This window comes from Aquarana catesbeiana, linkage group LG04, assembly GCF_042186555.1.
Source record: "Aquarana catesbeiana isolate 2022-GZ linkage group LG04, ASM4218655v1, whole genome shotgun sequence".
Lineage (NCBI taxonomy): Eukaryota > Metazoa > Chordata > Amphibia > Anura > Ranidae > Aquarana > Aquarana catesbeiana.
In genome coordinates this window covers 603,891,633-604,035,811 of record NC_133327.1, presented here as the reverse complement: position 1 = coordinate 604,035,811, position 144,179 = coordinate 603,891,633, and the positions used below count along the sequence as shown (strand labels likewise).

The following is a 144,179-nucleotide window of genomic DNA, read 5'->3' as shown; positions in this document are numbered from 1 at the left end:
TATATATGACACTCTGAGTTAGTATCTCCTTTTGTATAGCATATTGCTGAAGTTAGCAGAAATGAATGTGTGCAATACAAGGTTCTAAGTTTTTGTGAGGTTATGACATTCACATGTAACATATAAAGCCAATGCTTCCGCATTGAAGGTCAGACAGACACACACACACCCACTAGAAGAGATGACACAGATATGTTCACAAAGACACATTGACAAGTTGAAACAGCTGATTTCTCTCAGAAGTCTAAGAACGTCATTTCCTGCTTCTTTTTGGGCTACACGAGACAGCATGGAAACAGAAGGCAGCAGCCATGAAGCAGACATGCTTTTATAAGCTTATTACAGCTTTATAACTATTTATTCTATTTCATATATTTTTACCTACACTGAACTGAACTGTTATACTTTTTTACATTGTATTTATGATGCCAACTGTGTGACAATAAACTCACACTTTGTTTTAAGACAGCCTGGCTATCACTGCTATTCATCCAGAAATGCCCTTGAGATACAAGAATATTAGATATTATTTTTATTCTTCACACTTCCTAAAGCATTTTGCTTCTAGTGATCACCACAGTGCTTTACTCAAGAACTGGGAAATCGGCTGTCTAAAATTTGTTTTAGATTGTTACATCTGAAGAAGATTCACACTAAGCGCAGAATATTCACTTCACCGTTTTTGTTACATTACACAATACAGAGGAAACTTTCAGGTCTACATGGATGCCCTGGAAGTACTTCATCTACATGGACGCTTACCTTATATGTTGTTGCAGGTAGAGTAATTACCCATACTTTTTGCTCGCGCCCCCTCAGTGATTACCTCATGGCCCTCTTTTTCCTGTTTCTCTCCTGTTCTCTGTCTTTTTCCATGCCTCACCTTTCTATTATCCCCGCCTTTATTTCCTTTTCTTTGCTTCCCGGCCTTGGAGGTCTCTCTTCTGCTGTTTAGCCCTGATGGCCTGATTTTGTTTCCTAGATCTCAATTCCTCTTTTCTATGGTTTCATTGATGGCTACTTGGAATCAAAATATATCAGGCACCGTTTTATCCTTTTTTCTTTAATCTTGTTCTCTGCTCTTTGTATATGCATTTCTTAGATCTAAATGGTGCTTCCCCTTCCTTACCTAGCCATTGTACCATGTTTCAGAGCATTACTTTTCCCTTCCAATGATGTCCTTTTTGCCTGTAAGCTTTCACAATCTTGTCCTTTTGCTACCATTGTTTATTGACTGTGTTGGAAAACTATTGCACTTGTATCTGTATTTGATGGATGCTGCCTTTCTTGCCTATTTTGTACAAACTTTTTCTGAAAAAAGTGAATTACAAATAAAAAAATACCTTAATGTAATTACAACCCAGTACATTCCTATAATGTCCTCTACCTGGCGATATTACTACCAACCCAATTTTACTATAATTCTATCTGATCTACTATAATCTACTATAATCCGGATGACAGTGGAAACACATTTGTTACGAATTGTTTGTTAATGACTGTTGTGTCCTGTAAAGCTATTTTGATGTATTGTCCTAACTGATATACCTGTATTTATGTTCCAATGTACTTTGTATATAACTTCATGGTTATCAATAATGGAACTGACAACCTTATTTAACGTTCTCCAAAGCTTCACTGCTATGAGCTGCCAATTAATATGTTATGACAAAAAAATGAAAAAAAGATATGCATGCTTAAAACAAATAATATAGCATATGTAAAATGTCATGCAAGCTGTTTTGTAATAAATTTTCTTAGAAATTACCTTTCCATTTGTAATCTAAAAAATTGTCAAAAAAAATCAATGTAACATGGCAACTTGGAGGCTTTCTGCACACCAGCAATGTAATTTCCTGCTTGTGCAATTGGCTCATTGATTTTCTCAGACATCTCCAGGTACAGATAAAATTTTAGGCATCCACTGCAAAAGAAATTACATTTTTTGTGTGATACTCCCTGAGGGTCAATTACTTCTAAAGGGATTTAAATATCGCAACGTTCCCCATTAGAACACTGAAAGCTTACCAGGTTGTTATAACAAATCAGACCCTCCCATTCAGGACTCAGTCTTGCAAGACATAGTGGAACAAACAGCTTTTTCTTCAGAACAGAAAAAGGTAGGACTCCACCACAATGTTTGTTAAAATCCTTGCAAGGTACATATATTATTAAGTGGGGACGTGTTTTTCTTAACAAAAGTGAAGTTACACAAAAAATGCTACAGTACACAGTCAGGTATTTAATAAGACGTAGTATTAATAAAATAACGTCCACACTGAATGATATAATACATGGAAATATAATTTTAATGTCATTGTTAACCACTGTGTGAATGTAAATGTCATTTGGGACCCCAATATTAAAAATGATAGCACTCAGTTAACTGTCCCCTTCAAATGTGTCCCAAAATCAAAAACCTAGAGAAAACCTGTGCTTTCTCATGTAGGACATAACCTCTCCCCAGCAACATCTACTCACCTTCACTCCTTGGTCTTTTTATTACCCTATTTTCACAGGTATAAGGGTGAATGAGATGTACCCCCTTCTTCTAAATTAAGACGTCAAAGTAAAAGCAATGGGTGTCTGCTGTGCTAGATAAAACTTAAAATCGAATAACAATTCAAGCAGCCAGCACAATATTGATGAACAACAATAAAACAGTATATATAATAGGCGCAGCACTAATAGAAATGTCCATTAATCCTCTGATCATCACTGTGGTCAATAATAACATAATCCATGGGGTGTAGCAGGAGAGTGTATAGGGGAGGATAGCCACCACCGACACCCAGACACACTACCTCTTACCTTCCTCTTTGGACCCTTATTACATGGGTCAAATAGGCATAAAATAGGAAAGGAATCCTTCAATCAGCCACGATCGATCAGGCACTAGCACGTATAACAAAATGAAAGCAGGATGGATACCAATCTCCGCGCTCGATCCCCGTAATCACAACGTTAGATCCACACACAAGGTAAGCCCATGTAATAGCAGTAAATATGCTAGGGTACTGGTTATATATTATCTTCCAAAAGTGCACAAGGATCCGGTACACCCCCCTGGAAGGCCAATCATTAGTGGCATTGATTTGGTGACTTCCAGGGTGGGTAAGTACATCGACCATTTTTTTGCAACCACAAATGGTGAAAACACCTTTGTTCACCTTTGTTCCTGTGGGATTCCATGCAAGTTATTAACTTGCTTAAAGATGTTGAGTGGAGGGGTGGCTACATCTTTGCTACTGCAGATGTGTCATCCCTATACACCATCATCTCACATCAGCATGGTCTGGATGCGGTTAAGCATTTTTTGAATTTAGATTAGCTCACAGCAGTTCAGCTTGCGTTTATTCTGTCATTGCTTGATTACGCCATGAGTCATATTTCTTTCTGGTTTGTGGGCTCCTATTACCTGCAGAATAGAGGTGTGGTCATGGGGGCCAAGTTTGCACCCAGCATGACCAACCTGTTTATGGCCAAATGGGAGGAGGACGTCATCTATAGTAGGCCTAGACTGGAGTTGGTTCTCTGGAAAAGGTATATAGATGACGTCCTCCTCATATGGAATGGTGACCAGTGTTCCCTTGATGAATTCATGATGGGTCTTAATGACAATGACAGAGGAATCAGGTTCCAGCATGAGTACAGTGTTACTGAGGTGCATTTTCTAGACCTGAGAATAAGGGTAATGGAGGGAGTGATTATGACCTCCACTTATTTTAAGGAGACTGACCCGAACGGTTTTATCAGCACTGATAGCTGCCATCATCCAGCCTGGCTGAGACCTGTTCCCATCAGTCAATTCTTGAGGCTCAAATGGAATTGCACTAAATGTGATAATTTCCTATGAGAAGCCTCTGCCCTTAGTGAAAGGTTTTTGGAGAAAGGTTATGACCCTTGTGAGTTAGATCAGGCACTTGTGCGTGCTAATGAGAAGGATAGGAATGAGTTGTTGGTACCTAGAGTAAAATAACCCAGTGAGGCCTTTCGGCACACATTTTTACCACCTATTCCACACAATAATATGCTGTCAAAAAAATTCTGAATAAACACTGTTCTCCCAGATCGTCCCTTGGTGGTGTACCGAGGGGCCCCTCCTTTGAGGCTCCAAGTAGTAAAAACAGATACCTTCCAGTCTAATTCCACTCAGGCAGTATTTCCTATTAAACTGTTTATTATGTTTACTACTAAGCATGTAGTCTATCTTATTAGGTGTCCATGCGGGCTGCATATATAGGCCGGATGGTCCGTATGCTCCATGTCCGACTGAAAGAACATGTCATGAATATTCAAAATGGGTTCCCCAAGCACAGCCTCCCTAAACATTATGATATCTGTCATAATGAAAACTCCAAGGGAACTTTGTTTCTGAGGATTGATAAATTTACTGGCAATTGGAGTGGGAGTCATATGACTAGAGGTGCGTCTAGGCTTGAAACCGAATGGATCTTTAAGGCCAGGACCTATAGTCCATTCCGTTTGAACCTCAAGTGGGATGTTAATGCATTCATCAGTGATGCATAGGGTTTCCTCATATGTCTACATTTATTAAATTATATTTTTTTGGGCGGTGTTGTTACTGCTGTTTTTTCTTTTAATATGGGGTGGGTTTCTTCGAGATTCACTTGTATTATACTAGTCTCTTGAATGTTTTTTATTGGTTCTGTTTATACATTATTTATGTATTAACCTAAATTTTATGTATTGACTTTCTATTTGTTTTAGTCCACAAGATGGCGCTGTCTTCCAGCATACTGTTCTCACTATTTTTTTGTTTTAATTATATTTGCTAATGAACTGGTTACTATCGGCATGTCTATGGGTTTGTCCGATAGAAACTGCTGATTTAGTAATTTAATAAACTTCTGCTCACTCAGACAATTTGAGTATTGAGGGTGAGAGTTGTTCGTGCCAGGGGTTGGCCCATGTAGTTTTGCTTCCTCCAGCCACCTCTGCTACATGGAACGCATTTAATTCTCGCCATGATCCTGATGTCCCACCTATATAATACACTGCTATGCACGCCATGCCACGCCCCTGACAACGTCAACCTATGATGAAGCGCTTAGGGAGGAGCTTGTGACGTGATGTGACGATAGTGTATGCCTGGATGCGGCGGCCATCTTGTTAGCAGTGTGAGCCAGCATTCAGTGCCTGTTTTCTATTTGGAACATGTGAGTGCAATACTGTTTGCTTTGTTAAATAAAGTACCTTTTAAAGATTACTGCACCATGAGGCATATTTATTTCTATTACATGGGCTTACCTTGTGTGTGGATCTAACGTTGTGATTATGGAGATCGAGTGTGGAGATTGGTATCCATCCTGCTTTCATCCTGTTATACCTGCTGGTGCCTGATCAATCGTGGCCGATTGAAGGATTCCTTTCCTATTTTATGCCTATTTGACCCCTGTAACAAGGGTCCAAAGAAGAGGGTAAGAGGCAGTGTGTCTGGATGTCGGTGGTGGCTATCCTCTCCTATACACTCTTCTGTTACACCCCATGGATTATGTGATTATTATCCACACTGATAATCAGAGGATTTATGGACATTTCTATAAGATGTCAAAGTGGCATGTTCCATCGCAGTAAAGACAATTAGGACAATGTAAAGTAAGTCTGCCAAAAATATTGCAGTTCCCAGAAGTATTAAAAAAAGCATTATAACAGAGACTTCACAGTTCTCAGTAATAGTTAGGAAACATAAGCACCACAGATAACCATCTAGTGAACTCAATGTGGGAATCTGCCAAAGGGCATTATAAATAAAGCTTCAGCCATCCCAATGACTCACCATAGAGCAAATAACACTATGTACAAATATATACAGCAGACCTAAATTAAACGTATTGTTTGTAACAATGTGATACCCCTTTACAGGGGACACCTATATACACAGAGGCTGTCTGAAAAAACATGACAGAGTCTGGAGTAAGTGGTTAGCGGAACCCTCTACTGCTGCAACAGATTAGGTGACCTCTCTGATATATGATGGCTCTCCTTGACATCCTAATAGACCAATCTGGATAGCAGGATAATATAGGTGAGCTAGCACATTGTCAGTCCACCCCTGGAGCAAGAGCCATGACAGCCTATTGATGTTGATATACTACGGTAGTGGTAGATATTCTAGTGCTTTTTGATAATGTAACGATACCTTGTTATCCCTGCATAAGTCCCTTCCCTGTTAATAGGCAGATGATGGCTGTGCTGTTGTATGTCTGTACTGTTTATGTGTTTGTTTGTTAAGAAAATAAAAAAAGTTTTCCAAAAAAAAAACGTATTGTTTGTGGTCATCATCAAGTACTTTAGCTTGAAATTGCTGTTGGCATAAAATAAGACTGCAGTAAGTTGAACACTCTGGATGGAACCCAAACATGTAATGTTATTCATTACTGGCTCCTTAAAAAGTATATACAATTTCTTCAAGCTTGACATTATTAATAATCTGCTTATACTTGTACCGGGGGGTGTTAAACCTCTTCTTTCTTCACTCCATTGCATATTATACTTGCTGTGCTGAAGTTTCATTCCACTATATACTGAGGTCTGCTTTCACTGCTTCCATCCACCTGCAAATAGTATAGCGAGTACAGTGGTGCTCAGGGGCGGACTGACCATTCGGGCACTGCCCAAGGGCCCCATGCCACTAAGGGGCCCCATCAGGGTTGCCAGCGTCAATAAAACCAGGGACAGTATGTAAAAATCTGTGTTTTTTTTAAAATCCCAAGATTATAGCTGCCCTGCCTTTCCAGTACCTTTTCAGTGTGTGTATGTGTATTCTGTGTGTGTATACTGTGTGTGTATATTGTGTGTCTGTGTGTGTATGCTGTATGTGTGTGTGTGTGTGTGTGTATACTGTGTGGCCCCATAATTTATTGCCTGGGAGCCCCATAATCTCCTATTGCCTGGGGGCCCCATAATCTCCTATTGCCTGGGGCCCCATAATCTTCTCCTATTGCCCAGGGGCCCCATAATCTCCTATTTCCCGGGGGCCCCATGAGTTGTCAGTCCGCCCCTGATGGTGCCCATATCCTAACTGGCCAATAGCTCTGAGAAATCAGGCCTCTAAGAAACAAAGTGTATCTATTTTAGAGAGTGACATATAGAAGGCTTGTTTGGTTAGTTAGAGCCCTTTCACAATGGGGCGGTTTGCAGGCGCTATTGCGCTAATAATAGCGCCTGCAAACCGATCCGAAAGTGCCGCTGCTGTGTATCCAGTGTGAAAGCCCCGAGGGCTTTCACAATGAAGCGATGCGCTGGCAGGACGGTAAAAAAAGTCCTGCCAGCAGAATCTTCGGAGCGGTGAAGGAGTGGTGTGTATACCGCTCCTTTACCGCTCCTGCCCATTGACATCAATGGGATGGCGCGGCTATACCGCCGGCAAAGCGCCTCTGCAGAGGCGCTTTGCGGTGGTATTTAACCCCTTCTCGGCCGCTAGCGGGGGGTAAAACCACCCCGCTAGCGGCCGCATACCGACGGTAAAACGCCGCTAATAATAGCGGCGTTTTACCGCCGACGCCGCCCCCTGCCCCAGTGTGAAAGGGCTCTTAAGGTAATAGTGAGCATGTTGTAATACCTACACTTTTAAAGGATTTTTAAATGTATGTGTAAAGTGGTTGAAAACCCTTACATAAACCAATGAAGTGACCAGCCTCTGGTGAAAGGAAGAGATGAAACAAATCCTCCTACATAAGTTGTACCTGTTTCCTGTCTTCTTTACAGCATGCTAAAGTATACAGATTACACAGCATTTCTGAACTCCAGAAGGGGGGGAGGGGGCAGGGATATGAGGTCACACACTACACAACATAGAGCAGGGAGCTGTGTATAATCTGAGACCTGAGTGGAGGGAAAGGACACGCTCTTCTATTCACAGTCTCATAGGGAAACATACACAGCTGAGGCTGTAAATCACCTGCTGTGTGCTTGAGAGGGGGGAACCATATCCCCCCAAATTGTCTGGTGTCAGCATAGACTGTCAGATGTGACTCATGCAGATAGCAGAGGAATGACTCAACAGTAGGGATGAGCCAAACACCCCCCTGTTCGGTTTGCACCAGAACATGCGAACGGGCAAAAAATTTGTTCGAACACGCGAACACCATTAAAGTCTATGGGACACGAACATGGATAATCAAAAGTGCTAATTTTAAAGGCTTATATGCAAGTTATTGTCATAAAAAGTGTTTGGGGACCTGGGACCTGCCCCAGGGGACATGGATCAATGCAAAAAAAAGTTTTAAAAACGGCCGTTTTTTCAGGAGCAGTGATTTTAATAATGCTTAAAGTGAAACAATAAAAGTGTAATATCCCTTTAAATTTCGTACCTGGGGGGGTGTCTATAGTATGCCTGTAAAGGGGTGCATGTTTCCCGTGTTTAGAACAGTCTGACAGCAAAATGACATTTCAAAGGAAAAAAAGTCATTTAAAACTACTCGCGGCTATTAATGAATTGCCGATCTGACAATACACATAAAAGTTCATTGATAAAAACGGCATGGGAATTCCCCACAGGGGAACCCCGAACCAAAATGTAAAAAAAAAAAATGACGTGGGGGGTCCCCCTAAATTCCATACTAGACTCTTCAGGTCTGGTATGGATATTAAGGGGAACACCGGCTAAATTTTTTTTAAAAAATGGCGTGGGGTCCCCCTCAAACTCTATACCAGACCCTTCAGGTCTGGTATAGATTTTAAGGGGAACCCCATGCCAAAATTTAAAAAAAACATGGGGACAAGGTGTTTTGGGGGCTACCCCAAAGCACCCTCCCAATGTTGAGGGCATGTGGCCTGGTACGGTTCAGGAGGGGGGGCGCTCTCTCGTCCCCCCCTCTTTTCCTGTGGCCTGCCAGGTTGCGTGCTCGGATAAGGGTCTGGTATGGATTTTTGGGGAGACCCCACACCATTTTTTTTTACATTTTGGCGCAGGGTTCCCCTTAAAATCCATACCAGACCTAAAGGGTCTGGTATAGATTTTGAGGGGGACCCCACGCCATTTTTTAAAAAAATTTTGGCCGGGGTTTCCCTTAAATTCCATACCAGACCTGAAGGGCCTGGTATGAAATTTAGGGGGACCCCCCACGTAATTTTTTTTTAAATTTTGGTTCGGGGTTCCCCTGTGGGGAATTCCCATGCTGTTTTTATCAATGAACTTTTATGTGTATTGTCGGACCGGCAATTCATTAATAGCCGCGAGTAGTTTTAAATGACTTTTTTTCCTTTGAAATGTCATTTTGCTGTCAGACTGTTCTAAACACGGGAAACATGCGCCCCTTTACAGGCATACTATAGACACCACCCGGTACGAAATTTAAAGGAATATTACACTTTTATTGTTTCACTTTAGGCATTATTAAAATCACTGCTCCCGAAAACCCAGGTCCCCAAACACTTTTTATGACAATAGCTTGCAAATAAGCCTTTAAAATTAGCACTTTTGATTTCTCCCATAGACTTTTAAAGGGTGTTCCACGACTTTCGAATTTGCCACGAACACCCCAAATTGTTCGCTGTCCAGCGAACTGGCAAACAGCCGATGTTCGAGTCGAACATGAGTTCGACTTGAACTCGAAAGCTCATCCCTACTCAACAGGCTTCAATCACAATAGGTGCTTGACGGAGAAATAGAAATGTTTAGTAGATTGGGAACGTTTTTTTTTTTTCTGTTGGGCAGATTTGTTCAGCTCCATTCTTTAAGTCATAGGGTGACAATGCTCAGTCACTATACTGTATCTATGGAGGAGCAGTGTTATCATTCTAGGACATTCGAGGACAGGACTACAAAACACTTCTCACTCTCCTCTTCACACATATTATAAGAGGAGGATAAGGATTGGATTTCTAACCTTCCTATCTATCCTAAACAAAAACAAAAAAAGTTTTGTCCAAAGTTAGGCTTTAATGCCATGTTCTATTCTCTTGTGACAGCTTACTTTGTGTTTATGTGCTGCTTGTTTCTCCAAGTCCCCTGGGGGACAGTGAATACATTTAACCACTTGCCGACCGCCTCAGGATGATATACGTCGGCAGAATGGCACGGGCAGGCAAAGTAACGTATGGGTACGTTACTTGCCTCCCGCAGGCTGGGGGTCCGATCAGACCCCCCTGGTGCCCGAGGCGGCCGGTAAAGATCCCTGAGCGATCCGTGCTGATGGGGATGCCATCCATTCGTGGCCACCCCCTCGCGATCGCTCCCAGCCAATGACAAGCTTCCTCTGCCTCTGTAATGTAAACAGCGGCAGAGGAAGTGATGTCATCTCTACTCGTGTCGGTCTTTTCCGTTCCGGCGTCGAGGAGAGAAGACATCCAAGTAAGTGCACCAACACTACACAAACAGTAGAACACACTAGGCACACATTTCACCCCCCATCACCCCCCGATCACCCCCTGTCACAGTGACACCAATAGCAGTTGTTTTTTTTTCTGATTACTGCATTGGTGTCAGTTTGTGACAGTTATAAGTGGTAGGGCAGTTAGGGTTAGCCCCCTTTAGGTCTAGGATACCCCCTAACCCCCCCTAATAAAGGTTAACCCCTTGATCACCTCCCGTCGCCAGTGTCACTAAGCGATCGTTTTTCTGATCGCTGTATTAGTGTCACAGGTGACGCTAGTTAGGGAGGTAAGTATATAGTTTTGCCGTCAGCGTTTTATAGCGCCAGTGACCCCTATATACTACCTAATAAAGGTTTGAACCCCCTGATTGCCAACCAGTTAACCCTTTCACCAGTGATCATTGTATAACTGTTACGGCTGACGATGGTTAGTTAATTTGGTTTTTATAGTTTCAGGGCACCCACCGTTTATTACCTAATAAAGGTTTAACCCCATGATCGCCCAGCGGGTTATATAAGTTAAGTTTTAGGGTCAGACAGGGTCTGCGTTGCCCCAGGCAGTGTCAGGTTAGTGCCAGTACCGCTAACACCCACGTACGCAGCATACACCTCCCTTAGTGATATAGTATCTGAACGGATCAATATCTGAAGGATCAGATCTATACCCAGCAGTTTAGGGATCCCAAAAATGCAGTGTTAGCGGGATCAGCCCAGATACCTGCTAGCACCTGCGTTTTGCCCCTTGGCCCAGCCCAGCCCACCCAAGTGCAGTATCGATCGATCATTGTCACTTACAAAACACTAAACACACATAACTGCAGCATTCGCAGAGTCAGGCCTGATCCCTGCGATCGCTAACAGTTTTTGTTGGTAGCATTTTGATACAGTCGCTAACAGTCAGGAGCTTTTTTGCCTGTGAGTCTCACTAAATTTAGAGCCCAAAATGACAAATCGAAGGTACAGTAGTGAAGAGGCCTACACGTTTCTGAGCATGACAGATAGTGAAGAGGAAGTCACTCATCTGTCAGATTCAGGCTCAGAATATGATCCTGTAGAGGACAGCGGCTCCATGACAGATAGCTCTGACGACGGAGTTGTGGTCCCTGCCAATGTCAGGCGTACCAGCCCCCGATCTTCTTCTGCTGTTGTTGAGGTGCAAGAATCGCAGGTCCCTTGTATGGTGCAGAGCAGTACTAGTGCCGCTATTCCTTCTGGTGAACTGGCAAGCACCAGCGGCCTAGTATACCCTGGTCGTAGTCAATCCAGCACTGCAGTAACACTTGGTGACGTGGCGAGTCCCATAAGTGCAGTTCAAGCTGGTGAGGTAGCAAGCACAAGTAGTGTCCCGCTACCACCAAGAAGAAGATGAACACAGGCCCGTCGTGCCCATAATGCCCTTCCTGCTGCATTCGCCAATCCTAATTGGGAACCCACCACTTCTGCAGCACCCGTACTTCCCCCATTCACTGGGCAACCCGGCATTCAGGTGGAAACATTTGATTTTACGTCACTTGATTTTTATTCGCTGTTTTTCACCGAAGATCTCTATAGATCTATTGTGGACCAAAGAAATTCACATTGCCACTATTCCCCAATCCTCCCTTGCCAGAGATTGGAAACCAATTACGGTTTCCGAATCTAAGATCTTTCTGGGCCTTTCCCTCAACATGGGCATAACTAAAAAGAGTGAGTTGCAGTCATATTGGTCCACTGACCCAATTCACCATATGCCCTTGTTCTCTGCCTCCATGACCAGGGCATGATACGAGCAGATTTTGCAGTTCATGCTCTTCTACAACAATGAACTCTGTTGTCCTCGTGGAGACCCTGGATACGATCGGCTCTACAAAATTCGGCCCCTCGTAAACCACTTCAACTAACGTTTTGCAGACTTGTTTACGCCCCATCAAGTTGTCTGCGTTGATGAGTCCCTGATTAAGTTTTCTGACCGCTTGTCATTCAAACAGTACCCTCCCAGCAAGCATGCCAGATACGGGGACAAGCTGTATAAGCTCTGTGACAGGGCCACAAGATATACATATAGTTTTATGGTTTATGAGGGCAAAGATAGTCACGTAGAGCCGACAAACTGCCCTGACTACATAGGAAGCGCTGGCAAGATTGTGTGGGACTTGATGTCACCCTTATTCGGAAAGGGGTACCACTTGTACGTGGACAATTATTACATGAGCGTGCCACTTTTTAGTCACCTGTTTGATCATCAAATTGGAGCATGTGGCACCGTGCGACTTAATCACCGGGGCTTTCCCCAGCGGCTTGTAGATTCCCATCTTAGGCTGAGGGAGAGAGCCTGCTTGCAGTGAAATAATTTGCTTGCTATGAAGTGGAGGGATAATAAGAATGTTTACCTTCTTACCTCCCTTCATGCAGACACGACGGTCCAAAATCCTACGGTGACTGGTGTTGTGGAGAAACCCCTCTGTGTCCACGAATATAACCTCAACATTGTTGGCGCCATACCTAGTTGCCCGTAAGGCCAAACGCTGGTACAAGAAAGTGTCTGTTTATTTCAATTGGCTTTGCTGAACGCTCATGTGCTATACAGAGCTTCAGGACGGACTGGATCCTTCCTCAAATTCCAGGAAGAGATTGTCAGAGCCCTTCTGTTTCCAGACGATGCTCCACCTCACCTTCCCCAACCAAATGCAGTAAGCCGGCTGCATGAGAGGCATTTTCCTTATATCATTTAGTGACAACTTTGTGCAAAAAAAAAAAAAAAGTTTGTCATTTTCCTGCAACTTGTGGCAAAATATAAAATATTCCATGGACTCAACATGCCTCTCAGCAAATAGCTTGGGGTGACTAATTTCCAAAATTGGGTCATTTGGGGGGGTTATGTGCCATCTTGGCATTTTATGGCCTTCAAAACTGTGATAGGTAGTGAGGAGTGAAATAAAAAAATTACGCCCTTAGAAATCCTGAAGGCGGTCCTTGGATTTCGGGGCCCTGTACGTGACTAGGCTCCCAAAAAGTCCCACACATGTGGTATCCTCGTACTCAGGAGAAGCAGCAGAATTTATTTTGGGGTGTAATTCCACATATGCTCATGGCATGTTTGAGTAATATATCATTTAGTGACAACTTTGTGCAAAAAAAAAAAAACGTTTGTCATATTCCCGCAACTCTTGTCAAAATATAAAATATTCTATGGACTCATCATGCCTCTCAACAAATAGCTTGGGGTGTCTACTTTCCAAAATGGGGTCATTTGGGGGGGTTTTGTGCCATCTTGGCATTTTATGGCCTTCAAAACTGTGATAGGTAGTGAGGAGTGAAATCAAAAATTTACGCCCTTAGAAATCCTGAAGGTGGTGCTTGGTTTTCAGGGCCCCGTACGCGGCTAGACTCCCAAAAAGTCCCACACATGTGGTATCCCTATACTCAGGAAAAGCAGCTAAATGTATTTTGGGGCGCAATTCCACATATAACCATGGCATGTGTGAACAATATATCATTTAGTGATAACTTTTTGTAATTTTTTTTTTTTTTTATCATTATTCAATCACTTGGGACAAACAAATTTAATATTCAATGGGCTTAACATGCCTCTCAGCAATTTCCTTGGGGTGTCTACTTTCCAAAATGGGGTCATTTGGGGGGGTTTTGTACTGCCCTGCCATTTTAGCACCTCAAGAAATTAGATAGGCAGTCATAAATTAAAAGCTGTGTAAATTTCAGAAAATGTACCCTAGTTTGTAGACGCTATAACTTTTGCGCAAACCAATAAATATACGCTTATTGACATTTTCTTTACCAAAGACATGTGGCCGAATACATTTTGGCCTAAATGTATGACTAAATTTGAGTTTATTGGATTTTTTTTATAACAAAAAGTAGAAAATATTATTTTTTTTCAAAATTTTCTGTCTTTTTCTGTTTATAGCGCAGAAAATAAAAACCGCAGAGGTGATCAAATACCATCGAAGGAAAGCTCTATTTGTGGGAACAAAAGGACGCAAATTTCGTTTGGGTACAGCATTGCATGACCGTGCAATTAACAGTTAAATCGACGCAGTGCCAAATTGTAAAAAGTGCTCTGGTCAGGAAGGGGGTAAATTCTTCCGGGGCTGAAGTGCTTAATAAACGTTATTAAGAAAGCACTTAGTACTTAATTTGTTAGTTAATATTCTGCAACAGAAAGTACACCAGCCTGCAAATGTTTGTCATTCTGGACTCAAATAAAGATGGATTGTCTGGAATGCAATACACCTATTTCAGATATTACTGTATGATTGCTCATTTTTTGTGAAGTTTAGAATACACATACAACTCTCATAGGTAACATAATCATGATAGCACTTTTGCAATGAAGAGGGGAATTGATCAAGGTAGAGGAAAATTGTAGACCCCTCTGGAATAGTTTTACTAGTGAACTTGTGCTCAAGCTATGGACATTACATTTTACATATTTTTACCAAGCTGTAAAATAGCTATTTTACTTCTGCAGGTACTATGGAGTACTTAATCCTCATAAATCAAGGCAGTTAGGCTTCAGTCCCTTTATAACATCATTTGGCATCTGCTTTTTGTTTACATTAGAAGGCTGGCAGGCTGTCAAGTCTCTGTGGTCATAGAGAATAAAGGGAGAGCAGCTGTGATTAAATTGCCTCTGTGCCCCTTTTGTGAACCTGATGATGAATGTCCCCACAAGGTACATTGTTACACAGGTGAATGCATGTTTGTTTTGAAGTTCTAATGCTCCAATGGCCTTACTTTGGAGTTCCACAAACTCTTCTCAGAAGATCTAAACACTCCCTTGAGGTCTCTGCTTAATTACATACTTACGGTAGCAGGTTACATTTTTACCCTGCTGCTGTTAATGAGGCCCACATGTGCTAGAAATAACGTGTAAACCATTTTCTATAGGCCTATATTATTGCTCAATCAGTTACCTAAACCAGTGTTTCTCAACCTTTTTCCAGTCAAGGCACCCTTTAAAAATATGCGCAATTTCAGGGGACACCAGTCAAATATAAATTGATGGTCTCAGGGGACACCAGTAAAAAAAATTGATGGTCTTCAGGTCTAGCGGTCAGTAGTCTGTAATGCAGAGTTTAGGGGTCAGTAATCTGTGATGCAGAGTTGGATGGTCGGCAACTTGTGATGCACAGTTCAGAGGTCAGTAATTTGTGACACATAGTTCAGGGGCCAGTAATTTGTGACAAATAGTTCAGGGGCCAGTAATTTGTGATGCAGTGTTCAGGGTCAGTAGTTTTTGATACAGAGTTCAGGGGTAAATAATGAGTGACGCAGAGTTCAGTAGTTTGTGATGCAGAGCTCAGGGGTTAGTAATTTGTGATGCACAGTTCAGTTGTTAGTAATTAGAGGTCAGCAGTAATTGATGTACAGTTCAGAGGTCAGCAGTAATTGATGTACAGTTCAGAGGTCAGCAGTAAGTGATGCAGAGTTCAGAGGTCAGCAGTATGTAATGCAGAGTTCAGGGGTCAGCAGTAATTGATGTAGAGTTCAGAGGTCAGCAGTAAGTAAGTAAAGCAGAGTTCAGAGATCGCAGTTACTCATGCAGAAATACTATTACATAAAAGAGATTATATTTACCATACACCTGTTGCCAACTAGCAAACCAGAGAATTATAAATCTCTTACAGACATTGCCTTGCACCTGTATGGGATGTATGGTATGGGGAATAGTTGAAGGAACCCACATAGTGTAATTCTATTTATTAAAATGAGCAAATAAAATCGGTTACACTCACAGAAGTTTTCGAGCAGTACCACTGAAGCCAGCGCCAGCACCAGCGTTCACGTCACCAACCATCACCAATGATCTCCATCTAACGTGTTTTGCCCTTCCACCTGTGAAGACGCATGCTGGTGTGTCCAGCGATACTCCTCGAAAGCTGTTTAATGTGAGTGTAATGGATTTTATTTGCTCATTTTAATAAATTGAATTACACTATGTTGGTCCCTTCTATTATATCCCATACATATGAGAGCCATATACCCTTGTGAACATCACTAGTGAATTGAGACACATCACTACTGAATAAGGAAACCGCCATAGAGGAGGGCTACAAGCCTCAGTGATACCAGGATATTATTTAAGCGTTAATGACTCTTATATAATTGTAAGAGTCTACAGCAGTCGTGAGCGCGGGGGATCATTTGGAGGGGGGGCACAGCACTGAAAGTTTGCACTTTTGTCCTTTTGATTCAGAAATAGTGCACGGCACAGATAAGAGACTGCACCATTCTATTTTGTATGACAAAACACATGGATATGGACTAATTAATATTGTATTATACCTATCTATACTATTCACTTTTTGATTAGTCAGCGCCTGTATAGTTTGATGTACACTGTAGTATGTCATATGTGAACGAGGCCTTACTATGTTTCTTTTTTTTCTTCAATGTTATTTTTTTTAATACTTTTTTTTGGAGGGGCAGGAGGGCTTTGGGGAAACATCTGACTGCTGATGTCTCTTTTTTGAGACAGATGTACTGAGATGTACTGAGTACTCTGTACTGAGGCTCCTAGTCATTTCCAAACTGAAGCATAATAAACCAGTTTACTATATTTCAGTGATAAATGTACAGATTGCTCACTGTGTTCATTTAGAAAGGGTCTGGTAAATATTGCCTCGTTTCCACTGAGCTGAACAGTTCAGGTCAGTACAGTTTGGAAGGGTTAGAATGGTCCGGCCTATTCAGGTGAGCGTTTCCACTGCAAGTCGGATCGCCAGGGGCCATATGGGGTTTAGAAAAAATGCCTTTCAGATGAGCGTTGACGTTTTTCTGTCCACCAATCAGTGGAATGTATCGTGTGACACCAGTAGCTCCGCCCTAACCGTACTGTACCATTCTCTATACCCCCACATCTGAAGCAGGACCATGAATGGTGCAGTATAGTTCGGTTGTATGGGCCGCTTTCATAATGGAAACACTCAACATAGCGTACCATACCGAACCAACCCAAACTGATCTGCTCAGTGGAAATGAGGCATATGTCTCCACCACTCTCTATTCTGAACACCGATCTTCCACCCTAGCAGCAGCTACAGCCGGCAGGAGGAGAGAGGAGGAAAACTAGCCAGCAGCACTGAAGGGAGGGGGCAATGGAGGATCAATGAGGGGGGCAGTACAGGGGAGGTCTGAGCAGCGGGGGGGGGAAGATTATTTTCGCCTGAGGCTCCCTGCAACATCCGAAACTGGCAGGAGGGGATAGGAGGAGAAGCCAGCAGCTGCAGGAGAGCCACAGGGGATCAGTGCTGCAAGAGGGAATCGGCTGGATTACTCCTGGTATGCAGTGTGTAAAAGGGTCCCCGTTCCCTCAGCACCCATGTGTCCCACACACACTGGATGATAGCCACTCCGAGGAATCCTCCTCAGTTTATACCCCCTCATCTTACACTGTGGCTGGCTCTACAGTCAGACAAAGTCAAAAACCAACTCAGGAGGGGAGGATGAAGTGGCTATGACCCCACTGTAATGTGGAGAACAGTGGCGCTCATCTGAGTGCAGTATATTAAAATGATTAACCGCTTGGCATCCGCGCTATAGCCGAATGACGGCTACAGTGCGGACCTACATTCCCGGGAGGACGTCATATGACGTCCTCCCCTGTGTACGCTCCCTGCGCACGCTCCCTGCGCGCGCCCTGCAGTCACTGAGACTCGGCTGATCACCGATCTGTGTAAGGGGCCGGTCCCAGCCCCTTACCATGTGATCAGTTGTCAGCCAATGACAGCTGATCACATGATGTAAACAAAAGATCGGTAATCGTTTTTTTTTTTACTCACGCTGACAGCGCGAGTAGAAAAAAAAGCCGATCACCGGATCGGATGTGAGGGACATCGGTCCCCAAGTGGAAGAGGCACATCTGCCTCATCAGTGCCCAATAAAAGTGCCACCTAATAGTGCCCACAGTGCCACCTAATAGTGCCCACAGTGCCACCTAACAGTGCCCACAGTGCCACCTAACAGTGCCCACAGTGCCACCTAACAGTGCCCACAAGTACCACCTATCAGTGCCCACAAGTACCACCTATCAATGCCCACCTGTAGTGCCAATCAGTGCCACCTGCCAGTGCTGCCCATCACTGCCACCCATCAGTGCCCATCACTGCCACCCATCAGTGCCCATCACTGCCGCCTATCAGTGCCCATCACTGCCGCCTCATCAGCGTACATCAATGAAGGAGAAAAATTACCCGTTTAAAATTTTTTAAAACAAAATATAAAAAAATAAACTTTTTTTTTAAAAAAAAATCATTTTTTTACATTTTTTTAATAAAAAGTAAAAACCGCAGAGGTGATCAAATACCACCAAAAGAAAGCTCTATTTGTGGTGAAAAAATGATAAAAATTTCATTTGGGTACAGTGTTGTATGACTGTGTAATTGTCATTCAAAGTGCGTCAGTGCCGAAAGCTGAAAATTGGTCTGGATAGGAGGGGGGTTTAAGTGCCCAGTAAGCAAGTGGTTAATGAAGAATTTATTAAGATAAAAATTTAAAATAGGAATTAACTCACAGGGTAAGTGTTAAAATGCCTAGTCACAAGGGGAGGCTAGCTGTGTAGTCCTAATCCAGGAAGCGGGCCATGTGGGGTGCTGCTGCTACAGGGGTTTCCAAGACTCCAAGTCAAGCTGGCAGACGTCTCCCCGTTGGCCGTGACGTCACTGCATGTGGGGCACAGGGCTGGCAGGCTCGCATTCGGAGAATGCGAGGGGCTGCATGTGCATTTAATTTTATGATTTTTTATTGTAAAATGGCAAAAAAAAAACTCTGATTCTGAATTTTTCTGATTCTACATATGAATCACCCAATCAACCTTCAAACCTGTGATTTCAATCCACATATTGTATATATTCCTTTCTAAGAAATGCAAAAAAGGCATTTCACTATTCTGTCACAATCTGACAAAAAAATTCTACCTTTTCTGAATCTACGTAAAATGGGACCAATAATCAGACAGATACCCAAAGGTTGACAGCCATCCATTCCACATTTAAAATATACTGTATCAATGTTCCATACATATAGGCTTTTTTCAGAAAATGATTCATGGATGGAACTGCACATCATATTGTATGTGACATGTGGTAATTCACTGATACCCAATCTCTATTATGTTGCAGTTACATAGGATCCTTGGTCCATATGCCTTTGGTCCTGCAAGTCTCTAAACTCTAAACTGAAACCAAATCTCTACACTCGCTGAGTTGAGGGGACACAAAAAGACCTGCACAGTAGAGTTAAAGTTGTTGTAAACCCTTAGGGTTTTTCACCTTAATGCATTCTATGCATTAAGGTGGAAAATCTTTTGTGCTGCTGCAGCCCCCCCGGAGCCCCCCTTTTACTTACCTGAGCCCGTTCCTTCCAGCGACGACGATGAGCACAGCAGCTCCAGCTACTGTCTCGGGTCCTCATTGGATAGATGATAGCAGCAGAAGTCATTGGCTCCTGCTGCTGTCATACAAATCCAGTGACACGGCGGCTGGGGGGGTGGGGCCAAGTCCTGCTGTCTGTGTCAATGGACGCAGCAGCAGGACTCGGGAGCGCGCCCGCACGAGACCCCCCCGTTGCCCTCCTGGTTCTTCCTCTTCTCGAGTGCCTCCAGGGAGAGCGGCTCTCTATGGGGGCACTCAAAAAGAGGAGGAGCCAGGAGCGCCGCGGGGGGATCCCAGAAGAGGGGGATCGGGGACACTCTGTGCAAATTCACCACACACAGATGAGGTAAGTATGGACATGTTTGTTATTTTTCCAAAAAAACCCTGAACCTTTACAATCACTTTAAGCCAGTCATAGATGGATCAAAATTCAGCTGATTCAGCAGGAAACTGACAAATTTCGATCCAGCTGGCTGTACTGAAGTCGATCTATCAATCGACTTCTGTACAACCAATCTGATGGATTTTTTCATGTGCTATGGCTGCCCGCAGTGATCATTGTATTCTAATGGTGTGGAAACCTCCAGCTGTCAGAATACAATAGCGCAGCTGGAGGGATTCCCCCATCAACACTGACTGTGTTGATGGGGAAATCTATGGCCAGCCTTAGCAATACTACACATAGATTTGTTCCCACCTCTATCCAAGACAGGTATTCTGCATTTACTTCACGCAGCCATAAAAAAAAAAAATTCTAGATTGTGCAGGTCCACTACCACACCCTCCTACTTGCAAACAATACAAAACCCAAACATTAGAGTTTAATAGAACAAATGTTACCACACAAAAATAATTATTTTAAAACTTACCGAACTGATTGGTTGAAATGACTAGAACATCCCTCTTACAATGTACACCTAAGGTGATACTAAAGTCTCTTTTTTTTGTTAAAGATAACGAACATGTTATACTTACCTGCTCTGTGCAGTGGTTTTGCACAGAGCAGCCCGGATGCTCCTCTTCTCGCGTCCCTCTTTGGTGTTCCTGGCCCCTCCCTCCTGTTGAGTCCCCCCACAACAAGCAGCTTGCTATGGGGGCACCTGAACTGAGCCGCAGCTCCCTGTGTCCATTCAGACACAGAGCAGTGGCCTGACCCCACCCCTCTCTCTCCTCATTGGCTCATTGAGGAGGGAGAGTTCTGGACAGCCGAGTCTCTCCTGCAACATTGCTGTATCGAGCTGGGGCTCAGGTAAGTATTAGGGGGACTGAGGGAGGCTGCTGCACACAGAAGGTTTTTATCTTAATGCAAAGAATGCATTAAGATAAAACAAAACTTCTGCCTTTACAACCACTTTAAGCCAGCCATAGATGGTTCAAATTGCAATCCATCTATGGGCAAGCTGGTTGTACAACCAGCTTGTTGGGCTTTTTTGCCTAATCAGTGCTGCCGGCTAAAGCCAGCAACACTAATGACTGTATTCTGCTGTCGGGGAAGGCTTCCCAACAGCAGGACACAATAGCGCTGTGGGAGTATAATGTATGCCCTGCCACTTTCAATCTGGAAGTCTGGAAGGAAGACTGCACAAGTTCTACTTCTATGCTTGTTGTATTTTTTGTCTTTTTATTATTACTGCTTCAATGTTTGACACTTCATCCACTCAAGAGGCACTGGGTTAACAATGTCTTCTCTGTACCCTCACAGTCTTAAAGTGGTTGTAAAGGCAGAAGGTTTATTATCTTAATACATTTTATGCATTAAGATAAAAAACCTTCTGTGTGCAGCAGCCCCCCTCAACCCCCTAGTACTTAGCTGAGCCCCATCTCTATCCAGCGATGTGCACGAGAGCCTCGGCCATCCGGGACTCTCCCTCTTGATTGGCTGAGACACAGCAGCGGCGCCATTGGCTCCGTGTCTGAATGAACACATGGAGCTGCGGCTCGGCTCGGGTGCCCCCATAGCAAGCTGCTTGCTGTGGGGGCATTTGACTGGAGGGAGGGGCCAGGAGTGCCGGCGAGGTTCCTGAGAAGAGGAGAGCTGCTCTGTGCAAAACCAACTGCACAGAGCAGATAAGCATAACATGTTTGTTATTTTTAAAGAAAAAAATGACAAGACTTCAGTATCACTTTAACATTAACCCAAAGGTATGTAAACATAAACATAAGGCTCAGTTTCAGTAGCAGCAGCTCACCAGTCCCTGTGATATTTCAGCTCACCAGCTCTGCACCCAGGTGACTCTGACTGTCTGCACCCCCTCAGCACCCTGGATTCCACTCAGGCCGCCTATATGCAGCAGTGATGGTACACACTGGACAGCGATGTGCACTCCCCAGTCTCCCTCACAGCAAGGAAGCTGTGCCCTGTAGAGCTCTTTCCTCTCCTCCAGGCAACCACTCCCCAGAAACATCATTTCCTGCTTGTGTGATTGGCTCACCAATTTTCCCAGAAATCTGCACAAGTCAGATTTCTGGCATCCCCTGCAAAAAAAATGTAATTTTTGGAGAGATACTTTCAATAGGAACCAGTCTAAAGGGATGCAGACCCTGCAGATTTCCTCATTAGTGCTCTGCTGCTGCCACACCTGACAGTTAATTATGAAACCACTCCCATTAGACCCACTCAGAACAGAGGCACAGAGAAACACACAGGGATTTCTTCAGAATAACAAAAGGTAGGAATCTGCAACACAGTTTGTTATACTCCTTGCAATGTACATAGATCACCCAGAGGGGAATGTTTGTTTTTTTTAACAAAAGTGGAGTTTCACTTTAAGCTTTGACAAAATAACCTGGAAGCTGATTGGTTTCTACGCAGAGCTTAACACTCTCCAGTTTTAGTAAATCAACCCCTTAATTCTAAGAGCCCTTGCACACTGGGGCGGGGGCGGCGTCGGCGGTAAAACGCCGCTATTATTAGCGGCGTTTTACCGTCGGTATGCGGCCGCTAGCGGGGCGGTTTTACCCCCCGCTTGCAGCCGAGAAAGGGTTAAATACCACGGGGTAAATACCACGGGGTATAATACCAAAGGGTATAGCCGTGCCGTCCCATTGATTTCAATGGGCAGGAGCGGTAAAGGAGCGGTATACACACCGCTCCTTCACCGCTCTGAAGATGCTGCTGGCAGGACTTTTTTTACCGTCCTGCCAGCGCATCGCTCCAGTGTGCAAGCCCTCGGGGCTTACAAGCAGCGGCACTTTCGGGGCGGTTTGCAAGCGCTATTATTAGCGCAATAGCGCCTGCAAACCGCCCCAGTGTGCAAGGGCTCTTAAAGATGAATGCAATCATTTGTGCCTCAGATGCAAAGCAAAGCAGCGCGACCATGACATTTAAACATCCCAACCACTACCTTTGCAGCTTAATGCCCCCCAACCGCAAGTCCAAACGAGCCCTTACTATTCCATTGTGTGTATGTGACAGGTCCACTTAAACTGATATTTTTATTGACACCACTGGGAGTTCATGCGAGGATGACAAGTCCACTCTTATGTGACAATGATGTGTACTTTTGCATAAGCAGTCCATTTGACAAGGCTTTACATTTGTACTCAGTTTGGCACCAGCTCAGGACATCGCGCATGTTCACTTGTGACACTGTTTTCAATAGTCTCTCAATCTTTCCAGAGCCATGAAGCAGCTAATCACACAATGCCGATTCAGCAGAATATGCACTTTTTGTACTGATTCAGGCTTTTCACTGTTAGACAAACATGTCAACTGCAGACAAGAGTTCAGTATAAAAGCTAACTGCACAGTATGCTATATCATAATAGAGATTCGAAGGATTGTTATTTTATAGCTTACCCAAAATTTTCTTTCTTTCTTTCTTTCTTTCTTTCTTTCTTTCTTTCTTTCTTTCTTTCTTTCTTTCTTTCTTTCTTTCTTTCTTTCTTTCTTTCTTTCTTTCTTTCTTTCTTTCTTTCTTTCTTTCTTTCTTTCTTTCTTTCTCTCTCTCTCTCTTTCTCTCTTTCTCTATTTCTTTCTTTCTCTCGTTCTCTCTTTCTTTCTTTCTTTCTTTCTTTCTTTCTTTCTTTCTTTCTTTCTTGAGGCTTTGTAATACAGAGGGTGAAAAGAAAGAAACATCAAAAAAGGGGGCGACTTATTCTGTCATCTGCCATCACTCTTCTATATTTCTATGTTTCTATGAAACCACCTTCTTCTTGCAAACTTTATACACTGTATACATCACATCATACTTCATTGCAAATGTATTCATTTCTCTTTATTGTAAAAGCGTATGTTTGCCTTATCATATTAGTAATATTATTAGTAAAGCTGACCATCCAAACAAATCAAGGTGAATGAAAATTGTATTCCGATAGTTCCCATACAGTTATCAGAATATACTGACTAGCGGTTGCAATTGATTGGCTGCAGCCGCTGATCCGAAACAGTTTTCTAACATGTCACTTTAGTCGATCAGGGATGGCCACACACTGATCTAAATTTGGCCAGTCTCTGAAGAACCAGACCAAATTTCATAAGTGCATGGCCAGCTAAAATTATTTGTTTTAGTGCTGTAATGAGAAAATTATCACTATCTGATATTGCTATCCCTTTAACTAAGTTTATACTTGTTTCTAAACTGTAATGCTTCTGAAAAGTGATCCCCATTTGGATTACAATTCAGGGGTATTTGACAAAGAGTGAGGAGGCGATGTGACACCTGCTTGTCACCTGTTTTAACCTCGTAATTGATAAACCGTAATAAACCTCGCGTTCTTGGTGCTTCCCCATTTGCTTGAATGGGTCAGGTTCGGCAGCAGTACTGCACGCAGCAGAAATGTTAGTTTCTGCGGTGGGTGCAAAGCTAAGCATCGTGACAGCAGCACATGAACACCACTGTCTGCTGCCTTTGCAGCTTAAAGTGATTGTAAAGCCTTAAAGTGATTGTAAAGTCAAATTTTTTTCCTATAAAAATAACAAACATGTTATACTTACCTGCTCTCTTGCAGTGGATTTGCACAGAGCAGCCCCGATCCTCCTCTTCTCGGGTCCCTCTTCTGTGACCCTGGCCACTCCCTCCTGTTCAGTACCCCCACAGCAAGCAGCTTGAAATGGGGGAACCCGAGCCGAGTCACAGCTCCCTGTGTCCATTCAGAAATGGCCCTGCCCCCTCTTTCCCCTGACTGGCTAGCTGATTTGCCATTGGCTGCCACTGCTGTGTCTCAGCCAATCAGGAGGTAGAATCTCAGACGGCTGAGACACTAGTAGACATCGCTGGACAGAGAGGGACCTCAGGTAAGTGTTAAGAGGGCTGAAGGGGGCTGCTGCCTACAGAAGGCTTTTTATCTTAATGCATAGAATGCATTAAGATAAAAAACCTTCTGACGTTACAACCACTTTAAGGTTTTTCAGCTTAATGCATTCTATGCAGTGCCCCCCCAGACCCCCCCTTTCCTTTTTCTTACCTGAGCCTGATCCGATTCAGCAATGTGCCTCCAGCCGCTGTCTCTCTCCTCATTGGACAGACTGATAGCAGCAGAAGCCATTGGCTCCCACTGCTGTCAATCAAATTCTGTAACACGGGAGCTGTCTATATCAATGGATGCAGCAGTTGGACTACGGAGCGAGCCCACAAGGGTTCTCCCATGGAAAGTGGCTTTCTGTGGGAGCACCCGATGAAGAGGAGGGGCCTGGAGTGCCAGCAGGGGACCCCAGAAGAAAAGGATCGGGGCTACTCTGTGAAAAACCATTGCACAGAGTAGGTAAGTCAGACAGTTTGTTATTTTAATACAACAAAAAGCTTTACAACCACTTTAAGGGGGGGGGGGCAATTAAAATTCAGCTTAACCACTTATTTTTATTACTCCCCCCCTCCCCCTAACTGCAATTCTAAATGAGCCCTTTAGCAGTGGAAGAGTCTTAATAAGTATTCACCAAAATGCCTAATGTTTGACTTTGTGCAGGCTTCTGGGAAAACCGAGAGCCAAGGAAACAAGCAAAAATAAGATATGTATGACAGTTCTGTACACAATGAGAACAATTTACTAAAAGGTTAGAGAATTTAAAAATGCTATGAAAATTCACATCAATGATTCAATCATGTGAAAAGCAAATTCCTGTTCACTTTGAATACCCCCAATAATGTGCAGATGCTTTTAACATGATTGGATGATTGAAGGGAATATTCATTGAATTTTGTGAGTAAAAGATCCATTCCTAGACTGCCTTTAATAAATCACCCCAAACGTCACCCTGTATTTCTGTGAACTGACTTTTACATTTTATGTCGTTTTAGGCAATCACGGCACCTGCAGACTGAAGTTAAAAGGTGATTTTCAATAACATTAAACTGTAAAATAGTTTTGTAGCATTTACATATTTTATATTTTTTATAGAAAGTGAGGTTTAAGTATGTGTATGAGCTAGAAGCCCTGCTTGCCACCATTGTACATTAAAGTGGTTCTAAAGGCTGAAGGTTTTTTATCTTCATGCATTCTGTGCATGAAGGTAAAAAACCTTCTGACCCTCAGCCCCCCCACACCTCCAATACTTACCTGAGCTCCTTCTCGATCCAGCATTGTGCGCAAGGGCTCTCAGGGGACTCTCCTTCCTCATTGGCTGAGATAGCAACAAAGAAGAGAAGTGTAGTTGCCAGGGCTGCTGTTAGAAACCACAGGGCCCCATACAGACAACCTGACATGGGGCCCCATGCAGCCAATGCTTCAGTTATGAATGAACACAGTGATGATTGGTATCAATCACTCATTGTTCATTCAGGAAAGCAAGTGGCTGGTAAATATGACATATTTACCTAGCCTTTCCCCCACTCTCAATCTTGAAGGATCCTATTGTGCGCTTGCAGCTGCCAGTGGGAAGGAGAGGAGGGAAGCCAGCAGCATTGCAGGGGTGGGTGGTGGGGGGAGGTTTGTGGGGGTATACAGCCCTGATAGCAAGCAATTGAGCTGCAAGTTTGAAAATGACTTGCTAAGCTATTGCTAGACTTGCCAGACTTCACCAGTTTGTTTTACAATTGCAGTCATTGCATGACTCCAGATCAACTTTCATTGCAAATCTTCTGCAAGGCTGCTGCAAGTTCTGGTTCAGTTAAGTTGTGCAATAGTCATCCCACCACAGGAGTCACTGTGGCTTGCAGAGCTCTTGCTGTAGACTCACCACCGCAACTTTGCTCTTGCTAGAGATTTGCCACGCAAATTTGCTACAAATTGGAAAAGTGTCAACTAGAACTTGTGCTTCAAGTGCTCTGCAAGTGTACAACTTGCCAATGGAAATGTGCAGCAAGTTAACAGACTTACAATTTAACACTGCCACAAATTTGTGGCACGTTATCTTTGCTATCTGGGATGGGGCCTGGACGGCAGATGGAAATGTATGATGCGCAGGTAGGGTGATCGGAGTGGCAGGGGGGGGTGGGGGGCATTTACTGTAACTGATCCTTTGTATGGCTCTCTCTACAACAGCTGAAAGCCAATGGGAGGGAGAGGGGGAAAAGCCAGCTTTCAGCTGCTGCAGAGAGAGCCATACAAGGGGATTGGTTCCAGTAATTGCCCCCCTGCCATACCAATCACCCTGCCTGTTCATATCTGAGTCACCCTGCTGCCTGGGCCCCCCCTGCTGGACCGGGCCCCCTACAGGAGGACTGGTGGTACCCCCTTATCTACAGCCCTGGTACAAGTTCAAGACACCAAGCAACCAGGCGTGGTACCTGGTAGGGTGACAGGTCCTCTGGTAGCGAGGGAGCGGCAATTTTAGGCAGTCCTACCTAGTGGTCGGTATCCAATACTAAACAAATCCAAACCCGCGTTATGGAGATCTATAGCCTGGATATGAGGTACGAGAAGGAAGGCGTTAATGTGCACGGCAAGACCCCATTCTTTTGCTGGAAGTGAGGTAACAGAGGTATGCTGGACTGGTGGAGTGAGCTCAGCATGTCCCTCCTGATGCAACATCTATCAAGTTACAGGGTGTAGTGACATGGGACAGCACTTTTTAGAGGAAGTCTGCATTTTTACTGCACACAGTGAAGGCTCATCTCTAAGTCTGGGAACTGCGTTAATGTTAGATTTTTTACATGACTGCAGCCTCCGCCTGGTCCCAGGCATTGATGAGACCTCTCTGCACGCAAAAGCTACCCCCGTGTGCATTGCAAAGATGACTCCGCCCACACACACATGAATGGAAAATCAAAAGAATCTTCTTCAACCTAAAAATATAGAACAGACTTCTACCAGTGTATGGTCATCAGTGGCGGCTGGTGCTCAACATTTTTGGGGGGCGCAAACAAAATGAAAAATTCTGGGAAAAAAACATCAAATGCAGCCACTGTGCTCATCAATTGCAACCACTGTGCCATCAAATGCAGCCACTGTATCCATCAATTGCAGAGGCTGTGCCCATCAAATGCCACCATTGTGCCCATCAATTGCAGCCACTGTGCCATCACATGCTGCCACTGTGCCATGAAATGCTGCCACTGTGCCCATCAAATGCTGCCACTGTGCCCATCAATTGCTGCCACTGTACCCATCAAATGCTGCCACTGTGCCCATCAATTGCAACCATTGTGCCCATCAAATGCTGCCACTGTGCCATAAAATGCAGCCACTGTGCCCATCAAATGCTGCCACTGTGCCATCAAACGCAGCCATTGTGCCCATCAAATGCAGCCACTGTGCCCATCAAATGCTGCCACTGTGCCATCAAATGCTGCCACTGTGCCCATCGAATGCTGCCACTGTGCCATCAAATGCTGCCACTGTGCCATCAAATGCTGCCACTGTGCCCATCGAATGCTGCCACTGTGCCATCAAATTCCGCCACTGTGACCCCCTTAAGCCCACTCGCCGTCTGCCCTGCACTTACCCTGTCTCGGTGGGGCAGAGGGTGACGGCAATCCTCCATGCATCGCCTTCTGTCCTCTCCTCCCGTCCTCTCCTCCTGATAGACGTCCAATCACAGCGCCTGTTGTTTCAGCCAATAAGGTTACGGGTAACAGACCCGAGCACCTGATTGGCGGAGAGGCGGTTCAGTGTTAGGAAAGTGAATATTCATTCGCTGTTCTAACACACCTGGGTGAACTGCAAGCGCCAAGCACTTTTTTTATGCCTATTAGAGCCTATGGCTCTGATCAGGTGCTTCAAAAACACCCCCCCGTCGCTGTAATGCAGGCGTCCCGCACCTGAAAAGGGGCCTGGTGCCTGAATAGGGGGTGGCAGCGGCAGCCATGGATAGATTTATGCTCTGCAGTATGAATCTATCCATTGGTCATAGAGGGGGTGGCTGGAGAAAGGGGGGCGGCGCCCGCGCACCCTTATGGACGGGCCACCACTGATGGTCATCCTAAAACTGACCCACAGGGCTGAATGAGAGGAATTCATAGATTCCTGCATCCACTCATGGATGGAGAAATTGCCTGCTGATGGCTATTGCATTCTAACAGCCATGTTTATCACAATACTCTAACAGTAAATGCATCTGATTTGCTGCAGTCACTGTTCCGACGACTTTTTACCACCTGGATCATCCAGTTTCTCAATCAAAATTTGTCAAGCCAGGTGGTGTCGGCAGGGTCACCCACAGCTTGAATTTCAGCCGATTTACAGGAACTTAGCAATGTAAATTAAATAGAGTTTAAATCTTGCATATCGGAATAATGGCAACTTTGGTGTCCTTTTCAGCAGCATTCTTTTATCTATTTCCTCTTTTCCTCTCCTGCACCTGACAGTACCACAAAGAACTTTGGTGATTCCAACTGGTCCTTCATTGCCATCAGGGAACCATAACCTGCAATATGCTATGTACCAAACACTGAATCTGTAAGTGCAACATTTGTTTTTTTATTTGTTTATTAATTTAGGTGATTTTCTTATGGAAGAGCCCTGAGTCATAAGGCCTTAGCCCCTTTCACACTACCGCGACTAAAAAGTATTATTATTATTATTATACAGGATTTATATAGCGCCAACAGTTTACGCAGCGCTTTACAATATAAACAGGAAACAATACAGTTATAATACAATAAAATACAAGAGGATTAAAAGGGTCCTGCTCAGAAGAGCTTACAATCTAATAGGGTGGGGCAGGTGGTACAAAAGGTTGTAACTGTGGGGAATGAGCTGGTGGACGTGGTAGGAGATTAGTTGGAGACGTGATAGGCTTTCCTGAAGTGATGAGTTTTCAGGGATCGCCTGAAGGCAGCAAGAGTAGGGGATAGCCGGATAGATGGAGGTAGCGAGTTCCAGAGGATGGGAGAAGCTCTGGAAAAATCCTAGAGACGAGCATGGGAGGAGGAGATGAGAGAGCTTGAAAGAAGGAGGTCTTGAGAAGAGCGGAGAGGTTGATTTGGGTGATATTTGGAGACAAGATTAGTGATGTAGCTTGGGGCAGAGTTGTGAATGGCTTTGTATGCTGTAGTTAGTATTTTGAATTTAATTCGCTGGGTTATTGGGAGCCAGTGTAAGGATTGGAGTAGAGGGTTGGCAGACACTGAGCGGTTGGTAAGGTGGATAAGTCTGGCAGCAGCATTCATGATAGACTGAAGAGGGGATAGCCTATGGAGAGGTAGGCCAATGAGAAGGGAGTTGCAATAGTCAAGGCGAGAGATAACAAGGGAGTGAATGAGGAGCTTGGTGGTTTCATTTGTTAAAAAGGGGCGAATTTTAGAGATGTTACAGAGGTAAATTCTACAAACTTTTGACAACGATTGGATTTGAGGCTGAAATGATAAGTCAGAGTCTAGGATTACACCAAGTACCCTGGCGTGAGGGGAGGGACTGATGGTTGCATTGTTGATTTTGATGGAAAAGTCATGGAGGGGGGCACGGGGCGGGGGGATATTAATAGCTCAGTTTTAGAGAGATTTAGTTTAAGGAAGTGGTGCGACATTCATGCTGATATGTCAGTTAGTAAGTTAGTAATGTGAGAGAAGACTGAAGGAGTGAGGTGAGGAGTAGACAGAGAGATTTGGGTGTCATCAGCGTATAAGTAGTATTGGAAGCCGTGGGCGGTTATTAAGTGACCAAGGGAGGAGGTGTAGATAGAGAAGAGAAGGGGTCCAAGAACCGAGCCTTGGGGGACCCCCACAGAAAGGGGCAATGGAGAGGAGGAGACAGAATTGTAGTTGACACTGAAGGAGCGCTGTGATAAATAGGCAGAGAACCAGGATAGAGCAGAATCTCGGAGGCCAAGAGAATGTAGTTTATTGAGAAGGAGCGGGTGGTCAGCAGTATCAAAGGCCGCAGAGAGGTCAAGTAGTAGGAGTATGGAGTACTGGCTGTTGATTTTAGCAGTTAGTAAATCATTAGTGAGTTTTAGTAAGGCAGTTTCCGTGGAGTGCTGCGAGCGAAAGCCAGACTGTAAGGGGTCAAGAAGGTTATTTTCACTGAGGTAGGAGCTAAGACGGTTTTAGACTAAGCGTTCTAGAAGTTTAGAGGTGAATGGGAGCAATGAGATGGGTCTTAAGTTGTTCAGGTTGGTAGGGTCCAGTGAGGGCTTTTTAAGAATGGGAGTGATCTGCACATGTTTTAGAGGGGAGGGGAAGATGCCACTAGAGAGGGAGAGATTGAAGATGTGGGTGAGGGAACATAGGATAGAAGAAGAGGGTGACCGTAGTAGTTGTGAGGGAACAGGATCCAAGGGACAATTGGTTAGGTGGGCATCCGAGAAAAGTTTTGTAACCTCTTCAGTAGTAGCCAATTCAAAAGAGGAGAGTGTTGAATGTGCTGCTAGGCAAGGTATGTTGGGTGGGGAAGATGTACGCACAGTGGAGATGTCCTCACAAATTGCATCGATCTTGTCTTTGAAGTGATTGGCAATCTCTTGGGCAGTGAGTGAGTTAGTGGGTAGAGGTAGTGTGCGATGAAGCAGAGAGTTAAAGGTTGAGAAGAGCCGACCGGGACTGGATTACAAGGAATTAATAAGAGAGACAAAGTAGGCTTGTTTGGCAGCATGGAGGCATGAATTGTATTTTAGAAGGGCAGATTTATATAGGGTGAAGTTTTGCAGGCATTTGGTTTTACGCCACAGTCGTTCAAGAGCACGGCAATGTCTCTTGAGATTTCTAGAGTTGTCAGTTTGCCAGGGTTGTAACGGTCATGGCCTGATTTTGCGTGTGGTTAGAGGAGCAAGTGCATCTAGTGATGATGAGAGTGAACTGTTGTAGACAGAGGTGGCCAGGCCAGGACAGGATAGGGGAGAGATCATGTCATATAGGTGGTCAGTAGGAGAATAGAGAAGAGAAGGGTTAAAGTGGCGAAGGTTTCTACAAGTAATTGTTTGCTGCTTGGAGGGATGGGTGGTTGGAGGCAAAGATACAGTGAAAATAATGAGGTTGTGATCAGAGAGAGAAAAGGGGGTGTTGGTGAGGTTGCCAGGGTTGCAGAGATGGGAGAATACAAGGTCAAGGGTATTACCATTGGAGTGAGTGGAAGTATGTGTCCATTGGGTTAGGTCAAAAGGTTAAGTCGAGAAGTTTAGCTGTAGTTGGGCTGTTAACATTGACAGGAATGTTGAAGTCACCAAGAATAATGGTGGGTATTTCAGAGGAGAGAAAGTAGGGTAGCCAGGCAGCAAAATCTTCAAGAAAGCGCGATACCGGTCCTGGAGGCCGATAAATTGCTGCAATCCTCAGAGAAATGGAAGAAAACAGACAAATACAGTGCATCTCGAAAGAAGAGAGGGATAGAGAGGGCGGGACAGGAAGGACTTGGAAGGTGCTTTGTTGGGATAGAAGGAAGCCAACTCCACCTCCTTTCTGTCTGTTGGGTATGGGGGAGTGAGTCCAATGGAGACCACCATGGGAGAGGGCAGCAGGAGAAGCTGAGTCAAAATTTTGAAGCCAGGTTTCTGTTAAGGCGAGTATGTTAAAGCCATGAGAGATGAAGAGGTCATGTACAGATGTTAGCTTGTTACAGATGGAGCGGGCGTTCCAAAGGGCGCATGAGATTGGTGGACTGCTTTGAGGAAGCAGGGGGATAGAAATTAAACTGAGTGGATTGCGGTGGTTGCCAGAGGGGGAGGGGTATTGGATATGTGGCTTGCATTTGGAAAATGGTGAACCAGGATTAGGAGAAATGTCACCTGAGACTAGGAGAAGGAGGAGGGCGAGGACGGCAAGGTGGGAGTGGGATGTGCATGAGCGCACCTGTCTAGTGGCCCTGGTGTTTATGTCAGCATGTGGGTGCAGCAAATGCAGGAGATGATGGGTGCCATAGTGCCAAAGTAGCGCGACTTTGCTGCAATTTCAGGGAATGCCTGTGTAACTCGCATCAAAGTCAGACCAAAGTAGTGCAGGGACTATTTTGAAGTCGGCACGACTTGAAGTCCTACTAATACGAATGGTTGTCATTGGAAATCATGGGGAACGACTTGTCATGCGACTTTGCAATCCCAAATCGTAGGACAAGTCGTACAAGTGTGAAAAGGGCCTAAGGAAATTTACAAAACCTCAAAGTCAGAATTCTGAAATAAAAATTTAGAACTATTCTGAGATTAAAAATCAAAACTTGAAAAATCAAGTTTGGTGTCATTGTGTGCACCACACTGAACATGGACCAGAGAGAAGAGAGAGAAGAGAGAGAGTTGTCTGAGGAGACAAGAAAAACTATAGACCAGCGTGTAAAAGTAACAAGGATACCGTGGGCAGCGAAGAAGCATCCCAACAGGCAGAGCATGGTAATTCATTTCCAGGGACACTAGTCCAGGATAATTCTAAAAATGCTTGTCTGTCCTTCCTTGGTAGAGGTCCACATTGAGGGGTAAGAGGTAGTGTGAACGGGTGCTGGTGACTCCTTGGACTCCTTTCTCCTTGGACACACCTTGTTCTATCCATATCGATTGCCATTTCAACTCATGTTTGCAGAATTGGAAATTATTGTTAATGGACTGATTAGTTATATGTGAATTGGAGTTTATAATCTGATTTTCTGTTTTTAAGTGCTTCACCTATATTATAAAAATCAGAACCGTCCTGTGATTAAAAGTCAGAATACTAATATTCAAAGTCAGAATTCTGAGATTAAATGTCAGAATTCTGAGTTTATAAACGCAGTAGCCTCTATTAAGAGGGTTGTGATTTGCAACATTATAGGACCAATGAGAAACACCCACATGGTACTCACACTATTATTCTGCAGACTATGTGAAAGCTTTGTAAAATCTTTGAACTCTGTTACCTGTATACAGTATCTCACAAAAGTGAGTACACCCCTCACATTTTTGTAAATATTTTATTATATCTTTTCATGTGACAACACTGAAGAAATGACACTTTGCTACAATTTAAAGTAGTGAGTGTACAGCTTGTATAACAGTGTAAATTTTCTGTCCCCTCAAAATTGCTCAACACACAGCCATTAATGTCTAAACCGCTGGTAACAAAAGTCAGTACACCCCTAAGTGAAAATGTCCAAATTGGGCCCAATTAGCCATTTTTCCTCCCCGATGTCATGTGACTTGTTAGTGTTACAAGATCTCAGGTGTGAACGGGGAGCAGGTGTGTTAAATTTGGTGTTATCGATCTCACTCTCTCATACTGGTCACTGAAAGTTCAACATGGCACCTCATGGCAAAGAACTCTCTGAGGATCTGAAAAAAAGAATTTTTGTTCTACATAAAGATGGCCCAGACTATAAGAAGATTGCCAAAACCCTGAAACTGAGCTAGCCATGGTTGACCAAAGAAGTTGAGTGCACATGCTCAGCGTCATATCCAAAGGTTGTCTTTGGGAAATAGACGTATGAGTGCTGCCAGCATTGCTGCAGAGATTGAAGGGGTGGGGGGGTCAGCCTGTCAGTGTTCAGACCATACGCCGCACATCAAATTGATCTGCGTGGCTGTCGTCCCAGAAGGAAGCCTGTTCTAAAGATGATGCACAAAAAAACCCGCAAACAGTTTGCTGAAGACAAGCAGACTAAGGACATGGATTACTGGAACCATGTCCTGTGGTCTGATGAGACCAAGATAAACTTATTTGGTTCAGATGGTGTCAAGCGTGTGTTGCGGCAACCAGGTGAGGAGTACACAAGACAAGTGCGTCTTGCCTACAATCAAGCATGGTGATGGGAGTGTCATGGTCTGAGTGCTGCCGGCACTGGGGAGCTACAGTTCATTGAGGGAACCACGAATGCCAACATGTACTGTGACATACTGAAGCAGAGCATGATCCCCTCCCATCGGAGACTGGGCCGTATTCCATCATGATAACGACCCCAAACACACCTCCAAGATGACCACTGCCTTGAAAAAGAAGCTGAGGGTAAAGGTGATGACAAGCATGTCTCCAGACCTAAACCCTATTGAGCATCTGTGGGGCATCCTCAAACGGAAGGTGGAGGAAGCGCAAGGTCTCTAACATCCACCAGCTCCATGATGTCAGCATGGAGGAGTGGAAAAGGACTCCAGTGGCAACCTGTGAAGCTCTAGTGAACTCCATGCCCAAGAGGGTTAAGGCAGTGCTGGAAAATAATGGTGGCCACGCAAAATATTGAAACTTTGGGCCCAATTTGGACATTTTCACTTAGGGGTGTACTCACTTTTGTTACCAGCGGTTTAGATATCAGTCAGACTGTGTAAGTGCTTTGTAAAACCTTTGTCTTCTTGGTATGTTCAACTATATATATATACTCAATGGCCACTTTATTAGGTAAACCTTGCTAGTACTGGGCTGAACCCCCTTTGCCTTCAGAACTGCCTTAATTCTTTGTGGCATAGACTCAACAAGGTGTTGGAAACATTCCTCAGAGATTTTAGTCCATAGTGACATGATGGCATCACGCAGTTGCTGCAGATTTGTTGGCTGCAAATCCATAATATGAATCTCCTGTTCCACCACATACCAAAGGTGCTCTATTGGATTGAGATCTGGTGACTGTGGAGGCCATTGGAGTACAGTGAAGTACATTTAGAGATGGTTTGGACAGTTGGTTATGGTTATGGACAGTTTTACAAACTTACGTTCAACTCGAACATCGGGCTCATCCCTAATTAGCACCTTTTGTAGCAAAAAAAACCTCTTTTCTTTCAGTTAGTAGGGAACAGTTTAGTAGTCAGAGTAGCAGCTGTTTACTGTTGGGTTTACAGGTTCTAAACCAGGTAAAAACGATGATGAATACTCCAAGTTTTCTATGTTTTTAAATTATGAGTCAGTCGAGGCTTACATTACATATATGTACCTACATGAATTTAAAGGTGTATATATTAACACTAAATTGATTTATTGAGCACACATTTTAATAAAAATAAATGTATCTGCTGACTATTATAAATTGGGAAACTCAGAATTCAGACATTGAATTTCAGAATTCTGACTATAAAACTCAGAATTCTGACTTAGGAACTCAGAATTTTTACTTTGGAACTCAGAATGGTGACATTGAATCTCAGAATTCTGACTTCAAAACTCAGAATTCTGACTTTTAATCTCAGAATTTTGACTTTTATTCCCAGCATTTTGAAATCCAGAAATCTTACTTTTAATCTCAGAATTCTGGTTTTGAAATTCAGAATTCTGACTTTTAATCTCAGTATTCTGAGAATTTTGACTTTAAATCTGAGAATTCTGACTCTAAAAGTCAGAAATGTTTTTTTTTTTTTTTTTTAAATAATCAAAATTGTATTCATTTATATAATACATAATTTATACAACATACTATACCCCTACATTCAACCCAATAACAAGACTACACATTACCCCACATATCCCATTTACCAAGGTTTAAAATTACCACAAAAAAAAAAAAAAACTTATCAAAATCTATAGTTCTTCCATCCACCCCTATCCTTGTTAGGGGGATCATCACCTCAGATTAGTCAGAAATGTTTTAAATAAATTTTGAGGTGGCCCCAGGGCTCTTCTGCATTTTCTGCACAATCCAGTAAATACTGCTTACAAAATTATTGGAAGCCTGCAAGGATTGTGTGCATATGAATGGTTACCTATTAATTTGTTGGGTGATTTGTATAAAAAAGGAAATTGCCTATGGGCGTCCTTGTGAGCAAGGTCTCTGATTTGACTTTTTCTGGAAATTCTAAGTTTACATGTTCTGATCAAGAATCACATTCTTCTTTTGAAAATTACTCTTTTTGGCTGTGTCCAAGAGTGTCTGGTAATTCTGGATGCTGACCCTTTCCCCTCAGCTGTGCCAAATAGTACAGTTGATTGTAAAGATAAAATTAGTAACATACCAGTGACATAATTCCAATAATGTTAGCTATTGTATCCTCATATATTACCACTAACAGATCATTAGTTTTTTTGACAGATGTTGTAGAAACCTTGGAACATACTAAGAAAATGTAATTTTATTTGCAAAGTTGGTTTTCTTTAGAGAGCAGCCAGAGCATGAGCATAGTTGCCAACATTGTAAAAAAAATTTTAGGGACACTTTTTTGGCTGTAGGCGGAGTTTTTTATAATTAGGGGGTGGGGCATGCGTTGTTGTAGGTGTGGCACGGGGGAAAAGTAAAACTGCGGCATGCGGAGCTCGTTGCGGCGGGTTCAGGCAAAATAGTGGGCGTGTCTTAAATGGGCATGGCTCAAATGGGGTGTGGTTAGGATGGAGGGAGAGGGAGGGAGGGATGGAGGGACAGCAGCCCCAGATCCTACACAACAATAGAAATATGTGTATTCCAGAAAGTTTAACAATCAGCAGATAAAGATACTCCAAACACCTGGTGTTAGCACTTCAATCATCCCGGCACCATGGTTGTTATGGTATCAGGATGATTGAAGTGTATTGTTTCTATTATTACATTGTAATATAAAATGAAATCATTCAACTCACCATAATGCCGAATCAGTGGGATCCCTGAGCGTGTCACCTGCCACGTCGCCTGCCACCAGCCGTCCGTCCTTGCATCAGGTGCCCCCAGCAGAGTCTGTCCTTGCATCAGGTGTCCCAGCAGAGTCCGTCCTTGCATCAGGTGTCCCAGCAGAGTCTGTCCTTGCATCAGGTGTCCCAGCAGAGTCCTTCCTTGCATCAGGTGCCCCCAGCGGAGCCCCCCTTACATCAGATGTCCCCAGCGGAGCCCTCCCTTACATCAGATGTCCCCAGCAGGGCCCCCCTTACATCAGTTGTCCCCAGTGGAGCCCTCCTTACATCAGATGTCCCCAGTGGTGCCCCCCTTACATCAGATGTCCCCAGCGGTGCCCTCATTACATCAGGTGTCCCCAGCGGTGCCCCCCTTACATCAGGTTTCCTCAGCGGAGCCCCCCTTACATCAGATTTCCCCAGCAGAGCCCCCCCTTACATCAGGTTTCCCCAGCGGAGCCCCCCCTTACATCAGGTGTCCCCAGCGGAGCCCCCTTACATCAGGTGTCCCCAGCGGAGCCCCCCTTACATCAGATGTCCCCAACAGAGCCCCCTTACATCAGATTTCCCCAGTGGAGCCCCCCATACATCAGGTTTCCCCAGCGGAGCCCCCTTACATCAGATGTCCCCAGCGGAGCCCCCCTTACATCAGATGTCCCCAGCGGAGCCCCCCTTACATAAGATGCCCCAGCGGAGCCCCCTTACATCAGGTTTCCCCAGCGGAGCCCCCTTACATCAGGTTTCCCCAGCGGAGCCCCCCCTTACATCAGGTTTCCCTAGCGGAGCCCCCCCTTACATTAGGTTTCCCCAGCAGAGCCCCCCTTACATCAGTTGTCCCCAGTGGAGCCCTCCTTACATCAGATGTCCCCAGTGGTGCCCCCCTTACATCAGATGTCCCCAGCGGTGCCCTCCTTACATCAGGTGTCCCCAGCGGTGCCCCCCTTACATCAGGTTTCCTCAGCGGAGCCCCCCTTACATCAGGTTTCCCCAGCAGAGCCCCCCCTTACATCAGGTTTCCCCAGCGGAGCCCCCCCTTACATCAGGTGTCCCCAGCGGAGCCCCCTTACATCAGGTGTCCCCAGCGGAGCCCCCCTTACATCAGATGTCCCCAACAGAGCCCCTTTACATCAGATTTCCCCAGTGGAGCCCCCATACATCAGGTTTCCCCAGCGGAGCCCCCTTACATCAGATGTCCCCAGCGGAGCCCCCCTTACATCAGATGTCCCCAGCGGAGCCCCCCTTACATAAGATGCCCCAGCGGAGCCCCCTTACATCAGGTTTCCCCAGCGGAGCCCCCTTACATCAGGTTTCCCCAGCGGAGCCCCCCCTTACATCAGGTTTCCCTAGCGGAGCCCCCCCTTACATTAGGTTTCCCCAGCAGAGCCCCCCTTACATCAGATGTCCCCAGTGGAGCCCCCCTTACATAAGCTTTCCCCAGCGGAGCTCCCCCTTACATCAGGTTTCCCCAGCGGAGCCCCCCTCACATCAGCTTTCCCCAGCGGAGCCCCCCCTTACATCAGCTTTCCCCAGCGGAGCCCCCCCTTACATCAGCTTTCCCCAGCGGAGCCGCCTTACATCAGCTTTCCCCAGCAGAGCCCCCCCTTACATCAGGTTTCCCCAGCGGAACCCCCCTTACTCAGGTTTCCCCAGCGGAGCCCCCCTTACATCAGCTTTCCCCAGCGGAGCCCCCCTTACATCAGGTTTCCCCAGCGGAGCCCCCCCTTACATCAGGTTTCCCCAGCGGAGCCCCCCCTTACATCAGGTTTCCCCAGCAGAGCCCCCCTTACATCAGGTTTCGCCAGCGGAGCCCCCCTTACATCAGGTTTCCCCAGCGGAGCTCCCCCTTACATCAGGTTTCCCCAGCTGAGCCTCCTTACTTTAGATGTCCCCAGCGGAGCCCCCTTACATCAGCTTTCCCCAGCGGAGCCCCCCCTTACATCAGGTTTCCCCAGTGGAGCCCCCCTTACATCAGGTTTCCCCAGCGGAGCCCCCTTACATCAGGTTTCCCCAGCAGAGCCCCCCCTTACATCAGGTTTCCCCAGCGGAGGCCACCTTTACATCAGGTTTCCCCAGCGGAGCCCCCCTTACATCAGATGTCCCCAACAGAGCCCTCCTTACATCAGATTTCCCCAGTGGAGCCCCCCATACATCAGGTTTCCCAGCGGAGCCCCTTTACATCACATGTCCCCAGCGGAGCCCCCCTTACATCAGATGTCCCCAGCGGAGCCCCCCTTACATCAGATGCCCCAGCGGAGCCCCCCTTACATCAGGTTTCCCCAGCGGAGCCCCCTTACATCAGGTTTCCCTAGCGGAGCCCCCCTTACATTAGGATTCCCCAGCAGAGCCCCCCCTTACATCAGATGTCCCCAGCGGAGCCCCCCTTACATCAGCTTTCCCCAGTGGAGCTCCCCCTCACATCAGGTTTCCCCAGCGGAGCCCCCCCTTACATCAGGTTTCCCCAGCGGAGCCCCCCCTTACATCAGGTTTCCCCAGCGGAGCCCCCCTTACATCAGCTTTCCCCAGCGGAGCCCCCCCTTACATCAGGTTTCCCCAGCGGAGCCCCCCCTTACATCAGATGTCCCCAGCGGAGCCCCCTTACATCAGCATTTCCCAGCAGAGCCCCCCTTACATCAGGTTTCCCCAGCGGAGCCCCCCTTACATCAGCTTTCCCCAGCGGAGCCCCCCTTACATCAGCTTTCCCCAGCGGAGCCTCCCCTTACATCAGGTTTCCCCAGTGGAGCCCCCCCTTACATAAGGTTTCCCCAGCGGAGTCCCCCCTTACATCAGGTTTCCCAAGCGGAGCCCCCCCCTTACATCAGGTTTCCCCAGCAGAGCCCCCTTACATCAGGTTTCCCTAGCGGAGCCTACCTTTACATTAGCTTTCCCCAGCGGAGCCCCCCCTTACATCAGGTTTCCCCAGCGGAGCCCCCCCTTACAATAGTTTTTTCCTAGTATGTCTCCACCGGCCGCGTGGTTACAATAATGGGGCGGAGTGAGGCGGGGGGTGGTGGGAGCAAAGCGGGGTAGGGGGTAGGCGGGGCGGAGCGGGGCGGAGCGGGGCGGAGGGTGGGCAGCGACACAGGAGCTCTGTCTAGCCGCCCAGCCGTGTCCTGGTCTTCTTAAAAATGGCGGCCGGCGGAGACAATGTCTCCGCCGGCCGCTGACCTCTAGCGGCGGCTGTGGAAAATCGTGGAAAACCCGGATTTCTCTGGACATTTCCCGGGAAGCAATAAATTCGGGAAATAGTCTAAATCCCGGAAATGTCCCGGGAAATTCGGGACAGTTGGTAAGTATGCATGAGTAGAAAAAAGGCCTGCCCCCTGCCAGCATACTGCAGGAACGTTGCTTTCTGTTTGGAAGCAGTGGTCTCTCTCTGTGAATGCCCAACATGTCCCCAGCTGAGTCACAGCTAGGGCCCTCCAATCAGCAGGGACTATAGGTATGACTTAGCAGGGGGCTTGTCAGACCTCCGTAGAGAGCTCACTGCTTCCACATAGAAAGAAAAGGTTTTTTCTCCACAGCTTGCTTGCGGGAAACATGATTTTCTACTCAGAATTTGGCTGCTGTCTTAAAGCGGTTGTATACCGTTCAAAGTTTATTTTTTTTTCTTCCTGCAAGGTAAAGTCATAATGTGCTAGTATTATGTGCACATAATGTGCTAGTATGCATCGCTTACTAGCACATTATGTGAAACGTACCTTAAAACGAAGCTGTTCCAGCAGTCAGCGCTGCAGCTGCTTCCATTTTCACCCGTCTTGTTTCCGGGTTCGCGGGCTCTGACTCAGTGATTGGCCGAAGCCACGATTTAGTCACTCTGCGGGGGGCCCCCCGTTCATGGCCGTTCTTTCAGAGCGCATGTGCCAATGATGTCACTGGCTGCATGTAATGTAAATATCTCCTAAACGGTTTACACTACCTATAGGTAAGCCTTATTATAGGCTTACCCATAGGCGTGCGCAAGGGGTGTGCCAGGTGTGCCTGGGCACACCCTAATCCTGGAGTTGGCAACCCATCAATTGTGGGCAGGTGACAGGTAAGCCGCGATCCTTACTTGCCGACCCCCAGAATCTGAACAGGATAGGCAGCTGGAGTGGAAATTAAGGGACCGATCTGTATTTTCTTCTGCGGCAGCTGAAAGTAGGCTTTTCCTCCTCTTCCTCTCGCCGATATTCAGCTGCCACGGGAGGAAAATACAGGGGCTTGGTACCAATGTATGCCACCCCTCTTGTCCCAGTTCCTTTTCTTTCTGCTGCCCAGGTCCCCCTGTGTGCTCACCTGCTCCCCCCCATTGTTTTAGGATGACGAGAGGGGAAGAGGCCGGTTAATATGTCACAAAGGCATATGTGTTGGAGCTTTGAGGTGCACACCCTAATACAATAGGCTGCGCACACCTATGGGCTTACCTGTAGGTAAATGTCAGCAGAGGAAGTTTACTTCCTCTTTAAGAAAACAAACTGTAAGACTTTGCACACATTTGTTTTGATGAATGCAAAATCTGGTGCAGCACTGGATAGAAACAAATCATCTGCCAGGTTTTTTTTGCCAAAGCTTGATTGAACAAGCTAAAGTTGGCAGCTGATTGGCTACCATGCACAGCTGCACCAGATTTTGCCCTCTCCAGTTTTGGTAAATCGTGTCCAGGATCATATGTCTGTACATAAGTATTGGCATATACCCGTGTACAGCCATTGGTTTGCACGGGCTGCTGTACACAGCACCTGTGGCTCATGGACAGGGAAATATGCCCACATTTTACATTGTGGGGCCCCAGGCGCTCATGTGCATGAGGCCTAAGGAGGCTTTGGTTGTCCACCTTATGAAAATGCTAGTTATCTGGCAGTCATTCTGATGGTGTGCCTTCAATTCATTGTAGGTCAGTGACCTGGAACAAGCATGCCAAATACAGAGTGAAGTTGAAGCGCCCGATCGCCATACCTGTTCATAAAGTCATAGGATCATAATTACAGCCAGGAAAGTAAAATCTGCAGAAGGAAAGCCTACCCTTGGCAACTTTAGTATTTCTTTCAGCACAGGTTCCTTATAATGAATTTTGAATTTCTCACAGCAGCAAACCATGGCTGAGGACTGCGGAATCATGTTGACGGAAAGTATACAAAGTGTAAAAAATAAATCTGACAGAATGTTTTCGACGTTTTCAAGAGAATGTTCTTGGCAAACTTCACCCTTTTGTTTACCAGTCAGTCAGGAACACAAAATAAAGTCTGACATTAACCGTCTCTTATTCTCATCACTGTTTCAACAGATTTCAGAACGATTTACAATTATTAACCCGCTCTCCGCTTTTACCAGGAATGGCAGAGTGTACCAAACAACACAAAGAGGAGAAGACTGGTTATTTATTTCAAGGGGAAATGAACTCAGTTAAGGGGTAACTAAATATGGTTTGTGTAAATCTCCTAAAGAAATGTACTGTGCCAATTGTCTTTCTTTTCCAACAAATCCTGTTTGCTTGAAACTCAGAACATGCGAACAGGCAAAAAATTTGTTCGGACACGCGAACACCGTTAAAGTCTATGGGACACGAACATGAATATCAAAAGTGCTACTTTAAAGGCTTATATGCAAGTTATTGTCATAAAAAGTGTTTGGGGACCTGGGTCCTGCCCCAGGGGACATGTATCAATGCAAAAATAAGTTTTAAAAACGTCCATTTTTTCGGGAACAGTGATTTTAATAATGCTTAAAATGAAACAATAAAAGTGAAATATTCCTTTAAATTTCATACCTGGGGGGTGTCTATAGTATACCTGTAAAGTGGTGCATGTTTCCCGTGTTTAGAACAGTCCAAGAGCAAAATGAAATTTCTAAAGGAAAAAAAGTCTTTTAAAAGGACTCGCAGCTATAATGAATTGTCGGTCCCAGCAATACACATAAAAGTCATTGATAAAAACGGCATGGGATTCCCCCACAGTCCATTACCAGGCCCTTTGGGTCTGGTATGAATATTAAGGGGAACCCCGAACCAAAATTTAAAAAAAAAATTGCGTGGGGGTCCCCCCAAATTCCCTTACCAGGCCCTTCAGGTCTGGTATGAATTTTAAGGGGAACCCCGCGCAAAAACTTTAAAAAAATGGCGTGAGGGTCCCCCCAAAAATCCATACCAGACCCTTATCCGAGCACGCAACCTAGTAGGCCGCAGGAAGAGAGGGGGGGGATGAGAGAGCGCCCCTCTCCGGAACCGTACCAGGCCACATGCCCTCAACATGGGGAGGGTGCTTTGGGGTGGCCCCCCAAAGCACCGTGTCCCCATGTTGATGGGGACAAGGGCCTCACCCCCACAATAAAAAACAAAAATTAAAGAGGGTTTACAATTTTTTCTTAATAGCACCTGGTGTTCTCTGATGGGCACAAATTGATCGTGTTGCGGTCCCGCCCTGCTGAGATTCACCCAGTTCCACCGTATATTTGGGGTGTTTCCAAAGAAATAAATACTTATTGGAGACCCCCAAATTTTTGTTGTCCTCCGAATTAATTATAGACTAGAAAAAACAGATTGTGTATTACACACAGCAGCAATTCTTCAAAGAGGACAGACCGGATATATAGCCATTAATCAATTTATTGATTATCCTAGTAACAGACTTTGCCAACTAAACTAATAAGTTCACAAAGTATATTGATACAAAAATACAAATGTGCAAAACAATATACCTCTAAATCCAAACCACATTAAAAAGACCTAATGTCTGAAGAGGATTAGCGGTGGCCACCATTAAACATATTCACCTTTCATACCTCATTCTCACATGCACATACATTCATCAAACCCAATCGATCAATTGATCAAATGTGATTGCTGGTATGGATATCCTGAGATACAGGGGAAAACAAATATTGGTTGTTGTTTGATAGACCAGAAAAGTCAATGTTGTGTATTCAAGATGATACTTTGTCTTCAATATTTGTAAATAAAAGATGTTTAGTTAGTATTGTTGCAATGTGGAATGTTCCTATTTAAATCCCTCTTAAAAGTCCTGTTGCAGAAACAGCTTCCGTTTTATATAGCATAGGTTGCTCAGTGACACATAGTATCTGTATGAGGTGTAGCATAGAGTTGATTTAGTTGGCTATAACAAGATGCATTAACAGCAAATTAGGAACTTTATACATCTCACCGTCTCTTATGCTTTTTGGGTAATTCCCGCTGTAGGCATCTAGACAGGATCGCTGTGATCAGCTGTTTTCCATCACCGCCACTGCAGGAAATCCACACTTGTTAGATGTAAGAGTCAGCCATTCTGGGAGATATACTTCTCTTTGTAATGCTGTGTTTCCGCTGTAGTTGCTGCAGTATTCGATCTCCAAGTAGAGTTGACAGGACAGAGGGATTTGGAGGAGCAGAGGGAAGGGGAAGAGAAAGCCGTGTACGGCTGTGTAGGGGGTTGGTGGTCCCGCTATCCTTCTTGCGGTTACTACATGAACCTGATGCTTACATGTTTCGCTTTGGCAAGCTTCTTCAGAGCATGCGCATTGGTCTATCCTCATTGTTTAAATAATTGATTTCATTAATTCCTAATCAATTTCATCTGAGAGGTCTCTCCGTGCGCTATGGTTCCCTGGTAGTAACTTTCATCACCCGTGCACAGACAGACAAACACATTAAGGGGCAAACAGAATTCTATTAAATATGGTTACTCATAAAAAAATATAATGAAAATAGTTTCTATACGTCCTAGTGTGGTAACCCTATAGTGGATTCAGAGAATACAATAGATAGATTTTTTGGGAAATTAAACAAAGGTGAATCAATTTAAAATCATATGCAATTAAGCAACTTTAGCAGACAATGACAAGAAAGGATTTAGGCACATGGGGGTATAGAGGGAATACATTCCTCTTGTGTAAATGAGAAGATATGTATATACACAAATATATGCACCTACTTAAATATAGTAGTTCTTAGATACCCCTTTTATAAGGCATCTGATTTCTTTTGGACAGCACACCCCCCCTGTATGTGGGGGATGGGAAAGGGGAGGGAAGGGAAATGAAGGGGGGGGGGAATTATTTTTCCTCGGGGGGGGGGATTCACTAAATAGTTCTCATTTTGGGCTCCTCCCACTTATCTACAAAAATATAATTAAAAAGTCCCAAGATAACAATAATCGGGAATTTATTCACCAACTCGTGACATATGATGTAATTTCTCATATATTTCTAGATAAAGCAGCTAGCAATTTTGTACTGGGAGCAATTATTGTTCCAAAAAGACGGATAGATTGCATTCATTGTTGAGGCCTTTCGGCTGCATACAGTTTAGGGTAAATATCCACATCTTTTCTTTTTGATATAATACCTTATCAAAATCTCCCCTGCGTGGGGGTAAATTTAACTTATAGATCCCTTTGCATTTGAGTCCACTTGGGTCTCCTCTATGTTTCTCCAAAAAATGCAGTGATAGTGGCCTATCGTCTTCCTTGTTTAGTATACTCTGGACATGTTCACCAACTCTGATTTTGAACTGTCTCTTGGTTTTACCCACATACATCAGTCCACAAGGACATGTTAACATGTATATAACACGTGTGGATCTGCAGTTTATAAAATGATGAATTTTAAATCGTTTTGTACCATCAGAGTTGGTGAACATGTCCGTCTTGTCAACATATTTGCAGATATGACATCTGCCACATTGATACATGCCCTTCAATGGAGGTAAGCTGGTGAGCCAGTTCCGTCCAATAGGTCTCGTGTATTCTGAGTGGACTAGATTATCTCTGAGATTAGTGGCTCTTCTCGCTGTTAAGAGGGGTCTGTTGCCTACTATCTTCCCCAAAACCGGGGATTCAGCTAAAATATGCCAGTGACGATCTAGTATTCTTTTAACTTGTCCCCACTGTGCCCCAAATTTGGTAATAATTCTTATTGGGGCAACGGTGGTTCTCTCCAATTGTTGACCCATTTCACTGTTGGTCAATAGGGTCTGTCTGTCTGTTAGGAGGGCCCGTTTTTTGGCCTTCCTAATACATCCATGTGAATACCCTCATTCTTGGAACCTACGGTACATTTCATGGACCTCCATTTGAAAGTCATTGTTGTCTGAGCAGTTTCTCCTGGTGCGCAGGAACTGCCCAACCGGGATTCCGTGAATGAGCGATTTAGGATGGTGACTAGAGGCCAAAAGCAGAGTGTTAGCTGCCGTCTCTTTCCTAAAAGTTTTGGTGGATGTCTGGCCATCCCGGATCTCAATGGTGAGGTCTAGAAATGGCAGAGTCGTCGGATCGGAGGAGAATGTGAGTTTGATGTTCCTATTGTTCATATTAAGTTCATCAATAAAGGAATTTAGTTCGAGGGGTGTGCACCCCCAAATCATGATCACATCATCGATGTACCTCAGCCACGTGCAACAGTGGCTGAGGTACAACGGTGAGGGGAACACACATTCAGACTCCCATAATCCAAGATGTAAACATGCATACGCTGGGGCCCAGGGGGCTCCCATTGATGTACCTCTTATCTGCCTATAGTATTGACCGAGAAATTGGAAGCAATTGTTGTCCAGCATAAATTGCAGTAGATCTACAATAAATTCATTCTGTGCCGCTAGCTGTGGAAACTTAGAGTCCAGAAAATGCTGTACCGCTTTAACACCCCAGTTATGTGGGATTGAAGTGTAGAGTGATTCTACATCCACCCCCACTAGTATGGCTCCCATGGGTACCTTGGCACCGTCAAGTTTTCTGAGTACATCCCGTGTGTCCTTTACATAGGAGGGGAGTTCAGTTACCAATTCTTTTATCATTGCGTCAACGAATTTGCCCACCCTTTCCAGGGGTCCTTTAATAGCCGTCACAATTGGTCTTCCTGGAGGGTTTGTCATAGATTTGTGTAGCTTTGGGATTATATAAAAGGTGGGGGTATTGAACTAGTTGACGCAAAGATATTTACTCTCTTTGTTGGAAAGCAAATTTTCACCCTGGGCCATTCTAAGTTTGAAATTGAGGGCCTCAATAATATCTGGGAAGGGGTTATGATGTAATTTATCATATGTAGTTTTATCTTTCAAAAGGCGCATAGTTTCCTTCTCATATAGGTCCCGTGATAAGAGTACAGTGTTACCCCCTTTATCACTACTTTTGATGATAACCTCCTTTGCTTCCTTGAGTTCCCTAAGTGCCTTCCTCTCTGCTGTACTTAGATTATCAATTCCCCGGTATTTCCAGTCGAGTTTGGACAGGTCTCTTTGAACCTGTTCCAGAAAGGACTGGATCTGCTTGTGCTTCGAAAGTGGGGGCATTTTGAGAGATCTAATAGTTAGGTTTGAGGAGCGTAAAGGTAGAGGGTCGCTAGTATCCTCACCGGAATCCTGGTCCTCATTTTCTTCTACAAGGGACACTAGTGTTTCGAGGGCCTCACGTTCTTCCTTGCTTTGTTCATCACTAATATTTGTTTCTGTACGGTCAGTATGCCAATATCTAAAGATAACCTTCCTCAGAAATAAATTTAAGTCCTTAAATACTTCAAACTCACTCATTGATGCTGTAGGTGAGGAGGATAGTCCTTTCTGTAGGAGTGATATGTGGTGTTGGTTCAAGGGAAAGTCAGATAAATTGACAACTTTATTGTCAGTGTTTGAATTTTCCGTACTGTACATGTCTACCGTATTTGTTCCGTGAATTAAGTTCTCCGTGAGCTTGACCTCAGTTCCCTTTGATGTCCCTTTATATCTCTTTCTCTTCCCTGGTTTCCTGCGTTGTTTTGAGGGGGGAGTCTGCCTGTTGGAATTGTTTTTGCTTGGCCCTTCCTGGGATTTACACTGTTTGGCAGTTCCCCCTCTCTTTCTAAAAATGCTACCGTCCTTTCTGGGAGTCCTGTTTCACTATCTGTGGAGGAATATCTAGGTTGTACTGTTTTAGATTTACTCCTTTTATTCCTTCTGCGTGACCTACTTCTGCCCCTGGGAACTGTGGGGTCAAATATATTACCGCTTTCCCAGTCCTGTAAGTTTTGCTTAAATTTTTTTTGTTTTGTTGCTTTTAAGAGTTTTTGTGTTTTTTCCACTTCTTTTTTTAAGGATTCGTTCGTTTTAATGAATAATGGGTCCAGTTTGTATGGTTCCAAAAGTTGTACACTTATATCAATTTCCTTTCTAATTTCTTCTAACTGTATCTGTTCTTCAGCCACTATCATATTAAGGATATCTGATCCACGTTCCAAACAGCTTTGTTTCCAGAGCTCAAGGAATCTTGGGGTATGTAAGTGTCCCGCTGGTGTAACCCTTTCCCTTAAGCCTCTAGGGATAATCCTGTGTTCGATATGCGAACTCAGTGAAGAGATGTCCCATTTCCTATTGAGAAATTTTATAGTGAGTTTTTTATGATTTTTCAATAATCCTTTAAGGGTCTCATCACCACCACTATGTATCGCAGTCGCATCACTGGAAAAGGCAGATTGTATCTCTAAATCTATCTCCTCATCCAGAATATAAGCCATAGCTTTCCTATGAAATATATAAGTCAATCAATTCCTCATCCAGGGACTTCACAGGTTGACACCAGTGGGAGATAGTATAGAGTTTCTAGGGTTACCAAAAGTTTTAAAGTTGCCCTCTTATGTGCCTTTAAAAATGGATTGGAAATACTGAGATATTGGGATAAGAAAAAGAAACCCTCTAGAAGAGAAGTGTAATCCCACCGCAACATCAATAAAAAACAAAAATTAAAGAGGGTTTACAATTTTTTCTTAATAGCACCAGGTGTTCTCTGATGGGCACAAATTGACCGTGTTGCAGTCCCGCCCTGCTGAGATTCACCCAGTTCCACTGTATATTTGGGGTGTTTCCAAAGAAATAAATACTTATTGGAGACCCCCAAATTTTTGTTGTCCTCTGAATTAATTATAGACTAGAAAAAACAGATTGTGTATTACACACAGCAGCAATTCTTCAAAGAGGACAGACCGGATATATAGCCATTAATCAATTTATTGATTATCCTAGTAACAGACTTTGCCAACTAAACTAATAAATTCACAAAGTATATCGATACAAAAATACAAATGTGCAAAACAATATACCTCTAAATCCAAACCACATTAAAAAGACCTAATGTCTGAAGAGGATTAGCGGTGGCCACCATTAAACATATTCACCTTCCATACCTCATTCTCACATGCACATACATTCATCAAACCCAATCGATCAATTGATCAAATGTGATTGCTGGTATGGATATCCTGAGATACAGGGGAAAACAAATATTGGTTGTTGTTTGATAGACCAGAAAAGTCAATGTTGTGTATTCAAGATGATACTTTGTCTTCAATATTTGTAAATAAAAGATGTTTAGTTAGTATTGTTGCAATGTGGAATGTTCCTATTTAAATCCCTCTTAAAAGTCCTGTTGCAGAAACAGCTTCCGTTTTATATAGTATAGGTTGCTCAGTGACACATAGTATCTGTATGAGGTGTAGCATAGAGTTGATTTAGTTGCATATAACAAGATGCATTAACAGCAAATGAGGAACTTTATACATCTCACCGTCTCTTATGCTTTTTGGGTAATTCCCGCTGTAGGCATCTAGACAGGATCGCTGTGATCAGCTGTTTTCCGTCACCGCCGCTGCAGGGAATCCACACTTGTTAGATGTAAGAGTCAGCCATTCTGGGAGATATACTTCTCTCTGTAATGCTGTGTTTCCGCTGTAGTTGCTGCAGTATTCGATCTCCAAGTAGAGTTGACAGGACAGAGGGATTTGGAGGAGCAGAGGGAAGGGGAAGAGAAAGCCGTGTATGGCTGTGTAGGCGGTTGGTGGTCCCGCTATCCTTCCCGCTATCCTTCCTCACCCCCACAACCCTTGCCCGGTGGTTGTGGGGGTCTGCGGGCAGGGGGCTTATCAGAATCTGGAAGCCCCCGTTAACAAGGGGATCCCCAGATCCCGGCCTCCCCCCTGTGTGAAATGGTAACGGGTACAAATGTACCCCTGCCATTTCACAAAAAAAGTGTGAAAATGGTAAAAAATTACATGACACGGCTTGGGGACAAGTCCTTTATTAAAAAATTAAAAAATAAAAATGTCCCACGTAGTCTTTTTCTTCTTCTCTTGCTCCGCCGATGGACTGAAAAAGAAAAAAAAACACACGCCGCCACCGATCCGCTTCCATGGGAGGCACCCGCCGTAATGACCATCCTCTCAGGTGACAGTTCTTTTATAACTGAGGGCGGGGCCACACAGTGATATCGCCCAGCCCCCTCCCAGTTAGAATCACTCCCTAGGACACACTTAACTCCTTTAGTGCCCCCTAGTGGTTAACCCCTTCACTGCCAGTGTCATTTACACAGTAATCAGTGCATTTTTAATCACACTGATTGCTGTATAAATTACAATGGTCCCAAAAATGTGTCACAAATGTCCGATGTGTCCGCCATAATGTCGCAGTCCTGATAAAAATGGCAGATCGCTGACATTACTAATACAAAAAATAAATAAATAAAAATGCCATAAAACTATATCCTATTTTGTAGAAACTATACATTTTACGCAAATGAATCAATATACGCTTATTGCGATTTTTTTTTAACCAAAAATATGTAGAAGAATACATATCGGCCTAAACTGAGGAAAAAAATAGTTTTTTTATATATTTTTGGGGGATATTTATTATAGCAAAAAGTAAAAAATACTGCGTTTTTTATTTTCAAAATTGTCGCTCTTTTTTTGTTTATAGCGCAAAAAATAAAAACTGCAGAGGCGATCAAATACCACCAAAAGAAAGCTATGTTTGTGAGAAAGAAAGGGCGTCAATTTTGTTTGGATACAGCATTGCACGACCGCACTATTGTCAATTAAAGCTACGCAGTGCCGAATCGCAAAAAACATTCTGGTCTTTGGGCAGCCAAATGGTCAGGGGCTGAAGAGGTTAAAGTGGTTAAAGATCTGAGGTCTTTTTGAGGTCATGTCATGCTCTTTTTCTATTACAAGGGATGTTTACATTTCTTGTAATAGGAATAAAAATGACACAATTTTTTTTTAAAAGAACAGTGTAAAAATAAAAAAATAAAAGGTAAAATAAATAAGCAAAAAAATTTAAATTAAATGCGCCCCGTCCCACTGAGCTCGCGTGCAGAAGCGAACGCATACGTGAGTAGTGCCCATATATGAAAACAATGTTAAAACCACACATGTGAGGTATCTCCGCGATCGGTAGAGCGAGAGCAGTAATTCTAGCCCTAGACCTTCTCTGTAACTCAGCACATGCAACCTGTAGAATTTTTTAAACATCGCCTATGGAGATTTTTAAGGGTAAAAGTTTGTCGCTATTCCATTCTTTTCTGTAGCGATATGAGGTGAAATTGAAGGCTTGGTTGGTCGAGTTTCGAAATCAATGTTGATACCATTGGATTACAAAATGCATGAATTTTCTGATTTTCAAAAGAAATTTTGTTTGGAATTGGACCCATGTATGGTCTGCATAAGTGTAGACTTCTGGGAAAATCAGTGAGCCAATCACACAAACAGGAAATTACATATCTGGGGGGCGTACTGTACACCTCCAGGTAGCCATATTGCAAAAATTACAGTGCTGCAAATTGAAAAGGAAAGGTAATTTTTAATAACATTCAATTACAAAATGACTTGTGTTGCAAATGTATATGCTATATTATTTTTTCTTCATTCGCTATATATTTTTTCCCACAAAAGTGGAGTTACCCTTAGGCCCATGTTAAAATTGATCCAATTTGGCATGTGATTTGACATGTCAAATCACATGCCAAATCGGCGGCTATTGCCGGCAGTGGCACCGTTCGAATGATTGGCTGTCACAGCGGTCACATGATTTGAAAGCTCCGGATGGCTAATATGGACCAGGAGCCTTCTGGTAACCGCCGGCTACCATGCTGGGAGCATACAGAGAGTGCGCTCTCAGCACAGTAAGCATTTGAGGCTGGGTTCACAATATAATATGCAGCGGCTCACAGCAGGAGTCCAGTGCGTCTCCATTTACCCCTTAGGTCTGATTTAAGCCCAAATTTTTTGCTGAATTCGGACCTGAAATGGACCAAAAGACGCTCAGGGCTGCTGCAGAGATGTGTGAACCATAGAGAGCCAGTCACAGTCTCCTGCTATGCAAATTGAATGCAGGGAAATTCGCATAGGTGTGAACCCAGCCTTAAACAGGGCCACATAAATGCAGCCGCTCGGCGTGAAGGCTCATATGTGCATATGTGTGTTTGGCCAGCATGAAGAGGTTAAAGAGACTCTGTCACCTTGTCTATTCAGGACAAAGTGACAATGTGTTTGCAAAGGCCTTCGACCCACGTATAGTGGTCAGACACATCCCCTGCTGAGGCACAGCTAGGCTCTCCAATCAGCAGGGAACATGAATTTGGATTGCAGAGCAATGTGTTTCTCACAGCGGGGGCATGTCAGACCACTGTAGAGAGCCCGCTGCTTCCACATAGAGAACAAAGGTCCTTCTTTACACCATGCTGGCTGAGGACAGGCTTTTATAATCAGACTGTGCCTGCTTAACAAACAAACTGTATTTCTCTGATAACCTTTTCTGTTTGATGCACCTGGGATGTACCGTATATACTTGAGTATAAGCCAACCCCAATATAAGCCGAAGCACCTAATTTTACCACAAAAAACTGGGAAAACGTATTGGCTTGAGTATAAGCCTAGGGTGGGAAATGCAACAGCTACTGGTAAACAATGCCCATCTGCAGCCTCACTGTGCCCATCTACAGCCTCACTGTGCCCATCTGCAGCCTCATTGTGCCCATTTGCAGCATCACTGTGCCAGCCTCACTGTGCCCATCTGCAGCCTCACTGTGCCCATTTGCGGCCTTACTGTGCCCATTTGCAGCCTCACTGTGCCCATTTGCGGCCTCACTGTGCCCATCTGCAGCCTCACTGTGCCCACCTGTACCTTTTATTACAAACAGCGGGTGTCTTCCACTGTGTCATGCTACTGCAGTCTTAACTGTTCGGCAGCCGTCCACTATAACAAAGCCCCGCCTCCTCCTCGTCCTGATAGACGGAACACTGATTCAGTTTCCCAGTATTGTATCAATGTTCAGTGTTCCGTCTATCACAGATGAGGAGGAAGCAGGGCTTTGTCACAGTGGACGGCCACCAAACAGTTAAGACTGCATAACACAGCGGGAGACCCTCACTCGAGTATAAGCCGAGGGGGGGGGGGGGCTTTTTCAGCATAAAAAATGTGCTGAAAAAGTCGGCTTATACTCGAGTATAAACGGTATTTAGCTGATTAAAACTGAAAGTCCAATTGGGCTTTCTGTTGTGAGTTGAATTAAAGACTAAAGAAAAATAATGAAAAGCAAATACGAAGTCATTACACTAAATATTATTTCAAGATGTATTTTTGCAGCTTAATAAGGCAGAGCAAAAAAGGGAACAGCTGGCTGGCTATTAATACTGCTGGCAGGATGTTTCACTATTAGTCTCTTGACCATGTTTGTCTTTGCTTAGCATATTAGAGTCACAGCTGGGCTGTTCAATAAGAAGCTCATTGCCTCCATTCGACTACAATTGATCTTATTATACAATACATTGACGTCATCCTTATTTGCGCTCATTTACAACAGAGATAAAAACAAACTAAAGCAATTTCTAAGTACATAAAGTTGAAAGTGAGTCTCAGGTTTCTTTGATATCATACCAAGCACAGCAATATAAGCAGTTTTCATTAACAGACATGAATGAATATATTAAAAGTATAATATAACAATATTTTAATAGGATCAGTATATATAATAAGATCTGAGTAAATATATCGCATGTATAGTGGAAGGGTATTATAGGTATAGGGTATAGTGGTTAGCATTTGTATTCTGCTGTAATACATATTTGGATCAATAATCATTATGGATGGCCTCACACTGGCAGATGTCTCAGTGGGAATGATGGGCAGTTAGGCATCCTGCAGTCCTGATTTTACTACCATACTATAGCAGTCCATCATGATGTTCCTCCCAGACAGGACTGACCAGTAAATACAGCACACAAACAGTGACATCAGTCACAATCTGAAGGCAAGCTATATATATACCATGGTTCAAGGAAGGAAGGGTAACCCGTAGAAGTCACACATCTATGGTGTCCTACTGCAGTGAACGGAGTGGCAACCTCAGCTTGGACTCCGACCAGGCCTAGGACCAAGGAAAAGTCAAGTGTTTGCACTAAACTTGAAACTTACTATTATCATTACTCAGGCTATGTTCTTACCTAAGTGTCATGTTTTCAAGTGTTTTTAAGTGTTTTTCAAGCATTTTTGGAGCAGAATTGCACATTTTTGCAGCTTTTGTCAGGTATTTTTTTCAGGCATTTTTCAACTAAAAGGCATGAAGTGCTGCTGAAAACGAAGTGGAGATCTGCTGTTTGAGCAGAAAATGCTTATAAAAAAACGCTTGAAAAAAACTCATGTTGTGCTTTTCAGGCGTTTGTAATGAAGTCATGGGGACAAAAACACTAAATTCTACCTGAAGAGTAGCTCATGTACTTTTTTTAACGACAGGCTTTTGCTACAAGTGACAGAACCCTCAGATGTGAACAAGGATATTGAATACAATAGGATTTTGCTAGAGCGTTTTTGAGCTTCTAGCTACAAGCCATGAAACGCTCAAGTGTAAAAGGAACCTCAGTCAATATTAGTCTTGTGGACTACTTAGGCAAAATTTGCTTTGCTTTCAAACACATAACATCACTGGACCCATTGGTCCACAAAGCCAATCATAACTCTAATGCCCCGTACACACGGTCGGACTTTGTTCGGACATTCCGACAACAAAATCCTAGGATTTTTTCCGACGGATGTTGGCTCAAACTTGTTTTGCTTACACACAGTCGCACAAAGTTGTCGGAATTTCCGATCGACAACCACGCGGTCACGTACACCACGTACGACGAGACTAGGAAAGGCAGGTTCAGAACCAAGCGCAGCACCCTTTGGGCTCCTTTTGCTAATCTCGTGTTAGTAAAAGTTTGGTGAGAGACGATTCGCGCTTTTTCAGACTCGTGGCTTTCAGATCGTTTTCTGCTGTTCAGTTTGTGCTTGTGGGTTTGTATCTGCTCTTCAGAGCGTGCAGTCAGTTCGTATCAGAGTTTTCTGTGTGATCTTGCCTGCTCGTTGCTGTTTTTCAGGTCGCTCTTCACAGGCCTTGCTGTTCTTCAGTGCGTTCTGTTACTTCGTTCTGAGCAGCCGACCGTTTTCTAGCCATGTTTCGTATGCATACTCCTCGTACAGTTCGTGCTGTGCGGGGGCTTGGTGTTGGGGTCCTGACCTTGACACAAGTCCAGTCCATGAACAGGGTGGGGAGGAGTTCATGGACCAAGAATTGGTTGCTTCAGCGTCACCAGTTCTCTCATATGCCTTTGCTCCGTGAGATCCGTGAGAGTAACCTGATGATTTCAGGAACTTTCTCAGGATGACGGACCCCGTGTTTCACCGTTTGTTGGCTTCGCTGACCCCTTATATCAGCAGTCAGGATACCTGCATGAGGCAAGCCATCACTCCGGAGCAGAGGTTGGTCGCTACCTTGCGGTATTTGGCCACAGGGAGAAGCCTGCAGGACCTCAAGTTCTCGACAGGCATCTCCCCCCAGGCTCTTCTTTGTGGACATTTACTGCTTGTGTTTGTTTGAGCTGACCCTGACAGAAATCTGTGGAGTGCAGAAAATGTCGTGATTGTGTAACCTTATACAAAGCACTGTTGGCTGTTATTTACTAAATGCAAAGACACTTTTCACTACAAGTGCACTTGCAACTGCACTGAAACTGCACTTGTAGTGCAAAGTGGATTTCCCCTTAGGAAATAACCCCCATTTTCTCCTAAAACAACAATTACATCACCCCAAAAGTGTTGTAGTGTTGAGACAATAATCCACACATTCTTGATGAACAATCTTTTTAATACCTGCACAATCACATGTGCATTTACCAAAGGTTTTTCTGACAAACCAACATGTTTGTTGTATACCAATTTTTGTGGTGTCATTATCCAAAATCAAAATGTGCATTTTATAGAAAACAGGCCTGTGTAAAACCCACAAGAAAGACACAAATCTTGATCTTACAAAGTTCACATTTGGTAGAACTGGAAGGCAATATCAGACATGAGTATTTAGGAACTGTGTTTGATATTGCGTTCAGATGGGGGGAAATCACCCCTGGAAAAGTCAAATTTGGAAGATGCACACCAATTTCACAATGTCAACATGTGCTAGCTGCCATCATGGGGGATCAAGGGACGTGTTTTGGGGGAGAAAGCCCTTCCTCGCCGCTACTTTATTATTGAGGAAGGGGTTGCACCCCCAAAACGCGTCCATTGATCTCCCGTGATGGCAGATAGCACACGTTGGCACATTGTGTGCATCTTCCAAATTTGGCTTTGGGAAAAATCACAAAAACATTTCGCACATTGTAGCACACAAAAGAAGAAAGTGATTTGGAGGGGCTTTAAACTCGCCCCAAAACATCAATGATGTTTTTATATTTTGGAATAACATCATTGATGTTTTGCTTGATGTTTTCCAATTGTAAATTACACCCCATGATCTCCCCGATCAGGATCTGGGCACTTTCGGATGTGAAAGGATCTGGATCCACAACCTCACGATCACCTAAAAAGAGAGGAACCCCAAAATAAATTAGGTTTCAAAAAAATGCCGCAATTCATCTCTTATCTGAGCCTGTGGTCGCAGATACTCACCTGTTGTGGTAACTACTTCCACCACGTCTTCATCCTCCTGCTCATCTTGGGTTGGTGTTAGTTCCCCTTCTTCCAGGGGGGGGGGGCTCTGGTCTCCTCGGATGAGGGGTGTCCTCCGAGTCTTTTCTCCCCTATGTAAAACAAAAATGGTATAATTAGCACACAGATATTTAATGTCAGAACTATAAAGATGAAACATTGCTTGGAAGTGGGGTACAATTATCTATTTTAGCAGAGTTCCAACATGTAGCTTTTTTAGTGTCCTTTGTCAAGCTGCAATACTTTACCTGTTTGGTAAAAGCTTCACAGATGTAGCCCCCCCTATAGTATACACTGGAGCACCTGTGTGGCCCCCTAATAAAAATGGTGTTCTTGTGTCCCACACTAGTGCTCCAGTGTCCAGATGTGAAAACAGCTGCTCAGTGTCCTTTCCTTACACACAATCTAGTTTGCATTTCATTCTAGTAACAAAGCCATCTACACAACCCAATTCTTTGAAGACAAGTATAGGGCGTCAAAATGGTGGCCAAATGCATATGGCCTAAACAATGGTATTTTATCGTCCGAAATAACAATGTGCGAATAATGTGCCCATGAACATGAAAGTTGCCATTTTAAACTGTACAACAGTTCCTAAAAGCACATGGAGCAGCATGAACGTAATAAACATAAAGAATAGGAACACAGCACAACAACTTACTTTTTTGCAGCACTCTCCGGATCTTTCTGTACTGCTCATGTTCTCGTAATTTCAGGTCCGACCACCGTTTCCTGAGCTGATCTTTCGATCGTCGTACCCTGAATTTCCGGTGCAGACTCCTGACCACTTTCGCCATGATCTTGGCCTTTCAGGCATTGGGGTTGGGGTAAGGCCCATACTTTCCATCATAGTCGGCCTTCTTCAGGATGTCCGCCATCTCCAACATCTCCCCAAAGGACATATTTGAGTCCTTTAATCTGCTTCTGGATCGGGACGTTTCAGGCTCTGGCCTTTCCTCCTCCTCCTCCTCCTCGTTGCTACAATTAGCATGATCCTGCTGTCTATCCGCCATGTGCTCTTCCCCCACTGCGCCGAATGAAAAGGGGCGGGGAATAGACTAGAAAGAATGTCAGGGGCGGGCGGAGTTATACGCATGTGCAGTGTGTATAAATCGTAACGCGCGCGTCTTACGTACGATCTGTGAGCGGAGGAAGGAGCATCGGAGACGCCGATCGTGCTAACGAAGGTAGGATCTAAACTTGGGCCTATACTGCTTCGAAATGGAAGCCTATATTGTAACAAGATTAGGGGAGTTTGGCCTGACATTAGGGTTTGTCTTGTGTTGTGTCTTACAGAGAAAATGGATGGGTTCAACGACCACAATTTCCTTCTCCTGTTCATAGACAAGTACAGGGAGCTGCCCTGTCTGTGGCAAGTGAGACACCCCCACTATAATCACAAACAGAAGAGGCAGACAGCGCTGGAGAAACTGCTGGAGTTGGTGAAGCCGGTGGTCCCCACAGCAACCATCCCTTATTTGAAAGCTAAAATTGGTGGCCTGAGGAGCACTTATCTTAGGGAGCGCAAGAAGGTCACAGATTCCCAGAGGTCCGGAGCTGCAGCAGATGACGTTTATGTCCCCAGGCTGTGGTACTTTGAGAGACTGCGATTTCTGTCAGACCACACTGAAGTCAGGGAATCCCTCTCTACTCTTCCTTCCACGCTTCCTTCCATACCAGCTGAGGCTTCCGATGTCCAACCTGGGCCTTCCAGCCAGGAAGAAGTGGAGGAGCCCAGCTGGAGTCAGGTATAGCATTCTTCTACAGATTTCTGGGCAATAAATAAATGATGTTTACTAGATATTATTATTGATCATTAATTGCTGATTAAAAAAAGTGCTTTACATATCAATAGACAGTAGTGGGCACCCAAAATTGGGAAAAGAATGAAAACTGCTGGGCTCAGAAGGATAGTCTGTTATATTTGTTAACATTCAATTTGCAGCAGTCAGGAGGTGAAAATTGTGTGTGATTGATGAATAAAAAACTAAAACTATGTCCCTTTTTCATACACAGGAAGACCTCAGCCAGGAGGAGGTTGTGGAATGTGGCAGTCAGGAGGAGGCGGGGATTAGTGGCAGCCAGGAGGAGGTGGGGCTAAGTGTCAGCCAAGAGAAGCCAGGGACAAGTCGCAGCCTGACTGAGTCTCAGGTCCCTCCCCTCCGCCTGCCATATAAACGAGCCAGGAAGGCCACTCCGAGTCCCGTGCAGGATTCAGCGTACAGGCTGATCCAGGAGGCTTCTGCGTCCCTCCGAGCCTTCCCCAGTCCTGAAGAGGCCTTTGCCTGCATGGCTGCCACAAAATTGCAGGGCATGCAGGAGGGTCAACGCAAGATCTCTGAGGACCTGATTTATAAAGTCCTTTGTAAGGGGGAGAGTGGGGAACTGACACACAAGACGGATGTCATGGAGAGGGACGATCCTCCTCCTCCTCCTCCTCCTGCTGCCACAACTCCACCACCACAGCCAAAGGCTGGAAGGAAGCCTGGAAAGAAGACCTGAGAGTGATTGCCCTGGGTTCAGTCTGGTCTGACAGAAGCTGCAGTCTCTTGTATGACCACAGCCTGGGGACACAGATGTCATCTGCTGCTTTCCGGATCTCTGGGACTTCTGGACCAGACTGCCCTCCCTTATGATATGGACTCCTCAGGCCACCAATTTTGCTTTTAAATAGTTGATGTCTGCCCCGGGGGTCCAAGGCTTCGCCCACTTCTGCAGTTTCTCCAGCGTTGCCTCCCTCTTTGTTTAGTTGTGAGCCCTTAATAAAATATTTTGGGGTAAATTCTACTCTCCTGTGTGTGTTTTCATCCAAAAAAGACAGTTTGTTGGTGACGATTCAGGTACATTTCTAAAGTACAATGTGAAATTAACAAGGGACAACAACACCAAACAATCTCCTACAGATTAAATAGAACAACATATTAGTGGTGTTGTGGGAACTTGTCACAAAAAACACACAAACATTTTCGGGAATACAAATCAAAATCACGAAAAAAAAAAAAAAGAAAAAAGAGAAACACAAAAAAAGAATCTACATTAAAGTCCAAAAAAAAAAAAAAATTTTGTTGTCAGATGTGAGAAATCAAAATATATTGAGGGAATCCCGATAAATAGTAACGAAATAAGTTTTTGAGAAGTCTGTGTGAATATGAGCAGCAAAATTACTTAATTCTTGTCACATTATAAAGAAGAAGAGAGTGCGCTGTATTAAACCATTTTGAACATTGCAGCGTGACGAAAGTGCTGTATCCATTCCGAACGCTACGTTTACCAGAACGAGCTGTCCCGTGTCGGAATTTCTTCTGAGCATGCGTGGCACTTTGTGCGTTGGAACAGGCCACACACGGTCGGAATTGACGCGATCGGATTTTGTTGTCGGAAAATTTTATCTCCTGCTGTCCAACTTTGTGTGTCGGAAAATCCGATGGAAAATGTCCGATGGCGCCCACACACGGTCGGAATTTCCGACAACACGCTCCGATCGGACATTGTCCATCGGAAAATCCGACCGTGTGTACGGGGCATAAGGCTCGGTTCACACTGGATGCCAATGCAGCTCCCAGCAAGAGTCCTGTGCGTCCTGGTTCATTGTTTCTGGTCTGATTTCAGCCCAAATTTTGGGCTGACTTCGAACCTGAAATGGACCAAAAGACGCATAGGGCTTCTGTGCAAATTCGTACCGGAGCCGCATCGGAGATATGTGAACCGGCTCCATAGAGAAATGGTCACATTCTCCTGCTATTGCGAATTGGATGCGGGAATTCCGCATCCAATTTGCAATAGTGTAAACCCGGCCTAATGCTAACCCAAGTCCTTTGTTGTTAAACAAAGCCATGTGATGTCATAGCAGTGTTGCAATGGCTCTGATAAGCAACAACAAAAACATTTTTTAAAGCGGAACTTTACTGAAAAAATTGAAGTGGTTGTAAAGGCACAAGGTTTTTCACCTTCATGCATTCTATGCATGAAGGTACAAAAACCTTCTGAGCCTACCTGAGCCCCTTTCCGATCCAGCGATGTCTACGACAGCCTTGCCTCTCCCGAGACTCGCACTCTTGATTGACTTTTGGCAACAGCTTGAGCCATTGGCTCCCACTGCTGTCAATCACAACCAGTGAGCCAATCAGGAGATGGAGGGGACGGGGCCACGCCACGGCTCCATGTGTGAATGGACACGTGGAGTCGCTGATCGGGAGGGTGCCCCAATTGCAAGCTGCTTGCTGTGGGGGCTCCCAGCAGGTGGGAGGAGCCAGGAGCGCTGGCAAAACCACTACAGAGCAGGTAAGTATAACATGTTTGTTATATATATATTTTTTAATGAGACTTTACAATCACTTTAAGTCCTGCTAGATAACTTCAGGCTGGCCTTTTTGCAGTTATAGCTATGTAAAGCATTAAAAATAAGTGACTGGACTTTTTAAAACCAAGTAATACGCTGGCTTAACCTGCTCTGTACATGCTCAGTTGCTCATCTAGAGGCCGATCTGCTGACAGTATAAAGATTTACTGCTGCTCAGGGGCTCTGGGCTTCAGCAAAATGGCAGCAATAAGAAACAAGAACAACGCTGGAGGCAATTTACAGCACACACTGATTTTGGCAGCATAATTAATAATGTGGAATGTAGGTTTCTTTCTAAAGAACCTTATTTTTTATCAAGGTGCTATAGGTAATAAAAGTAAGAATACTGATACATGTGACATTTAAAGCTGACCTCTAGTCAATCAGCTAAAGGAAAGGATACGTTACATAGATGGGAACAGATGTGCCTGCAAAAGGTTTGTTTTTCTGCTCATTTATATTGAAAGTTTACACCATGTTTCCAGACAATTTAGCCCATCCTGGAGACCTGACATTTCTCTACCACATTTGAAATGTATCTAAACACAAGTACAAATATTAAATGTATTGAAGCTTTCCATCTTTAAGTGTGGTATCTTTATTCTATTTCTTATGGCTTTTTCCATTTATTTTACACTGGTGATCCTACCAGTAACACACTTCCTGTCATGCGAGTGACAAAACACACTCACTTTATTGTGTCTATGTAGGAGCAATGTTGTCATTGTCATGTCAACTTGTTAATGGATAAGTAAAGCTTTGTTTTTTTTGTTTTTTTTTTAAACAAACATGCCATACTTACCTCCTCTGTGCAGTTGGTTTTGCACAGAGTGGCCCCCAAAACTGTTCTTCTGGGGTCCCTCAGCAGCGCTTCTGGCTCCTCCTCTTCTCGAGTGCCCCTCGGGGCACTCGTGTGGGCGTGCTCCCGTATCCTGCTGCGTCCATTGACACTGACAGCAGGACTCGGCCCCGCCCCCGGCTCCCGCATCATTGGATTTGATTGACAGCAGCAGGAGCCAATGGCTGTGCTGCTATCAATCTATCCAATCAGGGCCTGAGAACTTGACACATTCCTTGTCAGTTCGGTAATGGCCCATTACAGGCAGGAACTCACAGTCCCTTTACAACAGCACATATGGAGTGAAACAGAATGTGATCTTTCCTTCTGTACCCCCTTGTGACCATTGGTTCCAGCTCTACTTCTTCAGGCAATGCCAGCCCACCTGGCTGCAACTGCCTCCTTACACCAGTCTGCCCAACTGATTATTCATTAGACCACCCAGCTGACTCTCTCTCTGGAGATCACTCAGGGAAAAAGGTAGAAGACTTAAGCTCACCACTGTCTTCAAGGGAGACTGGCTACATGTGGCAGTCTCCCCCTTTGTTAGTTCCCATCAGTGTTGCAATACTCACGCTGTCCTCTCTTTATACTCTCTCTGTCCTCTCTTTGCCCCTGTGATTCCAGGAAAGCTTCCTCCCTTGTGTCTTTGGTAGGATCCTTCCAGCATCTGAGCCCCAGCCCAAGGCAGCACACTCCCCCTTCCAGACTAGGGAGTACCCCTCAGGGCCTCTGACAGCCTCCTCAACACTGCATCTCCATTTCCACCCAACTGCCTCTGCTGGCATGACTCATCAATATTTAAACCCTCCCTGGCTCCCTGCCAGGCCCACTTTTGGGGATAGGCCATGGACTTCCAAAAAAAGCTGAGAAGCCCCTCCTAGGCTCCACCCACTATCTTCCAGAATGTTCTCCAACACTCTGGAAACAGGGGGAGGCATCAGAGAGCTGCTGAGATGAGTAACCCAGCCCTGGCCTCTAATAACCCTGACCCAAGTGACTCAGGTTATTCCTGGCCAGAATATATTTTGCCTAATCTACCAATACTAGTAGCACACAATAGAGGTGCTACAAGTACATTTACCAGAACAAAAAGGAGCAACATTTATATTTAGGATTTACATATACATTAAGTAATACAACTAGGGCTAGTCCCTGTCCTCAGCCTTTGTATAGACAGGGAAAGTGAAGCAGTAGGCTCTCTGTTGCTCCGCTCTCTCTCAACTTTAATTCACTAAAATTTTTACAATTTCCCTGTAATTACTCCTGTACATTGGTCAGCCATATTTGCCGCATAGTAGTTCAGTGCAGTGCAGAATTTTACTGCTCCTTTACTATATCAAGTGAAAAATTTAACAAGCAAATACCTTTACAAGGAAGGTTGACTGTTTTTCTCTTTATCCTTGCATTTCTTGGGTAGACAAGTCAACCCGACTGTGTAGAACCATACGGGTTGCCAGTAATATAAACCCTAAATTCTAACCCAGGGCTGCCCCCTATAATTATGAAAGGCCATGGTCATCATCAATCTACACCACTAATGTCTCATGGCAGCATTACTAAAGGGGCAAGTTTTATGGCACAGAAGAACTGACTAAGTGTCATGCCAATAAGAGGGATACTGAAAGCTTATGCTCTTTCGAGCAAAACTCAACTGACAGAGATTCCTGGACAGCATTAGTAGTTACTGATTGATTTCTCCTTCCCTGGAATTGTGTTTTAAATGTCTTGTGACTCATTAAGTGATGTTTACGGAAAGCCAGAGCATTCATTATCACACCGTATGGGGGAGGAATGATGCCAGGAGAGTAATCTAAAATAGATTTTACATCATTTTTTTGAAGAAGCCTCAGTGTCATAGACCAAAAAGTTTAATGAGTTGTCATGGGTTGGCTGCTGTACATCTTCATAGTTTTAGAGCCCATAGCAATTTACTTGTAAATGTTTTACAACACCAACACAAGTTGGGCAAGTATCTCTTGGGTAAACAGAGATGTTATGTTGTACAAACAAATAGCAATTAGACTTTTACCTACTTAACCTTGGTTGCATGGTAATACATAATATGTTTTTATATTGTATTTATATTTGTATTCTTATCCTTTAGGAAGTAGGCTTACTATATTGTTCCCCTAACTCCAGATAATTCTTATTTTTCAAAGGTTCAACCCAATACAGGACTCTTCTTGCCATGCAAATTTGTTGATCCAGCACATGTAGCTTTGCGTTCAATTTTTGCTTCCATATTATGCAGTTAAATCTAAGAAGGGTAACTCCACGAGGCCACCTCACTATTTTAGAATATTTAGTCATCTGCTATTAGCCCATTAGTGTGTGGCACTCTGCAATGCAAGGGAGCCAAAGGACTCTTTTACCAGTTTGTAAACTGAATAAGTTCACCCTCTCCTAATCTGTGTAAACCAATTTGCTCATTGCTAATGAGAACTTAGTCCAAGCTGCTACCATTTACACATTGCATGACAACAGTGACCTGTTTTTCTTGCCAGAAATGAAGTGAATCTGGCCTTGAAGGGACAGAAAATGTGTTATTCCCTGGATTACCTTGGTGTAATTAAATGGAAAAACCTGAGTAAATTTCAAAACAGCCAATTTTTGGTTGTGAGTTCTGAAACACTTTAAACAAGGAACTGGAGAACTGTTCAGCTTTCCTCAATGTTATATAGCCAAACCCAGAAAACTCATTGTCAGTACAAATACAGCCAGACCCCCATAACCTAATTGCAAAAGCCCTGTCAGGAATCCACAGTTAGGAATTTACTACAGTTAGCCTAGGACACTTTACTTAGTACCTGCAGGGCTTCACCCCACCTATCCACCCAGTTCAGAAAATATTACCTTCTCGTTTTAGATGTATACAGCATGAATTTTATATTTTTTATTAAATCATATCCTTTTGAGATATTCTATTTTTCTATGGAAAATAATTTAAACTGTGCAATATTTTACATTTTCCAGCAAGTTGAAAGTCTGTTCATATTTCATGGTTGGGCTGCAAATACCTCTAATGCACAATAAGAGAAGGAAGATGATTAATCTGCAACTACTGAGAATATTTAAAAATAAGTGTTTGAGTTGCATGAATGTTTCAGGTAATACATTTCTTGTTTAGACCAGCTATATATCCTTGAGATGACAGAGTGCTTGAGATTTTCCTAACATACAATATATGGATCAGATATGTTATGAGAAAATTATTTATTCATAGCTTTCCAAACCTTAACAGAGTGACCATCAATACATTGAATATACTGTATATTGGGTAGACTTCACATCCGTAACATCTCTAAAATTCGCCCCTTTTTAACTAATGAACCACCAAGCTACTCATTCACTCCCTTGTTATCTCTCGCTTTGACTTTTGCAATTTCCTTTTCATTGGCCTACCTCTCCATAGGCTATCCCCTCTTCTGTCTATCATGAATGCTGCTGCCAGACTCATCCACCTTGCCAACCACTCAGTGTCTGCCACCCCTCTCTTACGATCCTTCCACTGGCTTCCGATTGCCCTGCGAATGAAATAAAAAATACTAACAACAACATACAAAGCCATTCAAAACTGTTCCCCAAGCTACATCACCAATCTTGTCTCCAAATATTACCCAAACCGTCCTCTACACTCCTCTCAAAACCTCCCGCTCTCTTGTCTCCTCCTCCCATGCTCATCTGCAGGACTTCTCCAGAGCCACTTCCATCCTCTGGAACTCTCTGCCTCAGCCTGTGCAGCTATTTTCTTCTCTGGCTGCCTTTAGGTGATCCCTGAAATCTGAAGCCTATTACACCTCCAACTAACTGAACTTTTACCTCTTCCATCAGCTCATCCCTCTTGTGCCACTTGCCCCACCCTATTAGATTGTAAGCTCTTATGAGCAGGGCCCTCTTAACCCTTTTGTATTTTATTGTATTGGAACTACATTGTCTCCCTTTATATTGTAAAGTGCTGTGCAAACTGTAGGCGCTATATAAATCTTGCATTATAATAATAATATTAATAATAATAACAACAATAATAGCATTATTGTATTGTAACATATGCCAATGCCATATGTTTTATTCAATATTCTACCTGACTAAGTAGGATATCTGACATGAAAGAAACAATTAATATTGACAATAATTATAATAAATATATATATATATATATATATATATATATATATATATATATATATATATATATATACAGTTGTGCTAATAAGTTTACACACCCTGGCAGAATTTATGATTTCTTGGCCATTTTTCAGAGAATATGAATGATAACACAAAAACATTTCTTTCATTCATGGTTAGTGTTTGGCTGAAGATGTTTATTATCAGTCAACTGTGTTTACTCTTTTTAAAACATAATCACAACAGAAACTACCCAAATTACCCTGATCAAAAGTTTAAATACCCTGGTAATTTTGGCATGATAACATGCACACAAGTTGACACAAAGGGGTTTGAATGGCTATTAAAGGTAACCATCCTCACCTGTGATCTGTTTGCTTGTAATTAGTGTGTGTGTATAAAAGGTCAGTGAGTTTCTGGACTCCTGGCAGACCCTTGCATCTTTCATCCAGTGCTGCACTAATGTTTCTGGATTCTGAGTCATGGGGAAAGCAAAAGAATTGTCAAAGGATCTGCAGGAAAAGGTAGTTGAACTGTATAAAACAAGAAAGGGATATAAAAGATATCCAAGGAATTGAGAATGCCAATCAGCAGTGTTCAAACTCTAATCAAGAAGTGGAAAATGAGGGGTTCTGTTGAAACTAAACCACAGTCAGGTAGACCAACTAAAATTTCAGCCACAACTGCCAGGAAAATTGTTAGGAATGCAAAGAAAAACCCACAAATAAATTCAGGTCAAATACAGGACTCTGAAAATGTGGTGTGGCTGTTTCAAGATGCACAATAAGGAGGCACTTGAAGAAAGATGGGCTGCATGGTCGAGTCTTCAGAAGAAAGCCAGTACTACGCAAATGCCACGAAGTATCCCTTACAATATGCCAAACAGCGCAGAGACAAGTCTCAAACCTTCTGGAACAAAGTCATTTGGAGTGATGAGACCAAAATTGAGCTTTTTGGCCACAACTATAAACGCTACATTTGGAGAGGAGTCAACAAGGCCTATGATGAAAGGTACACCATTCCTACTGTGAAACACGGAGGTGGATCGCTGATGTTTTGAGGATGTGTGAGCTACAAAGGCACAGGAAATTTGGCCAAAATTGATGGCAAGATGAATGCGGTATGTTATCAAAAAATACTGGAGGAACATTTGCATTCATCAGCCAGGAAGTTGTGCATGGGACATACTTGGACATTCCAACATGACAATGATCCAAAACAGGTCATGTCAACCTGTCATTGGCTACAGCAGAATAAAGTGAAGGTTCTGGAGTGGCCATCTTAGTCTCTTGACCTCAATATCATTGAGCCACTCTGGGGGAGATCTCAAACGTGCAGTTCTTGCAAGACAGCCCAAGAATTTACAGGAATGGGCAGCTTTACCATCTTAGAAGATAAAGAGCCTCATTCACAAGTACCACAAAAGACTTCAAGCTGTCATTGATGTTAAAGGGGGCAGTACATGGTATTAAGAACTGGGGTATGCAAACTTTTGATCAGGGTCATTTGCGTAGTTTCTGTTGTCATTATGATTTAAAAAGAGTAAACACAGTTGATTGATAATAAATGGCTGCAGCCAAACACTAACCATGAGTGAAAGAAAAGTTTTTGTGTTATCATTCATATTCTCTGAAAAATGGCCAAGAAATCATAAATTCTGCCAGGGTATGTAAACCTATGAGCACAACTGTATACAGTATATACAGTTGTGCTCAAAAGTTTTTGTCAAAGATATTGTGAAATTTTGGCATTAATATTGAAAATATGACTAATCATGCCAAAAAAACGGTCTTTTATTTAAGGATAGTGATCACATGAAGCCATTTATTATCACATAGTTTTTTGGATCCTTTTTAAATCATAATAATAACAGAAATCACCCAAATGGCCCTGATAAAAAGTTTACATAGCCCGAGGGCTTTCTCACTGGATCGGTGCGCTGGCAGGACGCTCAAAAAAAGTCCTGCAAGCAGCATCTTTGAGGCGCTGTAGGAGCAGTGTATACACTGCTGCCCATAGTAGCATCCTGGGCAGTGCTGGCAAAGTGCTGTTGCAGCGGTGCTTTGCAGGTGCTTTTAACCCTTTTTCGGATGCTAGTGGAGGTTAAAAGTGCCCTGTTAGCGGCTGAAAAGTGCCGCTAAAACGACGGTAAAGCGCCGATAAAAATAGCATCGCTTTACAGCCGACGCCTGGGGTGGCTCAGTGTAAAAGTGCCCTTAGTGTCTGTGTATAAATAGTCAATGAGTTTGTTACCTATCACATGGATGCACTAAGCAGGCTAGACACTGAGCCATGAGGTGGTAGAAAAGAACAGTCAAAAGACCTGCGTAACAAAGTAATGGAACTTTATAAAGATGGAAAAGGATATTAAAAAGATACCCAAAGCCTTGAATAGGCTGTTTAATCCCTTATTAAGAAGTGGAAAATTCAGGGCTCTTTTGATACCAAGCCAAGGTCAGGTAGACCAAGTAAGATTGCAGCCACAATTGGTGGAAGAATTGCCCAGGATATAAAGAAAAACCCACCGGTAACCTCAGGAGAAATATAGGCTGCTCTCCAAAAAGATGCTGTGGTTGTTTTTAAGGAGCACAATTCAACGATACTTAAACAAAAAAGAGCTGCATGCCACAAAAAAGCACAATGAGGCATGTTAAGGTGTTGTTGGGCATATTATAACCAGGCTTTTTTGTGGAACTTGTGCAGTAAAGGCTTCTTTCTGGCAACTTGACCATGCAGCTCTTTTTTGTTCAAGTATTATTGTATTGTGCTCCTTAAAAGCAACCAGACCATCTTTATCCAGAGCAGCCTGTATTTCTCCTGAGGTTAGCTGTGGATTTTTCTTTGTACCCCGAACAATTCCTGTGGCAATTGTGTCTGAAATCTTTCTTGATCTACCTGACCTTGGCTTGGTATCAAGAGATCCCCGAATTTTCCACTTCTTATTAAATGATAGAACAATACTGACTGGCATATTCAAGGCTTTGGATATCTTTTTATATCCTTTTCCATCTTTGTGAAGTTTCATTACCTTGTTACGCAGGTCTTTTGACTGTTCTTTTCTTCTCCCCATGGCTTAGTATCTAGCCTGCTTAGTGCATCCATGTGAGAGCTCACAAACTCATTGACTATTTATACACAGACACTAATTGCGATTTAAAAAGCCACAAATGTGGGAAACTGACCTTTAATAGCCATTTTAACCTGTTTGTGCCACCTTCTGTGTTTGTTCCAAGGCCAAACATTCCAGGGTATGTAAACTTTCCATTAGGGCCATTTGGGTGATTTCTGTTATCATTATGATTTTAAAAGGAGCCAAACAATGATGTGGCAATAAATGGCTTCATGTGATCCCTATCCTTGAATAAAAGACAGATTTTTGGCATGATTAGTCATATTTTCAATATAAATGCCAAAATGTCACAATTTCTGCCAGGATATGCAAACTTTTGAGCACAACTGTATAGTATAAAACTGTAATTTTCCAATTCAGAGGTAAGATAAGACAATTTTGTCTACCAAATATTCTGTGGAGCAGGTATATCACTGAATTAAGTGAAGCATGTTAACGTAATGGTGGGACAAGGGTCGATCCAATACAGGGCTGTTCCTGCCATGCAAAACCTATTCTCAGAAGGGGTAAACACAGCTCAGTGAGTAAAAGATCAATAGGGGTCCAAATATTATATAATATAGCTTGGAACTCAGCCTTCTGGGTTTGCTGCATCATGATGTAGTTGCCAACTCTATAGTCCAAATAAAAGTACCGTATTTATTGGGGTATAACACACACTTTTTCCCCCTTAAAATCAGGGGAAAATCGTGTGTGCGTGTTATACGCCAAACAGCTGCCTCGGAGGGGAAGGAGGGAACGAGCGCCGCCAAACAAGGCAGAGCCAAATCTCCTGTGTACTCGCCTCTGCTTGCAGTCACACCCAGTCCCCCATCCTAGCATTGACGTCCCACCATTGGACCTTTATTATGTCCATCATAAGAGCCGGGCCAAGAGGCGGGACTAGGCGGGACTCCGACCTGAGTACACAGGAGATCCAGCTCTTTTTATTTCGGCCATAATAAGGCTGCAGATGCGCACTGATCATGCTGCAAAGAGGGACAAGACTGCAGATGGGCACTGATCATGCTGCAATGATAGGCAAGGCTGCAGATGAGCACTGATCATGCTGCAACGATAGGCAAGGCTGCAGATGGGCACTGATCAGACTGCAATGATTGGCAAGGCTGCAGATGGGCACTAATCAGACTGCAACGGTTGGCAAGGCTGCAGATGGACACTAATCATGCTGCAATGATGGGCAAGGCTGCAGATGGGCACTAATCAGGCTGCAATGATGGGCAAGGCTGCAATGATAGGCAAGGCTGCAGATGAGCACTGATCATGCTGCAATGATGGGCAAGGTTGCAGATGGGCACTGATCATGCTGCAATGATGGGCAAGGTTGCAGATGGGCACTGATCATGCTGCAATGATGGGCAAGGCTGCAATGATAGGCACTGATCAGGCTGCAATGATGGGCAATTGTGAGGCTGCAAATAGGCACTGATAAGGCTGCATTGATGGGCAATGGTGAGGCTGCAAATGGGCACTGATAAGGCTGCATTGATGGGCACTGACCATTATTTTGCTTCAAAGTAGTTTATTTAAAAAAAAAAAAAAATTTTCCTGAAACTTCCCTTTTAAATTGAAGGTGCGTGTAATACTCCTGTGCGTGTTATACGCCGATAAATATGCGTAATTACCCGTTTTGGATGCACCGCACCATTGCAGCATCATGGGCCCATATGTGAGTCACGGCTGTCAGAGAATCCACGCTCCTGAAAGGAATGAAGGTAGGCAGGGGGTCTATTCACACTTCTCACAATGCAGAAGATAACCAGTAAGAGGTCCAAAAGACACTTTTGCCAGCTAACGGAATGGATTGATTGCTTATTAAGCCACAATGAATGTTCAGTTCACACATCACTCTGTAATAACAGACAAAACACAGAGCTTCTGTATATTAGAGTTGTATATGTTTTTCTCTTCTGACCTTTTAGCATGACTGCATCAAATTATCATAATTTTACTGTTTGTGAATCTTCATAAGCATTCATATGAGTGTGAATGCCCATCCACTGTTGAAAAGGGTAATGCTGCTTCATGAACGTTTCTGGAATTTTTAGAAAAGGCTCCTGACTGTGCATGGTTATTCACAGCTCTCTGACATATTTCACAACACAGCTTATATACAGAGTGCAGTAGAGAGGCATATAATGACTGAAATCTCTCTTATAAGGTATATATGATAAGTTCATACCATATACAGTAAACAATGTGTAAACATTAACCATACATAACAACATAGGCGTGCGCAGGGGGTGTGCCAGGTGTGCCTGGGCACACCCTAATCACCCCGTGCAATGCAGATTCTACCTGCTGATATTTCACCAAAGCCCCCCCAACCGGGGCTCCTAAAAAGATTGTAAAGGATAATAAAAAAAAAAATAAATAATACAAATTAAAAACTACTCACACCATCTACTGCTCTACTGACACTATCCGTGTTTTAAAGCATTTTGGGTGCACACCCTAACGTAATAGGCTGCGCACACCTATGCATAACAAGTAATCTGCCTGGCTCTACAATTAAGAAATCAAAACAGAGTGACAAAGTGTGAGCATGACGAGGATTATGAAAGGCCTGGGGCACCCTGGCTCAAAACAGGAAAATTAGTTCTGCGGCATGCGCAGCACACAGCGGCAAACAATATGTATGGTCAAATTCTGCCTAGTCGATTTATGCACTGCACACATACTGTACTGTATAACACAGTCCTTGTACCCACAAAATATTCCTAATTACTGTACCACAACTGACAGCCTCACAGACACACATAAACCTCAGTACAAAGGATCGTTTTTATTTTAAATTGAACGTTTTTTTTACATATGCTTTTATGCACACAAAAAAAATACAATTTTGTCTATCTGAGCTTGCCTTAAATAAGAACTTCATTAAAACCAGCAACTGTTGGGACAATGAACACCTTGGTCAGGAGTGTCAGGAATATGTAATGTACATCATGATGTTTAGAGTGCAGGAGTCAGGAATGAGTAACTAACACAACAACATATTGGGGGAGATTTACTATAACTGGTGCACACAGAATCTAGTGCAGCTGTGTATAATAACTAATCAGCTTCTATCTTCAGCTTGTTTAATTAAGCTCTGATAATAAAACCTGGAAGCTGACTGATTTCTATGCACAGCTGCACCAGATTCTGTGTGCGCCAGTTAGAGTCTGCAATGGTCCCCCATACATCAGAGTCCGCAGAGTTCCACCTTAAATCAGTGTCTCCAAAGTTCCACCATACACCAGAGTTTGCAGAGTTCCCCCTTACATCAGAGTCCACAGAGTCCTCCCTTTAGGGCTTATTCAGACCAGTCCTCTGTACTGAGGCACTGTCTGCTGTGTATACATCCACATTGGAGCTGCATGCAGCCAGCCTATAGAAGTGGATGCAGAGGCAATGGCTGCATGGACAAAATTGCATGTTAAAATTTGACATGTGGGCAGGAGCGGATGCATGGATCTGAAAGCAGCTGCTGTGTCTGCTTCCACTTCTATGAGCGGCCTGCATGCAGCTCCAAGGTGGATGGACACATGGCAGATTGCAGCTCTGTGCGGGGGACAGGACCCAGTGCCTGTTTGAATGCGTCCTTTCATCAGAATCTGCAGAGTTCCCTTTTACACTGTAATGATGATGTATGAGAGAATTCTGGGGACTCTGATGTAAGAGGAACTCTGATGTAAAGGGGGCTCTGGGTACCCTGGCATAAGGGAGATTGCTGGCAACTCTGATGTAATCAAAGTTCCTTTTTACACCAGAGTTCCCCCTTATATCAGTGTCACCCCCCCCCTTACCTTAGGCTTCCAGTTGCACTTTCTTCTTACATTGTTGTCCATTCCATGCATGTAGGCTGTAGGGCACTGTGGACAGGTGGGCTGTAAGGAATTGCGGACTTTCGAACGGGCTGTAGGGCACTGCAGGCAGCGGTCTATAAGGCAATGTGGTTGGACAGGCTGTAGGGCACTGCAGGCTATCTTGGGCTCATGCCGACTGTTGCTCCTCCTCTCCCTGCCTCCTGTCTTCTTCAAACTACTAGAAACAGACACCAAGTGCCTTGACATCACACACACCGTCCCGGACCCACTCCGTCACCTGAGTTAGGCCAAGCTCAGCTGTCTAATAATCGGCCAGCTCCATGACTGTGCATGTGCAGTATAGAGCCGGGGGAAAACTGCAAAATTTACGGCACTCTTCTCCTGTCTGCAAACATTTACAGTCAGGAGAAAAGTACACTTTTTTTACAAACTGTCCATAAATTTAGGGATGGTTGCCAAACCTGATAGCCATGCATTCCAGTTTAAATTTGATTTTGACTGGAATAGAATGGAGGCACCAATATTTAAATGAATCTATAGCCAAAACTATTTTTTTGTTTTTATTTTGGGTTGAGTAGGAAAGAGTTTAAACCAGATTGTTTTATTTTTTGTTGTCTGTGTCCTATTGGGGAGATTTTCTCAGATTGTCCCAGAGATGCAACAGGAAGTCAGAGGACATCTCTATAAAATGAAGGGAATTCCCTTCTTGACAGCTCTCAATGGTATGGATTTTCCCACTGGAGGACTAACCCCGACATTGTGCTCGGGTCATAATTCTAAACTTTGGGATTTTCTGTCATGAAATTTACAGGGGTTCTATTCTTTCCCTACTCTCTTTAAAAAATAAAAATAAATAAAAATGGCTAAGCATACGCTTTAAAAAACAGCTGTGCTGTTTAAATATTGTATCTAAATATAACTGGCAGGGACGTGTTGACCTTAGCACAGCCGAAGCTCCTAGGCGGAGGCAGATATGCATGCGTAGAAGCGCTCCTGCAGGTGAACGTCTTGCCGGACATAGGCTAAAGCCTATGCGCATGTGCAAAAGTATGAATGCGCACAGGCGAACGCATGCGCGCACATGTTAGCCATTAATGCTGGCTGCAAAAGGCCTAGATAAGGGCAGCAGCTGCACTAGTGCAGTGCTGTCTGATCTGCAGCTTAACCGGTATTCCTACTCCTGTGATCTGTGCTTGATTCCTGTGTTTGACCTGGCTTATCCTGACTACGCTTGCTCTCCACCTATCCCGACCTCTGCTTGCTTTAACCACTTAAGGACAGAGCCTTGTTTTGAGATTTGGTGTTTACTGGTTTAAAACTGTTTTTTTTTTGCTAGAAAATTACTTAGAACCCCCAAACATTATATATATATATATATATATATATATTTTTTTTTTTTTTTTTTCTAACACTCTAGAGAATAAAATGGCAGTCGTCCAATACTTTCTGTCACACCGAATTTGCGCAGCGGTCTTACAAGCGCACTTTTTTGGAAAAAATACGCTTTTTTGAATAAAAAAATAAGACAACAGTAAAGTTAGCCCAATTTTTTTTATACTGTGAAAGATGATGTTATGCTGATTAAATTGATACCCAACATGTCACGCTTTAAAATCGTTCCCGCTCGTGGAATGACGACAAACATTTACACTTAAAAATCTCCATAGGCGATGTTTAAAAAATTCTACAGGTTGCATGTTTTGTATGTTACAAAGGAGGTCCAGGGATAGAATTATTGCTCTCACTCTAACTATCCCGGTGATACCTCACATGTGTGGTTTGAATACCGTTTACTAGCTAGCTGCTGCCATAACAATGATACTCCACTTTGAACAGCCGACGTTTAATGACGGCGGGCGGTTGGCAAGTGGTTAAAGACTTTGTTATATCTTCCATCTGCCTTATATCCTGTTGCCAACCTCTGCCTGCATCTTGACCATTCTCTGCCTGCAGTTTATGCTCATATCTGATCCTTCGTTGTTAAACTGGCTTGTCTGACTCTGCATCGAGTTAAAAGTCTGTCCTGCTCTACATAGTGCCTGGTGACACTGGTCCTCCATCTGCTGTGTGCCTGCATGCTGCTGTTCCTGTTGCCATCTACTGCTTCAGCCATCCAGCCCAGCTCAGGTGACGCACCTGCAACACACTTCTGCAAACCAATGGAAGATCTTGCAGGCACTCTTACCTCACCGCGCTCTCGTGGCCACTGTTGCAACAGCAGTGGCCTATGAGCCGGGGCTGTACAAGAGGTCTCCTTCTACACATCAGGCTTTGCCACAAGGTATGTGACAATAACCTTCCAAATGTAATCTAAGATTCTGACACTAATGTACAAGTCACCTGATATCCTAAAGCACACAGCCAAAAATGAGTTGTTTCATAAGGACCCACCTTAGACCTCTTACTCTGGAGCCACCCGTGCATTAGTGCTAAAGCGCTGCTCGTTTTAGCTGCGCTTTAGCACTGTTTAAGCGTCGGTTTCATCCACTAGTGGGACGCTTTTAACCACTGCTAGCGGCCAAAGAAGTGGTTAAAAACGCCCGTGTTGTGCCGCTTCCAAAGTGCTTTTCAGGTGTTTTTCGGAAGCACGGCCCATTCATTGCAATTGGTAGGGGCGTTTTGGGAGCTCCCGCCTCACTGGCTGTGATTGGCAGCAGCGGGAGCCGATGGCTCCTGCTGCTACAGCTCAGCCAATCAGGAGGGAGAGACCTGGGAGAGCCTCAGGTCTCGTACACATCGCTGGATAGAGATCAGGCCTAGGAAAGTATTAGGAGGCAGAGAGGGGAGCTGCATACTGAAGGTTTTTTTACCTTTATGCATAGAATGCATGAAGGTAAAGAATTTCAGTCTTTACAACCACTTTTATCCCTGTTACATGCTAAGGATGCCAAGGAGTGTCAAGTACAACCCTCCTTTTTCTTATGCTTTTACATATGTAAGTTTGCACAAAAAGTTTCTTTTTTACTCTTAGAAAGAATTGTTGTTTTCTCTGAAATAACATAGTTGTTATGTAATCAGTTTAGATGTAGTAGGAGAAGATTAGTGGTAAAAGATGATAACATTATGCATAACAGCTCCATTTTAATGATAACTGCATTAGTACAATAGCAATATATCGTACTCACTATGAGCTTCATTTTATAGCATTTGAATTTTTCTGTAGTCACTGAATTTTTTGTTTGATTCTACAAAATATATTACGCAATATTATGAACATGCAGACCCTGGGAACTGGACATTATTTGCTTCTTATCGATATTAATCACAATATTAAATAATAGTGAGATGTCCCTAGGCAGCAAGTGCTGTGAAGTAGCTCTTAGAGGGAAAAGCACCCCTCCTGTGCATCGATCCATAAATCATGTTTTTATCTGCATGAGCCATTGTTATTAATTAGAAGTACAAAATAGCCAAACTGCGCTGCAGTTTGGAAAAAGAACATTAGGGGGCAGCAGTATATGCAATTAACAGCAAGCTGGTAAGACAGACCTGTATAGGAGGTCCTTGGGGCTTCTCAATACACAGAAGCAGAATTTGGAAATGCACATATGATCACTGCTAAGGCAGCTTAAAAAGAAGGATCAGAACAAAACACTATTACTTATCAGTGGAAGAGTTTGAATTCTCTCCTACAGAATGAAGCATTTTGTTCAGTCGAAGCAGCACAGCACAGGTAATGATTTTTACTTTAATGATTTATGCTTTGTTTTCTTTCTGAGTTTTCCTTATTATTTTTCTGACTTTGCTTTGGTTATTGGTTTGGTTCTGTAAACAGAAATGGTTCAATTACCATTATTTAAAAGTAAATATATATTTTGCATAGCCTTTATAAACAAAAAACATTTTACAAATTATGTATTTTTGATAGATAGATAGATAGATAGATAGATAGATAGATAGATAGATAGATAGATAGATAGATAGATAGATAGATAGCAATGAATGATAGAGAGATAAATCAAGAGAGATTTGTTGATTGATTCTAGTTTGTCGCTGTTTTTTACCCAAATATTTTGAAAACAGCATGATGATTATTTGTCTTTAAAGGGTTAACAGTCAACAGAGACAGATAAAAAAAAATAGAGCATCATGGATTTTTTTCCCTAAATTTTTTCAAACAACTTGATTAGGAGTGTGTCTATAAATACTAACAATCATTTGAGACTGTGGAAATAGATTGCTTTTTTTCTAGTAGTATAATGAACTGGCTGAATGTATACATCTAAATGCAGGCTGTCAGTGCTATGCAAGAAATACAATTTATCAGTGGGTACTTCTAGTACAACAGCCTGTGCACAGAATAGTACCAGAAGAAGTCCTCACTTTTAAAATGATGTTCATAAAAAGGAAATACAAAGTATTACCTTCTAAAGTTACAATTTAAAAAAAATATATCATATATTTGAATATAGATAGTGAGGTATATATATATATATATATATATATATATATATATATATATATATATATATTTGAATATTGATAGTAAACACTTAATAAATGCTGACAGGCAATGACATGTGAAGGTAAAACTCAGTGTGATTATTTTGTTCTCATTATAAAATACATAGCCTGCGGTCAAAGTTGTTCATAGTTTAGTAACTGCTGCAGTTCTTGGAAGAAATGTCATTATCTTGTCCAGAACATTGTACTTAACATCTATTGAATGAAAGCTGAGGCTTTGATAGTATCACAGTACACAAATTATTTAAAGCAAATGTGTGCTACATAATAATGTTTTTGTATCATTTTTTAATTCATCATTGTAGATGCCTGAACTTGTCTGAGTAGATTTTGTGAATAATCAACTATATCACCATTCTGGTTGCCCTGAGAAAAAAAAGACCTAATTATGATCTAATTATTGTGGCATCTTCCAGCATTAATTGAGGCATAATCATGAAAAATGGATTGTTGCCACATAGCAACCAATCAGATTTTAGCCTTTATTCTCTATCCTATTCTCGGAAGATGAAATGTAACTAGTTACGATGTTTTAAATTACACTGGACCCACAAAATAGTTGTATAGATTTTATATTAAGCCGGAATACCATTTGCATATTGAAAATGAAAAACGCTCTTTTTTTAATAAATGCTATGTTTCATTTTGCTGTGTGCTTTTTGATTTTTTAGCAACTAAATCCATAAATATGTTAGATTTGATTTAATGTAGAAGAAAATACAGGTCTACAAATCTTATATCATACCCCATTATATTTACCTCTTTGTAGGTATTTATTTAGGTTTTTTAAGCTTTTGGATTGTTCTTTTAAAGTATTTTTTAGATAAAAGTGATATACATAAATATTGAAGTGTTTCCAAGGTACAAACCGGTCTTTATAGATGTATGATATAGGACAGAATGAATATAATGTTTACTCTGGTGCTGTATTACTGCTTCTGGGAACAGCAGCACAAGTAATAATCTTCTCACGAGCTTTCCTTACAATGCAATTGATTTGTGTAAAGAGCAAAGGTATTTCCCAGGTTACTACAACAAATTGTTTTTCTTTTTTTTCCCCTCTCACTTTCGGCAGATTCATGCTTTGCTCTGATATATATTATCCACACTGTAGGATGTAAAAGTGATTGAAAATTCTACTAGGAGTTCATACTATTTAAGTTGAAGGGGTGATCAGCTAAGCCTCATTTAAATTGTTAGACATGCAGTTGTCACTTATTCCAAAGGGTATTATTATTGAACCTGTGCATGGGGGATATTACTACATCAACTCAATTAGTGAAGAAAAATCAACAGCTGCTACATAAGAATGTGACAAAAATTCAATGCAAAAGATCAGTGAAAAATGTAGCGCTAAAAATATAAAACAATAAAAGGTTGAACAACATATCAAGTATTGTGTGTAAATAATAAAAACTTTGTGATAAAAATCAATCTCAAATATAATGAATATAAAACAGAACATGTATATAATGAGTAGAAACACAGGTGAGAAAGTCCCAAAGATGAAGCATCCTATGGTAAACATATATGAGTCCACCGCGAAAGGTTGTTGCTCAGAAGTGGGGTACAAAGGCCTCAGCAGGCATGTAGAGCATCAGGGATAATGTGTCCTCCACTTGAGATAATGGGTATACACTCTTACCAGAAATAGTGGACTCGAATGTCAGCGATAACAAGTCAATCAAGCAAGGATAGCCCGATCAGCAGATTTCCAAAACGATCCAGGGAATTCAAAGAGCTCCAAGAACAAATCCAGGTAATCATGCAGGTAACCATGAGGCTGGAACTCAGATGTCACAATTTATTATTATTATTATTATTATACAGGATTTATATAGCGCCGACAGTTTACGCAGCGCTTTACAATGTGATCTTGTAATCAGATCCCTTCGGATGAGAGTTTTTGGCTTTCCAGTCTGGCTGTTTAACATCTGAGTTCCAGCCTCACGGTTACCTGCACGATTCTCTGGATTTGTTCTTGGAGCTCTTTGGATTCCCTGGATCATTTTGGAAACCTGCTGATCGGGCTATCCTTGCTTGATTGACTAGTTGTCGCTGACGAGTCCACTATTTCCGGTAACAGTGTATACCCCTTATCTTGGGTGGAGGACACACTATCCCTGATGCTCTACATGCCTGCTGAGGAATTTGTACCCCACTTCTGAGCAACAACTTTTCATGGTGGACTCCATATATGTTTACCATAGGATTGTTTCACCTTTGGACTTTCTCACCTGTGTTTCTACTCATTTTATGCATGTTCTGTTTTATATTCATTATATCTGAGATTGATATTTATCTATTATTAAAGAAAATATTTATTAAAGAAAATAACACAGTATCAAGAGATTCCTATGATTTTGGATTATAATATTCACCACAGGCAAATTGAGCGCACATTCAAAAAGCATTGGTCACAGCGGATCAACAATTGAGGACCGTGTTGCCGGAGAAACCTCTCTTTGTTTGCAGAAAGGCACCTACTTTAAGAGATATAATAGCTAAAAATGTTATTGATCCTCCAAAAAAATCGCAGGAGTCCACTTCTTTTCAGGGAAAGGGTTTCTTCCCATGTAAGAGATGTTACGCTTGCAGAGACTCTATGCAAAATGGCCAGAAATGTATTAATTTTAAATCTATCAGCAATAATAAAGAATATCAAATAAAAGATTTCATTTCGTGCAGAACTGAGGGGGTGGTATATGTATTGCAATGTCCGTGCTCATTGCAATATATAAGAAGAACAAAACGCCCTATGTGGAAAAGGATACAGGAGCACATACAAAACATTCAAAACGGATTCCCAAAACACATTTCACGTCATTTTGCTTTATGCCATAACAAAAATCCTGCTTTGCTAAAATTTTGGGTTATCAAAAAATATAAATCACATTGGCGGGGTAGCAATACGGTAAGAGGATTAAGCAAAAAAGAATCAAAATGGATATTTGATATGTGTACTCTCTCGCCTATGGGATTAAACATAGATTTTTATTTAAATTGTTTTATATCAGATTTTTAATATTTTTAATAGATTTATGCTTTTTTTATCTCTTCTATTTTTTAGTTCTATTCAAACATCGTAGGAGAGTGTGATTACAAGTAGATGCAATATTATGGATTACCACTGGAGGGAGTTTTTTTAGGCTGTAATCTTAGCTTCATTGTAGCAATTAGTTTAGCTCATGGTTTTTAATTTGTTTTAAAATGTTTGAGTAATGAAAATTTTTTATATGTATACTAATTTTTGAGTATATATCATACTGTTATTTAAAACATGTGCAGCGCGCATATAATGGCATGAAGATGCATTTAACTCCCTTGTCACTATGGCAACCGGCCCGCACACTATGCTATAAATATTAAACAAGTCCGTCACATGGTCACCCTTAAAAAAGTCACGCAACACGTCGGGAGGAGCCAGTGACGTCACCCACAGTGCTTTGTGTGTACTGTCGGCATATGAGGAGAATCTAGCTGTATGCAACTGACCACATTTATATGCAATTTACTCTGCCGGAATGTGTGAGTGAAATTTATCCTAACCTCACAAGAAATTTTATGTCATACTATCTGCGCAATGGTCCTTTTTTTTGTTTTTTCTTTTTGAGCACTGCGGAGGCACATCGAGGCTTGAATTTAGTCTAGCATATGTGAATTAGCAGCAGAGACTCTGATTTGACCATCTGTCACTGCGGAAACATATTGAGGCTTGAAACCAGTCCAGCATATGTGAATTTATAGCAGAAACTCGGATTTTACCTTTTGGGTATTGTTCTGTGGAATCACTTATTTTATATGGTGTCTGTTTCATATTTCACCAGTGTAACCAATTAGTATGCTGGGAGTATGTATTAATTATGTGTTATGGTGAAGGACATATGTATTGAACATATAAGTTAGATTTTATATGGTATAATTACTACTCACATATCAGTTTGTTGGGGCACTGTGCAAAATTAGAAGGTTGATATTTAGCGCATTATTAATCCTTATAAATTACCATAGGTATCTTTAGCTTTATCTATGGCCAGAGGTATTCCATTTAGTAAGTAAGCCTTGCTTCATCAATAAAAACAAAAAAGCATTCATGATGTATAAAGATCAGTTCATTCGTTTAACAAATCAAGTATAATTTTACCACAATTAAAAAGTGAAAGATTAATTCTAATTGGCTGCTAATTACAAATATGCCATATTCCAAAAAGGAGGTAGTGAACCACACCAGGTACAAGGAATGTAAAGCAGTCAGTTTTACGACTGAGAGGTACTAAGCAACTTCTGACATTCAATGAAAAGCAATCTCGACAGCAGCTATGAGTCACATGTGGGTCACAGGCCATTAGTTGAGGACTTCTATGACTGTCATTATACATTGAAGAGTAACCTGTTAGGATACTAAAATTGCACATAAAAAGTTTTCAGACAGCTAGATTAAAACAACAATGCCATTTAAAAGGAAAGTTTTAAATTCCAAAAATGTAATATTTTAAAAGCATGTTGAGTGCAGCAAGGCTTACTTTGACTATGGCTTTTTCTGACAGGATATCAGTGGAAGAATGACCAAGTTCTTTGTCCTGCATTTCATAGCGGAATTTCTGTGAAGGTTTTACTAATTAAATGTAGTGGAGATTGTTTGGTTTTATCCTCTTTTTATAGGTAAACGGCAACTCCAGATATGTGAAAAGTTAATATGCATTTGTTAGTAATTTGAAGTAATGTACATTATCTTGTTTTTCAGTCTGCTTGTGACTGCAAAATAAGTGTATAAACAATATTCAGAGCAGAAAAATTTGCCAAACCCGTGTCCCTAAAGTAGTTACTATCAGGGCTGGGCTCAGCCCTTCCTTCTGCCAGGAAGATCCTGCCAGTAACAGGCATCCTAGATTTGCTGGTTTGCGATCGCTGGTGCCAATGCTCATGCACGAGCGTGCATGTGCATGCGCGTGCCCACCAATGCCAGGGGGGGCTATTTAAACCAGAATGACATAGGACTTTGCTGTCTACTCTACAGCATTCCATGTGTTCCTTGTTATCTGAAATCTGTTCCTGTGATTTACCCGGCTTGCCTCTGACCATCCCTGCCATCTGCCTGCACCTGACTCCGGCCTGTCTGACTTCTCTTCTGTCTGCTCCCCTGGTCCTTCTGCTGCCCGCCTGATAACCGACCCAGCTTGCCTAACCTACCTAAGTTCCTGTCTGCTGCACCTGTCTGCTGATCCAGCCTGTTCCAGGTTCCAGTCTGCTGTCCAGCTCCAAGTCAGCCGTTCCAGTTCAAGTCTTCTGCACCTGTCTGCTGATCCAGCCTGTTCCAGGTTCCAGTCTGCTGTCCAGCTCCAAGTCAGCTGTTCCAGTTCCAGCCTGCTGCACCTGTCTGCTAATCCAGCCTGTTCCAGGTCCAGTCTACAGCTCCAGTTCCAGTGTGTTGTCCTCCTGCACAGAGCCGCCCGAATTCTGGACTTACCTCTTGCTCTTGATCCTGCCAGGCGCTCCTGCCACTCCACACTCCTGCGCCTCCTGTTTACTCTACCAGGGGCCTCGAGTCGGAGGTGCAATTGAGGCCTTACCCTGCAGTTCGGGCTTGTCTACTAGGTATGTGAAACCTTCTCTGAGCTGGCCGCTCAGCTGTTGGCTAATTGCTAGCTCCAATCTCTCCACAATGACTCACCTGTTGATGATATCCTGCTCGTCAGTCCTGCCTACTTAAGTCGTCCAGCCCAGATGATCTCTGCCTTCTCCATGGTCACATCTCTAGAGACGCTCTCCTGTGTTCCTGTGTAAGACTTGCATGGCTGACATTCCTTCTGGCTCCAGATCCTGCTTGCTGTTCTACTACGCTCATCTCTGGCTCCCTGATGTTTTGGCTTGTCTGACCATCCGTTCCGGTTCCTGAACTCTGGCTATGTTTTGACTTACTCTGTTTACTTTTTTTTTATTATTATTAAACTAATGAGATTTGACTGTACTTCTGTCTCAATCTGATTCGTGGTTTCTGACAGTAGGCGAAGGCCATGAATTTAGAAGATGCAGTCAATCCACTTGTTGGTAATATTTTTTCCAGATTGAATGAGCAGGATCACCGCATGGATCAGTTTGCCATGGCGTTACAAATGCTCCTGAGTCACACGGCTCACCTGGAATCTTCCACTGTGGCTGTTCCAGTACAACCTGTGTTGCAGGTCGTCCCTGCTGCTGCTCCAGTCTCTGTGCAGGCACCCGCCTCGAGTATTACCTCTGTAAGAGGTATGTCTGGTTCTGCTCCGCTGTGTCTGTGTACGTGTGTGTGTCTGTGTACATGTGTGTGTGTCTGTGTACGTGTGCCTGTGTGTCATATATACACATGTAAGGGGGGTGAGACTGTACAGGCGTTAGGGGGGCTGAGGGCGTACAGGTGTGGGGGGGGCTGCGACCGTACAAGTGTGAAGGGGGCTGATGATGAGACCGTATAGGCATTGGGGGGATGAGAGCGTACAGGTGTGAGGGGGGATGAGAGCGCAAGGGTGTGAGGAGGGGCTGAAAGTGTGCAGGTGTGAGGGGGCTGAGAGCGTACAGGTGTGGGGAGGGGGCTGAGAGTGTACAGGTGTGAGAAGGGGGACTGCGAACGTACAGGTGTGAGGGGGGTTGCGAGCATGCAGGTTTGAGGGGGGCTGCGAGCATACAGGTGTGAGAGGGGCTGTGAGCGTACAGGTGTGAGAGGGGGCTGAGAGCGTACAGGTGTGAGGGAGGCTGAGAGCATACAGGTGTGAGGAAGGGGGCTGAGAGCGTACAGGTGTGAGGGGGCTGAGAGTGTACAGGTGTGAGGGTGGAGGTGAGAGCGTACAGGTGTGAGGGGGTCTGAGAGCGTTCAGTTGTGAGGGGGGCTGAGAGCGTACAGGTGTGAGGGGGGCCGCGAGCGTACAGGTGTGAGGGGGGCTGAGAGAGTACAGGTGTGAGGGAGGCTGCGAATGTACACGTGTGAAGGGGGGCTGCGAGCATACAGGTGTAAAGGGGGGCTATGAACGTACAAGTGTGAGGGGGGCTGAGAGTGTACAGGTGTGAAGGGGGGTGCAAACATACAAGTGTGAAGGGGGCTGCGAGTGTACAGGTGTGAGGGGGCTGAGAGAGTACAGGGATTGTTTATACCAAAGACATGTAGTAGAATAAATTTTGGCCTACACCTATGAAGACACGTTTTACATGTTTTTTCTAATTTGATAAATTTCATAGCAGAAAGTAGAAAATATTGTACTTTAATTCTTAGGAGTAGAGGCGTAAATTGGGCAGGCTTGTAGGGGCCCCATAGCATGACTTTGCCCCGGGCCCCATGATGCTATTAAGATTGACCAGCTCAAAACGCTATCATTGCATAGTACATTCCGGTGTCTATGTATAATCTTTTTAATCATGTGCTGTTGGGTGGAATAAGTAGTAAAAAATGCATGTTTAAATGTCTCATTGGGTTCCTTAATCCTTGGAACCAACAGCTTGTTTCTGTTCCTCGCATCAGCTTGTTCAAAAGCTTGATTCAATGCTGATGGGTCATAACCCTTCTCAAGGAACCTAGCCCTAAGAATAGAGGCCTCCTTAATAAAGTCTTCATGGTTAGTGCAGTTAAACTTAAGCCTTAGAAACTGGCTGACAGGAACAGACCTCAGCCAAGCCGGATGGTGACAGCTATTGGTACTGATAAATCCATTCCTGTCGGTCTCCTTGAAGAAAGTGGACATGACAATCACTCCCTCAGATACCCTAATCCTCAAATCCAGAAAATTAATCTCGGATTTGCTACAATCATGTTGGACCCTAATGCCCCTATCACTGTTGTTCAAAGATACCATAAATTCCTCCAAAGAGTCCAAATCGCCATTCCATATGAGGAAGACATCATCGATATACCTCCTTCAGAGAACCAGCTCTGGTCTCGGCCTAGTATAGATGACGTCCTCCTCCCACTTAGCCATGAACAAGTTGGCCATGCTGGGAGAAAACTTAGCCCCCACGGCCACTGCCCTGTTCTGCAAGTAATAGGAGCCCCCAAACCAAAAATAATTGTGCCCCATCGCAAAATCAAGCAGGGACAAAATAAACTGACGCTGGGCATTTACCATGTTGTCCATCCCAAGATAGTGCTCAACTGCCTCATGACCATGTGAAATGATCGCGTAGAGGGATGCCACATCTGCAGTCGCAAGGATGTAGCTATGCCTCCATTCAATACCTGCATGGAATCACGCAGGAATGAGGGAGTCTTAACCACCAATGGCTGCAAAAAATTTTCAATGTACTTACCCACTCTGGAAGTAACTGAATCAATGCCACTGATAATCGGCCTTCCAGGGGGGTGTACTGGATCCTTGTGTACCTTGAGGAGGTAGTACATCACTGGTACCGGTAGGGCAATCGGAAGCAACAAAAGCTTCTCTTTCTTACAGAGAATCTTCTCTCAAAAGCCCTCCTTCACGAGGGACACAAGGTCCTTTTTGTATTTAGCCATGGGGGTTTCCTGCAAGGGGGGACATAAGTGTCCCTATCAGAAAAGAGACGAGACATTTCCAAATTATATGCAGCAGAAACCAATATAACTATGCCCACTCCTTTGTCCACAGGAGGCACCACTAGGCCTTTCCAACATTTTAAAAGGTCAAGACCCTTCTTAAAAGCATGGTCACCTCTATTTCTCTTAAGCTGTAATTGCTCTAGGTCCCTATTGACAAGATCCCTAAAGACAGAAATAGAAGGTGCCAAGTGTCCAGGGGGGTTGAAAACAGAATCATTGGCCAATGAAGGTTTTTTAATCCCTGAGGGATCAGTTTTTCTCAACCTAAAGGGATTGGTTACCTACTGATGTTCATTTTCCAGACAAACTTCTAGAGGGAGGTCTGGTAGTGTGGTTTTCACATCCGTAAAGAAGGCCATTAAGTCAGGGTGTTTAACTGATTTAGGGATTCCGCGTTTCTTAACATTATTGCGCCTGGAGCGGTCCTCCGGGTCTGCAATTTTTTATTTCATCCAGGTGATGTCATCATCCTTAGCATTATGGGTATCTATCAAATCATTGAAAGCGGAGGCAAATTCACCCATTTTGTGTTCAACATTCGTGTCATTCGATCGCCAATTTCTGTAACTTCCGATTTAAACTGCTGAGCTAGTGACAGGATGTCTGCATGGAGTGGGCTTCTTAGGGAGACTGACATGTCTTTCAATGTGGTGTCAACCACCAGTTGGTTTGGAGTAGGAAACTCAGAAATAGAGTCCTGCAGCTCCCTGAAGTCATCAAGGGAGCCTGCCATGTCACTCACCTCCAGAGCTGGATCAGATGTATCTTGTGACTTGTGCTTAGCTTTAACCGGGCTTGAGGTGCATGAGGAGGATTGAGAGGCTCTTCCGTTCTCCTGCTGTGGGTGGTTGAAGCCCGGTGAGAAGTGTTGTATGCATCTCTCTGCTGTGCTGGAGAAGCCACATTTGTTGTGCTGAGAGCCGCCGGTGCCATCTTGACTGGAGAGCCGGCGGGGCTGAGTGTAGTAGTCCGTCATTCTCCTTGTCAGAGTCCTGTCTTTCCTCTTGCTGGTCATGAAGAGAGGGGATGCTCGACCTGCTGGGTGTAAAAACCACCCTGTTTCTAGGCACTGAATGGCCGTTGTGAGCTCCGGCAAGCTGGCTATGTGCAGAGCAGTCTTTTCAGGTCAGGCGGCCATCTCCCTTGCTCGCTGGCCACGCCCTGCAGATAAACTTGTGAACATCAATGAAGGTCTCAAATTTGTTCAGCAGTCTTGGTGGAACAAACTTGAGACCATGATTTAAAACATATTTTTCATCATTGGAAATCACTGCCAAGCTCAAATTAAAGAGGCCAGAGTCCTTCAGACCCGCCTTCTTTTTTGAGCGGACCCGACTCCCCCTCTGGAGCCTCTTTTTGGTCTATTAGCCTTTTAACATTTTAACATTTTGGGGCCCCCTGTGAAAAAAATGACTGTTGTTATGATGGTAGCAATTGTTAGAGCCACCCCTACTAGGATTATGATGCCCCGGAGGGTAGCTATATGATGGCCATTGTGTCCCATCATTCTGATAGTCCAGAGAGTAGTTTCTTTCCTGTTCCCATTCTTGGTGCTAATCTAAAAGGTGCTCTCTCAGTGATATACCTAACCCCCCAAGGGATCAAACCTGTTATGGGTCTTAAGCAAATTCCTATTGGGAAACGAAGGATGCCTACCTCTTCCCCTCCCCCTAGCCTGCCCAAAAGGGGCTTCACTAAAGGGAGGGTTATGGAGTGATTGGTAGTCCTGAAAGGGGGTCCTTATTGATGAAGCAGGACCCAGTGTAGATGGTGGATAGGTATGGATGGTACCAGGGGCTAAATGGGACCCTACTGGGACCCTAGGTACCTCACTGGCCGTGACATCATTATTTTGCCATTTGAAGGCTTTGTGTTTTTTGTTATAGTCAGTTATATCCCTCAAGTATTTTTTCTTTTTCTTATTTTTCTGTTCTACTTCCTCTTTTGCAAGGTGCTTTCTTAAACTATCAGACCATTTGGTGTACTTCTCACTCCCTTTATAGGAACTGAGTTTATCCTAATTTCTTCATCTAATTTTAATAGTTTCTGTTTCTTTTTACCAAGCATGTCATTTAATAGTCCCAAACTCGCTTTGTTGAAATACTGAAACCTAGTATGTCACTTTGGAGAGATACCTCCCACCTTAGACTTCTGGAAACCATATTCTCCAAAATATAATGTTCAAAGAAGGCAATGTCCCAGTTCATGTGTAGTTCTGAGGTCACTCAATTTTTAAGCCTAAGAACCAAATCATCCAAATCATCACTAGTTACATTGTCTGGGTTAAATAAGCCATCTGTGTTAATCAAATGGGAGGTTCTAAAAACAAAGATATCCATGAATGTAACAGAAACAACTGAGCAACAGTGCGAAGGGAGTTCAATAGAATCAATAAACATATATAAGAAAACCTGCTGCACTGGTTGAAATACTTTATGGATTGTATATTAAAATAAAAATGAATATTCCTTAAGCAGCCAGCACAAAAATTGATAAACAACAATACATGATTGTCACATCCACTTTCTTCAAGGAAACCATCAGGAACGGATTTATCAGTGCCAATAGCTGTCACCATTCGGCTTGGCTGAGGTCCGTTCCTTGTCAGCCAGTTTCTAAGGCTTAAGCGTAACTGCACTAACCATGAAGACTTTATTAAGGAGGCCTCTATTCTTAGGGCTAGGTTCCTTGAGAAGGTTTATGACCCATCAGCATTGAATCAAGCTTTTGAACAAGCTGATGCGAGGAACAGAAACAAGCTGTCGGTTCCAAGGATTAAGGAACCCAATGAGACATTTAAACATGATTTTTTTACTACTTGTTCCATCCAACAGCACATTATTAAAAATATTATACTTAGCCACTGGAATGTACTATGCAATGATAGAGTTTTGGGTCCCCTTTTATCAGTACGGCCTATGATTGTTTATAGAGGGACACCACCATTGAGGCTCCAAGTGGCACCCAATATTGTTGATCCCCCTAATAGGGTGTCTTTTTTTCACAACATAGGGGGCTTCTTCCCCTGAAGGAAATGCTCAGTTTGCAGAATCAATTTGCAGGGTAGAAGGAAGATGGATACCTTCCAGTTTAACTCTACCGGTGAACACTTCCCCATAAAACCCTTCATCACTTAAACCACTAAACATGTGGTCTATCTTATAAGGTGTCCGTGCGGTTTAGAATACATTGGTCGCACCAATCGCTTGCTCCAGGTAAGATTGAAGGAACATGTGACTAACATTAAAAATGGCTACCCTAAACACAGTCTATCAAAACACTGTGATGTTCACCACAACCGGAATCCCAATGGTACTGTATTCTTGGGTATAGACAAATATATTGGTAATTGGAGGGGTAGTCATATGACCAGAGGAGTCTCTAGGCTCGAGACAGAGTGGATATACAAGGCCAAGACCTATAGTCCCTTCGGCATTGTGACAGACCTAGCCGGGAGAGAGACTTTTGGAGGGGACTGTATGCTAGCCTCTTGCCAATCGATCGGGGGCCCTTGCATTTGGGGGAACGGTGCTCTTTGTGAGCTGTATGCCTGGGGACCCTTGAGGTGGTATTACTGTGGATTCAGGTCCTGGTCCCCCAGGACACACAGACTCTGGGGACCCTGGATTTGCCATATTGGAATAGTGGCTGATTCATAATGCTGGGACAGATACTGTTAGGAGATGCTGATGTCAATTCCAACACCTGTCTGTCTATTGTCTGCTAAAATGTGTATTGTAAATAAGTCTACTATGGGATCTAAGAGTCATTAGATCCCCATTGTTATTTGTGTTAATTAACTCTGTTATTGTGTGAAGAAGAGTCTATGTTGATTGTGATAATGTTGATTGGATTTTCTGAACTACAAGACGGCCAGTCTGGCCTAACGGTCATGTCTGAGTCATCTAGGCTGTCTAAAGGGATTAGTTAATTAGCTCATGTTAATTAGGTTAATTAGGTTACAGCTGTATTGTTAGAGTAATATGAGCAGGAGGTCTGCACCTCCACTTTTAGTGTATAAAAGCCTGTATTTTGCAATAAAAGAGATATTCCTGTTTGAACTTACATACAGCCTGCCTGGTGTTTGTTCTGAGCTATCACAACTGGGTTAGAACGGCACATAGCTGTAGTTCTAATCCCAGAACATTGGATGACCAAACAATCAGATGTTGCGATTTGAAATCTGACTCTATAGCTGCAGAGGAGTGTCGGGAGAGTGGATCCGAGCGAGCAAGGGGCTCGTTACAGGCATCAATGTCCAATGGGATGTGAATGCATATATTAATAACGCATAATTAAACTGTTTCTTGCATGTATTTTATCTTTATTCATTTCCATTTGTTTAGAAATCATTTTTATTGAATCATAAATTTATATGTATTCGATCAGGGTCTCTTTTTATACTAGGATTTTAAGTTAAATTTATTTTGTTGTTTAGGTTAACCCCACAAGATGGCACCATGTCTCGGCACACTGAGCTTTTTATGTAATTAGTTATATCTGCAATAGTCATGTTGTGTTTGTTTAGATTCATTCATTTGATTCGCTATTTAATTTAGAGGTTATATGCAATTATGTTGTTAGTTTACATCTAGTTGCATTCCTCTTTATTATGGTAGTGTTGTCAATATTATCTATTTTCTGCTTAATTGTGGCAGTGTTATTACTGCTGTGGATAGGATATTCGGACAGTGGAATGTCCATTCAGTTTGGTGTACTGTATCGGCTTCCTGCTGGTTGGAACGCATTGTTGCATATATCCGGTAGGCGGAGGGTTTGCTCTGTTCGTTGTCCCGTCTATATAACGCATTCCAGTGCACATCTGGCCACGCGCGTGACTACGTCAATTTATGACGAGTGGTGATCAAGTATATGTAGAAAAACTTGTTTTTGACCAGAAAGGCCCTGGGTCTACATCTATTGCCCTGATGGTGAAAACAAGCTTGCCACCCTGCCATACCTACTGCCTGTTCTCTGGACTATTATTGAAGGATTCTAGTAGTAATTTCTAGCCTGAGCTCTCTCATGTAAGCCCGTGTACATAGACTTTCTATCAGATTACAGAACAGGTAGTTCTACTTTAAACTCTGTTGTGAGTGTTAGCGGGCTGCTCAATGTTAAGATACATTTCTATGAAAAAAAAACTGAAGTATGTTTTAGGAATTACTCTGACTAGATTTTTTTTAAATTACCACAATACATTTAGGGAATGGTGTAGTTTTCAGTCAGTGGTTATTCATTACCATGGACTATCATTGTAAGATTTGAGGTTGTAGATGTAATTATCTGATTATTTACATTATTTTGTTGCAGATCAGAACTGGATCAGAAAACAATTTTATTCTTTCTCAAATTATATTAACTAAGAAATTACTTGGCCTTTCAAGAGTCAACTGTTTACTAAGTATCACTGATCAGAACAGACAAGTCCTTGTGTCCCTTCAACAAGTTCTTATATAAGCAGTTCAGTTGGTCTCCAAACATGGACTACAACAAAGTGGCAGCAAACTACATCCAAAGTGAAGAATTCTTCTCAAGAAACTATGCTTTTCCCTTAAACTATTCCTACAGTGATTATGAACTTAGTGATGATGAAGATGTAACCAAAACAAGGACATTTTACGCTGCAAAAATAGTCATCGGAGTGGCTCTTGTTTGTATTATGCTCATTTGTGGCATTGGGAACTTTATTTTCATTGCAGCACTTGCCAGATATAAAAAGCTCAGGAATTTAACCAACCTGCTAATTGCCAATCTGGCCATTTCTGATTTTATCGTAGCCATAGTCTGCTGCCCTTTTGAGATGGACTATTATGTTGTGAAACAGCTGTCTTGGGAACATGGACATATCCTCTGTGCATCCGTCAATTATCTCAGAACTGTATCACTTTATGTCTCTACAAACGCTCTACTTGCCATAGCTGTTGACAGGTAAGGTCATGATTATTGATGTACTGTATATTATTGTCTACAGGTCTATACAAAAAAAGTCACAATAGTTAATTTGCTTTTACAGGATAATCAAACATGTAATCCAGTAATTGCCTCGTGCTTCAGTATGTCACAGTACATGTTGGCATTCATGGTTCCCTCAATGAACTGTAGCTCCCCAGTGCCGGCAGCACTCATGCAACCCCAGCACCATGCTTGACTGTAGACAAGATACACTTGTCTTTGTACTCCACACACCCTTGACACTATCTGAACAAAATAAGTTTATATTGGTCTCATCAGACCACAGGACATGGTTCCAGTAATCCATGTCCTTAGTCTGCTTGTCTTCAGCAAACTGTTTGCGGGCTTTCTTGTACATCTTCTTTAGAAGAGGCTTCCTTCTGGGACAACAGCCATGCAGACCAATTTGATGCAGTGTGTGGCATATGGTCTGAGCATTGACAGGCTGACCCCCCACCCTTCAACCTCTGCAACAATGCTGGCACCACTCATACGTCTATTTCCCAAAGACAACCTGTGGATATGATGCTGAGCACGTGCACTCAACTTCTTTGGTCGACCATGGCGAGGCCTGTTCTGAGTGGAACCTGTCCTGTTAAACCGCTGTATGGTCTAGGCCACCGTGCTGCAGCTCAGTTTCAGGGTCTTGGCAATCTTCTTATAGCCTAGGTCATCTTTATGTAGAGCAACAATTCTTTTTTTTCAGATCATCAGGGAGTTCTTTGCCATGAGGTGCCATGTTGAACTTCCAGCGACCAGTATGAGAGAGTGAGAGTGATAACACCAAAGTGAACACACCTGCTCCCCATTCACACCTTTTAACACTAATGAGTCACATGACACCGAGGAGGGAAAATGGCTAATTGGGCCCAATTAGGACAGTTTCACTTAGGGGTGTACTCAATTTTTTTTGCCAGCGGTTTAGACATTAATGGCTGTGTGTTGAGTTGTTTTGAGGGGACAGCAAATTTACACTGTCTTACAAGCTATATACTCTGATATCTCACTACTTTAGCTGATATACTCACTACTTTACATTGTAGCAAAGTGTCATTTCTTCAATGTTGTCAAATGAAAAGATATAATAAAATATTTACAAAAATTTGAGGGCTGTACTCACTTTTGTGAGATACTGTAAGTGTTTTGCTTTCTGACAGGTTCACTATAAATCTAAACTCTCAGTTTAGTTGTCTTTAAATGTGTATATATTAAATCCAAAGGGATGCTGAGAATTCTGAAAATCTTAGTTGTCTCCATGAAAGGTTTCCAGGCTCTGCTGTGGTGACTTGAGTCTTTGCATTTTATACCATGATACGTGTAATGACATTTTTTACTGTATGTATCATTTCGGTGGCTTGGCTATGATTCATGTTTATGTTTGCATGACAATTTTAATACAATTTAAAACTGCATTTACTCTATTGTCTAACCGCATTCACCTCATTTAAAGTCTCGGGGCGATTTCCTGTATTTTTTTTGTTTTTTTTTTTATGTTTGATAAATTTGACAATAAATCTGCCCAGAAGTTTAGCTTTAAGATCTTTTACACACAAACATCAGTTTGTATGACAGTTGTGTGTACAGCAAGCTTTTTCAGAGCATTTACAGAGCTTACAGCAAGCTTCAGGCAGCTGTGTGCAAGCTTGTAAAGCAACCCTTAGTAGTCTTAAAGCGGGAGTAAACCACGGCTGGTTAATAAAAATTTTTTAAAAAACCTGTAAGGCAATTGCATAATATGCTACAGTGCATTTAATGCACACAATTTAAAGCACTGTATGCCACATGCTAATGTGCATTGCAAAATGGTAGCCGATTTATATAAATGAAATTCCTAATGTATCACAACAGACCAAACATCAATCATGCAACATTTTTAGCAGCACAATGCACTGCAATTCATGGTAATGCATTGCCACACATTGCGGTGCGCTGCATTGCAACTGCGCTGGGAAGGTGCATTGGGGTTCCATTAAAATATATTGGCAAAAACCTGTTTGGGTGACATCATCGCATCTGCGGCCAATCACATAGTCGGAGTGCGTGAACCCGGAAGAAATACGGGGTTGAAGATGTCAGCCCTGTCAGCCCTGTCAGCTGTGCTAACATTCAATGCATGCTAGCACATTATGAAATACTTACCCTGGAACGAAGCCTTCCAGCGACACGCTGACAGGGCTGACCTCGTCCCTTGTCTTTCTTCCGGGTTCACGCGCTCCAACTATGTGATTGGCTGGAGATGCGATGACCTCACCCCCGCACATGCACACGGGAGCCCTCAGTTCCGGCACAAAGCTCTGATGTCACGGCTGCATCCAGGGTGAGTAATCCTAAACAGGTAGGCAGGTTTAGGAGATATTCATTTTACCTACAAGTAAGCCTTATTATAGGCTTACCAGTGGGAAAAAATCACAAAGCGGGCTTTACTTCTGATTTAAGAATTCTTAGGGTCCATGCAATAAGGTGTGCTGCATTAATGTACACTTTACCCAAACAGGTTTTTGCCAATAAATTTTAATGGCACCCCAATGCACCTTCCCAGCGCAGGTGCAATGCAGCGCACCACAATGTTTGATAATGCATTATCATGAATTGCAGTGTATTGTGCTGCTAAAAATGTTGCATGATCGATTTTTGGCCCGTTGTGATATATTAGGAATTTCATTCATATAAAATGGCTGCCATTATGAATACACAATAGCATGTGACATAAGGTGCTTTAAATTGTATGCATTAAATGCACTGTAGCATATTGCTCTGCTATAAATAGGTCCTTAAGCAAATGACCAAAACTTGCTAATAGCTTTGCAGGATAGCATGCAATTAAGATTTGTTCACTAAGTTTTGTTTCTCTAAACCAGAGCTGAAAGTCATCACCAAGGCTGGCTGATAGCATTGTAAATGCTTTGGAAAAACTTGCTGTACACATACCTCTTATAAAAGCGAATGCCCAGCTAATAGGCTAATACTGAAGAAAGCAAAGATGTACTCTGTTAGCCAGGAATAAATTCTAGAGGTAAATACTCGACAGAGAAGGCAAAACAATATTATCCAAATTAGATCTTTTAGTGGCTAACTAAAAATAAAAAAGCAAGCTTTCTAAGTTCTAAAGTAATTTTTTTCAGTCATTGTGATAATATCAAAAGAAAGAGAAAAGAAAGAAAGAAATCCAAAATCCCTTTTTTTTTAACATTTTTAATTAGAGGCTAATTTTGAAAAACACTTGGCAATGGCAAAGTGATACACAGTTCATTTTATCAATCCATCGGTAATAGAACCTACCATTTTACTAAAAACTACCATATCCACCCTATACAATTCTCATAAAAGTTTATCCCTCACCTCACCTGAAATTTAGCTATACAGTCGACCCCCGAAATTCGCAGGCCATTCTGCCATTGGCCATAGCATTTAGCCAAAAACCTAACCCTTAAAACTAACTTTTCTAGTTGAACTCCTAAACAAACTAATGGCCAAAGGATATGTATTTTTGTGCATGCAGTCAAGAGATTTACACAGCTCTGTCACACAGCATGGCCCTGGAGAAGTGAGTTTTCACTACTGCACTACTCCTAATACTTACAGGTCTTGATCCCCCCCTCCCCCCCCCCCCCGGCACATCTCTCTGTCACTGTGCTCTCTCTTTCTATTTGCATGTTACTTGTTAGCACACAAGCACCACAGTACACCTGTTTGTGGTGCTTCTCCTCACCCAGTCCAAGCTCTGCTGTACAAGGGGATTGCAGCAGGCTGATACCATTGTAAATTCATGCACTTTAACTAATATATGTATATACAGTATATTTTATTTTTTGTTGTTGTTAATGATCACATAATCTCTACATAAGGATCTTAGAGAGCAGGGGGAGGAGAAACAGCAATGCACTGATCTTCCCAGTGTGTGTGTGTGTGTGTGGGGGGGGGGGGGGGGGGCATGTCAGCACATGTCTGATCTTTGGAGGGGAGCGGGCTGAGTTCCAGTACAGCTAGAAAACTGACCATGTTGTGCTCTCATGCCTTGTGTGGTTAGTTTTGATAGGTAAGCAGAGAGGCTGGCAGGGGAATTCACACACAGGGGGCTTTATAAAGAGAACAAGATACTTTTAAACTTAAGTACATAGTACAGCAGGCACATATCAGGAATAGGAAATGTTAGATTAATCCTAACCTTAGCCTTAAATACTGTAACTTAAATACTGTAACTTCCAACACTCTATGTGATATTCATCCTGATATAGTTATTTAGTAGAATGGGAACACTTGTCTTCTTACTAGTTTCCTTCCACTGCCAGCTCTTTAACCTGCAATGAGTGAATTAACCAAGCATCAGTCTGTATTCATTAAAGGAGAAGTATAGCCAAAGCTTTTTTGGCTATACTTTTCCTATGGATCACAGGAGTGCAGTTCATTCTGCACTCCTGTTGCCCATTTTCAGCCGACAGTGGGCTATAGCCCGCTGCCAGCTAACATCACAGAGCCGGTCCATGCTTTGAAAAGATCCCAACCATATGGTAGGGATCCATCCAGAAGCCTGGACCGACACCTGGCTCAACCACTGAGAGGCTGAGCCAGCTCCTCCCACCCCCTCCACAGCCCAACACTCCAGTGAGCACTGGACGGGCAGAGCAGAGAGCCAGAGACTGACATTCACAGCACTCTGCTCAGAGCAGGGAACGGGGGATGGGGACTGAGCAATCAGCAGTGTTTAATCACTCAGTTCTCACTACAGAGCCGGCGGGAGACATATGCAGCATTGGATTGATGCTGCATCCACCTAAGTGAGTATAGTTTTTTTCCCCCAAAGCCATTTTTTTCCCCCAAAGGCAATCTGTACTGAGGGATATAGATATGTTGTAGAACACGTATAGCCATCTGCATTGCCAGTTGAATAAATAATGATTTCTGAATTCTGAATTCTATTTGAGAAATTCTGCCTCCAGTAAATTTGCAGAATCTACAGTAATTTTGAGTTCAGGTGGATTAATCTGCTTATCCCTAATGTTAGATATGGCCAGTAAACGTAGACATGTGAATATGTAATTTACTGGTAGTTTTGCTTTGTCCAGTGATGTCCTACAATCCCATGGAGATAATCATAAACTGAAATTATATATGACTCACAGAAAATCTCAGACAAGGGAGAACTACCATTGAACAATAGGAAAAGATTGAATTTTGCTACAAAGAACAAGCATTAAAAGAAGATAATGGTGATTTTTCACAGTGCTGCACATAGTTAGATTTGAATATGTTCAACTATAATATAGAGACCAATAATTATGCTGACAGCAATATAAAGCAGCTCTGTCATATAAAGCCTCAGAATCACTTTAAGTAAGAAGTTCTATTTTGCTTGGTGGGACCAGATAAGATAGGAAAATAATTTTCTGTTTTGAAAAGCCTAGTATCTAAATTGCACTTTGTGGTATAGTTTCATGGTTCTGCAGTAACACTCAGCCCCTAAATAAATCAATGATGTTCCTAGAAAGGAGATAATGTGTTACCAAAGATCCTTATTCTCTTAATAACGCCTAAATCTATATCTGTTGAAAGAGAGATTAGATGTTTCTCCAGAATGCACAGCTGAAAAATACTATTAATTTCTGCAACCAGTAAGGCTCCATGCACACTGGGCTTAAAAAAACATCTGTTCTCTCGGGAGTAAAAAAACGCTCATATAGAGCATTTTTTGTAAAAAGTTTAGACGAGTTTAGGAGAGTTTTATGTTTTTCTGCCTCCAAGCTCCAATCAGAAACGCGAACCAGAAGGGTTTTTTTTACCCCTTAACGTTAAACCCCAAATATGCCTCTTAACGTCTTAATGTACATGGACACATAGGATTGGCATGTGATAATAGGCTAAACTTCTACAAAGGGTGTTATCATTCTGAAGTACCTAGCATGATGTCAAAGCCTAGTTTCACATCTGAGCAGGTGATTGCACACCTTCCTGCACCCACAGAGAAAAACGCAATGCTTCTTAGGAGATGTGTGGGGGTACCATTAATGCTAATGGCACCCTCACACACTGTACTACGGTTTCCCGTACTGGGAACCGCACTGCACTATTCAGTTTCCCTGTAGCCATGTTTTTAGAAACATGTTTTTACTGACAGTCTACTGACTGGAATGGTACCAGCTGATTGGAGAAAAGCCAATGTAGCACCAATATTTAAAAAGGGCCCAAAATACATCCCTGGGAATTACAGACCAGTTAGCCTAACATCAATAGTATGTAAACTCTTGGAGGGGATGATAAGGGACTATATACAAGATGTTAGTAATGAGAACGGTATCATTAGCAGTAATCAGCATGCATTCATGAAGAATCGTTCTTGCCAAACCTTCTATGAGGAGGTGAGTTGCCATCTAGATAAAGGAAGGCCCGTAGACGTGGTGTATCTGGATTTTGCAAAAGCATTTGACACAGTTCCTCATAAACGTTTACTGTACAAAATAAGGTCCATTGGCATGGACCGTAGGGTGAGTACATGGATTGAAAACTGGCTACAAGGGCGAGTTCAGAGGGTGGTGATAAATGGGGAGTACTGGGAATGGTCAGGGGTGGGTAGTGGGGTCCCCCAGGGTTCTGTGCTGGGACCAATCCTATTTAATTTGTTCATAAACAATCTGGAGGATGGGGTAAACAGTTCAATCTCTGTATTTGCAGACGATACTAAGCTAAGCAATAACTTCTCCGCAGGGTGTGGAAACCTTGCAAAAAGATCTGAACAAATTAATGGGATGGGCAACTACATGGCAAATGAGGTTCAGTGTAGAAAAATGTAAAATAATGCATTTGGGTGGCAAAAATATGAATGCAATTTATACAGTGGGGGAGAACCTCTGGGGGAATCTAGGATGGAAAAGGACCTGGGGGTCCTAGTAGATGATAGGCTCAGCAATGGCATGCAATGCCAAGCTGCTGCTAACAAAGCAAACAGAATATTGGCATGCATTAAAAAGGGGATCAACTCCAGAGATAAGAACGATAATTCTCCCGCTCTACAAGACTCTGGTCCGGCTACACCTAGAGTATGCTGTCTAGTTCTGAGCACCAGTCCTCAGGAAGGATGTACTGGAAATGGAGCGAGTACAAAGAAGGGCAACAAAGCTAATAAAGGGTCTAGAGGATATTAGTTATGAGGAAAGGTTGCGAGCACTGAACTTATTTTCTCTGTAGAAGAGACGCTTGAGAGGGGATATGATTTCAATATACAAATACCAAACTGGTGACCCCACAATAGGGATAAAACTTTTTCGCAGAAGGGAGTTTAACAAGACTCGTGGCCATTCATTAGAATTAGAAGAAAAGAGGTTTAACCTTAAACTACGTAGAGGGTTCTTTACTGTAAGAGCAGCAAGGATGTGGAATTCCCTTCCACAGGCAGTGGTCTCAGCGGGGAGCATCGATAGTTTCAAGAAACTATTAGATAAGCACCTGAGCGACCGCAACATACAGGGATATACAATGTAATACTGACATATAATCACACACATGGGTTGGACTTGATGGACATGTGTCTTTTTTCAACCACAACCTACTTAGTAACTATGTAACTATGTAACCTCTTCCCTGCTTTTTCAGGAGGTTCAGCAGCCCATTCAAATGAATGGCTTGCCGTGCTCGAGCAAACGCAGCCGCTGGAAAGTGCATAGATGTGAATCAGGGGTTAATATAGCTCTTGCTAGGGGAAGTATCTCAACCACATATTTAGTTCTCTTCTGTTCTTCCCCTGTTCAACGGATCCATATCTTCTGATCCCAAGACTGATTTCAATTCTCCACCATGTCCCTTTTCCTCTAATTCTCACTGAAGTCTCCAACTTCAGCTAAAACATTTTTTCTTTTTGACAAAGTGGGCAAGTGACAAAATCACTTTCAGGTCTTTACTGTGGTCTGTTCCCCACTGAGACGTTCTTCAACTCAGTCAAAAATAAGCTCAAATAGGGAAAGTCTAGAGCCTCTATCAGGTTAATATTTATGCCTGTATTTGACTGACCCAGTGACACTGCTGCCCTTATTTCTTGTATTGCTGTCATGGGGACCAGAAGTGAAGAGAAATTTACTCAACAGAGTAGAGTCACAGACATCAATATCTTGGAAAATTTTTTTTACTATTCCTCAATTTACCCAAACCTATATAAATAACCCCAAAAACTTAGGCTTGACCTTGGTTTTAATGTCTATGCCTGCTGTGATCAATGGCAAGAGTCACCTACTCACTCAGGACCTGGAGAACACATGAGGCAGACATAGTTTCCATCACTAAGATCAAGACTGCTCAGAAAACCTGATCCTTCGCCTTTCATGAGAAAATGTGGACTGCCATTGCTGGCATCTTTCCAAAAATGCCCATTTCCTTGCTGTGGTTTCAATACTTCTGTGTCACAGGCCTGGAACAAGCATGCAGCAAATCCAAGACAAATTATTAAATTCCTTTTCGCTATACTTGTATGTTAGAGAAAGCACTGAAGCCTAACCATGAACATGGCAGCCTAGAACCTAGAATTTTCTATGGAAAAGTCAGCAATTGCAGCTCACATATTTGTCTCAGGGGTATTTAAAACATGCAAGTGTTCCAACATTGTGATTTCTGAGGAGTTCAATGTAAGCAGTGAGATTCAAAGAAGCCAGATTTGTCTATGCAGTTGGTTGTCAGTAGGTAGTTTGCTGCTACTCTGCATTGCATCAAATCCCCAGTTTAGACCAATAGCAAACACGTTTTTTACTATATGAAAAAAATAAGTTAGCATGTTTAAGTGATATACTTTGCTGCTGTTCTCTGTCATTTAAACAAGCAGCTAATGTATTTCTCCCAAACCCGTTCTGATAAGGTCCCCAGAAAGCCCCTTCATTATATCAGGGTCCCCAGAGAGCCCCTCCTTACACCAGGGTCCCCAGAGAACCTCCCCTTACATCAGGGTCCCCAGAGAGCGCCCCTTACATCAGTGTCCCCAGAGAGCCTCCACTTTACATCAGGGTCCCCAGAGAGCCCCCCCCTTACATCAGGGTCCCAAGAGAGCCTCCCCTTTACATCAGTGTCCCCAGAGAGCCCCTTCCTTACATCAGTGTCCCCAGAGAGCCCCCCTTTACATCAGTGTCCCCAGAGAGCCCCCCCTTACATCAGGGAACCCAGAGAGCCCTGCTTACATTAGTGTTCCCAGAAAGCCCCCCTTACATCAGAGTCCCCAGAGAGCCCCCCTTACATCAGTTTCCCCAGAGAGCCCCCCCACATCAGTGTCCCAAGAAAGCCCCCCTTACATCAGTGTCCCCAGAGAGCCCCCCCTTACATTAGTGTCCCCAGAGAGCCCCCCCTTACATTAGTGTCCTCAGAAAGATCCCCTTACATCAGTGTCCCCAGAGAGCTCCCTCTTACATCAGTGTCCCCAGAGAGCCCCCCTTACATCAGTGTCCCCAGAGAGCCCCCCTTACATCAGTGTCCCCAGAAAGCCCCTCTTACATCAGTGTCCCCAGAGAGCCCCCCCTTACATCAGGGTCCCCAGAGAGCCCCCCTTACATCAGTGTCCCCAGAAAGCCCCCCTTACATCAGTGTCCCCAGAGAGCCCCCCTTACATCAGGGTCCCCAACCCCCCCTTACATCAGGGTCCCCAGAGAGCCCCCCTACATCAGTGTTCCCAGAGAGCCCTCCTTTACATCAGTGCCCCCAGAGAGCCCCCCTTACATCAGTATCCCCAGAGAGTCCCCCTTACATCAGTGTCCCCAGAGAGCCCCCCTTACATCAGTGTCCCCAGAGAGTCTCCCCCTACATAAGTGTGCCCAGAAAGGCTCCCTTACATCAGTGTCCCCAGAGAGCCCTACTTAAATCAGTGTCCCCAGATAGCCCACCCTTACATCAGTGTCCCCAGAAAGCCCCCCTTACATCGGTGTCCCCAGAGAGCCCCCCTTACATCAGAGTCCCCAGAAAGCCCCCCTTACATCAGGGTCCCCAGAGAGCCCCCTTACACCAGTGTCCCCAGAGAGCCCCCCTTACATCAGGGTCCCCAGAGAGCCCCCCTTACATCAGTGCCCCCAGAGAGCCCACCTTACATCAGTATCCCCAGAGAGCCCCCCCTACATCAGTGTCCCCAGAGAGCCCCCCTCTTACATCAGTGTCCCCAGAGAGGCCCCCTTACATCAGGGTCCCCAGAGAGCCCCCTTACACCAGTGTCCCCAGAGAGGCCCCCTTAAATCAGGGTCCCCAGAGAGCCCCCCTTACATCAGTGCCCTCAGAGAGCCCCCCTTACATCAGTATCCCCAGAGAGCCCACCCTACATCAGTGTCCCCAGAGAGCCTCCCCCTTACATCAGTGTCCCCAGAGAGCCCCCCTTACATCAGTGTTCCCAGAGAGCCCCCCTCCTACATCAGTGTCCCCAGAGGGCCCCTTCCTTATGTCAGTGTCCCCAGAAAGCCCCCCTTACATCAGAGTCCCCAGACAGCTCCCTTCCAGAGGTTCCCCTGTACCTGGCTGGTCTCCACTGTCTGTGCACCTCCAACCCCCAGCACATCTCAGTACCGCAACACCTGGGGGGAGGTGGGAGGCAGCGATCGGCAGCTCTATGGTGTCCACGGGTGAGGGGATCTCCCTGGGGTTAGTAGTTCTCCTCCCAAGTGTATACAGTGTAGAGGTGGGGGGCCTCTGACCTGGGGCATGTATCAGCAACAGTGTACAAGCAGAGCGACTCACTTGTACACTAAGGAGTGAAACTGATACATGCCCGGGTCAGAGGCCCCTCCCCTCGCCACTGTATATACTGACACTCAGGAAGAGAACTACAAGCCCCAGGGAGATCCCGCCACCCATGGGCAACATAGAGCTGCTGATCGTCGCCTCCCACCTCCCCCCCCACTGCATTCTTATTGGACAGCCAGAGGTGCAGGGGGAGATGCCGGCTCTTGGGGCTCCCCCACAGTGGCAGAACGGCAGGATTTAGTAGCAAGTGCGACTGCTGCATCCGTGAAAGTTCCGCCACTGCTTGGTGCGAATAGAGATTTTAACTTGGAAATAACTACCAAATAATATTTGTTTCTCCATATGGAGAGTCAACAATTTAATCAACAGGACACAATTAGCTAATTAGACAGTATACCTTATCATGTTTTTATATATACATATATATATATATACACTATATTACCAAAAGTATTGGGACACCTGCCTTTCCGTGCACATGAACTTTGATTGCATCCCAGTCTAAGTCTGTAGGGTTCAATATTGAGTTGGCCCACCCTTTGCAGCTATAGCAGCTTAAACTCTTCTGGGAAGGCTGTCCACAAGGTTTAGGAGTGTGTCTATGGGAATGTTTGACCATTCTACCAGAAGTGCATTTGTGAATTCAGGCACCAATGTGGACAAGAAGGCCTGGCTCACAGTCTCTGATCTAATTTATCCCAAAGTACAAACGATAGCAACGATAGCAAAATTGATTGTAAAGGTAATATATATATATATATATATATATATATATTTAAATAACAAACATATCACACTTACCACCACTGTGCAGCGCGTTTTGCACAGAGTGGCCCCAAACCTGCTCTTCTGGGGTCCCCCCGTGGCTCTCGCTGCTCCTCCCCACATTTGATAACCCCCTCGGAGAAGCGCTTCCCCGAGGGGGTTACCTTGCGGGCGCGCTCCCTAGTCCAGCATTCGGCGTCCATAGAGGCCGAATGCAGGACTCTGCCCCGCCCCCCAGCGCTCGCGATTGGGGGGCTGGGGGGCGGTCACTGACAGGTGTTTTTTCTCCTTAATGCATAGGATGCATTAAGGTGAAAAAACACAAACCTTTACAACCCCTTTAAGATTGTGGAAAAAAAGAAGCCTGTTTTCTCTGAATCAAACACAAACCCTGTTAGTCAGTTATATATCACTGACATGTAAACACTGGCCTGTTCCCACCAATCCCTTTTCCAGAATAGAATTCACAAACCAATGCATCCAATCTAGTCATACCTATTTATACATTAGGAAAACAGTATTCCTTTGTAATGGGGAAGGATAGTAAAGCACTACATCAAGGATGTACACACAGAACAGATCGTGTACACATACACTATTTTACCAAAAGTATTGAGACGCCTGCCTTTACACGCACATGACCTTTAATGGCATCCCAGTCTTAGTCTGTAGGGTTCAATATTGAGTTGGCCCACTCTTTGCAGCTATACCAGCTTCAATTCTTCAGAGAAGGCTGACCACAAGATTTAGGAGTGTGTCTATGGGAATGTTTGACCATTCTTCCAGAAGCGCATTTGTGAGGTCAGGCACTGATGTGGATGTGAAGGCCTGGCTTGCAGTCTCCGCTCCAATTCATCCCAAAGGTGTTCTGTTGGGTTGAGGTCAGAACTCTGTGCAGGCCAGTCAAGTTCCTCCACCCTAAACTGGCTCATCCAAAGCGAATTTCCCCAAAAGAAATAATGAAAACTCATATGATTCGTTCCACAGCCATTCATTTATAAATCCTTCAGTTTATAGTCAATATAAAAAGATTATAGCAATGTGACCAGGTTGTGTAACCATAAAATGTCCATCCACAAATGGCAGCCTCCACAAGAGAATTAGAAGCAAAATCCAGCAGGAGCTACAGAGTATAAAAGAGAAGAGAGGCGCCTCTAAGTGTAGCAATATAGTTACATTTAATGAAGGCACAACATTTAACAACTCACACGGTTGATGATTAAAACAGGCACATCTAAGTATGCAGGCATCCGGGGTAAAGCTGTCCACATAGACCACCCTCTGCATGGTCGGCTCTCACCGTTGTCAGTCTGCAATCGTGACCGGGAAGACTACCCTGCAGTAAAGGGATCTGAAAGCGAGGCTTGAGGCGCTCGTGGAGCGCAGCATGGAAGGTATGATGGCGGTGCGGAGGATGGTCTATGTGGATAGCTTTACCCCGGATGCCTGCATACTTAGATGTGCCTCTTTTAATCATCAAATATGTGAGTTGCTAAATGTTGTATCTTTCTTAATAAATGTACCATATTGCTACACTTTAAAGGCACCTCTCTTCTCTTTTATACTCAGTTGTGACACGACGCTACTCGTATATAAAGACATTGTTCGTTAAGCAAGTCAAACTTTATTAAAAAAAAATGCTTGTCTTGCAAAACACTTGGAGACCAAGTTACTCGCAATCCAAGGTTTTACTGTATAGTGTATATATAAACTCCATGCACTTAAGCATCTTGGTAGGAATCAAAGCCAGCACCATGGAGTTACAAGGCTCCAGATAGATCAATCTAAATGAATTTCTTAAAAAAAAAACAGCTCTACCTAATACCTAACTAGAAATTAGGAATGGTTTCAAGAGTAAAGAGGAACTGGTGGGTTACCTGTATAAATAATGAAAATGGGAGGCAGGGAGACTTGCCCACAGAGGAACATTGGATAGTAGAGGGACCTGCACACATGCAGAAGGTTCGATGGGAACCTACATTTAAATCAGCATTTACACAACTTTTGCTAATAATCCCTGCAATGTATTTAAATATCACAATCAGGGAAAAGAGAGAGAGAAAAAAACTTTTGAAAAAGAGAAGTTCTCTGCCATGATACTGAAAATGTGTGTTAAAGCTCTGTTGTGTCCTGGAAGCTATTTGGAACGAGCAAAGGTAAATATAAGGTGAGTGTGTTGGGCAGGCTTTAAGGAGGCTAGTAGGGGTCTACAGGAGTAACTCATAAAAATCTCTGTGATCATTTCTTTCCCATTCTATGGAGAAAAACACTACTTTCATCTGTTGAACCGTTTAGAAAAAAAGGAGTTACAGTAAGGAGTTTCCAAGCCAACCAACTACCCAGATAGCAAGGATAACTTGTCACAGATTTGTGTCAGTGTCGAATTGAAAGTCTGTTAACTTGCTGCACATTTTCACTGGCAAGTTGTACAATTGCAGAGCACTTGAAGCACAAGTTCTAGCAGACACTTTTTTAATTTGTAGCAAATTTGCATGGAAAGTCTCTAGGAAGAGCAAAGTTGCAGTGCTGAGTCTACAGCAAGAGCTCTGCAAGTCTACAGCATGAAAACTCAGCCACAGTGACCCCTGTGGTGGGATGACTATTGCACAACATAACTAAATCAGAACATACAGCAGACTTGCAGAATGTTTGCAAAGAAAGTTGATCTGGAGTCATGCAATGTGGACTTGCTGCAATTGAGCAACAAGCTTGTGAAGCCTGACAAGTCTAGCAATAGCTTAGCAAGTCATTTTCAAACTTGCAGCTCAATTGTTTGCTATCTGGGTATGGTCAACCAAACATCTGCATCACAGTTAGTAAATTATTATCATGTCAGTCTTACCTCTGACATTTTTCAGATTAGATAAACTGGCAGAAGCTGATAAATGGCTAACCATGGCTTAGACTGCTAATTTTCAATACCTGTATGACATTTCTATGAAAACCTCTATATATTTTTCAGTGTTATCGGTGATATAAGTTTCACATTTTTAAATATTTATTGGAATGAATTCTATATGATGAGAGATCACACAACATTGTAAGAAACATTTTCTGAGGAACTGCATGGCCATTTCCAGCTTTTTCACATCCTTCAGCTGTCACAAGAGCAGCAATTGATGCAGAAATGTATAGAAGAACGAGGATGGAAATGTATGTCAATAAGGGATGTCCAATCCAATTAATAGATTAAAGCAGGATTCTGGCTAGCAAAATTATTTTTTTAAAGTCAGCAGCTACAAACACTGTAGCTGCTGACTTTAAATAAGTACACTTACCTGTCCTGGGTGCCCGCGATGTCGGCCGCCCGAGGCCGACCCGTCCCTCGGCTCTCGGGTCCCGGCACCGCCATCCTAACTAAGGGAAACAGGCAGTGGAGCCTTGCGTTTCCTACTGCGCACGCGCGAGCGGCGCGGCGCTCTGTGAATGGCCCCGTGGTTTTCTGGGAACACACACAGTTCCCAGAAGGCAACGGGGCCGCTCACCGAGGAACAGGACACGCCGCAGAATAGGAAGAGGCAGATTAGGAAGACTGCCTAGCAACAAGGGTTCAGGTAAGTTTAAAAAAAAATTTTTTTTCAAATTTTTTTTTTATTTTTTTTAAGATTTTTGGTGCAATTTTTTTTTTCAGGGTGGCCCTCCACTTTAAGCTTGAAAATGTTACATATAATATAACAAGTAATTTTGTTACATTAAAAACATACACCTAAATATCACATTCACTGCTGAATTAATGTGCACCCTTGTCCACTGTATGTGCAGCCATTCATGAGAAAGCACCTGATCAGTTATTTATCAGCATCATTTAGAAGACAGTGATGCCCTTATCTGGTGACTAGATAAGATTCCCTGCAGGGCATGGTGGAAAGTGAGTGGAGAACTATAACAGAACTCCAGCAATTCCCAAAGGAAATAAGCAGAATTTATCTGATTAGAGTAATACCTCATATCAGCTATCTCAGTAGATTGAAAACTCAAGTTTTGGAAAGATTTCAGGGTCTTTTTTTAGCAGTTACAATTACATTCTCAGTCTGTTGATTTGGCTGGTAAGCCGTATAATTTTAACTTTGACATTTCTGCTTTTATCGATTGCTGACCTTGTACAACACTATGCTGCAGCTCAGAAAATATGAAAACAATCAGCAAATACAAGTGATAAATACTACTGCTGGAGGGACACTGGAAGAATGTACAAGTTCAAAAATAGAAGTTTTTCACTTTCGCAAAATTGGAAAAAACTGTGAGGGAGCATTGCTAGTGTCGGACTGTGCAAGACCCCACCCCAATCAGCTTAAACCTTCTTTGGAGTGGGCAGGGTTTTGCTATTCAAAACAAAGCCAAAATGTTAGTTTTCAAGCAGCCTGGTTGGAAAAATAGCTGATCATGAGAAAACTAAGGATAGGTAGACTCACACAACTGACTTGCCCAACAGTTTAGGACAGAGCATAGAGTTATTTAAAGTGGTTGTAAAGGCAGAAGGTTTTTTATCCTAATGCATTGTATGCATTAAGATAAAAATCCTTCTGTGTGTAGCAGCCCCCTCTTAGCCCCCCCTAATATTTACCTGAGCCCCATCTCTATCCAGCAATGTTGCACGAGAGACTCGGCTGGCCGAGATCTTCCTCCTCATTGGCGGAGGCAGCAGCAGAAGGCCATTGGCTCCCGCTGCTGTCAGTCAAAGTCAGTGAGCCAATGAGGAGAGAGAGGGGGTGGGGCCTAGCCAGGGCTCTGTGTCTGAATGAACACACAGAGCTGCGGATCGTCTCAGGTGCCCCCATAGCAAGCTGCACAGGAGGGAGGGGCCAGGAGAGCAAAAGAGGGACCCGGGAAGAGGAGGATGCTTGCTGTGGGGGCACTCAATAGGTGGGAGGAGCCAGGAGCACCGAAGAGAGATCCAAGAAGAGGAGGATCCGGGCTGTTCTGTTCAAATCCACTGCACGGAGCAGGTAAGTGTAACATGTTTATTATTTTTAACAAAAAAAAAAACAAGACTTTAGTATCACTTGAAACCCCAACCAGAGTTTCAGTTTAAATCAGCTAAGTTCATTCCTGGCACATCAAAACTAATGGTGTGCAAAACCGTTTATTTACCAAGCAGATGCAACTTGAGTAGAAAAGCCTGCCAAGTCAGAGCTAGAGCTTTCCAATTGGTGAAGAGCATGTGGTTGCTGATTACAGAGCTCTAGGTCTGATTCAGCAAGAGAGTGACAGACCTCTGCATAGAGACCACTGCTTCCACAGAGAGAGCAAGGGTCCTTCTCTACGGCATGTTGAAATAAAAAAGAACGGCAAGACTTTGAGCACCTTTTGTTTTTATGTAGCAGCACTGTATTTATCTGTTGAAAAAAAATTCTATTGGGCTTTAAAAGTTACCTAATAAAGAATAAGTATGTGGGCTACAGATGCAAACAGTTATGCCCCGTACACACGGTCGGATTTTCCGATGGAAAATGTCCGATCGGAGCGTGTTGTCGGAAATTCTGACCGTGTGTGGGCTCCATCGGACATTTTCCATCGGATTTTCCGACACACAAAGTTGGAGAGCAGGAGATAAAATTTTCCGACAACAAAATCCGTTGTCGGAAATTCCGATCGTGTGTACACAAATCCGACGGACAAAGTGCCACGCATGCTCAGAATAAATAAAGAGATGAAAGCTATTGGCCACTGCCCCGTTTATAGTCCCGACGTACATGTTTTACGTCACCGCGTTTAAAACGATCGGATTTTCCGACAACTTTGTGTGACCGTGTGTATGCAAGACAAGTTTGAGCCAACATCCGTCGCAAAAAATCCTAGGATTTTGTTGTCGGAATGTCCGAACAAAGTCCGACCGTGTGTACGGGGCATAACACTTTCTATACACTGATTAAAATTAAACTTGTTCATCAATGTGTGGCTATCCCTGCACTACAGAAGTCTGTCCACTGAAAACTTTGGATCAATTTCGCAATCCACCTAATTTGTGTGAATGGGGGAATTTTTGGGAGGGGGTTTCATTCAGCCCACTAGCCGATTGAAAAAAACAAAGCATCAATGGCCATCTTTAAAGTAAATTCTAGTCAGAACAAGGTTTGAAATCCCAAAATCTCTTGTATGAAGTATACCACAACTAATGGGTTCAGTAAAAGCAGTTGAGTTCCTATGATAATCCCATGCCTGGCATCTCTTTGGACTGGCAGTATTTCAAAACTTTGAACTGTAAAATAAGCAGGCAATAGTTACCATAGTAGAATTATATGAGAAACAATGTAAGAGTAGCAACTCTTTCAGCCTAATGCAGAGCTCCACCTAAAAGGGCAAATTCCACTTGTATGCACCCTCCACTGCCACATTTGGCACTTTTTTTAAACCTTGTTTTGACAGGTACCCACTCCCAGTTCTGGCTCAGATCGCCCTGGCGACAACAGGTGAGTCACTATGGAGAGATAGGAGCTGGCAATTAGCTGACAACTGAACGGCCAGCTTTGAGAAAGAAGGGCTGAGCCCAGCCCTGACAGTATCACCCAGCTACAGTTTATGAAGTTATGCTTTCTGGCAATCTTAGGCCTATACAAGCGTATTAAAGATAAAAAGTAAATCGACATGACTGTGCTTTATGTGCTAGGTTCAATAAACCTAAGGGCTCATGCACACAGGACATTTTTACAGCTGCTGTTAGGGGGGTCTGACATTTTTTTTAACTGCCTCTAAATGCCCCTCCATGTTAGCCTATGTGTCCATGCACACATAAAATGTAAGAGACATTTGGAGGCATAAGCGTTTAGGGGCAGTAGAAAAAAAACGACAGCCTGTGCTTCCAGGAGCAGTAAAAACGAGCTGTAAAAACAAAAAATGCCCCAAAACGCCCTAAATGCTGCTAAACACTGTAACAAGCTGCTAGCCACATATAGCCGCGTTTGGTGTTTTTAGGCATTTTTACACTGTAGGGAGTGTTTTTACTGAAAAAAAGCCCAAAAAACGCTAACACCAAAAAACACGAAAAAAAATGCCCATAAATGCTATTCAAAAACGCAGCTAACAATGCATTTTTAATGCTGCTTTTTCCTGGCAGCAGCACTGGCATTTTTAAAAGCCCTCTGTGCATGAGGCCTAAAAACAGCAATGTTCTGATGAACCTACTGTACATCACCTGGTAGAGGTGTAGCTTGAAGCTTGTGGGCCCCGGTGCAAAAATTGACTTGGGGGCCCTCCACTACCACCCGCCATTTCCAATGCACGCTTGCCCCGGGCCCTCCGAGTTTACTGAATTACCTACACAGGCTGATGCGGCGATTAATTTCCCCAGCAACACAGTATAAAGCAGGGGTAGGCAATCTTTGAAAGGTGGAGATCTACCTAAATAACATGAAAGAGATCAAAGATCACCGGGGTTCGGCACACTTTTTTATTTTTTATTTACAGAAATTAACTAGCAGGATCCTAACTAAATAGTAAGGAAAACTTAGAAAAATATAATAAAACGTCACTGTAAAAATATAAGCTTAGCCTACCTTTACCTTAAAATCAGAGAGTGTCAGTCAGTAGAGCAGTGGATGGTGTGTGAACTGTGTCAGTAGGACAGTGAACGGTGTCAGCAGGGTAGTGAATGGTTTTAGTAGGGCAATGAACAGTGTATGGACGTGTCAGTAGAGCAGTGGACAGTGTCATAGAGGGCAGTAGATAGTGTCAGTAGGGCAGTGGACAGTGTCAGTAGGGTAGAGGTTGGTGTCAGTAGGGCAGTAGATGGTGTCAGTAGGATAGAGGTTGATGTCAGTAGAGCAGTGCATGGCATCAGTAGGATAGAGGTTGGTGTCAGTAGAGCAGTGAATGGTGCCAGTAGGGCAGTGGACGGTGTCAGTAGGGTAGAGGTTGGTGTCAGTGTAGCAGTGGACGGTGTGTGTCAGTAGAGTAGAGGTTGTTGTCAGTGGGGCAGTGGACAGTGTCAGTAGGGTAGAGGTTGGTGTCAGTGGAGCAGTGCACGGTGTCAGTAGGGTAGAGGTTGGTGTCAGTAGAGCAGTGGACAGTGTCAGTAGGGTAGAGGTTGGTGTCAGTAGGGCAGTGCACAGTGTATGTATAGTAGAGGTTGGTGTCAGTAGGGCAGTGGATGGTGTCAGTAGGGTATAGGTTGGTGTCAGTAGAGCAGTGAATGGTGTCAGTAGGGCAGTGGACAGTGTCTGTATAGTAGAGGTTGGTGTCAGTAGGGCAGTAGATGGTGTCAGTAGGGTAGAGGTTGGTGTCAGTAGAGCAGTGAACGGTGTCAATAGGGTAGAGGTTGGTGTCAGTAGAGCAGTGAACTGTGTCAGTAGAGCCGTGAATGGTGTCAGTAGGGTAGAGGTTGATGTCAGTAGCGTAGAGGTTGGTGTCAGTAGAGCAGTGAACGGTGTCAGTAGGGTAGAGGTTGGTGTCAGTAGAGCAGTGAACGGTGTCAGTAGGGTAGAGGTTGGTGTCAGTAGAGCAGTGGATGGTGTCAGTAGGGCAGTGGATGGTGTCAGTAGGGCAGTGGACGGTGTCAGTAGGGCAGTGGACGGTGTCAGTAGAGTGGACGGTGTCAGTAGGGCAGTGGACGGTGTCAGTAGGGCAGTAGGGGGTTTCAGTAGGGCAGTGGACGGTGTCAGTAGAGCAGTGGATGGTGTCAGTAGAACAGTGGATGGTGTCAGTAGAGCAGTGGATGGTGTCAGTGGAACAGTGGATGTGTCAGTAAGGCAGTGGATGATGTCAGTAGAACAGTATATGGTATCAGTAGGGTAGAGGTTGGTGTCAGTAGGGCAGTGGATGGTGTCAGTATAGTAGAGGTTGGTGTCAGTAGGGCAGTGGATCGTGTCAGTAGGGTAGAGGTTGGTGTCAGTAGAGCAGTGAACGTGTCACAGACAGATGCAGATTTAGCCTCACAACTGCTGGGGAGGGAGCCAAGTGGGAGGATCACAATTAACCCCTCAATGGCCTGGCACCAGGTGTGTTAGACAAGCAAATGAATATTTGCTGTTCTAACACTGAACCTACTCTCAGCCAATAAGGAGGCGCTGGTCTAATACCCAGCACCTGATTGGCTGAAGGCACAGGTGCTCCAATTGGACACCTAGCAGGAAGGAAGAAGAGACAAATGGAGGACACAGGAGCCACCGCCTGACTCGCTGCTCATCCCACCATCCCACAGCTCGCCGCTGTCACCCGCTGCCTGATCCCCGACGAGATGGGGTAAGTGCCGGTCAGTCAGCGAGCAGGGGGCAAGGGGGGAGGTCACAGTGGCTGCATTTAATAGGCACAGAGGCTGCATTTGACGGGCACAGTGGTGGCATTTGACAGGCACAGTGGTTGCATTTGACAAGCACAGTGGCGGCATTTGATGGGCACAGTGGCTGCATTTGATGGGCACATTGGCGGCATTTGATGGGCACAGTGGCTGCATTTGATGGGCACAGTGACTACATTTGGTGGGCACAGTGGCAGCATTTGATAGGCACAGTGGTGGCATTTGATGGGCACAGTGGCTGTATTTAACGGGAACAGTGGCTGCATTTGACGGGCACAGTGGCTGTATCTGACGGGCACAGTGGCTGCATTTGGCGGGCACAGTGGCTGCATTTGATGGGCACAGTGGCGGCATTTGATGGGCACAGTGGCTGCAATTAATGGGCACAGTGGCCGCATTTTATGGGCACAGTGGCTCCATTTGATGGGTTTTTTCAGTATTTTTCAGAATTTTTTAATTTGTTGGCACCCCCCAAAAATTTTGAGCACCAGCCGCCACTGGATGGGGTTCAGAAAATCACAGCCTGCATTAGTATCTGTCAGGCCTCCACCCCCTAAACTACTGCCCCTCCCCCTACTGACCCTCTCTCCACTACCCCAGCTACTGCCCCTCCCCCATTGACAATCATCCTGCTTTCTTTCTTGTCCTTTGTAAGTCAATCAGTGGATGCTTTAAGGTTTTTTTTTTACTTTTTTTTTTTAAGTACGTGGAAGAGGTATCAGGCAATTGAGGGGTTAATTGTTAGCCACCTGCTGGTCACACAGAATGGCTGTTTATTCCTGTATGTCCCTGGGGATCACCACTGTTAATAGTGATGGTCGATGTGTGTGTTCTGCAATGCTGTCACAATGCTGTGGTTTCCATGAAATCCTCTACTCCCTGCCTCTGTTGTTACCTGGCTCCTATGAATGTTCCCAGGTAATTCTTCGGCTCAAGCTTGGCTACTTGATTGCTTAACTGTGTCACCCGGAGCCGGCCGACATTGGGGGGGGGGGGCCAAGAGAGCACACAGGGGGCCCTGGCAAGAAGAGAAACAGAACGGTAGGGATGGCAGTCACTACATCTGATCAGCTGTATTCTCGCACAGTAGCTGAATGCCGGCGGGGAGGAGAAGCGGACTTTGAACTGCTGCAGAAATGATCGTTCCTCTTGGCAACCCCTGCGACTCCTATTGCTACCTGGGTGCACATGCTTTGTGTACTGATTTTATTCAGCAAAGTCAGGTAACCTGCACTGCATATTTTAGCTTTTATCTCCTTTCCTATGTTTTTGTACAATGCAGCATTTACTTAAAGTGATTGTAAAGGCTTGCTTCATTTTTTTTTTTTAAATAACAAACATGTTATACTTACCTCCTCTGTTGCAGTTGGTTTTGCACAGAACAGCCTGGATCCTTCTCTTCTCGGGTCCCTCTTTGCTGCTCCTAGCCCCTCCCTTCTTTGAGTGCCCCTCAGCCAGCAGCTTGTTACAGGTTTTCACCCAAGCTGAGTCAGAGCTCCTTGTATCCATTCAGACATGGAGCCCCGACCTGGCCCCGGCCCCTCTAACCTCTGATTGGCTGACTGACCTTGATTGACAGCTGCGGGAGCCAATAGCGCCGCTGCTCTGTCTCAGCCAATCAGGAGGAGTGTACTGGATGGCTGAGGGGATCATGGACATTGCTGGAGAGCGAAGGAGCTCAGGTAGGTAATTAGGGGTGCTGGGGAGGCTGCTACACACAGAAGGTTTTTTATCTTAATGCGTAGAATGCATTAAGATAAAAAAACCTTCTGCCTTTAAGACTCCTTTAATCTTCCATTCATGTGTGTTTTCTGTATGAGCTAGCAGGATAACTGAAGCCTTGAAAAAATGTGAGCATTAAATAGTATATTAAGTAAAACAAAAACGTGAGCTTTCATACTTAGTAAACAGTAATATGAAATTATATCTACAGTTATCAAATATTTATTGTTGTTTTTCAGGCCCTTAAAACCTTTGTCCCCCCCACCCCAAAGCACCTTGTCCCCATGTTGATGGGGACAAGGGTCTCTTTCCCACAACCCTGGGTGGTGGTTGTGGGGGTCTGCGGGTGGGGGGCTTATCGGAATCTGGAAGCCCCCTTTAACCTCTTTTTATGTACCCCCACCCATTTACCAAAAAAGTATCAAAAACTAATAAAAGCACAGAGACAGTTTTTTGATAAATCCTTTATTAAAAAAAAAAAACAGTGTCCCACCAATGTAAATCCATCATCAATCATGTCGCCCGCCGCACCCGAAAAAGAACGAAAAAAAAAACGCTCCGCCTTCATTGACAGCTGAACGCTGACCCAGCATGCACCGGTTCGTGACATCACAAGGGGGCGGTGCCACCAGGTGATGTCGCCAGGTGGCCCCGCCTTTACCAATATAAGAACTATCAAACAGCTGAGGAGGCATCTGATAGTTGACCGTCAATGAAGGCGGGGCATTTTTTGTGTTCTTTTTCGAGTGTGGCGGGTGGCGTGATTGATGATGAATTTACATCGGGGGACACAGTTTTTTCTTTTCAATAAAGGAATTGTCAAAAACTGTCTCTGTGTTTTTATTACTTTTGGCACTTTTCTGGTGAATGGGTAAGGCAATCTCAATCACATGGAGGGGCTGGGATCTGGGGGCCTCCCCACCTGCAGACCCCATCAACATAGGGGACCAGGTGCTTTGAAGTGGGGGAGGCAGAGCCCCCCCACCCCAAAGTCCCCCCCGTGTTGAGGGCATGTGGCCTGGTATAGTTCAGGAGGGGGGGGCGCTCGTCCGTCCCCCCTTCTTGACCTGCCAGGCTGCGTGTTCAGATAAGGGTCTGGTATGGATTTTGGGGGAGACCCCACGCCATTTTTTTCTAAATTTTGGAGTGGGGTTCCCCTTCAATCAATACCAGACACTGTTTTTTTCTCTAATTTTTTGTTTTCAAAAGGACGGGTGCTATTGTGATTTGACTCTTTTTTTATTTTAGAAATGTAATTTTTGTTGCAGCAGGTTCTATGCATGCTACAGGTGCACCTCTTTACAGGCAGACTAAGGGGACCCCCTCCCCCAAGGCACTATATTTAAAGGAATTTTTAATTTTCATTGTTGCACTTTAAGCATCATTAAAATCACTACTAATGAAAATTCAATTGTTTTTTTAACCACTTGACAACTGGGCACTTAAACCCCCTTCCTAACCAGACCAATTTTCAGCTTTTGGTGCTTTCACATTTTGAATGACAATTACTCAGTCATGCAACACTGTATCTTTATGAAATTTTTGTCCTTTTTTTCACACAAATAGAGCTTTCTTTTGGTGGTATTTAATCACTGCTGGGTTCTTTATTTTTTGCGCCGTAAAAGAAAAAAGACCGAAAAATCTGTAAAAAAATACATTTTTCTTCATTTCTGTTATAATATTTTGCAAATTAGTAATTTTTCTTCATATATTTTGGCCAAAATTTATACCGCTACATATCTTTGGTAAAAATAACCCAAATCGGTGGATATTATTTGGTCTTTTTGAAAGTTATAGAGTCCAAAAGCTATGGTGCGCATATCTGAAAATTGATCACACCTGAATTACTGACGGCCTATCTAATTTCTTGAGACCCTAACATGCCAGAAAAGTACAAATACCCCCCAAATGACCCCTTTTTGGAAAGAAGACATTCCAAGGTATTTAGAAAGATGCATGGTGAGTTTTTTGAAGTTGTCATTTTTTCCCACAATTCTTTGCAAAATCAAGGTTTTTTTTTACTTTTTTTTTTTTCCACAAAATTGTCATATTAGCAGGGTATTTCTCACAGACCGCATATGCATACCACAAATTACACCCCAAAACACATTCTGCTATTACTCCCGAGTATGGTGATACCACATGTGTGAGACTTTTACACAGCGTGGCCACATACAGAGGCCCAACATGCAGGGGAGCACCTTCAGGCGTTCTGGAGCACCCAGGCCAATTCTGACATTTCTCTCCTACATGTAAAAATCATCATTTATTAGCTAGAAAATTACTTAGAACCCCAAAACATTATATATTTTTTTTTAGCAAAGGCCCTAGAGAATACAATGGCAGTCGTTGCAACTTTTTATCTCGTACGGTATTTGCGCAGCAATTTTTTTAACGCGTTTTTTTTGGAAAAAAAAATGTTTTGTGCTTTACAAAAACCAAAACAGTAAAGTTAGCCCAATGTTTTTGCATAATGTGAAAGATGAAGTTACGCCGAGTAAATAGATACCTAACATGTCACCCTTCAAAATTGCACGCGCTTGTGGAATGGTGCCAAACTTTGCTACTCAAAAATTCCCATAGGCGACGCTTTAAAATTTTTTACTGGTTACATGTTTTGAGTTACAGAGGAGGTCTAGGGCCAAAATTATTGCTCTCGCTCTACCGATCGCAGCGATACCTCACATGTGTGGTTTGAATACCGTTTTCATATGTGGACGGGACTTACGTATGCGTTCGCTTCTGCATGCGAGCACACAGGGACAGGGGCGCTTTAAAAAATTTTTTTTTTTTTTTTATTGTTCATTTTACTTTATTTATTTTAGTTTGATGCTTTTTTCCAAAAAAAAAATTTTTTGACCACTTTTATTCCTATTACAAGGAATATAAACATTCTTGTAATAGGAATATGGCATGACAGGTCCTCTTTACAGTGATATATGGGGTCAATAAGACCCCACATCTCACCTCTAGGCTGGGAAGCCTGAAATTAAAAAAAAAAAAAAAAGATCCTGGCTTCCATCGTAGCGGTGAGTCGGTAGAAGCACCGCAAGGCGGCGGGAAGGGGGGACGTCCCCTCTCGCCTCCCGTAAGAACGATCAAGCAGTGGAACAGCTGCTATGATCATTCTCATGGTGTAGGGAATCGCCGGCTGAAAAAGCTGATATCTGAATGATGCCTGTAGCTGCAACCATCATTCAGATATCTCCGCACAAAGTCAAGGACGTTGTATGACGGCCGGCGGGCGGGAAGTGGTTAAAACGCTTTTTTTTTTTTAACACAAAGTTGTCCATTTATACAATATTTCTACCACATAACATGTACATGCCAAAAATGACACCCCAAAATAGATTCTCCTGCTCCTCCTGAGTACGGCGATACCCCATGTGTGAGACTTCCACAGCCTGGCCACATACAGAGGCCGAGTACAGCTGAGCATGGCTCAGTATGGCAGGGTATGGCGGGGTATTGCGGAGTATGGCGGGGTATTGCGGAGTATGGCGGGGTATTGCGGAGTATGGCGGGGTATTGCGGGGTATGGCGGAGTATGGCAGGGTATTGCGGAGTATGGCGGGGTATTGCGGGGTATGGCGGGGTATGGCGGGGTATGGCGGGGTATGGCGGAGTATGGCGGGGTATGGCAGAGTATGGCGGAGTATGGCGGGGTATGGCAGGGTATTGCGGAGTATGGCGGGGTATGGCGGAGTATGGCGGGGTATGGCGGAGTATGGCGGGGTATGGCGGAGTATGGCGGGGTATTGCAGGGTATGGCGGGGGGCATTGCAGAGTATGGCGGGGGGCATTGCAGAGTATGGCGGGGGCATTGCAGAGTATTGTGGGGGAATTGCAGAGTATTGCACAGCATTGCAGAGTATTGTGGGGGCATGCAGAGTATTGTGGGGGTATTGCAGAGTATTGCACAGCATTGCAGAGTATTGTGGGGGCATTGCAGAGTATTGCAGAGTATTGTGGGGGTATTGCAGAGTATTGTGGGGGTATTGCAGAGTATTGCACAGCATTGCAGAGTATTGTGCTGGTATTGCAGAGTATTGCACAGCATTAGTAGTGAGGGATGGCTGAGCATGGATGGATGGATGTCTCTGTGCAGCGCTGTGGGCACTACACATACAGCCCACAGCGCTGCAGACATCCATCCATCCCCCTCCCCGCTCACAGTGTACCGATCGGTACACAGGAGAGGAGGAGAGGAACCGGCGTCATCAGATGACGCCGGTCTGTTTACATGTGATCGTGCTGTCATTTGATGGCTCGATCACATGGTAAACGGCCGCGATCAGCGGCCATTTACCGGGATCCGTGATGCGCCGGGTCCCCTGGACCCGGCGCGTCACGGATGTGTTCGGGTGCGCGCCCCAGGGGGCGCGCGAGAGGGAAATTCTGGGAGGACGTCATAGTACGCCCTCCCAGAGTTATCCAACCGCCCTGCAGCCGTCATTCGGCTATGGGCCGGTTGGTAAGTGGTTAAAGAAATGTCTGCATTGATACATGTCCCTCGGGGCAGTGCCTGGACCCCCATACCCCTTTTATGGCCAATTATGTGCATATAAGTCTAATACAATTTTTCAATCCTGTATGGCTCCCATAGACTTAAATGGGAGTCGCCATTCTGGTTGGAACTTTTCCCCTGTTCGGGAGTTCTGCTGCGAGCCGAACAGGGGGGTATTCGACCCATCTCTACTAAAGGACTGCCTCCTAACATTTATAGATAAAGTTGATCCAGGGAAAATCTGATTACCTCTCTGTGATCAGGAAGGAATTTTTTCCCCTGCTGTAGCAAATTGGATCATGCTTTGCTGGGCTTTTTCACCTTCCTCTGGATCAACTGCGGGTATAGGATTGTGTATATGGGATTGTATAATATTATCTTTTATTTATTTATTTATTTATTTTTATGGTTGAACTAGATAGACTTGTATTTTTTTTCAACCTGATTAGCTATGTAGCTATGTGATCAATCTCTAGTCATTTTTGTTCATGAGCGAATATTTTTTGATGCCAATATGCTACACTATCATTTGTTGAATTGCCAGAAAGTGTGCGTAATAATATTAGTAAGACAAGTATCCTTGTAGGGTGATTATTGGTCTTTTTATTCATGCATTTAGACAATTTATCAGCATCCATGCTATGCAAGAGTATCCTGCATCACAATTATGGGAAAACATGTTAAGAAGGTCAAAAATAGTTTAGATAAAAATATATGGCATATGTTACGTACATATTGTGAAGCCACTTTGTTTAGTTTGGACTATATCAAATATAACAACCCCCCAAAAAATAAACCATGCTAGGTGAACATAACAAAATAGCAAACCAAGGAGCTTATACACGTCTCACCAAGAGTTCCCAAAAGAAAAGGAATTAACAGGGTCTTTAGCTCTCCAGTGTCTACGTAAAACTGAAAGATAAATATTGGGTGGACTGATCATTTAAAATATAATTTTGTCATAAGCATATCCATGTGGCAGTCAATTTGTTTTTTAAATTGTACTTACACTGTACCTAGGCATGAGTTCTACAAGCCTACTGCCAGATCTTTGTTTCATAGAGCAAAGAGCAATGTGCGCTATTTAATTATCCATAGGAGTCTCTAAAAATATGTTTTAGTCCTTTTGCACTAAACTGCTGGTATCTAAAATGTAATTGTCTGTTATGGAAAACTACACTACCAAATGCTCACAGAGTCCTAAAGAATGGGTCATCACAAAATTAACATTTTCTTGTATAATTTAGATATGAAATCTGCATGGGGATGAAATGTTTTTCAATTTAGAATGTTTTTCTATTTTAGAATATTGGAAAGTACAAACAAGAATGATTTATGGACCACTATAGCAAAAAAAAATATTGTATTCTGTTAACTGTATCTGGTAATTACCTGTAATGATAGTTTTTCAGCATAAGAATTTCTTATGTTACTTCACAGGCTTTCATTTCAAATTTTCTTAGCATTTACGTGCAGGCCAAGCTGAACAGCAAGAGTGGCAATTACAGAGATTGGGACAAACTATATAACTTTGACAGAGGTGCTAACTATGTCTCTAGCTTTTATTCACATAGTTTAGTATTTTCTTTTTTTTTTTTAAGAGAAAAAAACCTGTTGCCATAACTGCTTAAAACATGTTAGCTGGAGTTAGGTTTGCTTGTTGGTCACCATTTTTTTTTTAGCCTCTTACTTTTATTCCATATAAAATTACATATCTATCAAGGTTACCCTGTTCACAGGTTGACAACAATGATAAATTATTTTACATGGAGAGTGACAGGAACAGCAGGTAATAAACTATGTTAAAGGAGAGACTCAACTCTTCCCAGATGCAATAAAAAAATGGGTATAGAAGTACCAGATAACCATGCTGCATAATAAAGCTATTATAGACAAGATCGGTTACATCTGCCCAGTTACACCATAATGCTGAGCATTAATGCTGAGGGGTTTTGACAGGTACCTGCTCCCACTTCCACTCTGGCTACCTAGGTGACTCGAGTGGAAGTTTTCCCCCTCCCTTCCTGCAATCTTTTAGGACATGTCACAGGTCCCAGAAGATTGCCCAGCCATTGAGGAGGCGCAGCACGACTTGTGTATGCGCAGTGCGCACCCAGCTGTGAAGCCGCAAGCTGTCATAGCCGGTTGCGCACACTTGTAATGCCGGCGCTAGGGAGAAAAGAAGGAGAGAACTGAAGGTTTGGGTGGTCGCTTTGCTGGATTGTAGGGCAGGTGAGTGTGTGTTTATTAAAAGTCAGCAGCTACACTTTTTGTAGCTGCTGACTCTTAATAAACACATAAACGACTGGAACTTCACTTTAAAGCTGAGTGGCATTTGAAGGTACAGGAAACGGGTAGTAGTGATAATGGGCTATGTTATGGTACTAGGGTATCTCTTTAAAACTCGGTAACCCTTAATGGGATTTGTATCAAGAGGGTCTTTCAGTAACAATATCATGAAAGGCGGGCATCTGGTGTTGGTAGGAGCCCATGGGATGCGTGGGGGAAAGGAGAAAAGAAAAAGAATAGCAACAAAGGACAATACCTGAAAATATCAGGGGAGGACAGGGGAGGGAGACCCGGGGGGGGGGGCAAACAAAGTGTCTCAATGGGAAATTTCAGAGACGCATGATGACATGCAAGTCAAGGGGATAATAGCGTCTTGTCAAAGTCAACTGGTAGTTAGTGGTCCACCCATGGTTTCCACAGACTTTCATATTTTCACTACCCTATCCATGAGGACTGCCTTGACTTTGGCATGTATCATTACCTGGGTAACTTGGGTAATAATTTCCAAGCCTTTGCAAAGGAGTATTTTTTTTTTTATTAAAAAAAGTTACAATATTTATGTAGCATGAACAGTTTATTCAGCTTTTTACAAAAAAAAGGGAGACAGTACAGTTAATAAACAAAGAAAAGAGGGTTAGGAGAGCTCTGTTAATGAGAGCTTACAATTTAAAAGGGAGGGACAAGCTATACAAAAGATAATAGTTGTGAAGGAATGAGTTGATGAAGAAAATTAAGTTTCTGTTTTTAGGCTAAAGAGACGAGTTTTCAGGAGTTGCCTAAAGGTGAACAAGGTAAGGGATAGCTGGAGAGACTGGGGCTCCAGAGGATGGCTCTAGAGAAGTCCTGGAGATAAAAATAGGCTAAGGTGACAAGGGAGCTGGAGAGCAGAAGGTCTAGGAAGGAGTGGCAAGGATGATTTGGCTGATATTTTGAGATGAGGTTGGTGATGTGAGGATTTTTTTTTACGTTGTTGTTAAAGTTTTACATTTTATTTGTCAGGGACTGGCAGAGAGGTTTGGCAGACAATTAAATGGTTAGTGAGATGGATGAGTCTGGCAGCAGCACTTATGTTAGACTAAAAGGGGGGTAGCCTGGGTAAAGGTAGGCCTATGAGCAGAATTTCAGTAGTCAAGGATTTTAAAAACAACTATGACATTGCAAAGAGAGAGATGATTGAGGGGAGGTATATTTCTCAATGCTTTTTGTCATTTGTGAGACTAGAGATTAACATAGAATTAAAGGCAACACTTTTTTTTTTTCATTTTCGATAGAATCAGGGATAGATTCGGGAAAGCTTATAACCCTTGTCAGTTTCTTTTTTGCTATGTCCCATTGGGGATGTTTTCCATCACTTCCTGTTCCATAGCCAAAACGGGAAGTGAGATTAAATCCCTCCAAAGTTAGGGAATTTCTGGGTGTCACCAGGGTCATCAGAACCAGTATCCTCTTTGGAAGATTTTTCCTCTATTCCTGCCCCAATGAGAACCAAAATTAAATATTATATCAAAGATATATTTTCTCTCTGTCAGGGCTGGGAGCCCTTCCTTCTCTGAGCTGGCTGCTCAGCTGTCAGCTAATTGCCAGCTCCTATCTCTCCACAGTTACTCAGCTGTTGACTATCCTGCTCGTCAGTCCTGCCTACTTAAGCCATCCAGTCCAGAGGAGCTCTGCCTTTCGCCTTGGTCACATCACAGAAACTATCTCCTGCCATCCTGTTCAAGACTTGCTTTGCTGACATCCCTTCTGGCTCCAGATTCTACTTGCTGTTCCACTACATTGATCCCTGACTTTTGGCTTGGCTGACTATCCATTCCAGTTACTGAACTTTGGCTATGTTTTGACTATGTTTGTTCTTAACTTTTATTATTAAACAAGTGTGATTTAACTGTACTTCTGTCTCGGCCTGATTTCATGGTTTCTGACACTTTCACTTTTGGTGATAATAGTAAATATGACAAATAGAGAGGGTGAATCTCCTTAACAGGGACACAAGCAGCAATAAAAACCAGGTGCTCTAATCCCTCACTACTCTATTCAAAACTAAAACCAAACGTTTTGCCTTTAGTTATACTTTAGGCTTGTAAAAATATCCTTGTGTCACTTGTGTTTCCTTCCTATGTTGGCCAGGATTTGTTTTTTTTTACTGGCCCCTTATTGCTGCTATAGCTGTGAGCAGAGATAAAAGGGAAGGGGCAAAGGAAGCTAACCTGTAATTGCTGCAAAAGGACTACATGAGTAAAGTTATTGGAAACGTATGTTTTTGGAGTTGACTGGGTCTAGCCTACCAACAGATAGTGAGGTAACTGAATATGTTTAGTTAGTGCCTGACCGGCTAGGATTTACTTTATTTTTGATTTAGTTATTTTCTTACCATTTGTTCCGAATTCGTTTTTTTAACGAATTTTAACAATTATTTTAATTCGGAAATATCCGAATTAACGAAAATCCGTTTAACAAATTTTTCTGAATATTTGTAAATTCGAATATTCGTAAATTTGTAAATTCATAAATTCAAAAATCCGAAAACTCGAAAATCTGAAATAATAACTAACTATTAATAACTTAACTATTACTAACTATTAAATTAAATGTTAGTGAACATAACAAATTTATCCGAAGTTACAAATTATCCAAAATAACGAATGCCGTATCTAAATGAATGGAATGTAACAAATTAATAATAATAAATAACAATAATAATAATAATAGAAACATTTTATTATTATTATTATTATTATTTATTAATTTGTTCCGTTCCATTTGTTTAGATGCTGCATTTGTTATTTCAGATAATTAGTAACTAATTAGTAACTTCAAATAAATTTGTATTTGTTACGTTCACTAACAGCCAAATTTGAAAGGAAATTCCAATACCTATAATTTAGGTACTTAGTTATTATTAGTTAGATAGTTACCGTATTTATCAGCGTATAACATGCACTTTTTTCCCCTGAAAACAGAGGTTAAACAGTGCCTGTGTGTCACACGCCGATAATATGTTTTATCAACAGGGGGTGTGGATCGGGCGGTCTGCCCCAGGAGCCACCTATTGGGGGGGTGTCAGGCCGGCCACCCCGCCTCTCCTGTCCCTGGGACAGCGTTGCCTGCATAATCTAAAGTTGAGAAAAAAAATCACTTGCCAGCCCCTTGTCCTACACATTTTTGTTTTGAATGCAACTAAAACGAGCACATGTCTACCTGCAACCTTTATTAATAAAGCATGTCAGTACATGTCAGGATGAAAACACCTACTGTCTGAAGTCTGCCTGTGCATCCTCCTTTTAGTGTATTTCAACTTTTGTAGTCAAAAGTGAAAAATCACCACTATATGTTTGTTAAAGGTCTATTAATGCAGCATACAACAACGTGATCTGTCCCAATAGCTGGGCAGGGGACTGGCTGAGTTCAGTTCTTATTACATACAATGGAGAAGCCTGGCTCCTAAACCTTTTTTAAGACAGACAGTGATAAAATCTAGTAGAACTGATGAGATATCAGCCTCTAGACAGGGTCAATTATGGTAAGCTTCCCTGCTCCCTCTTGACAAATAAATCTAAGTAGAATTTTTCTTTGGAAGTTCCAAAAAAGAGTATCTAAAAAAGGTAAGTTGTAATTTTTGATTTGTGAATTGGGACATTTAACAAATGTAAGGTAGTTATACATTTAATACCCTTTAAAGTGGTTCCAGGGAAAGAAGTTTTTTTGCCTTAATGCATTCTATGCAGTAAGGTAAAAAAGCTTCTAAGTGCAGACCCCCTTCCTTCCCCCCCATAGTTTCCAGAGCCCAATCTTGATCCAGCAATGTGCACAAGAGTATTATCTCTCCCGACTCTCTCACTTCACATTAAATCCTGCTGGTGTCAATCACAGTAAGTGAGGTGGAAGCAGGGGCGGGGCCAAGCCACGCTCTGTGTGTCTTGTGGACAGAGTGGGGCTCAGGATCGAGCATGTATGAGTACCCCCATAGCAAGCGGCTATGTGGGCACTTGGCTGGGGATAATTGGGGCTGCTCTGTTCAAAACTATTGCACAGAGCAAGTAAATATACCACTTATGTTATTTTAGTTTTAAAAATTAAAAAAAAAAACCCTTTAGAATCACTTTAAGCCTGAGTGTGCCTTTAACCCAGAAAAAGCGATCTCACAAGAGCAAATCATCACATAACGTTTATTGATAAAAAGATACTTTCAGATAAAATTTTGAAAAGGGTTAAATCCAATCAATCAATATGTGGGTTTTATTTAGGAAAGGCAGCAGAGCAGGAATCTGTCACCAGAGGTCCAAACCACCTTCTTCAAAGTCACAACGACTTCTGTCCAATCAGAGATGCTCATGTAAGGGAATCTCTGTCCAAGAGGTGCTGCAGATAAACCACTGTTGTCACACATAGGGTAGCAGTCCTTATGGTCACCCTTCAGTGAGGATTCTTGCTCTTGGGCTTATGCTGGTGTGTAATTAAAAAAAAAAAAGGAAAAAGAAACGTAAGACATTTAAAAACATTCTTTTAATGCAGTTTGGTTTGATCTATAAAGTTTTTCAAAAAAGGTACAATTGGGTTTTTAAAAGTATCCAACATGATAAGATCTTAACCTGGAGAAATAATTTTCAAATCAGTGTTATGTTACAAGTAACGTGGTGCATAATTTAAAACATATCATTTCACGTCACAGGATAATGTTTGTAGTACTAATATATATATCACAGTTTATGTATAGGATCCTGTAATGGATGGTTCCGTGTGATACTAGTTTTTTGGGGGGGGGGGGTTTTGACTGTACAAAATGCTATTATCAGAAAAATCTGAAATGCAAAATGTGTTTTAGCTTGGTATGACAGTAAAATATTAACTATGGCTCATTTAACAATTTTTCATGGCAAATTACCATTTACCTTTACTTTGTATACACATTTGTGAGTTCAATGAAGGGAACAACTGTATAAAATGAAAAGGCAGATGACACTAATGGGGCAAGTGTACTTTCAAAACACATTTCTTTTTATAAATCTAAAGAGACCAAGCAACTTTGTTAATATAACCTTTTACCATTGCCTTTGGTTTCCCTGTGCTAAGATAATTTTTTTTTCCAGGGTGTGAGCTATGTAGTGTACGAGTGAGGTAGTACTAGACCTTGTGGATGATGACACATCCGGTGTATGGCAGCCTGACTCATGGAGGGCCCTAGAAATGTGGGAATCTTCAAGCATGTAATGATTTCGAGCTATGTGCATTTGAACAGAATTTCATCATGACCAGGCCATTTTTTGCAATTTAGCACTGGGCTACTTTAAAGGTGAAGTACAGACAAAGCTTGTTTAGCTGTACTTCTCCTGTGGATCACAGGAGTACAGTTCGTTCTGCACTTCTTTGACCCATTTTCAGCTGATAGCGGGCTAAAGCCTGCTGTTGTCTGACGTCACAGAGCTAGTCCTGGCTCGGAAAAGATTGCGACAATATAGTCAGAATTCGCTCACAATCTAGGACTGGCACCTGGCTGAGAGCCCCCTCCACAGGCCAGCACTCCAATGAGTGCGGTAGGGGGGGCAGAGCAGAGAGCAGTGACTGACAGTCTGCTCACAGGACTCTAAGAACCAAGTTATCAGCGGTGTTTGATCGCTCGGTTCTCAGTCTGAAGGCCCGTACACACGATCGGAATTTTTTGACAACAAACATGCAAATTAGCTGTTTTGGAGCAACATCCGACCGTGTGTACGCTCCAGTGGACAAACTTTTTCTGTTTCCATCGGACTTTTGTTGGTTGTGAGAATGGACAAACTTTCTGGCAACAAAAGTCCGATGGAGCAAAGTCCGATCGTGTGTACACAAAAGCATCGGACTTTTGTACAAACTACAGTACGCAGCCGCGAGAATGTTTCCAGCGTGAATCCATCGTTCGGTACCCACCGTACCAGGCCGCATGCCCTCAACATGGGGGGGTGGGTGCTTTGGGGGAGGGGGTGCCCTTGTTGATGAGGACAAGGGCCTCTTCCTGACAACCCTGGCCAACCCTGGCCATTGGTTGTCGGGGTCTGCGGGCGGGGGGCTTATCAGAATCCGGGAGCCCCCTTTAATAAGGGGGCCCCCAGATCCTGGCCCCCCACCCAATGTGAATGAGTATGGAGTACATGGTACCCCTACCTATTCACCTAGGGAAAAAAGTGTCAATAAAAAAAACACACTACACAAGTTTTAAAAGTCATTTATTAGGCAGCTCCGGGGGTCTTCTTCCGACTTCGGGGGTCTTCTGCCGACTTCGGGGGACTCTCAGGCCTCTTATCCTTCTCTCCGGTGTCGTCTCCGCGCTCTCTGGTTTTTCTCCGGTGCCTTCTTTCTTCTGCCGGGCTCCTCCGCTATCTTCTGCTCTTTTGCCGCTCTTTTGCTAGCGGTGGCCCGGACCTCTGGATCGTCTTCTTCCCTCTTCTCTTCCAGAGATGTTGACATGACGCTCTCATGTCATGTCATCCTATGACCACGCCCACTTATGACCTCACAGTCCCAGCATGCCCCGGGACTGTAATGTCATAGGGGGGCGGGGTCACCGCCTATATAAGTCATAGCAGAGCGCACAGACAGCATTACAGCTGGAGAGAGCGTCGTGTCAACATCTCTGGAAGAGAAGAGGGAAGAAGACGATCCAGATGTCTGGGCCACCGCTAGCAAAAGAGCGGCAGAAGACAGCGGAGGAGCCAGCAGAAGATTCAGACACCGGGAGAAGACGCCGGAGAGACCCCTGGAGTCGGAAGAAGACCCTCGAAGTCGGCAGAAGACCCCCGGAGTCGGAAGAAGACCCCCGGAGCGGCTTAATAAATTACTTTAAAAACCTGTGTACTGTGTTTTTTTCTTGACACTTTTTTCCCTAGGTGAATGGGTAAGGGTATAATGTACCCCATACTCATTCACAAAGGGGGGGGGGCCGGGATCTGGGGGCCACCTTATTAAAGGGGGCTCCCGGATTCTGATAAGCCCCTCGCCCGCAGACCCCCACAACCAATGGCCAGGGTTGTCGGGAAGAGGCCCTTGTCCTCATCAACATGGGGACAAGGTGCTTTGGGGTGGGGGGCCGCAGGGCACCCCCTCCCCCAAAGCACCCACCCCCCATGTTGAGGGCATGTGGCCTGGTACGGCTCAGGAGGGGGGGCTCGCTCGTCCCCACCCCCTTTCTTGACCGGCTGGGCTGTGTGCTCGGATTAGTGTCTGGTATGGATTTTGGGGGGACCCTACGCTGTTTTTTCTGCGTAGGGGGTTCCCCTTAAAATCTATACCAGATCTAAGGGCCTGGTATGCCCCTGGAGGGGAACCCATGCTGTTTTTTTATTTAAAATTTGGCGTGGAGTTCCCTCTCAAGATTCATACCAAACACAGTGCCTGGCATTGGCAGGGATCCAACTCGGATCCCTGCACCAGTGTGAACCCAGCTCGCAAGGTGTCAATCTCGCCAATAAAAGTGGCGAGATTGACACAATATCAGACAACAATACAGAAGTTGACCAAAGGGTGGTGGTAGAGAGCTGAAAAACCACGTGATTTGGTGAAAGTTGGCTGGAAAAGTCCTGCTGTCTGTATGCAAGACAAACTTCTGACCAACGCCCTTTGTATAAAAATCCAAGGGAAAGTTTGTACAAAGTCCTATCGTGTGTATGGGGCTTTAGAGCGAGCGGGGGACATATGCAGAATAAGACCGATGCTGCATCCACCTAGGTAAGTTTGATTCTTAAAAAAAAAAAAAAAAACAACCCACACTTCTCTTTTAACTGGTAATTATGCAGTCATGCAACACTGTACCCAAATTAAATTTATATAATTTTTTTCACACCTTTTTTTTGGTGGTATTTGATCACCGTTGGGTTTTTTATTATTGAAAATTGTAACAAAAAATATTAAATAAAATAAAAAAATCGAATTTCTTCATAAATGTAGGCCAAAATGTATTCCGCTACATGTCTTTGGCACAAAAAATCCCTATAAGTGTATATTGATTGGTTTGCATAAAAGTTTTAGCACCTACAAACTATGGTATATGTACTGGATTTTTTTTTTTTTAATACTGCTAATGGTGGTGATCAGCAACTTATAATGGGACTGCAATAGTACAGTGAGAAATCTGACACTAACTGATGAAGAGGAACTGACTAATTGCCACTGAAATCACCAGTGCAACTAATACAGTGACCGGTGTTAATACTATGCACTGTAACTGTACTAATGACACTGGCTGGGAAGGGGTTAACATACATCTAGGATGATCAAGAGGTTAAATGTGTGCCTAACAATGTGTAATGTGTGCTGCTTTTTACTAAAGATCTCTTTGTTTCTTATCCCTGCGACAGGTATAAGAAACAGAGAAATCATTCCCTCTGCACAGAGCCCTGTGTTGATTGTCAATACAGGGCTCTGGGCTGTAATTGGACACAGCCGATCAGCAGGTCCTGGCCATGAATCATTGAGGGGTGCACATCCTTAAACCTGGAAACAGGCAGCGAAGCACCAGTATGTTGCTTTGCCTGTATGGGCTGACCGTCCCCAGTAAATTGCGGGTAGTGCAGTCCTTAAGTATATATATATATATATATATATATATATATATATATATATATATATATATATATATACATACATTTTTCACTCTTTGTTATATTGCAGCCATTTGCTAAAATCATTTAAGTTCATTTTTTTTTCCTCAATGTACACACAGCACCCCATATTGACAGAAAAACACAGAATTGTTGACATTTTTGCAGATTTATTAAAAAAGAAAAACTGAAATATCATACGGTCCTAAGTATTCAGACCATTTGCTCAGTATTTAGTATAAGCACCCTTTAATCTAATACAGCCATGAGTATTTTTGGGAAAGATGCAACAAGTTTTTCACACCTGGATTTGGGGATCCTCTGCCATTCCTCCTTGCAGATCCTCTCCAGTTCTGTCAGGTTGGATGGTAAACGTTGGTGGACAGCCAATTTTTAGGTCTCTCCAGAGATGCTCAATTGGGTTTAAGTCAGGGCTCTGGCTGGGCCATTCAAGAACAGTCACAGAGTTCATGTGAAGCCACTCCTTTGTTATTTTAGCTGTGTGCTTAGGGTCATTGTCTTGTTGGAAGGTAAACCTTCGGCCCAGTCTAAGGTCCTGAGCACTCTGGAGAAGGTTTTCTTCCAGGATATCCCTGTACTTGACCGCATTCATCTTTCCCTCAATTGCAACCAGTCGTCCTGTCCCTGCAGCTGAAAAACACCCCCACAGCATGATGCTGCCACCACCATGCTTCACTGTTGGGACTGTATTGGACAGGTGATGAGCAATGCCTGGTTTTCTCCACACATACCGCTTAGAATTAAGGCCAAAATGTTCTATCTTGGTCTCATCAGACCAGAGAATCTTATTTCTCACCATCTTGGAGTCCTTCAGGTATTTTTTTAGCAAACTCCATGCAGGCTTTCATGTGTCTTGCACTGAGGAGAGGTTTCCATCGGACCACTCTGCCATAAAGCCCTGACTGGTGGAGGGCTGCGGTGATGGTTGACTTTCTACAACTTTCTCCCATCTTCCGACTGCATCTCTGGAGCTCAGCCGCAGTGATCTTTAGGTTCTTCTTTACCTCTCTCACCAAGGCTCTTCTCCCCTGTTAGCTCAGTTTGGCCGGACGGCCAGCTCTAGGAAGGGTTCTGGTCGTCCCAAACGTCTTCCATTTAAGGATTATGGAGGCCACTGTGCTCTTAGGAACCTTAAGTGCAGCAGAATTTTTTTTGTATAGAAAAAAGAGAGAAAAACTGCGCTATATGGTATTGTGATATGACAAAAAATTAGTGAATAAAGCAGCAATTCTAACAATAAAGCACTGATTGTTAATAAAAATTAAAAAGAAAAGAGAATCGCGCTAAATAAGTGAAAAGTGTTACATGAATTAAGCAGTGGCAAAATTTGAAAAAACACAATTCGTGCTCAGTATGAATGTGAATGGAGATAAATAAACCCTCGTGAGAGCTACTTAATAATCCAAAAAATTATATCTTAGACTGCAGTGAAAGAGGTGGCCCTAAACCACCGATATAAAAACGAAAATGAAAATCCAAGTGATTGACAAATGTTCATCTGTGAAAAACGGGAAGGAATCCACCACCAAGAACAGAAGGGGTCACTCCTTACTGAAAAGCCACGATTCCCCACTACAGAGGATCATAGCTCGCAGATACACATTAGCACTGGCAACAGGAACCCACATCAGCATCCACTAGGGGTCATCACAACGTCAGCAGTGAACTCGTGGAGGGGGCGTACCATAAAACGAAAATAGAACTCACATAGCATAAAACCATAAAAAACTTTATTCCAAAACTCATAAAATGAACACTTACAGTATTCCAGAAACAGAGAGCCTTAAGTCCGGTCCGTTGGCCGTGTGGCAGTGTGAAATTCTGTGTTTTCCTGTCAATATGGGGTGCTGTGTGTACATTAATGAAGAAAAAAATGAACTTATATGATTTTAGCAAATGGCTGCAATATAACAAAGAGTGAAAAATTTAAGGGGGTCTGAATACTTTCCGTCCCCACTGTATATACAGGTGCATCTCATAAAATTTTAATATCATCAAAAAGTTTATTTATTTCAGTAATTCAATTCAATAAGTGAATCTCTTTTATTTTATATAGATCCGTTACACACAGAGTGATATATTTTAAGCATTTCTTTCTTTTCATTTTGATGATTATGGCTTACAGCTAATGAAAACTCAAAATTCAGTATCTCAGAAAAATAGATTACATAAGACCAATAGAAAAAGGGATTTTTAATAAATAAATGTTGGCTTACTGAAAATGATAACCATGTACAATATAGTATGCACTCAATAATTGGTTGGGGCTCCTTTTGCATGAATTACTGTATCAATGCGGTGTGGCATGGAGGTGATCAGCCTGTGGCACTGCTGAGGTGTTATGGAAGCTCAGGTTGCTTTGATAGCAGCCCTCAGCTCATATGCATCGTTGGGTCTGGTGTCTCTCATCTTCCTCTTAAAAATATCCCACAGATTCTCTATGGGGTTTAGGCCAAACAAGTTTGCTGGCCAATCAAGCACAGTGATACCATGATCATTAAACCAGGTATTGGTACTTTTGGCAGTGTGGGCAGGTGACAAGTCCTGCTGGAAAATGAAAATAGGCATCTCCATAAAGCTGGTATGTGGAGGGAAGCATGATGTTCTCTAGAATTTCCTGGTAGAGAGCTGCGCTGACTTTGGACTTGATAAAACACAGTGGACCAACACCAGCAGATGACATGGCTCCCCAAATCGTCACGCACTGTGGAAAATTTTGCATTTCATTTGGAAATCAAGGTCCCAGAGTCTGGAGGAAGAGTGGAGAGGCACAGAATCCAAGTTGCATGAGATCCAGTGTGAAGTTTCCATATTCAGTGATGATTTGGGGAGCCATGTCATCTGCTGGTGTTGGTCCACTGTGTTTTATCAAGTCCAAATTCAGCACAGCCCTCTACCAGGAAATTCTAGAGCACTTCATGCTTCCCAGCCTAATGGAGATGCTGATTTTATTTTCCAACAGGACTCCATGCCACGCCACATTGATGCAGTAATTCATGCAAAAGGAGCCCCGACCAGGTATTAAGTGCATATTATACTGTACATGGACATACTTTTCATTAAGCCAACATTTCTTTATTAAAAATCCTTTTTTTATTGGTCTTACATAATAATCTAATTTTCTGAGATACTGTAATGCATCTACAGTATCTCACAAAAGTGAGTACACCCCTCACATTTTTGTAAATATTTTATTATATCTTTTCATGTGACAACACTGAAGAAATTACACTTTGCTATAATGTAATGTAGTACAGTGTTATAGCTACAGCTATAACAGTGTAAATTTGCTGTCCCCTCAAAATAACTCAACACACTAATTGGGCCCAATTTGGACATTTTCACTTAGGGGTGTACTCACTTTTGTTGCCAGCGGTTTAGACATTATTGGCTGTGTGCTGAATTATTTTGAGGGGACTGCAAATTTACACTGTTATACAAGCTGTACATTCACTACTTTACATTGTAGCAAAGTGTAATTTCTTCAGTGTTGACACATGAAAAGATATAATAAAATATTTACAAAAATGTGAGGGGTGTACTCCCTTTTGTTAGATACTGTATATAAAATATATGAGGTTCATGTTTTTAATTGAATTACTGAAATAAATTAACATTTTGATGATATTCTAATCTTATGAGATGCACCTGTATATACACTGTATACATACTATGGGTATACTAAATTTGAAATAGAAAACAGTACAGTAGACATAAGTAGGAATATAAGAGAATTTATATGCAAAATAAATGTATACACAGTCGCCATGTACATACATACATTTTGTGCCAGAATGTGCCGGTACTGCATACCAATACTTCCTGGCACTGGTCCTGTTTTCTACTTCTTATTCAGTAGGAGCTTCTAAGTATCCCATTGGTCTCTTAGCAACTTCTGTACTTGACACGAGGAGTAGAGTCTGCAATTGGTTTCCCAGATTTTGCATGGCAGTCCCAGGAGTTTTGACCCTGTCCCACAGTTTCCATGTTCTAGGGGCTGCCCTCCAGAACCCATAACACTTGGATTTTGCAGAGTGGCAGCTTGATGCCAGATGCTAAAACACTGGCACTAAGATACTGGTATTGTCAGGTGGAGTGATCCAGGCTCAACATCATTCAAGAAACAGGCAGTGATATAAAAGCCCAGGTAAGAAAACAGTGAACAAAAATGCAATACTAAGGGGTGCTCATTTCACTGCCACTAACTACCAATTTGGGGTGGGTGGATGGGGTACATTTCACTTCCACTGACCACCAATGGAAGTAGTTAAATTTCAGTGCCACCAACCACCAATGGACAGGGTTAAATATAACTTCACCTGACCACCAATGGAGGGGGTTTAAAAATTACTGCTACTGTTCATCAATGCAGGGAGATTCAATTTCATTGCCACTTATCATCAATAGAGGGGTTAAATGTCATTGCCACTGACCACCAATGCTGGCAGAATAGATACAATTGTATATGGTAGGTATTTTCACATACACATGCGAAAATATCTAAATATATTAAAAGGACTTTGGCTGCCTAAGGCATAGGTAATGAACATAAAATTAACTAGATAGTGTTAATTAGGTGTATCTCAGCATGTCTCAAAGACTTTATTTAAACCATAAGTGTTAACCCAGTCTTAATGAAGCTCCAGTGATGCCCTCACAGCACTATGGGGTTGATTTGCTAAAAGCAAATAGAATGTGAACTTTGCAAAGTGTATTTGCACTCTGCAAGTGCAGTTGCTCCAGAGCTTAGTAAATGAGCAGAAGCTCTGCTGACTTCCATCATCCAATTATGTGCAAGCAAAATTGCTGTTTTTTTTTAAATTTTCCTTACCTCATTTACTAAGCTCTGTAGCAACTGCACTTTCACAGTGCACAGTCTTTTTTCCTTTAGTAAATCAACCCCTATGTATACCTGCTTTGCTCCATGGTTTCTATTCTACTGACAAGTGTTTTTTTTTTATCATAAAGAACCTCTGTGGTTAGAAACCGTGATGAAGAATCTAATTACGAGTCATCCCAATGGTTTGGTTGTGATTTTACCTATGAAACTCTGCTGGCAATGCTAATGTAAAAATAAACTGTAATGCAAAGATCCTAAGTGTGAACCATCCCCAAAGTTGGTTGTGACTGCAACCTGTGCAAATCCTGTGGCAATATTATCATTAAAAAAAAAACAACAAAAAAAATCAAAAAACGAAACTGGTGTTATATTTTATTTAATGAAACCGTTTTTGTTTTACAGGTACTTGGCAATTGTACATCCACTGAAACCTCGTATGAATTACCAGACTGCCTCATTCTTGATTGCCCTGGTTTGGATTATTGCTCTGCTTATAGCCATACCTTCAGCATATTTTGCTACAGAATCAGTGCTCGTTATTGTGAAAAACCAAGAGAAGATATTTTGCGGTCAGATTTGGCCAGTTGACCAGCAGCTCTATTATAAAACTTACTTCCTCTTTATTTTCTGCATTGAGTTTGTTGGACCAGTTGTTACAATGACGTTGTGCTATGCTAGGATATCCAGAGAGCTTTGGTTCAAAACGGTGCCTGGGTTTCAGACAGAACAAATACGGAAACGTCTTCGATGTCGGAGAAAGACAGTCTTTGTGCTCATGTGTATCCTTATAGCTTATGTCCTATGCTGGGCTCCATTTTATGGATTTGCAATCGTTCGGGACTTTTTTCCTATAGTTTTCATCAGAGAAAAGCATTATCTGTCTGCTTTCTACATTGTAGAGTGCATTGCAATGAGCAACAGCATGATTAACACAATGTGCTTTGTGTCTGTTAAAAACAATACCATTAAATACTTTAAGAAGATCATGCTTCTGAAATGGAGATCCACTTACAATGGAAGTAAATGTAGTGGAGAGATAGAAATTAAAACAAGTGCTGTTCCAGCTACAGAAGAGGTTGACTGCATTAGGTTTAAATAACATATTTATACTGATTACTACAAATCACTTTGCAACAGTTTGACTAAAGTGTGGATTGTACTGCTTATGCGTATTTTGTATTGTATGAAAATGTTGTGAAAAAAAAACACACTCATATTTTTACTTGCATTTATTGAAAGTAATTACATCAATCTAGGTGTTTCTCATGTTAGTGGTTAGTAATATATTCTCGTGAATTCTTTTTATGGATTGTGTTATTATATTTAATTCTTTTGCTGGCTGTTATTATATTTCATGTTTCAAAGGAGTGCACCCAAAAAAATGCAAATTAAATAATAGACTGCTGGAACAAAAATGGACAGCCTAAAATAACACAATATATATATATATATATATATATATATATATATATAACAAAAATATAACAAAAGCAGTTCATGAAGAATTGCTATTAGTTGTTTATTCAGTTCAAGTCTCTTTCCATCAAAATTTTCATTCATGTAGACTAGACGTTTACAGGCACTAACCACTGACAGTAACGTTCAGCAACAAAATACAGATTATAATCATATCATTAAAGACTTTACAATACATGCTAAATCCTGGTACACATGAATAGTTTTTTAAAAATTACAGCTCAGGTTGGAGCTGCTGTACTAACACTCCAACATTAGTACAGCAATCTTCCTCTGCTGAGCTGTTCTGTTCTGACAGGAGGATGCCCCCCCATCAGTCATTGGATGAGAGCGCTGATTGGGAGTCGGTCGGCCGCTGGTTTTCCAGTATTCTCGTCCAACAGAAGCCGACCAAACAGCTTCTGTCGGACCGGCTGGAAGGCTACTGAATCACTGCTGGGAAGGGGGACCTGATAAGGAAAGGACTTCAACAACTACAGCGATTCTGCTCTTTCAGGGATGGATTAGTCCACAGTACCTGCAGATACAGAGGTCAATGAGAGCTTTACCTCCATCCAAAATTGATCATCTCTTGCAGGTTATTCTGATCCATGAACTTTAGCATTGCTGGAATCACTGAGTTGGAACAACCATATTGGGAAACTCAGAGTAGAGTTGAAAGTCTTTATTTGAATATTTGTCTCTGGTCATAGACTAATATATTTAACCCAGACAGTCAGCTGGATAGCTAGGAAACTAGCATTTTCAGTGATCATCAATGGCAACCTCTATGTTTCCTTCACAACATGTTTTCTCTAACATTTAACCCACTCCTTAAATGTACACTTAATATCTAACTCCTCCCTCTAACATTACATGTAAACCCCTAAAGCTGAACAGCAGCTTAAAAAAAATAAAAAATAGTCCAGTTCCCTGCAACTTGAATGACAGCCAGCATCATTCAACCCTGTTATTCTGAGTCGAAGCTGTCATGGACTTTCTCCTTGCAGAGGCATCTTCACGTAGCCTAGAGCCACTCACACATCATTGCCTAAGAGTCATTCTGTGCAACAGTAAGGACCGCACACTTCCAGAAACGAAAAGTGCAAAGGACCCATGACATCATAGGATCCTTACAAAAGGTATATATATATCTATAGTCATTTTTTTTTATAACTAGGGCTCCGCTTTAGCAGTTAATATATGCCTAGAACTTAACGCTAACTTTAACCCTAAACTTAACTCCCCCATTCCCAAACCTGAGAACCTGAGCCTAACTATAGCTGTTATTTCAAGTCTCACACTTGGTCCTTTCCACAGTTTCCAGATTTTAACTACATAATGAAAGATTTTATTTAAAAAAAAAATATGTTAGTGAGTCATCTTTTCATAACTAACTGGGAACTATCATAATATCTAATTGGACTTGAACAATTTATGTTTTATTTCATGTTATGGATTGGTTATGCATATGGTTATGCGTGGTTTAAAGGAATAGTCCACTTTTTAGAACCATATTTAGGGTGTAGCATAAAGCATGGTTGTATACACCATATCCCTAAACACAAAATGGGGTCCTTTCTTATTGTAGGTGGTTATTGTTTGAATTTCACAGGCACAGGCATGACATCCATTGATGGAGACCGATCAATGCAAATACTTCAAGTCCCCTCTGCCACCAAGGCACAGGGATTCAGTTGAGCCCACTGGCAGCAGGGCAGTGATGTCAACATTCAGCACTTCCTCTAGCTCCATAACAGAAGGTCCTTGCCTCTGTATGGACCTGGGGCAAACAATGCAAAATCCTGTGCACTGTACCCGCGATGAATTGATAGCGGGTACATTCACAAATTATGACACATTTACAAACTTTTTGCAAAAAATAGACTATGCCTTAAAGAATAGTGTTTAAGAGATCATTGCAATTCAGACAAAAAGTGACATGCAAAAATAAATGTTTACTTCTAGTTGTATTATTTTGTTTATTCGCTGCAACAAGACACACACAGTTGGATTACAGTTGTACATAAAGTCCAATTTGGGGAAATTTGAAAATTATTCCTTGCAGTGCAGCTGAGCCCATACTGTAAGGGAAGTGGAATTCCGGATAACCCTAACTATTCTTAAAATGGTCCCCTCTCCACTCCTAACATTTACGCTTACTAACCTGTGTTGAAAGATGTAGTTAGTTACCTATGTTCAGGCCACTCCGGTCAGGTGATTGCACTCCCCTGTGTCAGCTAGTGCTGCTAAAAGGAAGAGGAGGGAGCGCTGACAACAGATGGAGCCATTGAAGCCTATGGGTGATGTCACCACTCCAGGCATTACCAGCCATTATCAGAGTCCCCTCTCCTCTCCACTGCAGCTGTCGCTGCAGTATAGATTACATGACCGGACTGGAGCATCCTGAAAATAGGTAAGTAGACAGATATTTCTTAGACAAGTTAGTAAGCATAGGTGTTAGAAGGGGGGCTGTTTTAAGAGTAGTTAGGGTTATTTTGCAATTCCATTTAACAGCGTGTTTAGTCTAGGGAAGAGCAGAAGCACTTTAACTTACTTTATCCTCCACTCTCCTGGCAGATAGCACTCACGCAGGCTTTGGCGATGGATTGTCCCTCGACGTTGTCATGTCCAATTCAGGGCTATGGACCCTTTAATTGTCTTGATAATGTCAGGTATGTAGACCTCTAGAAAATGGGGGAGAAGGTACTGCTGGAATCAGTCTGGTAGAGCAGAGGAGCAGAGAATTAGGTAATTGGACCTTCTTTTCTATGTTCCCTACACCTAAACATTCAATTACCTTTGCAGTGCGGGTGCAGACCCACTGCTGGGGATCATGTTTAAGTTTCCCAGTGTTAGGCTTTAAAAAATATAGAACAATGTAAACTATCATTTTGCATGAAGCTACAGTATGTATTCTGTAAATAAACGGTAGTGACTGTTCATGCCACATAACACGCTATTATACGTGTGCATGCACATATATATATTTTACATTTTAAGTAGTTCATTTAACAGAGTGATTCTGTCGCTTGTCCAGCTAATTCGTTTGAAACAACACATAGGCATTGCTTTAATCTTTTGCATTGCACACTGCCTCTTGGTTACTATTTAGTGGTGGAAAATAAGATTTTTTTTTTTTGGCACCATCAGTTTCAATTGATGACACCATAATAGAAAACTGTACACAGCCACAAGCTTTCAACACTACTTTATGCCTGGTCACCAGGGTATTTATTCCAAATGGCTGCACCCAGCTGGGATTTAAAACTACACTATAAAATAAATTGTTACTCTTACAAACTCAGCAGTATCCAAGCATGAATTGCTTCAGCTGCCTGGCTGTGTTTGGCTTTAGCACTTTCTGAGTCACTGACCTAGAAAAAGCATGCAGATTAGGGAATTGGTGTACTTGAATCCTGGTGTGCTTTGTGTAGTTCTTCTAGATCTGTGTTGTAATCCAGTGTAAAATGTTGCTTTGTGCATGAGCTCCCAGTAATAAAGTCCAGTCACTGCTTCTCTCTCTCCTTGTACAGGGTGATTGGTCTTGTATCCGACCCGTTCTGTCATTTTCTACAGGCAGCCTGTGGAGGTTGGGCCTGCTGGGTCCCTCCCACAACTCTGCTCTCTACACAAGTTATGTGCAGTATAGTGATGATGTCACTGCTACTTATAAATGTTAATATCCTAGTTTGCGCACAAAGAGAATTTATTCCCTCTGTGGCTATTGAGAAAAATGTTTAAATGAAAGTTTTTGAGCTCAGAGTTTAGTTTTAAAGTGATTAGCTCATGATGACAACCAGGCACCTAGTATACTTTCCCAGTACTGGTTGCTTTTAAATATTTCTTTCTTTTAATATTTCAGAACTGGCATGTTGCACTCCCTTCCCGTGCAGGACATTTTTTTCAGAGCTGTAATAGCTTGAATGACCACTACTCAGTCATGCAACATTGTACCCAAATTAAATTTACTGTATTTATCGAATATAACACGCACTTTTTCCCCCTGAAAATAGGGGGGAAATCGGGGGTGCGTGTTATACGCCGACAGCGTACCTCAGAGGGGAAGGAGGGGGACGAGTGCCGCCTGAAATCACCGAGCCGTCATCTCCTCTCCACTCGGCTCTCCGCACGGCTCTCACTGGGCTCTAACTCGGCTCACACGTCACACACACAGTCCCGCCTCCGCCATCGGCATTGGACCAGTGTTCTGTCTATCACAGGAGCTGGTCCAATGCTGATGGTGGAGGCGGAACTGTGTGTGTGACTGCCAACTGAGAGCCGAGGAAACAGATGACGGATTGGTGAAATCGGTGATTTCATATGAGAGATGGTGAGCTGCATCGATGGGGGAGATGGGCACAGAGCAGGCTGTAGATGGGCACAGAACAGACCGCAGATGGGCACAAAACAGGCTGCAGATGGGCACAGAACAGGCCGTAGATGGGCACAGAACAGGCCGCAGATGTACACAGAACAGCCTGCAGATGGGCACAGAACAGGCTGCAGATGACCACAGATCAGGCTGCACTGAAGCTGCAGATGGGCACTAATCAGGCTGCATTGATTCTCGCTTACCATTATTTTGCTTCAAAGTGGTTTATTTTTTTAAAAAAAGGTTTTTTTTCCTGAAACGTCCCCCTTTAATTGGGGTTTACCATGGTCAGTTTACATGCCTCCGTCATTACACTGCTCTCCTCTCTCCCCCTCCCTCCTGTAAGTGTGAGCCCTCTATGCCCACCCCTCCCTCCCCCCCATCTTGCCGCTATTACTAATTGGCAGTATAAAGGCAAATAAATATTACTGCCAGCCCCTCTGTTTTATCAATCTATCCAACACTGTGTACATGTTTTTATAAAACGATGCCTGTAAATACCTTATCACAGATCTCTTCTGGCCGGTAAACTGGATGGAAACTGACAGGTGTTTTAGCCCATCCTTATTTTATCAAAGTTGAAAAAGGTTTTGGCTTCACATACACTTTTTTATTATTTTCAGGTGAAGTCTGTTTGGCAAGATGATTGTGTGACTATTTATGTATCTGACATGCATGAGCTGTTTTCAAAACTTACAAGATATCTTACAAATCACTTATTCGAAATAAACACAATTACAAAAATATAATTTGATCATTCATACACATTACTACACTTTTCTTTTTTGAGTTTTATGGGGTTTTTTTTACAGCTGTGGGCCAAGCTGTTTATGTTGTATCTGACATTGGATGCTCAATAAAGCTGTTTGTGGCCGGTTTGAAGCTTGTTCAATTAAGCTTTGACAATAAAACCTGGAAGCTGATTGGTTACTATGCATAGCTGCACCATGTAGCCAAGTGCACCCAATTAAGAAAGAAATAGTCAGTCAGCTGCAATGGTGGCCAGACATGGATGTACACATACCGCAGCCCCAACAAAAATTGTAACAAAGGCGGTGGGAAGGTGACATAGTGGGGTTGATTTACTTAAAGTGGTTGTAAAGTGGTTGTAAAGGCAGAAGGTTTTTTGATCTTTAAGCATTTTATGCATTAGGATAAAAATCCTTCTGTGTGCAGCAGCCCCCCTCAGCCCCCTTAACACTTACCTGAGGTCCCTCTCTGTCCAGCGATGTCCACGAGGGTCTTAGCCGTCCAAGATTCTCTCTCCTGATTGGCTGAGACACAGCAGCAGCACCATTGGCTGCTGCTGCTGTCAATCAAAGTCAGCCAGTCAAACAGGAGAGTAAGGGGGCAGGGGCTGGGGCGGGGCTGTGTGTCTGAATGGACACAGGGGGCTGTGACTCGGCTTGACTGAACAGGAGGGAGGGGCCAGGATCACAGAAGAGGGACCCGAGAAGAGGAGGATCCGGGCTGCTCTGAGCAAATCCACTGCAACAGAGCAGGTAGGTATGACATTTTGTTTGTTATTTTTATAGGAAAAAAAATTAGATTTTACAATCACTTTAAGACAAATAGGCTGTGCACTTTGCAAAGTGTTGTTACATCAGAGCCTAGTAAATGAGGTAAAGGTTCACTTTGCAAAAAATACCCAATCACATGCAAGGAAAAAAAAAAACAGCATTTTTGTGTGCAACTGATTGGATAATGGAAGTCAGCAGGGCTTCTGCTCATTTACTAAGCTCTGGAGCAACTGTATTTTGCAAAGTGCACAGTTTATTTGCCTTTAGTTGATCAACCCCATTGCCTCCTAGTCACCTGTCAACTGCCTTAAAAAAGCAATCCACTGTGTGAACGAGCCTTAAAAGTTGTTTATATCTCTGCATCTACTGATCATTTTGGCATTGTTTTCTCTTTGCTAGTGATCTCTGCTGATGCATTTTTTTCATAATTCGATAAATTTTGATTACAATTAATGATTGTTTATTATATTTTAATAAACTGCAGACTTAATTAGATGCAGGAAAGTAGCTCTAGCATAAATATTCTCTCTTCCTAACAAAACACTTTATTCTCAAAATCATTAACTATTTTTAATCCTCATGCTGCTAGCATAAGTAAGCAGATAGACAGGTATATTATATTTGCTTGGTTTAAACTTATTTTTTTTTACTATTTCTTTAGTTGGTTCCTGACCTAGGTCTAAATTGTGTCATACATCCTTTCTTCAGAAGGGGGGGGGGGTCTTAGCACACCCTCTTGCCTGCATGCCTGAGCTAAGGGCATATGAATTTCAGGAAGTAAATGCTATATGAATGCTACGGGGTGTTTTTCAAGTGATTTCTCAATTAAATAAAGGATGGAGCCATGGATAGATGGGCAAGTCTGCTTTTAAAATGAAAAAGGAATTAAATAGTGTGTTTGGTATGTGGTGCTCAGATACAGTTAAGTTTGGCTTTAAGGAATTATACACAGGGGATGAAAGGAACATTGAGTGCCCGATTATCACACCTTCCAAGTGTTCCCTCATGGCCAAGGTGGAAAAGTTGGTTCAGCCTTGTGGCCCAATACACTTAAGTACATGTTATTCCACATCACAATAAAATGTAATTGAGCCAAAGCATTTGGCTGTGTTTAAAATAACAGTCCAGTTCCAATTGACTGATTTCCTAGTAGTTTTTTTCTGCCAGCAATGACAAAAAGAGGACAGATGAAAATTATCAGTGACAGCTCTGTACTAGGAGTCAACTACTGGAATGTGAATCATAGAACAGTTAATCTAAAGTAAAAAATACAAGCCGCACTGCAAAGCTTCTTTCTGTGTTTCGTTTGTCTAAAAAAGAAAAAGACTGCATACATTAATGTCTCCACCCAAAACCAAACTTCCTTGATGTGTTTCACCACTGCTGGCTTGCTCACAAGGATTGACTTCCACTATCCTTGTCAACAAGCCAGTAGTTGTGAAACACATCAAGGATGTTTGGTTTCCGGTGGAGACAGGGCCATGGTTAAGGGGGTATCATCTTCTTGCATGGGGCCTGGGCCAGCAGGGAGGCCCGGGCAGCTGGGTGAATCAGATGTGGGCAGGGAGGGTGACTGGCATGGGGGGGGGCAATTACTGGAACGGATTCCCTATATGGCTCTCTCTGCAGCAGCTAAAAGCCAGTGGAAGGGAGAGGAGAAGAAGCCAGCTTTCAGCTTATGCAGAGAGAGCCATACAGGAGATCAGTTCCAGTAATGGCCCCCCCTCCATGCCGATCACCCTCTCTGCCCACATATGATTCACCCAGCTGGCTGGGGGGGCAAT

General features: G+C 43.1%; 1 protein-coding gene across 1 annotated transcript; it reads left to right on the top strand.

The window, feature by feature from the left end:
- The first annotated feature begins 76,946 nt into the window (after positions 1-76,946).
- On the top strand, positions 76,947-143,951 carry PROKR1 (prokineticin receptor 1). The gene is made up of 3 exons (XM_073628229.1): positions 76,947-77,128; positions 91,772-92,389; positions 135,448-143,951. The coding sequence occupies exons 2-3, from the start codon at positions 91,941-91,943 to the stop codon at positions 136,142-136,144; spliced, it is 1,146 nt and encodes a 381-aa protein (XP_073484330.1). The 5' UTR covers positions 76,947-77,128; positions 91,772-91,940; the 3' UTR covers positions 136,145-143,951.
- The last annotated feature ends 228 nt before the right edge of the window (positions 143,952-144,179 follow it).

Bases quoted from the DNA above. Each gene is read 5' to 3' on its own strand.
- PROKR1 (XM_073628229.1), top strand. From the start codon at position 91,941: ATGGACTACAACAAAGTGGCAGCAAACTACATCCAAAGTGAAGAATTC. The intron at 92,390-135,447 runs GTAAGGTCATGA...TTTGTTTTACAG, and splicing joins CTTGCCATAGCTGTTGACAG to GTACTTGGCAATTGTACATC.